At 56.7% G+C, this 130,269-nt stretch overlaps 3 protein-coding genes across 5 annotated transcripts; 2 read left to right on the forward strand and 1 right to left on the reverse strand.

The window, feature by feature from the left end:
- Positions 1-235: 235 nt before the first annotated feature.
- On the forward strand, positions 236-8,401 carry PGC (progastricsin). The gene is made up of 9 exons (XM_070418620.1): positions 236-362; positions 1,719-1,869; positions 2,553-2,670; positions 3,446-3,564; positions 3,975-4,174; positions 5,285-5,407; positions 5,961-6,108; positions 7,108-7,206; positions 8,106-8,401. Exons 1-9 carry the CDS (start codon positions 304-306, stop codon positions 8,256-8,258), a joined length of 1,170 nt encoding a protein of 389 aa, XP_070274721.1. The 5' UTR covers positions 236-303; the 3' UTR covers positions 8,259-8,401.
- Positions 8,402-9,909: 1,508 nt separating this feature from the next.
- Positions 9,910-57,540, forward strand: TFEB (transcription factor EB). Of its 2 annotated transcripts, none has more exons than XM_070418621.1 (9): positions 9,910-10,164; positions 51,256-51,481; positions 51,553-51,807; positions 52,245-52,322; positions 53,958-54,078; positions 54,171-54,227; positions 54,633-54,708; positions 55,300-55,447; positions 56,434-57,540. In XM_070418621.1, exons 2-9 carry the CDS (start codon positions 51,278-51,280, stop codon positions 56,920-56,922), a joined length of 1,428 nt encoding a protein of 475 aa, XP_070274722.1. In that variant the 5' UTR covers positions 9,910-10,164; positions 51,256-51,277; the 3' UTR covers positions 56,923-57,540. The 2 variants fall into 2 exon arrangements, with proteins under 2 accessions (XP_070274722.1, XP_070274723.1); XM_070418622.1 differs by lacking the exon at positions 9,910-10,164 and adding an exon at positions 22,996-23,112.
- A 26,843-nt stretch (positions 57,541-84,383) lies between these two features.
- On the reverse strand, positions 84,384-99,231 carry MDFI (MyoD family inhibitor). Of its 2 annotated transcripts, none has more exons than XM_070419396.1 (5): positions 99,005-99,231; positions 97,423-97,509; positions 91,072-91,254; positions 87,940-88,164; positions 84,384-85,141 (listed from the first exon to the last, which is right to left on the reverse strand). In XM_070419396.1, exons 2-5 carry the CDS (start codon positions 97,496-97,498, stop codon positions 84,885-84,887), a joined length of 741 nt encoding a protein of 246 aa, XP_070275497.1. In that variant the 5' UTR covers positions 97,499-97,509; positions 99,005-99,231; the 3' UTR covers positions 84,384-84,884. The 2 variants fall into 2 exon arrangements, with proteins under 2 accessions (XP_070275497.1, XP_070275496.1); XM_070419395.1 differs by lacking the exon at positions 99,005-99,231 and adding an exon at positions 97,644-97,783.
- Positions 99,232-130,269: the final 31,038 nt, after the last annotated feature.

A 130,269-nucleotide genomic window follows, 5' to 3' on the forward strand; every position in this document is an offset into this window, starting at 1 on the left:
CAAGAAGTCATCTGTGCCACTCCAACTCTTATCGCTCCTACCTCTTGGCCGCATACTTGTGTGAAAAAGTCAATAAGATGAAAAGTGCTTTGCGGCCACCCTCCCGAGGGAAAACACACAGGAACAATTGGTACGCGGAGCATGGGGTACACAGGGACTGAGGTCATGTTTGCCCAGGGCAGGGGGCAGGGGCTGTCCTGGATCCGGGGGTATAAAGGGCGGAGGAGGGCTCAGGCCTTCACTTGACTGCAAGTGCCCGACTCGGAGTGGCCTTTGCTCTGTGGCCAGCTGGGAACCGGCACCATGAGGCGGATAGTGGCGGCCTTGCTCTGCCTCCAGCTCCTGGAGGCGGCGGTGGTCAAGTGAGTTTGGGGTCTGGCTGCTGGTGCAGGAGCCCGGGCGGGAGATGGGCCCCCGCGAGGCGTGGCCTGGTCAGGGGACACCCCAGCTGCTTCGGTTCCAGAATCTCTGCCGGGGTAGGACGGGAGTCACAGGTGGGAGGAGGTACAGCCTCTGCCTTCAGAGAACTTCAGTCAAAGGCAGGAAAGATGGGCCTGGAACAGAGAAGAGGGGTGACACTGCCCGAGCAGCCCTGGAAGGGCGCTGTGGTTCCTCCCACAGCAAGGAACAGTGATCTCTGGAGAGGGAGGCATTTGCTAAACTTGCCTGAAGGCTCAAACTTACTGGGCAGGTGGCACCATCGTCTAAGCGGAAACATAAGCGATGTGACCTCCCTATGCTGAGGCGCCAGGAGAAAGGGAGGGCGGGCGGTGTCTTTGGGCGTCAGGGGGGCTGGGCCGGCCGATTCCCTGGGTGAAGAGCGGCTCCTCTCAGAAGCTCCTGTAATGGGCAGGCCCGTAGAGGTGGTTAGAGAAGCTGTCAGCTCAAGGCGAAGGGGTCAGCAGGGAATTTCTGGAGAAAGCAGGGTCCTGAGGGAATGGGGACTGAGACAGGAAAGAAATGAAAGAAGCAGGAAAGCAGGTGGCCGGGAGGCCCCAGAGACGCTCCCCAGGCAGGTCTGGGAGGAAAACCAGGGTGACACGGGAAGAAACCCATGATTCCTGAGTCCCGTTGTCAGAGCTGCTCTGGCTCCAGAGCACCAGGCCCATTTCCCGTGTCCCCAGGCCAGACACCTAGCAGCAGGGGCCGCGCCAGGACCCTGTCTTCTCAGTCCCAGCCTCGTGCGGTGCCCCTGCACCCACAACCTGTCACACCCAGCTGGTGCCAGGTGCCTGAGGGCCGCCACAGGAGAGGGCTCTCTTGGGGTGAAGTTTGCCATCGCGAAACCCTTTTAAAATGCACATATCCTGCAGAGGGTGATGCCTGAATCCCTCTCCCCTTCCCGGGAAGGAATTTATGGGACATTTGAGAGCAGAGGGCCGGGGTGGGATGAGGACCCTTGGGATGGGGAGGGAGCATCCTGGGGGAAGATCATTGTTTCCTGAACCTGGGAGCAAGTCCTGAGAAGAGTTTTGAGAGAAGGGGAAGGAGAGGGGAAGAAAGAGAGAAGCAGAGGGAGAAAGAGATGGAGAGACAGAGAGGAACAGAAACAGAGAAAGGGAAAAACACAGGCGCACACAAGCGACAGCCATGGTACAGAGTGGCAGGGAGACCGAGGCCTTTAGTTGGCGATAGAGGTGGGTGAGCGAGGCGGGGGCGATTGATGGGAGGCGCTGTGGGGAAGAGGGAGGACCTGCTGACGCACAGCCCTTCTGCAGAGTCCCCCTGAAGAGGTTCAAGTCCATCCGTGAAACCATGAAGGAGAAGGGCCTGCTGGAGGCGTTCCTGAGGACCCACAAGCAGGACCCTGCTCAGAAGTACAGATTCGGTGACTTCAGCGTGGGCTACGAGCCCATGGCCTACATGGATGTGAGTCACCGCCCTCCCAGGGGCAGTAGCCCTCTCCCTGCTGCCGAAGGCCAAAGGGAAGGCCCGGGCCGGCCGAGAGCTGCACCCTGCACCCTCCTCTCTGGCCCCTCCCCTTCTCTCAGCCCTACCACCTGGACCTCACCCCCCAGGCAGAGAAGGGAGGGGGGCCCTGCTGAGCTGACAGCTGGGTCACAGAGACCTGCAGCTGCCCTGAGGCCCTGGGCAGGCACCGGCTGAGGGTCCGGCAAGGAGAGGGGAAGAAAGAGAGAAGCAGAGGGAGAAAGAGACGGAGAGACAGAAACAGAGAAAGGGAAAAACACAGGCGCACACAATCCACAGACATGGGTACAGAGTGGCAGGGAGACCGAGGCCTTTAGTTAGAGATGGAGGGCGGGTGAGCGAGGCGGGGGCGATTGATGGGAGGCGCTGTGGGGAAGAGGGAGGACCTGCTGACGCACAGCCCTTCTGCAGAGTCCCCCTGAAGAGGTTCAAGTCCACCCGTGAAACCATGAAGGAGAAGGGCCTGCTGGAGGCATTCCCTGGAGGGAAGGTCCAGCCCTGCTTCTGGAGCGGGCTGCTGGGCAGGGCCTGGTCCCTCCCTGCTCTGCCCATGGAGGACAGGGGCCTGCCGGCCTCGGGCCCCTCCAGAGCTAACAGGCTGCTCCCCCGCCCCCTCGCCCTAGGCTGCCTACTTTGGTGAGATCAGCATCGGGACCCCACCACAGAACTTCCTGGTCCTTTTTGACACCGGCTCCTCCAACCTGTGGGTGCCCTCTGTGTACTGCCAGAGCCAGGCCTGCAGTGAGTGCCGGGCTGGGCAGGGGAGGCGCTGACACCTGGGGCGGGGGGGGGCGGAGGGCGGGCAGTCTTCATAGGGATTGCGGGGGGGACCTTCTGTCCTGGGAGGTTAGGGACTGGCCCAGGGCCACACACACACACACACACACACACACACACGCACGCACGCACGTGCGCGCCCAGGCTGGAGGGAGGAAGCTGGTCCTGGAGCCCACTGGTGCCTCCACCTTTCTGCTCACCAGCTCCTCTTCCTTCATCTGCGTGCCCTGCTCTGCTCCACTCATCACTAAGTCCTGGGGGTCCCCACGGAACATGGGAGAACTGGGATGTGGTCCCCGTCCTGTGCGATGTTGCAGCTCACTGTCTTATGGCTGCCCTGGTCCCTGCCAAAGCCTTGGGGTTCGGGTCCTCATGCCTGTAGCCCGAGGGTCCCCCATTGGCCCCGCCCTACATGCTCTCAGGCCCTGGTGCGGCCACTTGCTGACCTGGTGAGGGTCGGGGAGAGCAGGGACGCCCTGGGGAGTCAGTTAGTCCTGCGTCTGGAAGTGCCAGCGACCTGCTGGGCCAGGGAGACCGCAGGGAGTCACAGGCCTCGGGCCCCCGAGTCTCTAAGTCAGAGGGGGTGTGGGGCCAGGGCAGGCCTTCCAATGCCGGAACCGGAACCGGAACCGGGTGGGCCACCCCTGATGTCCTGAGGCTCCAGGATGGGAGCACAGGCCCGAGAGGCAGGGCAGCCCCCATGTGCCAGCCCGACTCCCGTACCCTCCCGCCCCTGCAGCCGGCCACAACCGCTTCAACCCCAGCCAGTCCTCCACCTACTCCACCAACGGGCAGACCTTCTCCCTGCAGTACGGCAGCGGCAGCCTCACCGGCTTCTTCGGCTACGACACCATGACTGTGAGTGATGCTGCCACTCCCACCCAGGCCTTCAGCTCCAGCCTCACAGGCCTCAGGGTCTAACCAGATCAGACGGAGACCCTGACAAACATGGAAAAACACCGCGCGCTCTACTGCGCAGGACGAGAAATCAGCACAATAAGGCCCAGTCGTTCACTCCCCAAACCCCGCTAAGGGCCATCCTGCGCAGGACACTGAGGACACCGTGGTGAATGGGGTGATGGGGAGGGGGGAGGGCTGCAGTAGGGAAGGCCACTCAGAAGAGACAGCCGCTCTTGCAAGGCCTGCAGGAAGGAAAGCAGAACAGGTGGAGGAGGGGTGAAGAAGAGCCTTGGGGGGGTCTCTGGGGGTGTCTGGGGGGTGGGGGGTGGAGTGACACTTGTCACCTCCCATCCTCTGTGCCCCTGCAGGTCCAGAACATCCAGGTTCCCAACCAGGAGTTCGGCCTGAGTGAGACCGAGCCGGGCAACAATTTCGTCTATGCGCAGTTTGACGGCATCATGGGCATGGCCTACCCTGCCCTGTCCGAGGGCGGGGCCACCACGGCGCTGCAGGGCATGCTGCAGGAGGGCGCCCTCACCAGCCCCGTCTTCAGCTTCTACCTCAGCAAGTGAGGAGCCCCTCCCCCTCCTTCAGCCTGGACAACTGGGGCTCCGTCCTTCGGGATTTGGAGGCCACCCAGCAGGCACTGGCCCCAGCACTTCCGTGCCCAGGGCTTCCCTCCTGGGCTCTGACTCCTCCCCCACACCCCACTGCTCCCCAACCTGGCCTCGGCCTCGCCTTGGTCCCCAGCCCACTCCTTTGCTCTGCGTTCCTCAGCCAGGGCAGCCTCTCTCTTCTTTCGGAGCTTTGCTGTGAGTGTCGCTGCTGATTCTCACTAGCTCCTGGGTTCACCTGCTGCCAGAGCCCCAGGTGGCTCACTGCCTGCAACCGAATGCTTACCGCCCGCCCGGCACCTCTCCTGCAGGGTCATCTGTGCTTCACCCCCTTTGATCTCTTGCTCTAGCCAGGTTGTGGGATGGCAGCCAGGTTCAGGTTCCGCTCCAGGGCCCCCAGTAGCTCCTAACAAGCGGTCCCCCTCACCGCCAGCACCAGCAAACGTGGCCATTTATGGGGAGGGGCCTGGGAGCCGGCGGGGGAGCGGGTTCGAGGCTTGGAACAGACTTTCCTTCTTTCCTCTCCGAAGGAGCCGACCACCTTGTAGACATAGTAGTTGGGGCTTACTCGCTGGGATCTGTTACTAATGTCGCCCATTTATTCTCGACTTCTGTTTACCATCTCTCTGAGCTTAGCCTTAGGAGCTTCCCCCAGTTCCCTCCAGTTCAGGCTCCAGGCCGGCCTCTCAAGCAAGCACAGCCGTCCCCCCCTCCCTGTACCACAGCCCTCCCTCCCTCCAATCCCAGCGAAAACCACCAGCCAAGCGGGGCCTGGGTCAACTCCACCTGCGTCAGGAAGTGGGAGGGAGAGGAAGACGGAGGGGTGGGGTGGGGGGTTGTGGGGGGCACACACCAGCAGCTTCCCCAGGGCAGGATCATCCAGGAGCCGGAGGCACTGGAGATTTTGAGGGGCCCAGCCTGGGAGCCCCTGTCCGAGGGGAGACACAGCCCTGCCCCCAGGGAGCCCAGCCTGGATGGAGGCAGGACGCTCTGGGGATGACTGGTAACAGGAAGTCCTTTCCCATGGCCACTCCCTGACTCGCCTTCCCCTCTGCCTCCTGCAGCCAGCAGGGCTCCCAGGACGGCGGAGCGGTCATCTTCGGGGGAGTGGACAGCAGCCTGTACCAGGGGCAGATCTACTGGGCCCCGGTCACCCAGGAGCTCTACTGGCAGATTGGCATTGAGGAGTGAGTGTGGGGCGGCTCTGGGCGTGTGGGCGCTTCATGCCACACACCCACACACCAGTTGGGGGTGGGGGACGGGAACAGGGGACCCCCCAACCCCCTTCAGGCCTGCCCCCACAAAGCCACAGCTGCCCTCTGCTGGAGTTTTGAGGCCCAGCTCGGCCTGGAGAAGAGGGTGGGATGGGGACAACATAGGAAGGGGCAGGATTTGGAATCCCAACTATTTCAGAACCTGTCATCCAATACTATGGCCTTATAGATTAGAAACCGGGGTGCGTGGTGGTTGGAGGGAGCTAATTTGCTTAAAGTACCTATAATATATCTGCAGCCCTGACTGTCAATGTTTCTAGAACCTTCCTTGGAACCTTTAAGAAGAGCTTCCATGGCCATTTAGGTGGCCCTTAAGTAGACTGGTGTGGTGGGAGACTGGATTGACCTTCCTGGTTGCACCTGGCATGGGTGGCTGTGGCTGTGAGTCCCTCAGGGGTGGGGAAAGCTCACCTCCTAGCTGCCCTGAGCTGGGGGTGCTAAGGCCGCTCATCCCCTCACCATTCAGGTTCCTCATTGATGGCCAGGCCTCCGGCTGGTGCTCCCAGGGCTGCCAGGCCATCGTGGACACGGGCACTTCTCTGCTCACCGTGCCCCAGCAGTACCTGAGTGCCCTGCTGCAGGCCACGGGGGCCCAGGAGGACCAGTACGGACAGGTGTGTCGGGGAGGCGTGCCTTCCCTGGGAGAGGCCAGTGGGAGACAGTTATGGTTGCTTCTGGGATCCAGGAATAGCTTGATTCTTGGCCTCCATACTTCGGGCTTCCCAAGGCCCTGGAGTGGGGAGCCCGGGGTGACTGGGCGGGACCTGGAGCTGGCTTCAGGGGCCAGCGCCTGTGCTGAGGGGCTGTGAGGAGGCTCCGACTAGGCAGCATTTCTTCGGAGCTTCAGCTACTCAGAGGAAACACGTTGAACACTTGCCAGACTTGGAAGTCAGAACGGAGTCACTGGAGGTGGGGCCAAGCTGGTGAGGAACAAGGGGTAACTTTTTTAAAGTATTTTTTTTATTGATTTTGGAGAGGAAGGGAGAGGGAGAGAGAGCTAGAAACATCAATGATGAGAGAATCATTGATCAGCTGCCTCCTACATGCCCCACAGTGGGGATCGAGCCCGCAACACAGGCATGTGCCCTTGACTGGAATCGAACCTGGGACCCTTCAGTCCGCAGGCAGACGCTCCATCCACTGAGCCAAACCAGCTGGAGCGAGGGATAACTTTTTAATCCACATGTCCCTCACCGCCCTAGGGCCAGGCCCCCTGCTCCCCCTTTCTCCAGAACCCAGCAAAGCGTTTGTCTAAGTAATTCCTTCCCATTACCTTTGGGGGACCTACTCTTTCTACCGATCTGTGTGTTTTCAAAAGACAGTTGCAGAGATGGGGCACAGATTCAATGTGTCATGAGGAGAAATTCAGGCAAAAGTAATGTTTTTGGGGTGGGAGAGATGCTCGCGTCTCCCCAAATCCCTCCCTCCCCCGTGCAGGAGTCCACACGAGTAATGCCAGCAGCACCGACACAGGACTCCCCCTTAGTGTTGCCACCTCCGGTCCAAAAGCAGGCTGGGGACTCAGGCCTGGGACCAGAGGGGCTGCGGCGACGGGTCGGTAGGTATCTCAGGTGGGAGATGAGACAGCCTGGGCCCTGCTCCTCTCTCTGCAGTTTGTTGTGAACTGTAACAGCATCCAGAACCTGCCCACCTTTACCTTCATCATCAACGGGGTGCAGTTCCCTCTGCCGCCCTCCTCCTACATCCTCAACGTAAGTGCCGGTCCCCTCGGGCTGAGCCAGCAGGGCCATGGCGGGGTGGGAGGAAGGCGTGGGGAGCCAGGCACGCTGGGTCTCCTTACCCTGAGCCACTTTCCGTAGAATCAGCTTCCCCACTCACTGATTCCAAACCCCCTTCTCTGGAATGAGGCTGCGAATAGTTAATACTATTATTATTAATTAGTGGGCTCTTTGCTGCGTACCTACCAGGGTGAGCCACGGTGGGAAGCACTTTGTTTATACTATTCTACTTAATTGACACGACATTCAATGAGGGAGATACTAATTTCTATTTTACAAGTGAACAGAGAGGTTAGGTAACGCACCCAAGGCTGCACAGCTAGTCAGGGTGAAACTAAGGTTTGGATCCAAGTTGGTCTGCCTCGAACGCTTGACCATCAGGACGACCTGGGAACAGGAGGTGGGTGGGTGGGTGGGGGGCATGAGGGGAGGAGTCCCTGAAGCCTGAATTCCCCCATTCCAGAAATTCCTCCCACTGGCCTCTGCTCTGGCAGCTCAGTTGGTCTGAGTCCTCAAGGGCACAGAGATGCTGGCTCACTCATTTCTGCATTTGCACCCCGAGTCCCGGGCCCCGGGCACCCTGAGCCCTGGGCAGACTCCTGTGGCTGCAGTTCTTAGAGCCTAGGGGGCCTGGGGATGTGAATTTGTTCTGTTGGGACAAATGCAAAATGATGCAGATCATATGCAAATCGAGATGTGCAGGGGGCGTAGTGTCCGCAGGGAAACCAAGGTCCCAGTGCTGCCGGGAGCTTGGGAGGATGTGTGGCTTCGTGTTTATGCGTGTGTGAGCTTCCTAATTTCCTGGGGCGCAGGGCTGAGCGTGCCTGTCCGTGTGAGTGCGATGAATGAGTGCTGTGCTCTGTCTTGTGCAGGACAATGGCTACTGCACCGTGGGGGTCGAGCCCACCTACCTGCCCTCCCCGAACGGCCAGCCCCTGTGGATCCTCGGGGATGTCTTCCTCAGGTCCTACTATTCCGTCTACGACATGGGCAACAACAGGGTGGGGTTCGCCACTGCCGCCTAGACCCAGTGACTGGACGCCTGGGCTCCCCTTTTCCTCTCAGCCCCCCACCTTACAGGGGCTCCTCTCTGTGCTTCTCTGGATCCAGCTTTCCTCTTCTGGACTCTGGACTTTTTCTAATAATAAATAGTTCTTCAGGTTGGTCAGCCTGTTGTTGTGTTTTAGAGGGTCGCTGTGACCTGTAAAGGCCGCGCCTGGTCTTAAGGAGTGGGAAGCAAGAGTCAGGGGCGAAGTTGCTTCTGCTGAACCATGTTGTCCCTCAATTGCTTCCAGGTTTCTGGGTGGGCCCCTGAGATTCTAAGAGAAATGGGACATAAGGTAGGGCTTGGGGATGGGCCCTGTGCCCTTCAGAGCTTCTCTCTGCAGAGGGAAGACAATGGTAGCGGCATCAAGGCAGGGCATTCCTTTGTGAAGGGAAAAGGGGCCCTATTCTGACGACCCAAAATGCTCTGCTGACCTAACTAATCAAATAACCACCAGAAGTACCCACCCCCGATGTCCACAGGCATGTCCACTAGCAGTGCGGCCGGGGGGTGGGGGGGGCGGCAACAAATCTAAATCCACTTCCTTATCTGGGATCAAGTTTGCGCTGGGAGCTTCCTGAGGCCTGCCGGATGCCTCAGATGCCTATGTGCACTTGTAACCGTCATGGGCCCTCCAGGGAGGAGGCTAGTGCCACCAGAACCTATTTCCAGGAGGGCTTCTGAAGGTCTGAGCTGAGTTAAGCAGAGAATATTTTCATCCAGGACCTGTGTTTGAAGAAGGGCTGGCCCTCAACAGTGCACAGGAGGGAGAGCTACTTAAATCACATGGGCTCTAACCAACTGAACAAGAGGCCTTGTCCCTCTAGTAGATTCATCCCTGTCCTCCCTAGGAACCACCTAGCAAGACCCAGAGGCAGGGGGTGGAGGAGGGAGAGGGGGAGGGGTGGAGGAGGGGGAAGGAGAGGGGAAAGCAGAGAATGAAGGCTCAGCACCCTGTAACTTCTTCCGACAGGGGAAGGTGACATGGGAGATCAGAACATTTCTGGGTTTGATAGTGGTGGGGGGTACCAGAAAGCGCGAACTGACGAGACCTAGGTTGGGAGGGGCAGGCTGTACATGCAAAACTCATAGTGGGCGGGAAGGGGGGCTCCATTCCACGTCACACTTCTTTCATCCTGTCCTTCACAAGGCTGACCCCAACCTTGCCCCTTACGTCCAGAAGCAGGTGTAAACGCGCAAATCAGGTGGCAAACTCAGGTTGCCGCTGGAGAGTTCCTATGGCAACAGCACACCCCCTGGGACCCTACATCTTCCCCAGACTCTTGAGAAAGACAGCCTGCTGGGTGCCTTTCCTTGGGGTCAGACAGGCCACAGGGTGCATAGTAGTGCGCTCCGGTTCGGGACATCACTGACTGAGAAGAGAAAGAAAACTTGCAAAAGGGGCAGAAACGAAGTGGATGGATAACAGGTTCCAGGTTAAACGCCAAGTCCCTGTCTACCGCCTTGGGCCCAGGGAGCGGACTACAAACCCCGGCGTGCCTCGTTGAGCAGCAACGAAGACTACGTTTCCCAGCGGGCGCCGCGGCGGGCCGGCGGGGGGCGGGGCGGGGCGGGGCGGGGCCGCGGGGGCGGTGCTGCCCTCTGCCGGGCGCCGAGGGAAGTGGGTGCGGAGTGACAGCGGGAGCTGGGGCACCGGGCGCGGGGCTCGGTGACAGCGGAGGCGGCGGCCGCGGGCTAGACGTAGGGAGCGGCGGCGGCGCCGACGGCAGCGGGAAGGGCGGACGGGGCGGGCTTCCCTGGAGGCCCCGAGCCGGAGGAACCCGGGACGGGGCGGCCGGCGCAGCTTGCGGACCGGACACCTGAACTTGGGACAAGTTGCTGGAGCCCGGGAAGCGGGCGGCGGACGGATTGACCTTCAGAGCTAGGTGAGCGGGGCCGGGGGCTCGGGGTGCGCGGAGGGCCCGGGACCCCCGGCCCGGAACCCCCACCCCCATCGGTGGGTCCGGGACAGGTGGGTGGGTGGGGGTGCGGGCTGGGGCGGGGAGCGAGACCGTGTGCGCCGCGCCGCCGCCGGCGCCGCTGCCCGTCCAGCCCCGGACGCCCGGCACATGGCCCGAGCGGCGCTGCTGCCGGTCCCGAGAATCCGCGCGGCCCCTCCCTTCAGGCCCGGGTCGGGGGCGGCTTCTCCGCGACCTTATGTAACCAGGCGGGAGGGGCCGGGGCGGGCGCGGGCCTTCGCAGCCCGGGACCGGGGAGCCTGCAGGGGCGGGAGGCGTGGGAGTGAACTTGCAAGAAGTTTGAGGGACGGGTAGGCCCTGCGCCCGCTCCTTCTTCCCCGGCCGCGGGGGGGGAGGGGGGGCGGGCGGCGCGGGGGAGGGCGCCGGAGGCAGGGGAGGTGTGCGGGGGCCGGGTCCGGCCCGGCCAGGCCCGGCCGGGATGGTCTGGGGGAGTGGGAGGGCCCAGCGGCGCCCCGCCCCGGGGCCGGGCTGCGGAGGGTGCGGGCGGGGGGAGGGGGCGGCGGTGGAAGTACCATCCCTCCCTCCCTTCCCGTCCCCGTCCCGCTCGGTCTCTAGAAGCCGCCGCCCGGCTCGAGTCCCCTGGCATCCCGAGCGCAGTCTTTTTCTCCCCCTCGCATTATTCCGCGACCTCGGGGAGCCCCAACCCCGGCTCATCCTCAGCGCGCCCTCCTTCTGTCTGTTTTCCCGGGAGCTCCCAGCCATCTGCCCGGGCCCCGAGTACCGCCCCCGCCCTCCGCCTCGGTCCCGAATCCCGGAAAACACTCCCCTTCCCCGTCTTCCCGGTGTCCGCGTCCCCCCCACCCCACCCCCCCTTATTCCGGACAGCTCCTCGGCCTGGTGCGTGCGCTCGCCTCCAGGAAGGGAGCGGGCCGGGTCCGGCTCGGTCCCGCCCCTCGGCCCCCTCCCAGCCCGGTGCTGGCTTCACGCACGGCTGCCCCGAGCTGCTTCGGGTTGCGAGAGCAGGTTCGCGCCGCAGCCGCCCGGCGCACCCCAGCCTCGCGCCCAGGGGGAGGGCGGGCGCCCGCGCTGCCCAGGGCTCCCCCTTCCGGCTCCCGGCCAGCCCCCCCTCCGCACGGAGCTGGCGGGATCCCTGTCCACCACCGTGGTCTTCCCGCCTGTCGGTTCTGCGGACGGTTCTGCGGGGCAGTAGCTGGACTAAAGGCGGGCAGCGCTTTGGCTTCGCGCTGGTTCTCGGGGGAAGCGCCGTGATTACTGCCCAACCTGCACCCCCACACCCCAATCCCCCGTCCTCAGTAAGGGGTGCCTAGTGGAGCGGGGGGGGGGGGGGGGTCAAGGCTGTGCAGGCCCCCGTGGCATCCCTGGGATGTGGACTCAGGCCCTTCCCCTGGCCCTGGCCAAGATGCCCCCCGGTTTCCTCTAGGGCGGCCAGGCCTGTGCGCCATCAGAAGGCAGCTCCTGGCTCCTTGGCCTATTCCCTCGAGGCCTTGTCTGTGCCACGCGGGAGTCGGCTCCTCGCCTGCCCGCAGGGAGCCCACAGTCTGGGAAGAGACTGCAGCGATCATTAAAGGCGTCTGTAGAGGCACTGGAAGGGGAAGGCCGGGTGGTCTGCCTGTATGTGCCTCGGTTTCCCCGGCTGTGCGAAAAATAGCATTTGACTTGGCCCCTTTCTTTCTGCCGGCCTCCCGGCTGCTGGGACAGGAGCGGAGCCAGAGTGCACATGAAGGGCTGTTTGCAGTGACTGTTCTCGAGCACCGTGTGCAAGGCCTGTTGCAGCCGCAGTGCTCTCTTGTCTTAGCTCAGTGAGGTGCAGCCCAATGGGGACCCAGGTCTCCTGGTGCGGGGTCCCATGGAAGGGGTGCAGGGTTTGGGGCAGGGAACATCTCAGGTGACACAGAGGGGGGCAGGGGCTGGGCCAGGGCTGGCAGGCGTCCCTGTAGGGTCCTGGAAGAGTAGACATGCCCAGTGCCTATTCCCATTGCCAGTCAGGACCCCCTTTCAGCCTCTCTGCTGGAAAGGAGGTAGGAGGGGCCTCTACCCCTCGGGCCTGGCTGCCCTTTGAGGGTCTGGCTTCTGGCCCTGATCCCTCCTGGAGCTCTGTTTATGGCTGTAATTGTATCATTAGCCAGAGTTTATAGAGTTACTTAGCACCTGCCCCCACAGGGAGTGGCCCAGCCACCCCTGGCTTCTGTCTCTTCCTTTTCAAAGTCAACTTGGTTTCTGCTGGCAGCAGGGGTTTCCCCAACCACAGCGGCATGAAAGCCAGGTTGGGCCTTTGTCCTGTGGACCAGGGCAGTCAGCACTTGGGGCCCAGCCTGGGGCTGCCCCGGAGATGACCGTGGAAATGGAGCTGAGAAGTGTCCGTATCCCAGGATGCAGTGGTAATGTGTGTAATGTGTGTGTCCTCACCTGAAAAGAGATAAAAATGCACACACCTCATGGGCTGTTGTGAGGATTCAAGAGGAGCTGTGCCTGGTACATGCTGAGTCCGTGGTGTTGCTCTGGGTGCCAGGATGCAGTGTAATTGATGGGGGTTTGTGTGTGATTATGAAGTACAGGTGTCTAAGTATGTGTGTATAGATGAATTGTGCAATGCATGTCTGCGAGACTAATAGTAACACAATATTATATTAATAGACTCTTCATCCATTCTCTTTATGCTATAACAGGACAATATTATAATAAAACTTAGTTGTCAACAACAGTTGCCAACATTTATTGTGTATTCATTCGTTAGAATGAAGTAGGAACTATGATCTTCATTATACTGACTCGGGAAAGCTGGGGAAGTTGCCTGAAGTGACACAGCCTAGAAGTAGTAGGGATTCTAACCAAGGCCCGAATGACTCCAGAACCCGGTTACCGATCCCTAAAGACCACTTCGGGGTTTCCTGGCGTTCTCTCTTAAGAGGTGGGGGTGTGGTGGTCTGGAACCTTCTTTTTCCCATCCAGGTTTCCCGCGCTGAGCATGAGCGGGAACTTGATGAGGCCGCTGCCCCAGGACCACACCTGTCTCTTGGCCACTTCTCCAAGCTGCTGTCACAGGTGATCAAAGGACCCCGGCCGAGAACCTTCTTGACTCGCCTGAGTTCACACAAGGCTTCCTGGGTCTCCTTGGAAACCGCAGACGTAGTAGACGTCTCTGTAGAGTGGAGCCTCAGCTCAGTGGGCACTTGCGTGATCAGATAGGAGAAAAGGCTGTGGGGACTATTGGGTGAGGATGAGGCAGCAGCGAAAGTCATGAGGACACGGGAGAGCGAACCTCCCTGACAGGCTGTGTGGCTGGGCCAGGCCCTGCTCCTCGCATTCTCGGTTTCCATATCTGTGAACCTAAACCAGTGATGGCGAAACTTTTGAGCTCGGCGTGTCAGCATTTTGAAAAACCCTAACTTAACTCTCGTGCCGTGTCACATATAGAAATTTTTTGATATTTGCAACCATAGTAAAACAAAGATTTATATTTTTGATATTTATTTTATATATTTAAATGCCATTTAACAAAGAAAAATCAACCAAAAAAATGAGTTCGCGTGTCACCTCTGACACGTGTGTCATAGGTTCGCCATCACTGACCTAAACCATCTGTGGGATCCCCTGTAATGCGAACCTCCTACAGATCCCCGGCAGAGGCACCAGAACAGGAGAGGCTCAGAAAGAGGGGAACTGCGGCATCCGCTCACCAGAGGCGGCCTGGTAGAGTGACCAGCCAGCTTTGCTTGGGACAGAGCCATAGCTCCCCTGTAACGAGCACTGGGCTAAGTGTAACCTAGGCGGGGGTCGTTGAGAGCATGGGCTCTGGGGCCCGGCTTCCTGGCTTGGAATCCCGTTCTGCCACTTCCTAGCTGTGTGGCCCTGGGCAAGCTGCTTAACCCCACTGTGCTCCCATTTCCTCACCTAAACAGTGAGGGTTACAGTAGCTCCTACCTAACAGTGCTGTGGTGAGGGCTATGTTCATGCTCGCTGCATGTATAGAAGTCAGAATAGTGCCATGCTGTAAACGTTAGCCATGATCGCCCTGGCCGGGGTCGCTAAGTGGTTAGAGCGTTGGCCCTTGGACGGAAGGGTCGCAGGTTCGATTCCTGGTCAAGGGCACATACTTGGGTTGCAGGATTGATCCCCAGCCCCGGTTGGGGCATGTGTGGGAGACAACTGATGGATGTGTTTCTCTCACGTCGATGTTTCTCTCCTTCCTTCCCTTCCTTTCTTCCACTCTCTCTAAAAATTAATGGGAAAAATATCCTCAGTTGGGGATTAACAGGAACAACAACAAAATGTTAGTTATTACCATTATTTCTTATAACTCCTCCCTCCCTCCCTCCCTCCCTCCCTCCCTCCCTCCCTCCCTTCCTTCCTTCCTTCCTTCCTTCCTTCCTTCCTTCCTTCCTCATTTTCAAGTGAGGAAAGAGAGGCATAGAGAGCTCTAAAAAAACAAGACCTATGGGCTGCAAGTAGTCCCCTGTGCGCTTAACCTCTGCGAATGAAATACCTGACACTGCTTTGCAGCCTCCATGGCCACAGTCTCCTCTACTCCCTGTACCACCCCACCCAGCCTGGTCTCCCATTCAACAGGATAGCCTAGGGCCGTGGTCGGCAAACTGTGGCTCGCGAGCCACATGCGGCTCTTTGCCCCCTTGAGTGTGGCTCTTCCACAAAATACCACATGCGGGGGCGCACGTACAGTACAATTGAAACTTTGTGGCCCATGCGCAGAAGTCGGTATTTTGTGGAAGAGCCACACTCAAGGGGCCAAAGAGCCGCATGTGGCTCGCGAGCTGAAGTTTGCCGACCACTGGCCTCGGGGACTTGGCAGTGACTGCAACATCTCCACCATCCCCGTCCTGCCTGTCCCTTGGGAGTCCTTGAGTGGCACCTGGCCTGGTCGCTTACTTCCACTCCTGACCCGTGGCTCTCCCCTGTGCTCCTGCTGCCTGCTGGCCCCTTCTCCGCTCTGCACCAGAGACACAGGGCCCCTTGGCTGCAGTGTCACGGGAGGTGGAGCCACAATCCCAGCGATAGAGCAGGGTCTGGGACTTGCCACGCCCATAGCAAGGGCTCTGCTGTGGGGTGGCAGGCAGTGGGTGAGAGCAGAGGGCGGCTCAGAGGGGCGGAGGCAAGAGGCAGAGCCATTGCCAGTCTTTTCTCCTGGCTCTTCAGTGTGGGCACAAGGAGAAGGAGAAATGGCGTCTGGCCGTCCCACCCCAGTCCAGCTTCCTCCGGGGCAGGCCTCCTGTTGGCTCTGATCCACAGCAGAGGTCCCAGAGTAAAATGTGATGCCAGGGGGCTAATCCAGGAATCCCAACAGACTCTCCAGAAACCCCTGGTCCCTTCCCTCAGCCCTTGTTCATGCCAGTTCCCTCTCCTGGCACCCTGTCTCCTGCTCCCTCCTTCTCTAAATCCTGTCCATCAAGGCACACCTTCCCAGGAGACCCAGGGGACTGTGCTCTCCGACTTGGGCCCTGGCTGGCTATTATGATCGCCTGGGAGCTCTTAAAAAATACCATTGCTGCCCTAGCTGGTTTGGCTCAGTGGACTGAAGGGTCTCAGGTTCAATTCTGGTCAAGGGCACATGCCCAGGTTGTGGGCTTGATCCCCAGTAGGGGACATGCAGGAGGCAGCCAATCAATGATTCTCTCGCATCATTGATGTTTCTATCTCTCTTTCCCTTCTCCCTTCCTTTCTGAAATCAATAAAGATATATATATTTTTAAATACCATTGCTTCTGAGCCTTGGGGGAGGCATGAATATTTTTTTTTTAAATCCCGCAAACGATTCTGATGCCCTTTCTCTGAGACGGTGGTTCTCACCTTTGAAAGAGCATCAGAACCACCTGGAGGAATTGTTAGACCACAGCTTGCTGGGCCCCACGCCAGGGTTTCTGATGAGCAGGCCTGGGATTCATAGGTCTGGGGTTTGCATTTCTGACAAGTCCTCAGGGGATGCTGATGCTACTGGTCCCCAGACCACATTTCAGAACCTACGGCTTTGCAGCTACCCTGGCAAGAGCTGTCTCCTGGGCCTCTGATGGCTTGGGGCCTCTCAGGCCCATCTCCTTTTTGACACCAGGTCCCCAGGGACAGGGACCACTCTGAGTTTCCTCATGAACCTCTGAGTCCTCATATAGTGGGGCCTCCCTCCCCCAGCCTGGCTCTGTGGCCCTGCCTCCTGTTGCACTGACCACTGGCCAGCCTCGTGTTCTTGGCAGCCTCCTCTGGGATAAGTGCTCAGGAAATGCCTGCTGTTTGGTCCAGGCGGGAGGAGGTGGACAATGAAGGATGCGCTAGCCCTGAGAGCCATCAGAACATGGGACGGCTCTGCAGCTCCTGCAGAAGTGCCTGGAGCCAGAGCAGCGTTACTGGACCAGGGGGAGGTGTCCGAGCCCCCCACTTCGTTGAGGCTGTAGAAAGCCCCCCCACATTATTTCACTTTCCTAACCCGTGGAGGGCAAGTGTTGGATCACTGCCTTGTATGCCTTGTTGATAATAAAAATGCTAAAGTGCACCAAAAGCAGCTCTTCCCTTCTCCTTTCCTCACCCGGACTGGAGATGTTGGGAGGGCGGGAGCATGAGGGAGGGGAGGGCGGTCAGTGCTCGAGGTAGGGTGTCTCCAACACCTTCTAGGACAGTGGTTCTCAACCTTCCTAACGCCGCGACCCTTTAATACAGTTCCTCATGTGGTGGTGACCCCCAACCATAAAATTATTTTCGTTGCTACTTCATAACTGTAATGTTGCTACTGTTATGAATCGTCATGTAAATATCTGATATGCAGGATGTATTTTCATTGTTACAAATTGAACATAATTAAAGCATAGTGATTAATCACAAAAACAATATGTAATATATATGTGTTTTCTGATGGTCTTAGGCAACCCCTGTGAAAGGGTCGTTCGACCCCCAAAGGGGTCGCGACCCACAGGTTGAGAACCGATGTTCTAGGGGGTCCTGGGCCTCTAGGACAACAGATAGTTGGGTGACTCAGGCTTCCTTAGAAGCTGGGGAGCTGGAACACAGCCTGGTGGGAGGAGAGGTGGTGGCCCGCCTTTTAGCTCTGCAGGGCGAGGCAGGATGAGCTTGGCGTGAGCACAGGCGCTGGCTGTTCTGTTCGGTGCAATAGCCCGAGTGCCCAGAGGAGAGCGAGGCACGTAGTGCATGCTCAGTAGTCTTTGTGGAGGGAGGAGAGGGAGCGTGCTTTGAGCCCCCACCATGTGCCCAGAAGCGAGGACACAGCGGAGGCTGTACCCCTGGGCTCTGCCCTGCGCGGGCTGGGTACCAGCTTCACCGTCCAGACTCGGGCTGCACAGCTCGACCAGGAGCAGCTCCCAGCCTCACCGGCTGTGGTCCGGGTCCAGCCTGGCTCTGGTGGGGCTCAGTCTGTCTCTCCCCGTACAGGGTGTGCCCCTCCCCCCCGCAGTTCTACCAGGGGGGCTGTGGGGTGGAGCTCGGTTTGTTTTCTCCTGTTTGCCAAGGGAAGTCACAGCCTGTCCTCTGCCGTGTTTATAATTGGTTTGGGAAAACACCTGCCCCAGCCCCCCACCGTCCCTGAGGGGTGCCAAGTGACACCTTATACTGTCTACTCCCTGCTGTGCCGTGTCCCCCTCCTGGCTCTAGCCAGGTGCGCTCTCAGCTGCCCCTGCCAGTGTGGCACTGGCTGGCTTTGCTGCAGGCGGATGGGGCTGCGGGGCCAGGGGCCTCAGAGGCCAGCCAGTGCTGCCCTCGCCTTGTCTAGAGGAGACCGAGGCCCAGGGAGTGTGGGCGCCACCCCAGCACCCCATGGCCTTGGTCACCTTTGGGGTCAGCAGGCATGAACCGAGCACTGCCTGGGCTGGCCCAGCAGGGGATGGGCACAGGGCATGGGTCCTCCTCAAAGCGGACAGCTAGCGGGAACGTCCGTAGCCAGGGAGGACAGACAGGCAGAGAGATGTAAGAGAGGACGTAATGACGTCCTAAGTCAATGTCCACGTGTCCACGCCCGACCCTTCTCTCTAAAGAGCATTCTTCCTTGGCATGGAGAGTTTTTACAAGAGGGTTGTGCCAGCACAGTGACCTTTCTACCCTCTGGGCAGCTCTGCCTTCCCCAGGCCCTCTCACCTGGTCCCTCCGCAGGTCCGGTGCTTCCCCCCTGGACAGACCCTTCTTTCAGGAGGGCCAGAGGCAGCTGAGTATGAGGGGGGAAGGCTGCAGGGAGGCCCCTGAGCCGCCCACCTGCCAGTCGGAAGCCCTGGGCCCTGGCGGATGGGGTGCTACACTGGGCCCAACAGCTCAGGCTGGTTTGGAGCTCCAGGCTTGGGCCTGGACCCAGGGGCACTGCACCTACGCATTCCCCACCTCAGCGCCTTCTCGCCTTTTCCTCCCCCAGCCCCTCTGACCCTCCATCTAGTTCCACTGCATCTGGAACATGGGTCTTTCCTGCTCTCTGCCCCCCTCTCTCCATATTCTTCATTTCTCTTTTCTGCCCCCTCCCTTTGGTGTGTTCAGAGGATGTCTGAGGCTCACCTGCTCCTTCAGTGCCTACCCAGGGGAGTCTCTGAGGGACCGGAGGAATAGCCCAAGGCAGGGTGAGGGGTGGGGGTGCCCAGCCTGATGCAGCTCCCTGCCCTTGGGTGAGGGGTGTGTGGTGGCTGGAATGCCCTGGAAAGGCTGGGAGATGAAAGGGGTTGCCGTGCCCAGCACGTAGGGCTGAGGGACAGCCAGGAGCCTGGGCAAGCGGGCGAGCCCCACACAGACTGCCCTGGGTGTCACTGCACCTCCAGACCCGGGCCTGACTGCAGGTTCTGTCTAGTGTGCTTGGCCTAGTTACATGGTTCTCACAGCCAGGTGTGGGAAGAAAAGGCAATTTCCATTTCTATTTCTATCTTACTCCTTTCTCCCCCTTTTTATTGTGGAATAGATCACACTCGGTGAAAAGAGCTTTAACATATACTATCTATAATAACTGTTGGGGTCAGCCCCAGCAGGTCCAGGGGTCCCCAAAGGTGTGGATGGAGTCAGCAAAGAAGGAATGACATGGAGGCTACGTCAGTTGATCAGCATAGCAAGGTTCTCCCACCAGAGGTTCTGTAGCCAAGTTCTGGTGCCATGTTCTCTCGCTAGGTTCTCCATCCAGCTTCTCCAAGTTCTCCCGCCAAGTTCTGTAGCCAGGTTCTGTCCAGGATCTTTTGCCATGTTCTCTCACTAGGTTCTGCCTCTAGGTTCTGTGTGTAGGTTCTCTCTCTAGGTTCTGTCTAGGATTTCCAGCCAAGTCCTGTCTCTAGGTTCTTCAGCCAGGTTCTCCAGATTCTCCAGGCAGGTTCGGTCGCCAGGTTCTCTCCAGGATCTTTTGCCATATTCTATCTAGGTTCTCTCTCTAGGTTCTGTGTCCAGGTTCTGTCCCTAGGTTCTGTGTCTAGGTTCTGTGTCTAGGTTCTGTCTTGGATCTCCAGCCTAGTCCTGTCTCTAGGTTCTGTCTTCTGTTGTCTTGTTACATCTGTATTTATCCCAGTTGATTCCAATCCTATCAATCTCTATTCCAAAGGTTAGGGCGTTTCTTATCTCCATTCCAGGGAGTAAAGATTATGTAGCTTAAGCATGATTAACTACCCACCTGGCACTTAGTTAAGGGGTTTTATCTCCTCCCTAACTTCAGGGAAAAATCCCTACGTGGGGAAACAATCTTTCTCGGAGAGGTGACCTTGGTTAAAACACATAGCGCTAAGGGGAGCAAACATATCAAGAACAGTATGCCACACACGCCAGGTCCCCCGAAACATACGCTGTGCAGATGTTTCTTCTCTGCAGCGACTGTGTCAAGCAGCAAGGATGGACCGGCTCCCGGCAAATAACTATAAAAGTGAGCATCCAGCTAACCACCACCAGTTTGTGTGCCCACCTCGGTCATTGCTCCCCCCCTCCCCACAGGAGGTTTCCATTATTCCGACTCCCTAATAATCACTTCCTTGCTTCTCTTTATCACCTAACCACTGTCTGTACCCTTTAGCAACAGAGTTTAGTTTTGCCTGATTTTGAATTTAAAGCAGCTGGAACAACACTGGATACGTTCTTTGATGTCATGTTTTCAGCTCAGTAGTCCATTTGTGAGGCTCGCCCATGTTGTGTAGCTGTGGTGTGTCCGTTTTCATTGCTGTCTAGCGTTCCTCCGCGTGAACTTGCTACCACGCGTATCTCCATCTCCTGCTGGTGGGCATCGGGGTCGCTTTCCTTTGTTGGCTACTATGGGCGATGCTGTCAGAGCACTTTTATGTGCTTCCTTGTGTACTGGTGCCTGCATTTCCCCAGAGTACAGATGGGCCAGAGGGAAACCCTAGGGCACGGGCTATGCCGTGCATCCTTGCACTTGGTATCTATCGTGTGAAGTGACTGCACTGCCCAAGGGTTTCTGTGGCTCTGTATCCACGCCAACAGTTGCTACTGGCAGCCTATTTAATGTCCGTCATGCTGGTGAGTGTGTAACAGCGCCTTAACATGGGTGTAACTTACATTTCCCTTTTCTTCTTTTTTAATGAAATATGTTTTTATTGATTTTTGAGAGGAAGGGAGAGAGAGAAACATCAATGTGAGCGAGAAACACAGATTGGCTGCCTCCTGCAGGCACCCCGACCAGGGACTGCGCCCACAACCCCGGCACATGCCCTGATCGGGAATGGAACCAGCGACATTTTGGTGCAGGGCCAACACTCAACCAACAGAGCCACACCGGCCAGGCTCCCTGCTCTTCTTCTGCATAGAACCATTTCTGTGTATGTCTGCTGACATACATGCTATATCCATGCATTGGTATTTATAAGCAATTCATAAGAAGAGAAGCATATATTGGTGCTGCTCAAACATTTTTACTCAGAGGACTACAGATCAAAATAGTCTAAAGACAATTATAATATTGAAAGCCAGGGAGGGGGCAGATTTCTAAGTGAAGGGTGGGAGGGTGGTCTTGGAGGAGACCCCCAAGTGGCAGTGCCTGCCCGTGGGGCAGCCTCTGCCCAGAGGGTGCTGGGTCCACCGAGCACCCAGCAGTGCTTGCAGACCTCCCGCCGGTACACCTGGCAGACGAGGAGGGAGCCTCTGTCCCAGCAACTGTCCCTCGATTTCGAATTGGCAGGTGCTTGTCTTTCGGGGCCTTCTAGGGCAGTAGTTCTCAACCAAGGGAGACCTTGCCTCCCTGGGAGATTTAGCAATATCTGTTGATATTTTTGGTTGTCATGACTCAAGAGAAAGCTACTGGAATCTAGTGAGAGGCCGGGGATGTTAAATGTCCTAAAATGCTAAGGACAACCCCCAACAAAGAATCATCTGGCCCGGCCGAGATGGCTCAGTGTGTTGAGCGTTGACCTACAAACCAGGAGGTCACAGTTCAGTTCCTGGTCATGGCACATGCCCGGGTTGCTGGTTTCATCCCCAGTGTGGGGCGTGTAGGAGGCAGCTGATCAATGATTCTCTCTCATCATGGATGTTTCTCTCTCTCTCCCTCTCCCTTCCCCTCTGAAATCAGTAAAAATATATTTAAAAAAAAAAAAGAATTATCTGGTCCTAAGTGTCAGTTGTGTGGAGATTGAGAAACTGATCTGGAAAAGAGCCAGGAGACAGTTTGTCACGAACTCGCTGCTTGGCCTCAGGGAAGTCACTAAAGGCTCTGAGCCTCCGTCTCCTCCTCTGGGAACAAGAGTGGCAAGGGTTGCTGCCCTCTGCCCTTCGAGGGGCTGTTGGCAGGACTGAGGAGAGGGTGGCTGTGCTGGCATTTGGGGAAGCATCCCTGCGAAAGGGGCCTGTAGCCCTTGTTTCCCGGGGGGGGGGGGGGGGCTCTCCAGCCCCGCCCCGCGCCCTTGACTGTGCTCCCTGTCCACTGAGCTGGAGGCGTCAGGTGACCGCAGCAAGCCTCCATCCTGGTTCCTGCTACTCTAGGCCGCAAAGGGCTGTGGAGGAACTGCCCCGAGGCCCCAGCCTTTTGATGAGGGCTGCAGAAATAAGGGGCGCTCTGGGGAGCCCTGGGGCCCAGGCAAAACCATTTCTGACTGTCCTGGGCTGGGTGGGAGTCCAAGGCTGAGTGGATGATAAAGATAAGAGGTGCTTATCATCCTCCTTATCTGAGGCCCCACTAGAGGGGGGGGGAGAGCACACCCCGGGCGGGCTCCTCCTCACCCTCCTGTGCCCTTCCAGCATTTGCTACCCCAGGGCGGGGCCCAGGGTTGGGTCAGACCTTGGGTCTCTCTGACCTCCTGTCCTGGGGTTCACCTCGCCTTAGTGGCCTCTCCTGCCTTCTCCGGGCCGGGGCCTGCCCAGTTGCCCCGCTACTACGCCATCTCTTCCTGAAACATCCTCTCACAAAAGGGCCTAGAAACCCAGGCAGCCTGAGCTGCAGATGACTGATAACAGCTCAGTGACTGGCAGCCCTGACCAGGAATCCAACCGTGACCCTTTGGTGCACAGGACAAGGTTCCAACCACTGAGCCGCCCTGGCCAGGGGTGTGTCTCCCATCTTGGTCCAGGGGTGTGTCTCCCCATCTTGGTGCAGGGGTGTGTCTCCCTGTCTTGGAGCAGGGCAGGTGGCCGGGGCCTGTGAGTCCTGTGTGGCTGTCACAGGCTCAGGCTGGGAGGGGGCAGGGGCACTGCCCATGCCTGGAGACCCGGTGGGTGAGATTGGAGCTGGGAGTCCCTGTGCGTTGGGTAGACTTGTGGGTGAGAGAGGCCTTCCGGGAGGGCGCTGTGAGTAATGCTTGGCCACATGTGCAGCTCCCAGGGGATTGTGCAACTTCCTCTGAGGCTGAGGTGCAGGGGGCTGGGTGAGAAACAGCGCCGGGGAAATGAGGAAACGGGCTGGTACCAGAGCAGGGCCAGGGCCCTGGGCTCGGGCTCCCCGAGGAGCTGAGCGGTCCAGGGGGCCTCCTGCCAGGGGCCACCCTCTCCCAGGTATGAGGGTGCATGGGTGTTTGTGTGTTGTGTCTTTGGAGAGGTGGGGAGTGGGGGTGAGCTCACAGGCTGTGCTGATATGGGGATACCTTTTGAGCAGGGTAAGGACTGGGGAAGCAGGTGGCCCATGTCAGGGGCCCCTGCCCAGGTTCAGGGGAGAGAAGACAGGGCTTCCCTGAGCCTGGGATGGTGGGAACCCAGTGAAATCAGGAGTCAGAGTTGCTGGCTGCCAGCCCCCGCTCTGAGGAGCCGGGCAACCCTGGTGGGTTGGTATTGCTGTCTGTGAGGCTAGGAGGGCTGGGAAAGGTCTTGAGGACACCAGCTGTCTGGCTGGAGAGCCGTCTGAGCTCTCCCTGCCTCCTCTCCTCTTTCCCAGGCTTGTTTTGGGGCTCAGAGAAGGTAGTGGGCATGATGTGCCTAGTGCCAGGCTGGCCAGGCCACAGGAAATACCCGCTTACATCAGCTTGGGAGTAGGACTGGGAGCACTGGGCCTGGGTGCGCCGTGCCAGCCTGCCTGGGTTCCCGTCCTGGCCCTGCCACTTAGCAGCTACCTGATCCTGGAATGTTCCTTAGCTTCTCGGAGCCTCAGTTTCCTCTTCTGTAAAACAGAGAGGACAATTACAGCGCCCACCTTGTGCGTTCATTGGGAAGATTAAAAGAGGGAATCCATGCTATGAGCAGTGCCTGGCACCGGGAGGAAGCACCCTGCACAGGTTAACATTTTACTGGTACATGAGCATGTTTGTGTGCAAACAGCACAAAGCCCGCCCAGGGTTCGTGGCGATGATGTATTTATTTTATTTTCCTATTACAGTTTATATTCAGTATTATTTTTTATTGGCGTCAGGTGCACAGCATAATGTTTAGACAATCACATCTTTATAGAGTGGTCCCCCCAATATTTCCAGTCCCCACCTGGCACATATGTCGTTATTACAATACAGGCGGCTGTACTCCCTACGCTGTACTTTACCTCCCTGTGACTGTTCTCGAACTATCACTTTGCACTTCTCAACCTCTTAACCTTGTCCACTCAGTCCTCCAACCACTCTCCCCTCTGACAACCTTCAGTCTGTTCTCTATAGCTGATGAGTTCGTTTCTGTTTTGTTTCTTCCTTTATTTTGTTCATTCGGTCCCACATAAGTGAAATCAGTGGCATTTGTCTTTCTCTGACTGGCTATTTCACTTAGCATAATACCCTCTAGGACTCAGTGGTTCTCAACCTTCTGGCCCTTTAAATACAGTTCCTCATGTTGTGACCCAACCATAAAATTATTTTCGTTGCTACTTCATAACTGTAATGTTGCTACTGTTATGAATCATAATGTAAATATCTGATATGCAGGATGGTCTTAGGCGACCCCTGTGAAAGGGTCGTTCAACCGCCAAAGGGGTTGCAACCCACAGGTTGAGAACCGCTGCTCTAGGTCCATCCATGCTGTCACCAATGGTAAGATTTCATTCTTTTTTATGGCTGAGTGATATTCCACTGTGTATGTGTACCACAGCTTTTTTATCCACTGGCTTTTTGATGGGCACTTAGGTTGCTTCCATATCTTGGCCATTGTGAATAATGCTCATGGTGATTATTTTGATGATGGAATTTGAGTTAGAACTGGGGATGACAATAAGAGCTCACGTTTCCCAGGCCATACTCCGCGTCAGGTGTGTGCCAAATGCTTGGCTTGTGTCAGCCCCTCCCTCACAGTCACCCTGTGGAAGGCGGGCTGTTATCACCCCCATGTCATAGATGAGGACATGAGACCACAAAGGGGTTGAGTGACTTGCTCCAGGGCAGTGATATCAATGAGAAGGAACAACAGAATGGTCCTTAGCCCTTAGGTGGACCCCCGCCCTCATCCCAGCTCCTCTGTGTTCAGCTGGAGGTGGGTATGGAGGAGGAGCAGGGTCTGCTGTGAGGGGTGTGAGGGCTGGCCTCACAGCCCATGGGCTCTGGCCCATCTCCAATCAAGTCATCAACTAATACAGAGAATTAAGTTACTATAGGGCAGGGGTGGGGAGCGTCCAGCTCACGGGCTGTATAAGGCCCGCAAAACCATTTGGTCTGACCTTGCCAAGGCATTGGGGGTGAGTTAATTTTTGACCAAGTATAGCAGGCTAATTCTTTTTTTTTTTTTTTTTTTTTTTCTTTTTTTTTTATTTTATTTTTATTTTTTTTTATTTTTCGCTTAAAGTATTACAAAGGGTATTACATAAGTGTCCTTTTTTCCCCCCCGCCCTTGACAAACCCCTACCCTCCCTTACCCCCCAGTGTCATATGTCCATTAGTTATGCTTATATGCATGCATACAAGTCCTTCGGTTGATCTCTTACTCCCCTCCCCCCTGCCCCCCAACTCTCTCTGGCCTTCCCACTGCAGTTTGACAATCAGTTTGAGGCAGCTCTGCCTCTGTATCTATTATTGTTCAAAAGTTTGTAATGGTCTTTATTATCCATGAATGAGTGAGATCATGTGGTATTTTTCCTTCATTGACTGGCTTGTTTCACTTAGCATAATGCTCTCCAGTTCCATCCATGCTGTTGCAAATGGTAGGAGTTCCTTCTTTTTAACAGCAGCATAGTATTCCATCGTGTAGATGTACCACAGTTTTCTAATCCATTCATCTACTGATGGGCACTTAGGCTGTTTCCAGATCTTAGCTATGGTGAATTGTGCTAGCAGGCTAATTCTTAAGTTGATAATTTTGTATGACTCTCGAATGATTTTATGAATATCCAAATGAAGAAAGAGGTTCTCCACCCCTGCTCTAGGGATGGCTTTTTCGAGTAGGAGCGGGCTTCCTTGGACAAGCTTCCTGCCAGTGTGTGCGGACTTAAGAGAGGGCTGGAGACCAGCTGGCGGACAGTGTGGTGCTGGGGGATGAATATGGTTCCAGATTCAGGCAGGCCTGGCTTTGAATTCTGCCTGAGCCACTTACTGTGTGACCGTGGCCTCAGTTTCCTCACATGTAAAACGGGATAAAGCAGCACTCCCTCCCCCGGTCGCGGTGGAGATGAAAGGAGACACCACAGGAAGGTGCTTGGGCAGGCCTGGCCTGGAGTGCGTGTCCGCAACTGGATGTCTTTATCAGGCACCTGTTGCCATGTGCCTGGTGGCAAGTTAGGGCCACACAGATATCCCTGGAGAGTCGTTATTTAAACTGTGGATCGGGGCTACTAACGGGACCGTAATCTGATCTCAATGAACATTATTTTCAATGAAAAAGAATAGAAAACATCCCAGTGTATTGCACAGTATTGCTAAGGGTTTTGTGTAACATTTCTGTTTCATGTTTCATGTGTATCATGCTGTGTGTGTGTGTGTGTGTGTGTGTGTATGGGGGTCAAATAAAAATATTATCCTGTGAGTCATGATCAAAATATTTGTGGCCAGTGCCTTAGAGATGATCTCCGTCCTGTGCAAGACCCAGCGCCACATGCCGTGGGCCAGGCGGGGAGGCCAACCCAGTTCTTGGCAAGGTGTGTGTAGGTGAGCGGGCCCTGCGGGGGTCAGCAGAGGCAGAGGGTGAGGTGGTTGGGGGGCTTTCTGGGTGATGACGTGCATTAGATGGGAACAGTGATAGGAGACAGTGCCTGGGGTGAACGGTTGGCTTGGGTCTGGAGCTAGAGAGCCACCTTGGGAGGTAGGGCTCCCTGTCAGTGGAGGGCTGCAGGGCCAGGCTTGGTCAGAGCCACCCATGCTAGCTAGACCAGAGGGGTGGGCAGGGGTCATCTCAGGGTACTAGGCAAGGGCTATGCCCATCTCCTCTGGCTGGGGTGGAGTGGGGAGGAGGAGGACTCAGGACAACTAAAGCCCCCCCACCCCCAATACCTGCAGGATCCTCAGTGACTGGGTGAGACCCTGGGCCCACTGCATAACCATTCCCTCCCCTCACCATGGCCCCAGGAGTATCTTGAACCATCTCCTTCCCTCTGCTGCCCCAGCTGGCTCTGGTGGGTCTGGCCTGGGACCTGGCTCAGCCCTGAGCCCTGGTGCAGGAGACAGAAGCCTTCCTACTACTTAGATCCCCACCCAGGGCAAATCAAGGCCTCAGTTTCTTTATCTGTAGAGTGGGCTTACTGACCCCTGAGCAGCCGGCCTCGTGGGTGTGCTGCTCATCTTGTGACCTCACATGGATGAGCTGGCTGTGGGAAGTGTGAAGAGCGCCGGCTGGGTTGCTGTCATCTCTAAGGCTAGGAGGGCTGGGGAAGGTCATGAGGACATCAGCTGTCTGGCTGGAGAGCCCCCAGGCTCCCCACCCCGTGACCTGAGGCCGTGGGGCAAGGGTGGGGAGAGGCCTGTGTCCCAGGCTGAGCTGGGGATATCCCCAGCTGCGTGGGGGAAGTAGCCTGTTAGGGGCCTCAGAGGATGAGACCCAGGTTTGGCCTAGGGCTGGGAACCCCAACTTTCTGCGTCCCCACCTACATGGCGTATCTGAGGTCCATGTTGCCAGCTGGAGGGGCAGTGTCCTGGGACTGATTGGCAGGGGCTGATTTCCAGGAAGCCATGGGTGCTTCTAGCTTGAGGAGTCCTGAGCCCAGAGGCTCAGGTGTGAGTGGGCGTTTACTGACGGTCACACAATGGAGCACCTTCCGTGTACCTGGCACTGTGCCGAGCACCTTTGTGTGTTTGCACATTTAATCTTCACAGTAACCTCATACACAGGCCTTTTTATTATCCCGTTTTATAGATTAGGGAACTGAGGCCGGGGATGGTTATGTCTCTCCCCCATGGCTACCTTGCTAGTGAGTGGCAGAGCTGGGCTGAGGACGCGAGTTCTGGGTTTGAGCTGCCAGGTGGAAATCTGGGCTGTACCACTTACCAGCCACGTGATGTTGGGAAAGTGACTGCATCTTGCTGTGAGCTTATTGTTCTGTGATGTGGGGATGACAGTAGTGCCTTCCTCCGAGGGCTGTTGGGGGCATGTGGTGGGGTAACAGAGGTGAAGTGCTCAGTGCACAGTCAGGGCCCAGTCAGTGCGACCCGCTTCACCATCTCTCCTACCTGCAGTCCCCTGCTGTGTGACCCTGGGCCAGCTTTCTGTTCTCTTGGCGTCCCGGTCTCCACAGGGTACTGGCCTCTTCCTTGCCCGTCTGCATAGGATTGTTGGCGATCAAATGGGACTCCAATCCTGGGCGGTCGTGAGGGAGGCCTTCATAGTAGAGAAGTGCTAGACTCTCCGCACCCCAGGAGCTGCCGACATTTTTAGGGCTTGGAGCTCTCCGCAAGGTCCAGATGCGTCTTGTTTGGGCCTGCTCCAAGCTTTCACGTTCCCTGTGGCCCCCACAGGCGTTTGAGTTGGTGACCCCAGATTTGATTGGTGGTTTCCCAAGATGTGTTCTGTAGAAGGGTTTGGTGGACAAGTAGGTATGGCAGAGTGTGAGTTAAAAAAACACAAAAAGGGCCCTGCCCAGTGTGGCTCAGTTCGTTGGATGTTGTCCTAGGCACCAAAAAGGTTGCCGGTTCAGTTCCTGGTCAGGGCACATGCCCAGGTTGCAGGCTCCCTCCCTGGTAGGGGCTTACAGGAGGCAGCCAATCGATGTTTATTGATGTCTCTCTCTCTCTCTCTCTCTCTCTCTACCTGTTGCTCTCTCTTAAAAAAAAAATTAATAAGAAATATTTTTTTAAAACATCCAAAATGTGTTTCTATGCTGCAGGACTTGTCAGAGCCTTTTATTTTTTAATTTAAATTAAAAAAATATTTTTATTGATTTCAGAGGGGAAGGAAGAGGGAGAGAGAGATAGAAACATCAGTGAGAGAGAATCATTGATTGGTTGCCTCTGGCACACCCCCTACTGGGGATTGAACTATGTGCCCTGACAGGGAATTAAACCATGACTTCCTGCTTCATAGGTCAACACTCAACCACTGAGCCACACCAGCTGGGCTCTTGGCAGAGCCTTTGTTACACTAATTACCCCCAATATATGGTCATGATATAACCCGGATCTCTCAAAGGCCTGGTGCTCAGAGCCCCATTGTCCAGATGGAGAAACAGGCCTGGGGAATGATTTCCTAGATCCTGAGCAGAGCAGGGCCCAGACCCCACGGCTCCTTGAATCCACGGCCAGAGATCGGCTCAGGACACCCTCCTTCCCCTCCTTCCTCGGTTCCCCTCAGAGAGATGTTGTACGTGGTGCTTGCTGTTTCCTTCCGGAGGTGCCTCTCCCTTTTCTGGCCCCTCCCTCTGTCTTCCAGCAGCCTTAGAGGGGGTCGGGTCCCCCCTGGCATTGCTGGGGACATGGGCCGTGCCCAGCATATGGGCTCCTGGAGATACTTTCCTGGCTGATGATCGGCAATAAGGCTTCGTCCCCGCTGCAGGGCCCTAGCACGTAATCCCGTTTTCTGAGCCCAGCTCTTCCGCTGTGGAATGAGACTCGTCCCCTCGTCTATCATCTGGAGTTATCGAGAGGCTCACTTGATACCATACGGGAATGCGCTATTAATGTTCAGTTCATGTGCAGACACCTGCGGGCGGGCCTAGCAAGTCTTGTCATTTCTGGGGCTGAAGAGAGAAGAAGGTGGGGGAAATCAGAGAGACGCCAGGCTGTGGGGCTTGGCACGGTTCTGACTAGGTTCTGATGCGGGCCCACATTTCATGTCTGCCCACATTTCGTATATGGCTGTCCCTCTCCGGGCCCCGCCTCCCCATCACCTGTGAAGTGGGCCAGTGTGGCTGACTCTAAGGAATTTCCCAGGTGAGAACGAGGGGAGCGGGGCGGGAAACCCGGGTCTCAGTGCTGCAGTCCACTCCGCCGGGGCAGGCGTCTTCTCCAGCTGCTGCACCTCTGACCCCCACCCTCCTGGTAGGAAGCTGGCCATGCTCTGTCTATAGGGCAGTTGGGGTGCCCCAGACGCTCTGCTGACAGTGGGGGGCTCCGAGTGGAAGGCCAGGCTGGGCTAGGAGGTGGGAGGGGTGGTACCTCCCTGGCGGAGCGTGTTCTCTCCAGGAGGGCTGTTTGCCCGATTTATTCTTAGCACTGAGTCATTATAGAATCTATTTTTAGCCCTGTTTCTAAGTGTTGCCAACATCTGGTGCAGCCAGTACCGAAGGGGGTGGGGGTGGTGGCGACCCCTTTGGGCTCTGGGGGGGACTGGAGCCCCTGGCAGGAGAGCAAGGACAGAGACTTGTACTTCCTGCACTTGCCACAACTTGAAGCTGGGCACGCAGTGGGCACCCCATTTGTACCTGTGCATTGCTTGCTCTCCTCACCTCACCATTCTGGCTCCAGCTCCTGGGGGTGGGGGGGAGGAGTGTTACTGGCGGCCAGCCGCAGAGCATGGGCTGGAGGTGCTCATCAGGTTGACTTTTCCCCGTCGGCCTCTGACCCCTGCAGAGGGGGCCTCAGAGGAGGGAGGCAGGCCACACTAGGGCAGGTGTTATAGTCACCCCCGAAGGAGGAGCAACAGACACAGGCCAGACTGCCAGGGGTCGAATCCTGGCTTTGCTATCTCTTAGCTGTGTGACCTTGGGCAAATCATCAACCTCTCTGTGCCTCAGGTTCCTCATCTGTGAGATGGGGATGGGAGTAATGGGAGCATAGTGTTGTGAGAATTAAGTAAATGATAATACGTGAAGTACCTAAATCATAAGTGCTATGTAATAGGGAGGTTGTGGGACTTTTATTACTTTTATTCTTATTGTTACTAATGAGAAACTGTATGTGCTGTGCTGCTGGAGTGAGTTGGGTGGGAGGCCTGGGCTTTTCTCTGAGTGAGGTGAGGCCTGGGCTAGGGCTCAGAGGGAGTGGTCCCAGCCAGGGATCCATGGTGGTGAGTTCCGCAGGCTGCAGCGGGGTGGGGGCAGGAGCACACAAGGTGGGAATGTGGGCTTTGCCCTTTACAGATTGGGCGAGTCGCGTAACTGTTGTGAATACCCGTTTCTTTACCTACGAGGTGATACTGTGTAGGTCACAGAGTTATTGTGGGAAACAAAGCGTCCATGTGTGTGGATCATCGCTGTGCGCACAAAAAGTCCATGAGACTTTTTTGCCGTTTCCCTTTCCCGAGTGAGGATGGGATGCCTTTGCCCTGGGAGTTGGGGCGGGAGAGGGAGCTGGGGGAGCTTGGCCTAGAGATCTATAGTGCTGGCACATAGTAGGTGCTCAAGAAATGTTTGAAATGAGTGAATGACATGGTACCAGCACAGCATCCAGAGAAGCAGCCCTCAGGTATGGGGGCAGATCTCCCCCCTCACCTTCCACCTTCCTCTTCCATCTTCCCCTCCCCCTGCCTTCCCCGTCCCCTGCTTTGTTTGACTGCCTTAAGCCAGCCCAGCCCTGGGTCCGGGCTCAGCCTTGCTCACAAACATGGACAAGACTCTTCCCCAGTTTGTTCATCATTAAAATGAGGGTGATAGACTCAGTGTCAGGAGCCTCTGTTCTCGGACAGGTCTCTCTCTGTCTCTCTCTATCTCTCTCTCTCTCTCTCTCTCTCTCTCTCTCTCACACACACACACACACACACACACACACACACACACGGCTCGGTGGGCCTGGCGGGGAAGGCCCTCTCCCTGTCCTGGGCAGTAGGTGGCCTGCAGCAGTAGGTGGCCTGCTGCTCCTTGGGCCCCCAGGATGTGATGGCTGGGCTGTGGCCCCGCGGGGGACGGGGAGGTCTGTGGGTGTGAGGGGAAGGGTGGGCATCCAACTGTGTCCACTGGGCTGGGGCCACACTGTGACTTTCGTGTGTGACCTTCAGGGAGTGTGGGCGGCAGCCGGAGGGGCACATGTTTGTGTCACAGTCACTGTGACTGGGTGTGGAGTGGGGAGTGACTCAGGCCGGTGAGGGCGGGAGGGAGGGCAGTTACCCCCTTGCCCCACGTCCCAGGCTCTGAGGAGAATGGAAAGTGATTCACGCAAAGGAGCACATCTCTGCATTTTGGCCACAACCGGAGGTGGAGGGTGGCGGGCCTCCTCCCTCTTCCCCACCCACCAGAGGCCTGTGCTCCCTTCCTCCCTGGCCTCAGACCCAGTTTCTCACAGAGGGTACGCGGTGCCTTGGCCTGCAGTCTGACACCCCTCTCAGGGGCACCTGGGGGCTGGCCCATGCCTGCAGCATCAGTCAGTGCGGGGTGGCGGGGTAGGGGGGCAGGAGGTCTTCAGGCCCCCGCCTCCTGGCACTCGGGGATGCCCTGCCCCAGGGGAAGTGGCCTGCGCCCGGGCTGGACTGCGTGGTCAGCACCATCGCCACCCAGTGGTTTTCTAGTTCCAGGAGACCTGCAGGGGGGAGGGGGCAGAGGCTCCACCTGCCACCATCAACCTGCCATCCTGGCTGCAGTGATGGGTGACTCATTCCCCTGGGGAGTGAGACGGCTCCTCTCCCAGAGCACCCGGGGCCCCACAGCGGGGGAGTGCAGAACGAGGAGGGCGGCCCTCGTCTGGGGAGGGATCCCAGCAGGCTTTTCTTGCACCCTCTCCCGGCCCCACAGATCTCACCTTCCCTTTGCCTGCGGGAAGGCCAGGGCCCCAGTTACATAATGGGTCCCAAATGCCGCCCAAGTGAGCAGCCCCGTCCAGCAGCGGGACTCAGGAGTCCCTGTTCCCCAGTGCCCGCTGTGGGCATGTCCCCATTCCGCTGCCCGGGCTCGCTGGGGGAAGGGGTGGTGCCTGCTCCGTACCCCCCACGGGGCTGTGCCGCCTGGGAGGGGGTGGGGAGGCCCTCTCCAGGGAAATGAATTCTTGGCCTGACCCCAGATGCCAGCCTGCCCAGCTCTGCTCCAGGGTAACGCTGGGTGCACACACAGCCCCATTGTATGCCCGGGGCCCTGTGCCCACAATGGGCCTGGCACCAGCTCTATCAGCAGCAGTGGCTCCGTCAGCTCCTTAGCACCCCTTGCCAGGGCTGGAGCCATTGGGCCCTGGTGAGGAGGAAGCAGGAGGACTGGTCGTTAGGCTGTGAGCATCCTGCGTGGAGGGACCGTTCGGATACCTGAGGGGCCAGAGGAATAGATTTGTTCCTCTCAGGACTGTGAGTTGCAAGAGCAGGGAGTGTGATCCCTTCATGTGAGGAAGTGCCACCCAAGCGTCAGGGGTCTGCCCGAGGTCACGGCCAGCAAACGGTGGAGCCGGGGCAGCAGTGGGCCGGAGTCCGCGCCCCACCCTCACCTGCCGCGCACCCGGCCTCCAGGTCAGGGCTCAGGAAAAGGCCGCTCACCTTCGGGGACCGAGACAGGCCACTTTCTAGAAAGTGTATGTCCCCATGTGCTGCGTGAAGCATGGTGGGTAATTTTCTAGGATGATGCTGACGGCTGGGCAGGCAAAGCAAGTCTCTGAGCTGGAGGGCAGCTCTGTGCCTCAGTTTCCTTGCTCCATCCACACTGTCTATCCCCCATGCTCTTTAGCGGGGCACAGGAATGCAGAGCTGAGGTGTGGCCAGGCAGGGGCCTGGACCCTCACCCCCTTTTCCTGTGCTCCACAGGCTGGCACGGAAGGCCCCTTCCCCAACCGAGACCTCCCTGCAGGAGGGGTGCCAAGGCCTCTGGTTGTTTCTATTGTGAGAGTCCATCCTGAGCTGCCCGTCTCCTCAGGTGTCCCAGCCTGAAGGGGCCTCGGAGGCCGGGGAGCCTGCAGCCCAGCTTCAGGCTGTGAGGGTCCATCTCTGCCTCGCACCCATGCGCTCAGGCCATGGCAGAGGGCACCCCGACACAACTCTTATGGGGCCTGCCCGTTTCTCACTTTCTGTGCTCAGCTTAGGCCATGAACTCCGACCCGCTGGCCCGGGCAGAGATGAACGCTCCCTTTCCCTTGGCCCACCCGCCCATCTCCTCTGTTCCGGGCATGAGGCCTCGTTCCCTCCTTCAGTGTCACTTCAGCTCTTAGCAAATGGTCAGGGCTCTGCAGTGACCACGATTGTGCAATGCCAGGGCTGGGCCATGGGGACAGGTGGGCATGGGGACAGCTGGAAGGGGACACAGAGGCCAGGCCCCCTCTCACTCCGGCCTGGAGCCTCACCTCCTTCCCCCTCTGCTTGGGCTCATCTTTCTCCACTTATGCCACTCCTTCCACAGTCAACACATCTTCGTCCAAGGCCACCACAGTGGGCACGTCTCGGGGCTTCCGGAGAGGAGTGGGGATTGGACAGTGGAAGGAGGATGAGGCAAGGGGAGCATCTGGAGGCCCAGGTTGTACTGGGGAGAGGGAGTGAGGAGGCCTCCGGGCTGAGCTCCAGGCTTGTTTAGGGAGCTGGGGGCGGGGGGGGGGGGGGGGGGGCGGTAGACCTGGATGCCTTGAAGGCCTGACTAGGGAGTTTGGACTTTATCTGGTGGATGGGGCGGGGGGCGGGGGGGGGGGGGGGGGAGATAGAGCAGAAAATGGCATTTGTTTGCTGCTCAGTCCATTCCACTTCTGCTCCTTTGATCTCTCAGGGCTGTTTCTTTCTCTACTTCTCCCGAGACAATAAATCCTTCTCTGCTCTTCAGTCTCTTCTCTCTGATCCCTGCTCACCCCATCCCACACGCCATACTCTGTTCTTGGCTTCCTCTGCTCAGCCATCCTGGCCAGTGCCCCCTGCCTCTCCCTGGCCCCTGACCCACCTTCCCTGGGGAGGGGGTTGGGTGGAGTTGGACTTGAGAGGAAAGGGATACGGACATGGTGGGACCACATGGTGGGAACGGGTGTGATGGTGACTGACCAGGAGGATGCCTTCTGTTCTGACATAGCCCTAACCCTTCACGGAACAACCCTCCCCAATAATGTCGCTAAGGCTCATTAGGAGGATCTTTGCATCTGTCAGCCTGATGAATGGAGATACAGATCTCTCTAACAGATAAATAAGAGTGATGGGCCTTCATTATTTTGTTATTAAATTTAGCAGAAAGGGATATTTAACCAGATGGAAATCAGACTGTGCAGACAACTATTGCTCTCTTTGGTCTCCTTTCAAATGTCTATCCATACATGCATTTATCCATTATCCATGCATGCTTCCATCCACCCACCCATCTATTCATCCATCTATCCATGCATCCATGCATCCATTCATTAATCCATGCATGCTTCCATCCACTCACTCATTATATTCACTCACGCATCTATTATATCCATGCATTCATCCATGTAGCCATTAAATATTTATTAAGCACCTATTTTGGATGTTTACATTTAATCCTTGCAGAAGCTCTCCAAGGTGGACTTTACTGGCAGGATCCTGGGACCCTGTGAAGTGAAGGTGCGGAAGGTCATGCAGACAGAAGCAGCTGTACCTGCTTCAAAGCACATGCACTTGGTCTCCCTTGGTGTCCCCAGTGCCCAGTTCTGAGCGTGGACCTGCATGAACGGCAGGCTCAGGTTCTGGAATGCCGGCCTTCTGTAGTTCTAGATGCAGCCTGGGGTGGGAGGCGATGCTGGGCTTCTAGTCTTATTGGCATTGCCACCTCTAACCCAATGTTGCCATCACCACCCCTGGCACGGAGGCTTCTTCATCACATGACTTGCGACCCTGGCACATCCTTGTTTCTTCTCCGTCTTACCTCCCACAGGTGGGAGACTCCTAGGTACACCCTTGGCCGCTGCACCAGCCTCACCAGTCTCCTCCAGGGACTGGGCTCTTACACCTGCTTCTCCACAGGATGGCAGCCCCATCTTACTCTGCCCCTTTATTTGCCTTTCTTCCTAAGCGTTAGAGCTAGCTGCCCATCAGATCAGAGCCGTCTCCTCGGGCCTCAGTGGTTAAGACAAGGGTGTGAGTACAGGCCGCTTACTTGGGAGGTGACCCCTGGAAGCACCGACCGTGGGGTAGACTAGTGAGACAGGGGAGGGAAGGAAGCCAATCAGATGTGTGTTAGGAGCGGTGACTGCTGCGGGCACTGAGGCCCCGTCTCCTTGGGGACCTCTGTGGACTGAGCCTTAGAGTCCTCCCAGTGAGTGGGGGGAGGGAACAGGTGCTCATTCACTTGCTCCCCTTGCTGTTTGGCTCAGGGTCCTGCCTCCATTGGCTCTGGCACAGGTGCAGGTGCTGGCACTGCAAGGCTCAGGTGGGCTGGCTGGCTGTCCTCAGAGGGTGCGGCTGGGGCCCTGCCAGCCTCTGCCGCACTCACCGGGCCCAGGCCTGGTGGTCTGGCTGGTCCCTTGGAATGTGGCTCTTGTCAAGCCCTTTCCCCACAGCTCCCTCGGTGCCTGTGGAGCTGCCGCCCCCTCCCCAGCTGCCCTGGACAGGCCCTGCCTACTGGGGCCTGTCACCACAGTCACTGTGCTCACAGACTCTTAAGGAGCTCCTACTATGTGCCAGGTGCCACAGAGACAAAGAGGGAGCTGTCAGGATCCCTCCATGCATTCACAATGGAGGAAAGGGTCCCAGCGGGAATGTCCTTACCCTGTGCCAACACCGGCGGCCCTTTCCAGGCCCTGTCCCAGGCCAGGGGCCTGTCTGCGCTGCATCCTCTCCTAGAACTGGGGCAGACATGCTGGGAAGTGCATAGCCTAGAGCCGCCAAGCCTCCTCCCAGGTCTAGTATCTAGACTGTGATTGCCGTGGTTTTCCGGACTTGCTTTTCCTTCCTCTCACTGCCTCTGCCTCTTCCTTTCCTGGGCCCACTAGCTCCATGGAGCCCATCAGGGCTGAGCCTCTGGCGTGCTCTCTGTGTCTCTATGTGGAACAAGGTGCAATTCACAGGCAATGGAGGGCAGCTTATTCAAGGGCCCCCTTCTTTTCCCTGGAGAAGGCTCTGCCTGGTACCTGCTTCTTGGAGAGGGGCCTCCTGCCTCTTGACTGCTCCCTCTCCCAGACTCATGCCTTTTGGGGCGAGGGCTCCGGCAGAATTAAGAACAGGAAGTGGAGTTACTAAGGCCTTCGGTGTGGGGATGGGGAAGGGCCGGCAGGGACAGGGCAGGTGCCTCATCCGCTGGTCCATTCACACTGAAAACTCCTCACTGGGCCACACAGGCAGGCAGGCCAAACCCTGGGCCCTTTGACTCCTCTCCCCAGCCGCCACCCACAGCCTTTCCCCGGGACGTTTTCACTTTCACACCGGGTTTGGTAGTGTGTCTGCCTGAGCTGGCCAACCTCACTGCCTCCGATGTCCTCCCCTTCCAACTGTGCCGTCCATCTCCAGCCCATGGACAGGGCTGGGCTGGCGGGGCGCACAGCTACCCTGTACCTGCCACTTGGACAGAAAGGTGGCTGTCCTTACGTTGGGCAGGAGTGTGGATGTGAGGGCTGGAGGAGGACAGGGACCTTGAGGTGGAGTTGACGATGAGGCTGTTGGTTGGAGTCTCAGGTTAGGGCTCCAGCATCTTTGATCCGGGAGGAGTGAGTACAAGGCAGCTGCCTCCTGGGGGGAAGCTGGGGAGGAGGAGATTGGAGATGGGAGATGAAGAAAGGGGAGATGCTCCTCCACACCCAACACACACAGCCCAGGGTACTCGGTTCCTCTCTGCCCGGTCAAGGGTAGTGTTGCCCCATGGAGTATAAGGACAGAGAAAAAGGGGTGCTTGGGCTGCTGTGTGCATTTTGAGAGTAAGACTGTGCCGTTTCTCTCATCCCTTGGGGGGTGGGAGCGGGGGCTGGAGGAGCAGACTCACTCCTCTGGAGAGTGGGACTGGAGCTGTGGGGTCATTCCTCCTGCGGGGAGAGGTTGGTCTTCAGAGCAGGTCTCCTCTGACTTCCCGTGGAGAGGGGTGGGGCCAGCGGTGTGTACCTGGGCAGGGCAGGGGCAGCCCCAAGTCCTGGGCAGGGGCAGCTGCCATGCCTGGGGAAGCCCTGGGTGGGTAGGGCTGGGATAGGACCCCCGCAGGGGAGTTCCTGGGTTCTGTGCTCCTAGTGGCTGTTCCCTGAAGCCCAGCTCCTGGGTGGGCAGGGCAGGAGTCGGCCATAGGTGCGTGGAGGGAGGGAGAAGTCGGTGGTGGTCCAGAGCCTCTGCCGCGCTGGCCGCCCTGTCCTGCCCCCACCGGGCGTGAGTCAGACCGAAAGCAGAAGCTGCCAGGCATTTCGCAGGGTGAAGCGAGGCAGAACCGACTGTGCTATTTTGGAACCTGGTTAATTCCCCCGCCTGTCCCCCCTCTTCTCTCAGGGCTCCCGTCCCCTCCCGATGGCCAGCTCTTTGCCTTCCTCAGGGGACAGTAAGGACAGGCCTTGATTTCCTCTGGAATGTGTGTGTGGGGGTGCTGAAGGCCCCTCTCCTTACTGGACCCCCCTCCCCGGCCCAGAGAACTGGCTCCTGGGGAAGCAGCCTTCTGGGAGGAGGGAAGGGCAGTGCCCCCTCCCGCTGGGAGGGCGCAGGCAGGGCAGCCTGGTGAGGTGATGGTCACCAGCGTTGAGCACTGCCCGCCTGGCGCGCGCCCGCCCGCCCCACCCCGCCGTCTTTGGCCACTGCCACTCTGGGCCAGCTGTCGGCCGCCTCTCCCAGGGGTGTTAGCTGACAAGAGCTTCAGGTGGGAGCCTCTCCCGGCAGTGACTCTCAAAGGGTTGGGAGGGATTTCCGGACCCAGGGTGGGGGAGATATTTTGGGGCCAAGGGCCTTTCCAGAACCCGTGACATCAATACCCTGCCGCAGCCCCAACTGACCCCTTGTCCATGGCTCTTTCTTGGGCATCCCAGGCCTGCTGGTGTGCTGGCCCCACATTTTAGGGTTTCTTTGGAACCTGTGTGAGCCTGGGGGCCCCTGGCCGTCCAGCCTGCGGTGGTGAACGAGGTCAGTGGGGTGTGTTTCTGAACTAAAGACGGGGTGTAGCTGTCACCCATCTGTAGACGGTGGGGGGGGGGTCTCTGCCCTCCGGCCATGTGGTCGGGGAGAGGGGGGGCTCTGCTCCTGCTCTGTGAGTGTGTGGGCAGGATGGGCACAGCCTGCACTGTGCGTGCTGCCTCTCAGGGGGACCCTGAGGCCAGAGCTCCACCCTGCTTTTTACCCCCAACAACCTGGGTGTCAGTTTCATGTATGAGAGGGTAGGTCAGCAGGCATGTTGCAGGTGACCAGTTAACTTGTGGGTCCTTGTCAACCTCAAGTGAGCAGGGCTTGGGTTTCTCATCGCTCAAATGGATTTGGGGCTTGGAGAGGTGAGAGGGAGGGATGCAGCGTGTGGAGGAAAGAACGGTCTCCTAGCCCTGGCTGGTATGGCTCGGTTGGTTGAGTGTCATCGGCCTGTACACCCAAAGCTTGCTGGTTCGATTCCCGGTCAGGGCACATGCCGGGTTGCTGGCTCTCTCCCCAGTGGGAGGCATGTAGGAAGCAGCCGATCTATGTTCTGCTCTCACATAGATGTTTCTCTCTCCCTTCCTCTTCCTCTTTCTCTTAAAATCAATAAAAAAATATTTTAAAAAAAGAGTGGTCTCCCAGGCCAGCTGCAGAGGGCACACACACTGTGCTCAAGGCCGTCCGCTCTCTGCTGGGGCTGCTCCTGGGGCAGGAAGGGCCCAGGCGGTGTGCGGGGACGGTACGTGTTCATGTGTGTGATGGTGTGCATGTAGGAGATGCTGTGTGCCTGGTGTGTCTCAGGTGGCCTGTCTGGGTTGCCTTTCCACTGAGAACCATGTCAGCTTCCAGGCTGCCTCCCCACAGACCTGCACTGCCCCTCTGTACCCAGTGAGTGCCCAGCAGGGGCCGGCCCGGAGCCCTGTGTCCCCCCACCTTGCTCCTGGGCCTGAGTCGGGCTGTGTGCCCAGGTTCACTGTGAGGCTCAGAAAGGCCCTGCTGACCCCTAAAGCATCTCACTCCACCTGGAGCCTGTACCTACTGCCGTCCCTTCCCACCTGTCACCGGCGCTCATGCTGGGAACCAGGTGACCAAGCCTCCAGAAGCTGCAAGTAAAGTGGCGAACGGCCCACGCGTCTCCTAGGGTGCCGTGGTAAAGTGCAGATTCCGGGCCGGGCTGAGCCTGCCGTTCTAACCAGCCCCAGGGGATGTGATGCCCGGGGATCACGCTTTAAGTGGTGAGGACTTAAAAGCGCCCCCCCCCCCCCCCCCCCCATCTAAACTCCATCCAGGTGACGCGGCTCACTCGCTGCTCACACGGCCAGGGAACTGACTCTGGTGGACCACCTCCTAGGTGCCGGGCACACCACCCTTCAGCTCCTCCGATCCCCTCACCTACTCGAGGGAGGAGCATCTGTTTTACAGATGGGGAAACTGAGGCTCTGAGAGGTTAAGTACCTGTCCCTGGTCTGTCAGTGCCCAGAGTGCTTTCCACTAAACCTGCTGTCTGCCTGAAGGCAGACTCAGGACCAGATGCAGCCGAGGAAATGGTGAGGGGATGGACCGCAGCTGTCCAGGAACCGCAGGGGCAGCCCTGGGTGGTTCTGGGGTGGGGTGGGCGGTGCTGGAGGGCAAGGAGGGACTGAATGGAGAGTGTGCTGGAGGAGGCCAGGCCTGAGTGGGCCCACGTCTGCCCCGCCTTCCGCGCCCAGGGCCCCTCCACTAATGGTCGTCAGGCCTCCTCTCTGCCTCCTCAGGTCCTCTCCAGACAGACTCCCACCTGGCGCCCGGCACATGCTGTGCTCCCTGCACTCAGGAGCCTGGGCAGGCAGGGCTGGGTGTTCAGACTCCCTGACCAGGGGCCCAGTTCCACTGCCTCCCAGCTGTGTGATCCTGGGCAAGCCCGGGCCTCTCTGTGCTTCAGGTGCTCCCTCTGCCTGGTGCACAGCGAACCTGTGGGTTTATACAGGGAGATAAGAGATAATAGGCCACCTTCTGTGAACTTCATGCCATTGTCCCTGCTCACAGGTGTTTACCCACCTTCCTTTCCCCTCCCCTCTTCTAGTGTCTTCTTTTATTTAGCAAAGCCTGGATTCTTCCGTTATAACGAGGTTGTTTTCAAAGCACTCAGAGGCAGATTAATCTCTTAGGAAGGGAGCCAAAAAGGGAGTTCATTTGCAGTGTCCAAGCCGAGGGGAGACTGAAGAGGCTGTGGGAGGTGGGATGCAGGTGATGGAGGAGATGAGGAGCCCTAGTGGGCCAGGGGCAGGCCCTGAAGCGGTGTGGGCGGGGCCTGAGGCAGGGAGGGCTGGTGCAGTGAGCCCTCGTGTGGGAGCCAGGAGCCACTCCAGGTGTGGCTGCATGTCCTCTGTGCCCTGGTACCTGCAGGAGTCAACCAGCCTTCCCTGCCGAGCAGCTGGCAGATGGAGAAGCAAGGGCTGGGTCTCTAAGGCTGCCTCAGTAATCCATGTCCCCGGGTCTTCCTGTGGGCCCTGGCTTCCTCACCTGTGCTGGCCACACACCTGAGAGAGACCTGGGCTTGCACCTCCACTTTGCTGTACGCTTCCAGTGTGACCTTGGGAGGTCACTTTTTGAGTCGGTTTTCTCACCAGCTAGCGGTGCCGTTTGTCCCGTGAGGGGTTTGTGGAGGACAAATGAGACCCGGCAGTAGGTCCTTGGAGTAGCCCAGCGCCTGGTAGGGACTGGGAGAGTTTGCTGCGGAGAGAATGGGTGATAACTGAGCAGGTGTTGGGTCATTGGACAAGCAGCCTCTGGGGGCCCTGAGTCTCATTCTGGGGAGACTGAGGGGGTGTGTTCAGGAGGAAGGAAGCTGGTTGCTCCGGGAGCCTCCTGTAGCTGGGAGACTGGTAGGTGGCCAGGAAACAACCAGGGAAGAGTGGCGTGGACGCAGGCAGGACGCTCAAGTGCTCCGGGTGTCCAGGAGGGCGTGCGGGAGCGAGGGAAAGAGGCCTCTCAGTCCCCTTGCCCACTTCAACCCAGGAGAAGGGCAGCCACCCACTGGGGCAGGGTGAGGGCCTAGTGTGTGTGTGTGTGTGTGTGTGTGTGTGTGTGTGTGAGAGAGAGAGAGAGAGAGAGAGAGGGAGAGAGGGAGAGAGAGAGGCTGTGTGGGCTGTATCTATGCACATCCCAAGGGTGGACCCCGGGACCGCTTCCTCTGTGTGCTGCCCTCAGTACATCTCCTTGTCCTCACTGTCCTCCTGGGCTGGCCTCATGCTCAGGTCCACCTAGACCCAATGGGACAGGACGGGCTCCTCTCTGGTCTGGGATTGCCTTTCAAGTGGCCCCCTTTGCTGCATAATTGCCCTGCCTTGCCCTGGCCAACAGGCCCACCACTCAGGAGACGCCAGCCTACCCTTTCCTGTGGGATTGAGCTGTGGGCACTGGGGCCACTGAGCCGGCTGGGAGCTCCTGTGGCTTCCCCACCTCCCCTCTCCTTTCCCTCTTCCCCACCTCCAGGCGCCTGCACGGTGGAGTGGAGTGCGTCCTGGGTTCGAGTCTTGCTCTGCCTCACCCTTTTGGAGCCTTAGTTTCCTCCTGTAATTCACTGTTGGCTCCCCAGTCTTACCACAGACAGGGGCACTCAGCCTGCGCAAGAGTGTTCCCACTTGGCGGGTGATTATGTTGCGGGAACCACATCCTGCACCACAGCCTCCAGTGTGTCCAAGGTCAGGTGACACAGCCGTGCGGCGGAGTCAGAGCGAGGGCCCTCTGGGAGAGGGTCTTGGAGGGAGCTTTCCAGAGGATGGAAACGTGCTCCCCTTGGTCTGGGCGGCGATACCCGTGGGTGCGCACCGGTGACAAGCCTTCGAGCTGTACCCTTAAAACCTGTGCATTTTGCTGGGGAAAATGACACCTCAACAAAAAGGAAAAAGGCCAGATGTTAAAATGAAAATGTTAAAAGCATGCACCCCTGACCTCATTTCTGTTCCTGGTGCAAATACCTTCCAGTCAAACAAAGCACACTTCCCGGGGCCACTGTGACTTCCCTTCGCTCTTTTCAGTGTTGGCGGGAGCCCCACTGTTGCCTTTCATGACGTGTAGCGCAGCACTGGGCCAGGTAACATAGTAACGACCGCCCTGGTGAGTATGTCCGGTGAGTGGGCTCTGTGCTGAGTGCCCTGCCCACTGTCTCTTCAGAGCCCAAAGGTGGGCATCATTCAGTGTCCACTGCGTCTCCCGTGGCACTGCCGTGAATTATGTGATCCACAAGCCGTGGGGGGAAAACGAAAACAAAACACCTTTTAAAACCCAGGCGTTTGGAGAGGAAGCAAAGAGGGTGCCCAGGAGCCGAAAAGCTGGTCCAGGCCATCCTGCCCTGTCCTCTCAGGAGGGACAGAGCTGGGCTTACTGCTGGGCTGCTCTGCCCCAGCCGGGGGTCTTCATGGTGTGTGTGTGTGTGTGTGTGTGTGTGTGTGTGAGAGAGAGAGAGAGAGAGAGAGAGAGAATGGAACCCTTTACTCAAAAGACTCGAGAAACAGAGAAGACTCGCCCAGAGGTGCCCCGGTGGGCATGGGCAAAGCGACAGTGAACAGTGATGGAATAGTGATAGCTCCCTCTGCCCATGCTCTCCCCTTGCAGAGGCATCCCAGCTTAGGGCACAACTGCTCTGTGGGAGGTTGCCCCGGTGGGGAAGCCCCACTTGCCTGATGGGAAGACTGAGGCCAGGCTTAGACACTGAGTCAGGTTCAAGGACTTGGCAAGTTCCCACGGCCTCCTGTGGGCAGGACTGCTGGCTCCTGGGAATCTTATGGCGCCTCCCCATCCCTAGCTCTCTTGGGGTCCAACCCAACGGATGCCCCCAGGCCCTGCGGGGACCGTGACCACCTTGGTGATTTGGAATGGCCTTGCCCTAAGGTGTGGGGATTAAGTGGACATTCTTGTTCCGTTTCCTGGTTCGTCGAGCTTTCCTTTGCGGCCTCCTCTGCCAGGGCGGGCGCAGAGAAAACAAGACAAACCCCAGTCCTGGAATCTTTCTCTCTCTTCCCTTCCCAGGGCTGACGGCTTCCCCAGGAGGTCACGGGGTCCCTTCCCCTGCCTCCGGGAGCCTGGCACCTGTGCGGAAGGCCTTCCTTTAGTGGTCGGTTTGATTTCCCTCCGCCACATGGCGCCGTTCCCGTGCAACTGGTAGTTTGGAGCAGACCGGGTCAGAAGACAGCTTCTGACCGGAGGCACAGAACGCAATAAATGGCTTAAACAGGCGCCCTGGCCTCTGGGCTCACTCACTCTGTTGTTTCAGCCGCCAGACATGTGTTTTTCTGAGAATACAGGAAATTTTCTCTGCTCTTTGAGGGAGGGTAGAGTTTTTCTGCTGGTGTTTGGGGATTCCAAGCCGTTTCATCATCCCAGGCACCCTCTGGCCCTGGGCTGGATGAAAGAGATCAGAGATCAGCCGAAACTCTTTGATTGTCGGGGGAAATTCTTCCGTGGGAACCCTAAATAAAATGTGGCATCCCTCACCCCAAGTGCAGGACCAAGGCCAAACTCTAAGCCTGAGGGCTTAGGTGGTGGAGCCAGATGGCCAGGGTCCAGCCTTGCCGCTCACTAGCTCTGTGACCTTCGGCAACTGCCAGCCGCCCTGCGCCTGTTTTCTCATCTGTGAGGGGGAGGGGGCAGCACCGCTACCCACGTCAGGAAATAATTGTGAGAATTAAGGTGAGTTGAACAACACCTGCACATAGTAAGTACTCCATCAGCATTAGCTATTAGTATACCATGTTGTTCCCAATTAAAAAGATATACATGTTCATTATAGAAAAAGAATATTCCAAAAGTTAAAAAGGAAAAAAAAAAAACCCCACACAATTACATCTTCCAAAGATACAGTAATATTTTATATATTTCCCCCAAGAGGTTTTTCTGTACATATTTGTACATGGTGATGATCAGATTTTTTAAAAATCAATTTTTTGTTAATCATCACCCAAGGATATTTTTTTCCATTGCTTTTCAGAGAGAGTGGAAGGGAGAGCGGGAGGGGGAGAGAAAAAGAGAAGCATCTATTTGAGAGACACATTGATTGGCTGCCTCCCGCACACACCCTAACTGGGGCCAGGGATTGAACCTACAAAACAGGTATGTGCCCTTGACTGGGAATCGAACTGGAGACCCTTCCATGCACGGGCTGACGCTCTAACCATTGTGCACACCGGCCAGGGCTGATGATCAGATTTTATTTACAATTTGCATCCTACATTTTGTCACTGGACGTATCCCCACATTGCTTATCTATACTAATAAAAGGGTAATATGCTAATTAGACCGGGTGACCGACCATCTTCCGAACATCTGACTTCCTTCCAGACAAAGCCACGGTGGTAGGGGCCGAGGCAGAGGCAGTTAGAGGCAATCAGGCCAGCAGAGGAGTTCAGTGGGGGCAATCAGGCCAGCGGGGGAAGGCAGTTGGGGGCCATCAGGCTGGCAGGGGAACGGTTAGGTGGCGATCAGGCCCGCAGAGGCGGTTAGGGGAGATCAGGCAGGCAGGCAGGCGAGTGGTTAGGAGCCAGCGTCCCGGATTGTGAGAGGGATGTCTGACTGCGGTCTAGGCCTGAAACCAGCAGTCTGACAACCCCCAAGGGATCCCAGATTGGAGAGGGTGCAGGCCGGGCTGAGGGACACCACTCCCCATGCATGAATTTCATGCACCAGGCCTCTATTTGTAAACATAATATCCCATCAGGAGGGAAGCACCATACTCTCTCTAAGCGACCTGTTGCTGCACACTGACATCGTTTTTATTTTTCTGTGCATACTGTGATGGGCATCTTTATGCAGAAAGCCTTTCCTGCACTTAGGATTACTTCCTTAAGGCTTTGGTAAATATTGCCAAATTGCTTTCCCAAAGAGGGTGTACCAGCTGCACTTGGGCAGTTATGTTGAGCTGCCTGATACCCAAGGAATTTTAAAGTCGTAGCCACACTTGGGTGGGAGGGCAATTTGTGCAACGCTCCTTTTAAATTATTCAAGATCTGCCCTCGTCCTTATGTCATTTTTAAAAATAAAAGTATAGCACACAGAAGGTAAACAAATTGTGAGCAGCGGGATCATTTTCATAAACTTGACACTCCCGTGTCTCCAACGCCCACATCAGGTTACAGAGCGTTCCTCGCCCCACCCGCCCAAGCCGTCCGGAGCCACGTCCCCGTCACTCCCCACTCGGGAACCAGGACCCTGACTTCTAACACAGAAGCTCATTTCGCCGTTTTTGAACTTCATAAGCGTTGGGCACGCTGTATGCCTTTCTGTGTCTGGCTCCTTTCGATCAACATCATGTCTGCGAGTCACTGGCTGTGCGCAGCGGCAGTGGGCTCACGCTCCTCGTGAGCAGCACCCAGTGTTTGGACGGACCACACTTCTTGCACATTTTCCTGTCGATGGGCACCTGGGTGTTTTCCAGGGTGGGCTGCTCTCCACGGCGCGGCTGTGACGGCCCAGGGCATGTCCTGGGCAGAGCTCATGGATGCTTTCCTGTCAGCCGTCGCTGAGGCGCAGAGTTGCTGGCAAGTGGCGCAGGTGCATTTTCTGCTTCCTGCTCCAGTTTCTACAGGACCACTGGGAAGGCAGAAAGGCCCCAGGGCAGTTCCGGCCTGGCCATGGGCGGGTCTGCCACAGCGAGAGCAGTGCTAGGGGCTTACAGACGGTGCTGTCTCTGAAGGCTCTTGTCTGGGGCCGGAGTGGGAACTGCGATGGGCCCTGGGTCCTGGCCCTAGAACTCCAACTGGCATGGCCTTCTGACCTTGGCCCGGGCCTCTGGCGGCCAATCAGTGTCCTCATCCAAGGCCCTTGGCTGGTTTAACAACCATGGCACTGAGCAGGGCGGGGGCTTGGGTCAGACTCCAGGTAGACGTGGGGGACCCCAACTTCAGACATGATTGGGCCCCTCACAAACTTCCTTTTCCCTTGTTTTAAAAGAATCACACAAGTAGCACATATCACAGTAAGTGATTCAAAAGTGGAATAAGAAACTATAAAAACCCCTCTTTACCGCTCCCTGCCCCCAACTCCCCTTCCCAGCAGGAACCACTCTGAGCAGTTGGGGTGTTGGGGGAGCTCAGAACAGCGGAAAGAGAGTGGGGGCTGTGAACCAGGCTGCCTGCATCCAGTTTCTATTCTGCTGCTTGTCAGCTGTGAAACCTTGGGCAATTTACTTTCCCTCTCTGTGCCTGTGTCTCCCTGAACAGTGGGGGCCATGGGAGCCACCTCACAGAGCTGCTGTGAAGAAGAGACGAGTGACTGTTTGAAAAGCACATGGCCAGCCCTGGTCCAGGGCGAGCGTTCAAGAAGCATTCCGATCCCTCTAAGCTGTTCTGCACGCTCGCCCGTTTCCTGCCCGCGTGCCCAGGCTGTGCGTTTCATCCTGCAGTTGCTTTTCCCTCAGTGTTGGGTCTTTTTCCTGTGCTGAGACTTTTCTGTTCTGAGGTCCTCTTTCTCCTTGTCTGTCCCATGGGGAGGGGGTGGGGGGTGTGATTTCTCCCTCTTTCCTTGTCCTCTGTCCACACCTTCCCTCACGAAAGGTCTGCTCAGCTGCTCAGATAGAGGTTAGGCGGCTGCCGAGGGAGGCCCGCACGCGCTTGCACGCCGGTACGAAGCCTGCCCCGGCCTGAGCAGAGGAGCCCAGGAGGGAGCACCCAGTGGAAACTGCAGTGGGAACTGGGTGCCTGAGGGCCTGTCCCGGGGAACCCCGGCCCCTCCGCAGCCCCAGGGAACGCGCAGCAGGGCCTGAAGTCTCGGCTGACAGTTCTGCACCCTCACTGTCTCCTTGCATCCTCCCAACAGTCCATGGGGAGCTGGGGCTCCATCTCACCAAGGGGGAAGCCAAGGCCCAGAGCGGCCGAGTGGCTTTCCCAGCGTCACCCAGCCAGTCTGGGCAGCTCGGGGCTCCGGCCGATCCTGTTGGACTGTGCAGCTCGTGTTGGTCATAACTGAGCCAGAGCCCAGCATCAGCTCAGGGCAGACGGAGAGTCGGTGGGAGATTCTGGGTAAACCTGGCAGGAAGTGGCCTGTGGGTTCCCAGGGCGTGGATGGGGGTAGCTCTCATTCTCTCGGCTGAAACTTTAGTCCCTGGTGCTTTTCCATGCAACTGGGCAGGGGCAGGAACTCCCTGGGGCGTCAGACCCCTGCTCCCCTCAGGAGGAGGGTTATGTGGGGGTGGGGCGGGAACCAGTGGGCACTCCAGGCTCCTGGTTGCTGAGGACATGCGCGGCGGACCCTTCCCAGGCCTGGGGGGTCTGGAGGCCCGATGCTGGGAGGGGCCTGGGAGCATTTTGCTTTGTATTTACTTTATTGGGGTGACGTTGGTTAGTAACATTATGTAGGTTTCAGGGGTAAGTTCTGTAATACATCATGTGTATGTTGTGTCTTGTGCTCACCACGCCCGGGACATTTTGGCTCCTCTGTGTCTCTCCTCTCAGTTCTTCCTGCCAAGACTGGGCACTGGGGAGGCTGCGAATGGCCCCTCAGATTTGAGAGTGAGCAGGTGTCCTCGGGGGGGTCAGGTTTGCAGGCCCAGGGTCTCCCCTGGACCACCTCATCCACCCTCGGATCCCCTCAAGCCCCTCCCTCAACCCCACACCCAGCCCAGGGGCCCGGGGAGGAGACTGGGACTTTGCCGGGAGAGCAGCTCTGTGAGGGGTGACAGCTTCGACAATGGGCCACTGAGCCACCCGGTCGAGGACGGGGCCTCCCCACAGCCTTCAGTGCTCAGGCCCCGCATGGTTCACAATCTCTGAGATCTTGTCCCTGAGGGTGGTGGCGCCGGGAGTCCTGCGTCCACCTGACACACGAGCAAACCGAGGCTGGGCAGCCAGCGCGGCTGCAGGGCCGGCCGGGTCTCCTCGGGCAGAGCCAGCTCCAGCCCAGCCTTTTGTCAGAGAAACAAGGGGCTCCTTCTCCCCCTGCCCCCCATCTCCCCGCACTGGCTGGCACTGCCAGGCCCCGTCCCCTCCCCGGAGGCCAACTGAAGTGAGATTGTCCCTGAGGCAGAGGAGCTCCCAGCGCTGCTGTGAGTGTGGGGCAGCTGCAGGGAGGGGGCGGGCTGGGCTGGGGTCAGAGCCAGCGGGAGGTGTGTGAGGTGGCCAGTGGGTCAAAGACAGGCCCCCCCTCCGTAAGGGCACAGGGAAGGGGTGGAGGCTGCAGCTGTGTTCCTGCTACAGGACAGAGAAGGGGCAGAAGGGGGGTGTCTGCCCCTCTCTCCTTGGGACTGTCCGGTTGAGAGCTGGGCAGAGGCCCTTGTGGCTGAGGCGGCCCCTTGACTACTTCCTGGCCTAGGAGGGCGGAGAAGGGAGGACGGTGGTGAGGGAGGGCCGCGGAGTGCGCAGACCTCGAGGCGATGGTGCTGCCCCACTTGGTGGGGAAGCAGCTGTGGTGGTGGACGGGGACTGGGTGGGGGTCAGCTGGCTTGGACTCCATTCCTGGCCTGGACCAACCAGATGTGCAACCTGGGACAAGCTCCTCCCCACGGCCTGGGATTGGATCCCAGCCACTGTCCTCACTGCGAGACCCTTGACCTCCCCGTGCCTCAGTTTCCTTGTCTGTAACAGGAGAAGGAAACCAAATTTCCCTCGTGGGGCGGTTGGAGGCAGAGTGCTCCGCACAGCACCGGCCCACAGTGCATGCTCGGACAGATGTGATTGCTGCTACACAGGGCCCGGTGACTTCCATGGAATCTTGGCCAGTACCTCCCGCCCATGCTTGTGTCTGGCGCCTGGCATTTGACGGAACCTGTCAGCCGTGCGCTTTCCTTTGCTGCCTGCAGAAGCCTCAGGGTGCAGCTCTGGCCTCCGGTCTGCATGGCAGCTGCCCCTGCCAGCTGCCCATCCATTACCCACTCAGCCTCCAAGTGCCATGCGCTGCTCAAGCGCATTATTGTGATTTAACACTCTCACCAACCTTCCAAAGTAGAAACTGTCTACAGATGAGGAAACTGAGGCTCAGAGAGGTTAAGTGACTTGCCTAAGGTCACACAGCCAAGAAGCGGCAGAGCTGGCTGCTCAACCACGAGGTCATGCCGCCTCTTGCAATATCCCTGGGATGGGACCCGCCAGCCGCTGCCAGGACCTGTGTCAAGTCTGGGCACCTGCAGGGGCCCTGAACCTTTCAGGGAGTCTCAGCCCATCCCAGCTGGGGGGGACCTTAGACATCACCCAGGCCAACGGTCTCTAATATTTAAGATGGCGATATTGTGCACAGGGAGATGGAGGCTCAGAGAGGGGAGGGATGTTACCAGGGCCACTTAGTGGGCCAGGGACAGAGGGGGCCCTGCTGCAGGACTCATTCTGTCCCGCCTCCCTCCTCCCGGACTAGCCTGGAGGCCTTAGCCCCCTGTCCTACTGATCCCATCAGAGCTCAGGCTCCCTTGCGGGGCGGTGAGCAGCCCACTGGGAACCCAGCAGGACCGGCGCCTGGAGCGACCCTCCCTGCCCAGGGCTGTCATGGCCTCCGGACTGGCTTTTCTCCTGCTGGGCCGTGGCCTCCAGGAGCTCAGGGGCTGCCGTCAGCTCGCTGCTGCGTGGCCAGTCCCGGTTCATAAATAGCCAATGCTCCCCGCACGCAGCGCAGCGATAAAGCGATAGTGTCCTCCGTCACAGGCCCTGGGCTCCAGGCCAAAGGGCCAACAGAGAACAAGACAGACAAAATGCCTGCCCTCAGGGCAGCTTGCATTCCTGGTAAGAGATAGACAGGTAATGGAAGAACTAAGCAAAAATGCATGATATTTACGATGGCGATAGGTGATACGGAAAAACATAAAAGAGGTGGGGATTTTGCAATTTTAGAGGAGGAGGTCATGGAAAGTCTCTGTAAGGTGATATTTGTGACTCCTGAAGATGAAGGGACTGAGGATGCCGGCCGGAGCCACCCGGCATCTGGTGGAAGGGCATCCAGGCAGAGGGAAGAGCCAGTGCAAAGGCCCTGCGGTGGGAGGCACCTGGCGTCTGTGAGGGCCGGGGGTGGCTAGGGCTGGTGGAGAGGGGAGAGCAGGAGGCGCGGGCTCAGAGGGTCCTCTGGTGAGGACTTGGGCTTTTAATGGGTGAAGTGGGAGCCATGGCGAGTGCTGAGCAGAGGGAGGGGCAGGATCTGATAGGTTTGAACGGGATCCCTCTGATTGCTGAGTTCTGAGTAGAATCTAGTGAGGCCAGAAAAGGAAGAGGCTCCCCAGGCAGCCAGGTAATGTGGCAGCGAAGTGGAGGGCAAGCGAGGACGCACCTGAGGTCAGATCTGACGGGACCACGTGTGAGCGAGCGGAGGGAGGTTGACGCCAGCGCTGGGGGCCGACACCTGCAGCGCACGCAGCAGAAGGAATCGCTTCTGCCCAGGACCAGGACACTCGCATTCCAGGCTCCGCTGTGACCCTGGGCAGATCCCTTCCCTGCTCTGGGCCTCGGTGTCTCCTGCATAACGGGTAACGGGTGCAATCCCTCTTGTCTGGGCCCCTCCCCAAAGCCCCAGTGCTCGGAAGCGGACACGCGCCTCACCGACCCGTCCCCCGTCCCCTGTCCGCAGGAAGCCAGCGCCAGCGGCCGCCATGGCGTCGCGCATCGGGCTGCGCATGCAGCTCATGCGGGAGCAGGCGCAGCAGGAGGAGCAGCGGGAGCGCATGCAGCAGCAGGCCGTCATGCACTACATGCAGCAGCAGCAGCAGCAGCAGCTGGGGGGGCCGCCCACCCCGGCCATCAGCACCCCCGTCCACTTCCAGTCTCCACCTCCTGTGCCTGGGGAGGTGCTGAAGGTAGGGCTCGCTCCGGCCTGTCCCCTCCTGCCCATCCCAGGACACACTCGAGCCGCCTTCTCCCCCGCCAGGTGCAGTCCTACCTGGAGAACCCCACCTCCTACCACCTGCAGCAGTCCCGGGACCAGAAGGTGCGGGAGTACCTGTCCGAGACCTATGGGAACAAGTTTAATGCCCACGTCAGCCCCGCCCAGGGCTCCCCGAAGCCCCTGCCAGCCGCCTCCCCTGGGGTGCGGGCTGGCCATGTGGTGTCCTCCTCAGCGGGCAACAGTGCGCCCAACAGCCCCATGGCCATGCTGCACATCGGCTCCAACCCTGAGAGGGAGGTGAGTGAGGAGCTGGCCCGTGGCTGCCACCAAGGTACTGCCCTCAGGGAGCCCCAGTCTGAGGGGGACACAGACTGTCCTCAGGGAGCCCCAGTCTGAGGGGGACACGGCCCTGTCCTCAGGGAGCCCCAGTTTGAGGGGGACACGGCCCTGTCCTCAGGGAGCCCAGTCTGAGGGGGACACGGCCCTGTCCTCAGGGAGCCCAGCCTGCTGGGAGACTCACAGGAAACCTGCACAGCCAATCTCCCTGGGCAATTTGGCTCCTTGGGAGGAGGCCTGGCTGGGCCCTGGGGCTGTGGGACCTGGAAGCTCGTGGGCTCCCCGCCCCCCCATCAGGAGGTGGAGCAGGGTGGGCTCCATGGTGCCTCAGGGCAGGGCTGCCGGGCCCCTGCCCTGGCCTCCCGGTGGGCCCGCCCCAGCAGACTTTTCTCTTTCAGTTTGACGTCATCGACAACATTATGTGTCTGGACGACGTCCTGGGCTTCATCAATCCTGAGTCTCAGATGCCCAACACGGTACTGCTGGCCAGGGAGGGTGGCGGTGCCAGAGGGAGGGGCTGCGTTCCTACCTGGCTCTGAGTCTGGAGAGAACCAGAACTGGGGTCGCCTCCATCAAATCATGTAACGAGGGCCGGGGCCCGGGAGCACTGGAATCCCGAGGGGCGCGTCCACCTGCATACACCATGGGGCTTCAGCAGGGACCAGCGCCTGGGTCGTTGGGGAGGCTCCCTGGTGGGGTGGGGGCAGGAGGCACGGTGCTGGCCCTCCGCACAGGGGGGCAGGGAGCACTCCTGGGGGGCAGCAGTGGCCACAAGGAGGCCCAGAGCTGGTGAGCTCCTTTGGGTCCTGGGGCTCCCCTCCTCGCCAAGCCTAGGGCCCAGCGGGCACAGGCCCGGGGCCTCACTCCATGGGGCGAGTGACATGGGCGGCTCTGTCCCCTTCCTCCAGAGCCTCTGGCAGCGAGCACGCTCCCCGGGCCTCCTGGGCAGAGGGAGGCGGCAGGTGGGACGGAGCCAGGCTTGGAATCAAGAGGCCTGGCTTCTGGCTTTGGCTGTGACCTTGGGAAGTCTCTTCACTCTTTGAGTCCTTGCTCTCAGCTGCAAAATAGGGAAGATGCCTTCTACTCACAGGATGGTGGGAAGATTAGACACAGCAAGAAACGGGGGGCTAGCTGCGCACAAAGGTGACACGTGTTTACACCAAGCAGGTGAAGTTGCAGGCGTCCCCGCCCCTTCTTGGGGGTTCTGAACCTCTGCTGTCCACTGCTGCCCCTCGGGCCTGAGCCTGCCGCCCTGGTCCCCGGGCCCTGCCACTGTGGAAACTCCCCGCCCCCCCCCCGCCCCATCTCACAGTGGGGACGCAAGGAGTCCCTCCTCAATCCCCAGCCAACAAGACATTGCCCAGTAGCTCAGCAGGAGCTGCCCAGGGCCAGCTGGGCTGGAAACCGACTGCCAGCAGGGGCACGAGGTCTAGGGAGGGAGAGAGGGCCCGTGCCCGTCTGTGTAGTGGTCTCTGTGCCCTGTGGGTGCCTGTGCCCGTGAGGGCTCTGGGCCTGTGATGTGCTCTGTATGTTTCTGTGGCAGGAGCTGGGGGTCTCTCCAGAGCCCAGGTCTGCTCCTGCCAGGCACTTGCTTACACCCCCCTGGCTCCCCATCCCCAGATCCCAGGTCTTTGCAAGTTGAGCCCAGCACGCCGGGATCCAGCTTCACCCCCTGCCCGGCCCTGGGTCACTGCACTCCTGCAGGCAGCCCCCACCCGCCCCTGTAGGACCCTCCTCTCAGTTCTGCTCAGGACTCCAGTTCCACGCCCTCTGGACGCCTTCCAGAAACTGCAGAGTAGATTAGGTGCCCCGCCCAGGACCTCCTAAAGCCTGAGGGGCAGAGCCTCTCCCAAACTGGTACCTGGCTGTTCACTGCCTCGAGGCTCCACTTGGAGGCTGAACTCTTGAGGCCTGTGGCTTGTTCAGCCCTGGACTCTGCAGACTCTTAGGTGGAATTGCCGGCTGGAGAGGCCCCGCGTGAATTCCGACCCCGCTGATGCTGGCAGCAGGCCCCTTAGAGCTGAAACTGGCCTGGAGCGATGGGCCCTAGTGAGGACCCCTCATGGAGAGGGGGCTGCTCACTGGGCCCCCCTCTCCACCGCACCCCATAGCTGCCGCTGTCCAGCAGCCACCTGAATGTGTACAGTGGTGACCCTCAGGTCACAGCCTCCCTGGTGGGTGTCACCAGCAGCTCCTGCCCAGCTGACCTGACCCAGAAGCGTGAGCTTACAGGTACCTCCTCCCTGCCTTCCTATGCCCTGGCCTTCACCCCTCCCTCCTGCCCCTCCCTCCCAGCTCCTCCCTGCTTCTCTCCTGGCCTCCAGATGCTGAGAGCCGGGCCCTGGCCAAGGAGCGGCAGAAGAAGGACAATCACAACCTAAGTGAGTCCTCCCCACCAGCCGCCTCCCCTGCTGCCCTCTCCTCCCCAAGGCCTTTGGTGGGACTGGGCCAACTGAGACTGCCTGGCTCTGGAAGGGGCGGGAGAGGGGCTCCCGGGGAGAGATATTCCTGAAATCCCAGCACCTCAGAGTGAATGAGTTTACAGATTTTCTTGTGGGCGTGGAACCTGGGGACTCCTGGGCAGTGGGGGTGTCCTGCTGGCAGCCCTCCCTCACAGAGCCCCTTGATGGTGCCTGGCTGCGCCCATCCCCCCATCCCGTAGAGATCCCACTCCTTGGGACGCCCATTATTTCCCAGAAGGCTAAGGCACCCTCCCTCGGGCTGGCCCTTCTCCCCAGGTGGGGTTCATGCCTCTGATGGCTCCCTCCTGCATGTGTTCCCTTTAGTTGAAAGGAGACGGAGGTTCAACATTAACGACCGCATCAAGGAGTTGGGAATGCTGATCCCCAAGGCCAACGACCTGTGAGTGCGTTTCTGGGGGAAGGGTAGGGGCTGGGACAAACAGCCCCATGCTGGTTGCCAGGGGGAAGGGCAGGAAGAGAATCCCTTGATTGCTGCCTTCTAAGAGCTTATCAGCTGTTTGGGAAAAGGTCCCTCCTTCACTCGAATCGGGAAACTCCAGGCAGAGGAGCAGCTGTTCTGGAGTGAGGCTGGGCCAGGGGGGCTTCCTGGAGGAGGAACCATGTGGGAAAGTTCATTAAGGACATTGGACTGGTGCAGAGGGGGCTGGGGTAGGAGCACGAGGGTCAAGGATGGGTATGGGTTTGGGTGGCAGAAATGGAAGGCCTGGGGAAGGAGGCTGTTCTGAATCACTGGGTTCTACAGGATTAGGGAGGTGGGTGTGGCAATGAAGTCCCTGGGAGGCCTGCTCCCTATGTAGGGAGATCAGCCTCAGCCACAGATAGGGGTTGGCTGGGTCTGGGGTTCCTGGGCAAAGCTGGGACAGGTGGCATCGGCTTCTGAAACCAAAGCAGGGTTTCATTTCCACCCGCGGAGTGCATGGCAAATCCTTGGCCGCCCTGAGCACACACCTCTGCTTCTGCTGCCCTGCAGGGACGTGCGCTGGAACAAGGGCACCATCCTCAAGGCCTCTGTTGATTACATCCGGAGGATGCAGAAGGACCTGCAGAAGTCCCGGGAGCTTGAGAACCACTCTCGGCGCCTAGAGATGACCAATAAGCAGCTCTGGCTGCGAATCCAGGTCTGGCCCCTGCACTTGGACCTCTTGGGAAGCTCTGATTCCTGACCCCTGGCCTGGCTCTTGACCTCAGGGGCAGTGTTTACTGAAGTCATGGGAATGATGCCATGAGAAAGGAAGATGTATTAGTCAGGATGTGATGGTTTGGTAACAAACATTCCTAGCAACCTTAAGCAGCAAATATCAGCTGGAGGTCCTATTCTGTGAGACCTTCATTCTGGGACCCAGGGCCATGGACAGGTACATCTAGAGCTGGCTCTTAAAGCCATAGTTACTCTTCAGGTGGCACTCGTCACAGTTTTGCTTACAGTTAATTGATCAATACAAGTGCATGTCCACACCTAACCTCAAGGGGGCAGGAAAGAGCAAACCTAACGTGTGGAAGGCAGAGAGTTGAAACCATTTGGTGTTAGTGCTAAGGATCGCCGTAGAGGCCAACGAAAGAAGCAAGGCTTGGGAGTCACCTGGAGCCACAGGGTTTAGTCTAGTCCTGGCTAGAGGGCCTCTGTCCTCTTTGGACCTGAGGCTGGTCATCTATATAAAGGGCGATCGGACTGAAGCTTTTAAACTTTACTGTTTCTATATTTTTTTCTATTTCTCACAGTAGATAACTGTAATTTGCATGACAATACAGCATACATAGCCACACTCAAAGTGAAAGATCAAAGTGTCATCAAAGAGCCCTCTCCTTAATAGATGCAATGCATTCTGGTAATTTCTAGTCTAGTCTAGTCTAGGCAAGTCTATTTCAATTAAAGAAAATAGAGGGAGAGCTGGTCAAGACTCACTAAGTGGTTTCAGAACCCACTAATGAGTTGTGACTTAGAGTTTGAAAAAGCCCAGGTCTAGACTCTAGACTAGACCTGCCCTGTGCTGAGACAATTTATGGTCTTGGGGGCCACGGGAGAGGGGCAAGGGCTGGGGCAGGGGTTGGGGCAGCTGGTGTCCATGGGTGTGTGCCCTTAGCCCTCTGTCTGCCCACAACACAGGAGCTGGAGATGCAGGCTCGAGTGCACGGCCTCCCCACCACCTCCCCGTCCGGCATGAACATGGCCGAGCTGGCCCAGCAGGTGGTAAAGCAGGAGCTGCCTAGCGAGGAGGGCCCGGGGGAGGCCCTGCTGATGGGGGCCGAGCTCCCCGACCGGGAGTCACTGCCGGCTCTGCCACCCCAGGCCCCGCTGCCCCCGCGGGCCCAGCCACCCCAGCCACCGTCCCCATTCCACCATCTGGACTTAAGCCACAGCCTGAGCTTCGGGGGTGGGGGCGAGGAAGGGCCCCCCGGCTACCCTGAGCCGATGGGGCAAGAGCCCGGCTCCCTGTTCCCCAACCTGTCCAAGAAGGACCTGGACCTCATGCTCCTGGACAACTCCCTGCTGCCGCTGGCCTCCGACCCCCTCTTCTCCACCATGTCCCCCGAGGCCTCCAAGGCCAGCAGCCGCAGGAGCAGCTTCAGCATGGAAGAGGGCGATGTGCTGTGACCCTGGGACGGGCAGGCCTGGGGGCTGCGAGGGCAGGGCCGCCTCCCTCCCCCCTTCAGGCTGCACTTGTGTGTGAAGTAGCCACCTGCCCTGCCTCACTCCTCCCTTCGGCCCCTTGTTTGGACTTAGTGCCCGCTTGGCAGCCTGTGGGGTCGGGAGAAGCCCCGACCCGGCTCAGTACTCCCGGGGGCAGCCCTCTGATGGGCTGGGCAGGAGGAGGTCGTGACCCTGGCCCCAGGGGGTGTGCTGGAGGTGAGAGGAGGCCCTGGAGGGTCCTGTCTTCTGAGCCCGAGCTCCCACCCCACCAGTGAAGGACTCATTGGAGCAGGGGGTTCAGCAAGTTCCTTCTCTGAAGCGGTGACTGGTCCAGGGGGAGCCCCAGACTGCTTTTCTGGGACTCAGATGGCAACAAGCCCATCCTCCAGCCTGGCCCCCCCCTCACACAGGTGGGGCGCCCCCAGCCCCCCTTTGGTGCTAACAGCTCTCCGCCAGGCGGTGTGAGGGCGGGGGTGGCCGGCAGAGGGTGCCGGGTTCAGGCTAGTGTGGGGTCTCTGCTGGAAGAGCAGCTCCCCTCCAGTCTCCCCACTTTGTGCCTTTAGTAAACACTGTGCTTTGTAACCGCTTGTCCTGTCTCATTGGAGTGGGTCTGGGCCTGAGGAGGACGGGAGGATTCAACCCAGGGGGCTCCTTTCTGGGCACCCAGTGGGGGTGAGGGCAGGGGGATACAGAGAGGAGGGAACAAGCCTGCCCCCTGGTCCCCCAGCTCCTCAGCCCTGCCCAGGGAAAGCTAGCCTTCCTCCGGCCTGGTGCTGACGAGAAGTCCCTCCTCGCGGCCACGAGGTGGCGCTGCAGCCACGCCAGCCTCACCAGAGCCGCTTGGCAGGTGAGGTGGGGACTAGGTTGAGTCCACTGTTCCTAGCAGCTGTTTGGACACCCTTGGCCCAGGCTCCCCCTGACCGGGGTAGGGGGCGCGTGTCTCCTGTTCCCCACCCCCACTCGTGGTGGCGACCTCTCGGATTCTTCCCCTCCCTGATGGGCTCGGCCTGGCTTGAGAAGCAGGCAGGCCAGCCCTTCTGCTCGCTGACTCAGTGTCTCTAGCAGCACCGGCTCCCTAGTAAGGAGGGCGGTGTCCTCTGGGTTTGGGGGACCAGGACCCACGTGAACTGGTTTGGAAGGAGCCAGGCCCGGAGGACACTGGGTGGAGCCAAGGACAGGCTTCTACTGGCTCTGGCCAGATAGTTCTTCCCTCTGGGCGTCAGTCCCACCCCAAGTAGCTCCCAGGGCCTCTGCTCCCAGGGCCTGGGGGTATGACCTCGCCCAGGATGGGGAAGTGGGTTTGGAGCTGCAAAGGGTGGAGGGGCAGCTTGAACCCCAGGTGTCCGGAGGGAGCGAGGGTCTTTGGGGGCTTTGCCTAGTTCTCCCTCCACTGCCCTGTGTCTTCACGTAGAGATCAAAATGGACTTCCCCTCATGGGCCCCGGAGAGGCTGGAGGGGCCTAATTAAAAAAGTGAGAAAATCCCAGGATGAAATGGAGGGCAGCTTCCTCGGTGCAGAGCAGGAGATCAAATCCACGCTGAGCGATTAACGTGTGCGGGGAGGGCAGGGAAGGGGGCCGGGCACTGGCGCTGATGGCACTGGGCTGCAGGATTCATCTGAAGGTCAGAGGGAGCCGTGGATGACCTTGTGGAGTTAGAGCCAACCTGGGGAACTGGCACCTCCTTCCAGTTCCAGGCCCCACCCCACTGCCGGGGACCTGCCCAGGCACTGGGAGCACCCCCAGTCCTTCCTGGGACAAGCCCTGGGTCCCAGCTGAGAGATGCCTGGTGGGTCCAGGTGTGGCTGTTTGGGCACCAAGGGGGTGGGGGTCTGGGAACGCTGAAGGCCACTGGTTCTTCAGGTGATTGAAGGAGAACCCCATTTGTTCTCCTTCATCCTGAGGGTTCTGAGGGTCCCTTCAGCTCCCTCACACAGCCCCTCAAGGCCACCATATCCGCACCATCCACCTGCCTGCTGGCTTCCTGGCCCCTGGGCTGGGGGGTAGGGGTTGCGGGGGGGGTTGGGGGGGTCGGTGTGGGAGAAGCAGGGTCTGGTGGCCCATTGGGCAGGACTGAGGGTGTGGGTGAGGCTCCACCCACAAGAGGGCGCCAAAGGGTCAGGAGCTAACAGTTGTCAACCAGGTTGGGGGGTCAGGGAGTGGGGTGAGGGGAGTCTGGGCTTCTTTGCACATTCCAGACAGTCTGCCTGGGGCCCTGCAGCCCCTCGGGCCTGGTGAAGGCAGGCGGAGGTGCCACCTCCCATTTCCACAAGCACAAGTTCACGTCCAGAACTGGTCTGCAGGAGCCGTCAGGTCGGGGAGAGGAGCCAGGCCAACAGCTTCCTGCCCGTGGCTGACACCTCTGAGCAAGCAGGAGGGGTGCGTTCTGTGGGGCAGACGACACCTCTCCAGACCAAAGGTCCGCAGGGGGGAGTTATTTTTAAAAAGCGGGTGGGTGAGTAGGCGGGGTGAGAGCAGGCATGGGCCTGTCTGACCCCTCACCTCACTGAGGAGGCCCCTGAGGCCTGGAGAATTAGCAGAAGATGGAAGGGCAGGCATGGGCAGTGGCCCTGCTCAGGCCAGGCCGGGCGGCACTGGCTCTCTGTTCCTTAGTACCTACCTCTCAGCGTTAGGCGTCCTCCACGTCCAACCACGCCTCCCCCAAGGCCTGCCCACCACCTGCAGTGGGGCCTGGGGGCGGGGGAGGGGAGGAGCAGGCCCGGATGCCTCCTTGGAGTTTCACAGGTTCCCAGCACCCACTGTCCCTTTAAATCAGATTCTTTCCTCGCTGTTTGGAGCCATTGACTCTGATGAGGATCAGATACACACTATGAGTCTTCTCCCCTCACCCCGCAGCCTCCAAAAGGGAACCCCAAATTTAATTCTCCTGCTCCCAACTCATTCCCCCTTCCCCTCCTGTGCCCCTTCAAGCCCCCTGGCATGTCAGCTGGAACAACTAGAAAGAGCCCCATCAATTCACCCCCTGTTCCGCCCCCCAGACCCCCACCTCTTAGGGTCCAGCCCCCTCCCCCTCCCAGGCTCCTCCAGACTCATTTTTCCTTTGCTCTCTCTTTTCTGAGGGGGGCAGTGGAATTTATACAATATTTAAGCAGCCGGAGCTGGGTCCGGGAAGATATTATTAATGTAGAAGGGACGGGCTGCAAATGCTTTTGGACCTGGTTACAATTAGAGGGTGATTTTTCTAAAGGTCAATGAATTCAGATAATATCCACAGGGGGGAGAGAAATTTAATACCTTTTTAGTGAATTAATTAATTATAATATTATATCGGCTTGGGGTTCTTTTCCAGAGTGATTAAGGGAGCGATCCGTCTTCTGTGAGACCGGGAGCGGCGCCTGCCGCCAGCATAACCCGGCTCGGGGCTCAGGATGGGGGCGGGGGGTGGCCAGGGAGCTGGGGGTGTCGGGCAGCAGGGGCGGCTGGCAGGACTCTGTCTGGGTGAGGCAGGTGCAGTGACTGGCAGTGCCCTTCCCCCTCAGCTGGTGCCCCGGGCCCCGCCCTCCTGCCGCCTTGTCCCTGAGCCTCAGCATGGCCTGCGGATGGGAGGCCGGGGTTTCTACCTCCTTTTCCCACCTGGGGAAACGGAGGCCCACAGGTTTCAGGGACTTGACCTGAGCCCCACTGTGAGTTACGACAGACACGGGGCGGGGGGTAGAGCCGGCTAGAAATAATAAGAAGGCTCCCCCCACCTCCCAAACCAGACTTCCCAGAAACTTCTCCCCAGGCCTGCGAAGGTCGCCCTGCAGATGGAGGCTCTGCTTGGGACATGGAAGCTGCCAGGGTGCGAGTCAGTCCAGTTGCTGCAGGGCCGGGTGAGGGAGCAGCTGAGCTGTCTGTCCCTGGGGAGAGGTCCCTTCACCGGCTTGGTCATGCCCTCTGTGCTCAATCATTTGTTCATTCAGCGCACGCGTGTGCCCCCTAAGACAGACAGAAATAGCCCTTCTCAGACCCCACCCACCCCATCTCCGGCCTCCCCTCCGCTGCTCCCCTGAACAACGGGGCTGGACTGAGCAGACCTGTGGTTCCTTTCAACTCAGACAACAGCCTCACCTCCACCAGAGGGCAGGAGGGCCGCTGGGAGGCGGTGGGCATTCATTTGCCCAACAAACCTGAGCGCCCACCCTGAGTGAGGGGCTGGCTGCAGGAGCCGCGGGGCTGAAGGCCAGCAGCCCCAGGGGCAGGTGGGCGAGGAGACGGCCACGAGAGAGCAGCGAGGATCCAGCGAGGAGTTTTTAAAAAGGGAGAGTTTTTAAGCTGAGTCGTGAGGACCGGGCTGCGTAGGAGAGGGAGGGGCTCTCCAGGCCCAGGGCACGGGGTGTGAATGTGGGCGCCTGTGGGCGGCAGGGCTGGTGGGATTGGCAGTGGGTGGCTGGGCCCGGGCATGTTGCCTGGGTCTGGGTTCAGAGAGGCAAGAGCAGCAGAACCAAACAGGCCACCTTTAATTAACGGTGAGCTCTGCCTTGGCTTGCTGGGCTCTCTGTGCCTCAGTGTCCCTCCCTGCAATGGAGGATTTCAATATCTACCTCCCAGGGTGGTTGTGGGGATTAAAGGAATAACTGAGGAAGTGCTAGGCACAACCTGTCACTCAGGATCTGGCAGCGGACGTCATAGCTCCCTCAGGGCAGTGGGTGGACCAGGGACCTGCCCCTGGCTGCACCTCAATTCCTTTTCCCTCCCAAGGGGGTGCCAGCAGAAGGCCTAGCCTGGGCACATCTTGGGGGCAGGGGGAGGTCGGCATTTTTTCTCCTCTCCTTGCTCAGCCCCTGCTCCCTCCTAGCCCCCCTCCGCCCTGGCCGCCCCAGCCCCTCCCCCAGCCCCTCATCCCTCTCCATGTGCAGCGGCCGGGAGGGCCTTCCATTGTACTATCTTTGGGCCCTAAATTAAAATTGATGACATCTTGAAATGAGCAGTGAGGGTAATTTTGCTTCTGAGCCGGGATGCTAATGAGGCCCCTTAATGGTGCGAACGCTGAGCTGACGGGTCGTGTGTCACAGGCGGCGGTGAGGGGGGTAATGGCCGCTGTAAGTGCCGGTAATTGCACCCTGTCTCGCTGGATTTTGGCAGCCTGGTGGGAGCTCGGGGCTCCGTCACCGCCAGCAGGGGCACCCCCACCCACCGCGGGCCTGACAGCCAGAGACACCCCCTCGGCCCCGCCAGGCTCCTCAAATCCAGCCTCACCGAGAATGAGGTGCCTGGGGCACAGCCCCCCACACGTACAGTCACACACGGTACTGTTACACCATGTGCACCCCGACACCCCACAGCCTGCACTGGGCAGTTAGACACACAGGCATGCCTACCCATTGTGCTCCCCCTACACACTCCACACCCTGTGAACACACAGCCCCCTGTACACACCCTCAGGGCTCACACACGCACATGTGCACACAACACGCCCTCAAATAGTATGCGGGCGCCTACTGTGCTCCAGTCTATCTCAGTCCTCCCAGCTTCACAGGTCCGTGTGGCTGTTCTCGTTTTATGATGCAGAAACGGAGCCTTGGGAGATGAAGCGATTTGTCCCAAACCACAGGGCGAGGCAGTGGCAGAGGCAAGAGGGGCATCCAGGTCTGCCTCACTTTGCAGTCTTTGCACGCCCCCATCTCCTCTCGTGTACACGTGCATATATATGCCTCTCACTGTGCACACACGCGCAGGTCACACACAGCCTCCTGCACCGGAACGATCACCTGCGCGCTGCTGACACACGTACGCGATGTCCTTAGCATGCACACACAGATATATACACGTGCGTACACGCTGGGATCACATAATGCTCACACTCCGCGCACACACAGTGCGCCAGTCACGCAGCTGCTCCAGGCTCCAGCATCTCAAGCTCTAAGGAAGGATGAATCGCCCGGCTCCACTGCCCTCGCTGGTGTTTACCTGTTAGGGTAGAATGACGGCCACACAAAGGAGTGTGAGGTGCCCTCCACACCCCCTGCAGCAGCGGTTCTCAGCCTTCCTACAGTTCCTCATGTTGTGGTGACCCCCAATTTCATTGTTACAAATTGAACATAATTAAAGCATAGTGATGAATCACAAAAACAATATGTAATTATATATGTGTTTTTCCGATGGTCTTAGGCGACCCCTGTGAAAGGGTCGTTCGACCCCCAAAGGGGTCGAGACCCACAGGTTGAGAACCGCTGCCCTGCAGGAACTCACACCGGGCACACAGACACCGTACACGTGTGTACACACTCTGACCAGGTGGTGTCTAAGCTCTCCGTGCATGCAACATGCAGCCTTCAGACACATCTCTGCACACACACCATCCACATGCGATGGACGTATGCGTACGGCCCTGGTGGAGAGCCCCAAGTGCACACACCACTGAAACCGGAAACCACAGAGCCCGCCGGTACTTGTCATGTGTATACCCTCCCACCCCCAAAGCGTTTATTAGCCTGTGATTACAGTAGAGGGTGAAAGTATGGGCTTTGGAGTTTGCCTGCGTCCATCGCTTTACTTGCTGTGTGACCTTGGGCAAGTTACTTAACCTCTCTGTGTCTCATTTTTCCCCTCTGTCAAATGGGGCAATAGTAGTGTGCCTACTTCCTAGGGATGTTGTGAGGGTTAAATGAATTAACTGATGTAAAGCACTTAGTGCCTGGCACATGGCAAACCTCCTATGAACATGGAGGCAAGGTGTGTATCTATGACAAAGGATGCACGGCAGGATACCGAGTCCTGAGGAGTGGGCAGTGGAAGGTAGAAGAGGGAGTGACCACCTAAGGCTTAGGTGGCCCAGTAGGGCTTCCTGGAGGACGAGGGTTTAGGCTAGGTCTTGAGAAGAACTGTAGTGAGCACCTACTCTGTGCTGTTCAGTGAGCACCTACTCTGTGCTGGGCCCTGAGCTAAACACTGTGTGTGAATGAACCCTCTGCGTCCTCTGTGACCCCCAGGAGGTGGGCACTATCATGTCCACATTACGACAAGGAGAAACGGGTGCAGAGACTTGGAAACTTGTCCAAGGACGGGAAGGGCACAGAGAAGAGGCGGTGGGGGCACGGGAATTCCGGGTGGGAAAGCAGCATGTGTCAGAAATAGAGCAACAGATGGGAAAACACCCCCAGAGGGCTTTCCTTGATACACTGTAACTGCTTCCAGATAATGAGAAGGGTGCGCATCTGGAGGGGCGTTCTGACCTAATTGCTGTGTCGCTCGCTTGCAGCGACACCAGGGACCGGGGTAGGGAGGGCTGCAGCGCAGCCCACAGCATGCTGGGCCAGGGCGGGAGCCGGCCTCACCACCCCGCCTCCCCCACCAGGGCCCAGCTGGGGGAGGGGAAGAGCATGCGGAGCCCCCTTCCCTGAGGACCAGGCCTGGCTGTCTGGCAAAGGACCAGAGAGGACTCAGGACAAGAAGCCGTGGGAGGAGGTGGTGAGGGCGTGAGTGAGTCTCTGCCCACCACCCTGAAGCCAGCACGGCCGCACCCCAGGCTGTTCCCTGGGACCTCTCAAAGGCAGTGAGCCGGTTGTCAGGGCGCCCACGGCTCTCCACAACACGCCCAGGGTCCCACGTCCATGAAGTCGCCCAGGGCCTGACCAGCTGGTCTGCTCACCCTTCTCAGAGAGATCACAGATGTCTTCCTCAGTGTCTGCGTGAGCAGTTCCTGTTTGCAATATATTTTATATATTGATTGATTGATTTTAGAGAGAGGAAGGGAGAGGGATAAAGACAGAAACATCAAGGTGAGAGCAGAACACGGATTGGCTGCCTCCTGCACACCTCACACTGGGGATCAAGCCCACAACCCAGGCATGTGCCCTGACAGGGAATCGAATGGCGGTGACTCCTGGTTCATGGGCCGATGCTCAACCACTGAGCCACACTGGCTGGGCTGCAGTACATTAAATATATATATATATTATTGATTTTTTAGAGAGGAAGGAATAGGGATAGAGAGTTAGAAACATCGATGAGAGAGAAACATCGACCAGCTGCCCCCTGCACACCTCCTACTGGGGATGTGCCTGCGACCAAGGTACATTCCCTTGACCGGAATCGAACCTGGGACCTTTCAGTCCACAGGCCGACGCTCTATCCACTGAGCCACACTGGCCGGGCTGCAGTACATGTTTTGATACCCAGCCAACACAAGTACCCCCCCCCGCCCTCCATGAAGCACTGGTCCTAGTGTTCTGGGGGCTCCTCCACCCTGTACTTCTCCAGTCCTTAGCCAGTGGCAGACCACGGATAAGGGAATAGCCCCCTCTTTGGCTCATGCCCATCCCTGACCCTCTGCAGGTCCTCTACCTCCCCTGCTCCCAGTCTACTTGGTCATGTGCCCCCCCCCCACCCCCCCCGCCTTTACTCCAGACTCCTAGTTGCTGCTCCCACAACACGGGCCCTTTGCCCATGCCTTTGCTCACACTGATCCTTCTGCCTCAGCCCTCTCCTTATAACCCATTGCGGCCCAACCCTGCCCACCAGAGACTCCACTCAGAGCCCCCTCCCCCCGCAGGACCTCTGCCCCTTCTCTCATAGAGCCCTCTGGCAGGGCAGGGGGAGAACGAGCGAGGGCTTCTGAGGCCCCAAATGTGGGTTAGCACCCCAAACTCCTGCTTTCGTGGTGGGAATATGGGGTAGTACTCCCCCCATATGTCTTGTCTTTGTTTTTTCTTCTGTCAGGGGTGAGGGGGGCAACCCAACTCGACCCCCCGCCCCGCAGGCTGAGGGATCCCCAGGATTGGTGTGTATAGACCTGGCCGGCGGCAGGCAGGGGAGGGGTGTCCACTGTGGGATTATGTCACTTATTGTCCAAATCAGGACACTGAGGGTGGACCGTGCGTTTACACCAGAGCAGCGGTGAAAAAGGACTGTCCCGGGGAAGCAAGGCGATGGTCACTAGATGGACAGTGTCAGTCCCTTTCCGGCCCACACCTCTGGCAGGAAGGGCTGGGCACCTGTGGCCCAGGGCCAGGTAGGCTTGCACCTGGGCCTGCTCAGAAGCGGCACAGCTGGGGGCGGAGGTGGGGGGTTGCATCCAGAGGCCCCACCTGGTGGCAGAGACTCAGGAGGGGACATGGAAGGTGCAGCTGTTGGGAGTGGCTCCCAAGGTCAGGAAACGAGGGCTGGGAAGAAGGGGTGGGGGACCCCAAATCCAAAGATGCGCTCCTGGAGGTCCCAACAACCTCCATTACAGGAGATTGTAGCTGCCGCCTCAGAAAGCCCTGGCTTTGCGCCTCCCATGCCTGGCTCATCTAGTCAGCCAGCCTGGGGGCGGGAGGAGTTGTCATCTCCCCACTTCCCAGAGGAGAACGCTGAACCCCGGAGCTGAGCTGTGATGCTGGGGCAGGCGGCTCCCGGGGAGGGCAGGTCGCCTTCCCCGCCAGGTCCCGATCTTGGACATCGCGAGGAGGAGCGGGACTAGCAGGAAGCAGCTGGCTTGGGTCAGACCTGGTTTGCATCTGGCTCCATCCTGGCCTGTGTCTCTCCCCCAGAGCCGGTCCTTCGTCTGGAAACCCGTCCTGTGCGTGTCCAGCTCCTGGACGCTGAGCTGCCAGGTCGTCGGCACAGGGTGGCGTGGCACGTGCTGGTTCCCCTCCTCTCTCTCCGAGCCGGGCCAGCCCTGGGCTCCCCTCCCCGCACGGAGGCCACGACTCAGGCTTCGGAGTGTTACCCGCGAGGGCTCGCTGCCCGACAGGCATCGAAGCCAACACTTCTGAGAAAAGAAGAACCTTTTCCTGTGAGGCCAACGGGCAAGGAGACAGGAGGCAGACTCAAAAGGGGCTCCCCAGTCGGGCTCGGGTCGAGACATAAGGGGTCTCAGCGCCGGCCCTTCCTGACAACGGACCCTTCGCTACGGAAAGGGTCCCGGCTCAGGGCCCGGTCCTGTCCTTGTCCTGTGTTCCATGGCAGGAGGGGGGGGGGGCGGGGGGGGGGGCGGCACAGTTACAGGTCCACAAGGTTGCCCGTCGGTGGTGTATCCCAGGTTTGAACTGGGTCCCGGGTCTTGTTGGAAGCGGGCCAGGACGGGTTTGCGCTGGCTCCGGGGTCACACACGTCCATCCGCTGTGGCCCGGGCTTTTGAAGGAGAGCTTCAGGGTTCCGAGTGGAAGATGCTCAGAGTGACAGAAGTCGTTATTTAGGTTGTCATCACGGGAGCGCCCCTGACTTCGGGCCGCGCTGCAGACTATTCCAGCGGAACCCCAGGCTCACGGTGGGCTCAGCTGGGCGGGGTGGGGCTGCGCCTGCCCGGTCCCTCGGGTGCCCTAGCTGGTAGGTTCTAGAACAGGGGAGGGGGGTGGGAAGGCTGTGTCCTAATGAACAATTAGTGTCCGCTGCGTGGTAATCATGGGTTCTGTGTAATTAAGAAGCTAGTTAGTGCCGTGTCAATTAAGGTTTAATTAGTCCCCTCTTCAGAGAAGCCCGAAAGGCCCTCCCGCTTCTGGAATGGAAGATGGGGGGGAGGTGGACGTACCCCCTCCAGTTCCGGGGTCAGTGACTCCCTGACCCTTGACCCCACTCCCACTGGCTCTGGTCATGGAGTTTTGGGTCCCTGGGAGGCTCGCCCATCCCCGGGGTTTGCTCATCCCAGTGATGATACCCCCGCCCAGCTCCCGTGGAAGGGGCCCTGAAGGCACTGCCCCCCATTCTCACATCTGCTTTAGGGTAACTTCAACTGCTCCCCCGTGGGGCCCAGAGAGGTTAAGTAACTCCCTCAAGGTCACACAGCCAGCGGTGGCAGATCTGGCATTTAACCCCAGGATGGTCAGATTTCTACTTGTTTGTCTCTCCCCTGCCCCCTACCTGGGCACCCCACCTTCCTCTGTTACTCGGCCTGGTGGGGGGGGGTGGGGGTACAAGCCACACTGTTAGGCTCCTGCAGACAGGAGGCGGCAGGCGAGCAGGGCATGCCGGACGCGGGCCCATCTGCTTGCTGTGGGCAAGGAAGGCCCTCAGAACGTCACACCCAGCGGTTTCCCTGCCTCCCTGCAGCGCTGGCCCCCGGTTCCCCGGAGACTCCCCGTCCCCTGCCCCGGCTCTCTCTTCACAGAGGGGCCGTCTCCTTTCAGCTGCAGTTGCTGTCGGGGTCCAGCACTGTCCACGCATCGGGCAGAAACCTCTTTCTTCACGTGCCCCCTGCCCTGAACTCCGCGCGCCCTGTTTACGAATATAAATGGTGATTGCCATTTAGTTCATAAATGACAAAGGTCTCTCGTTCTAAACGTGCAATGCGATGGTGTTAGTGTATTTACAGTGTACTCGTTCTAACATTTCACCTAATTTCAGAACATGTCACCACCCCGGTTCAGAACCCGGTACCCACTGGCAGTCACGTCCCATTCCATTCCCACGCCCCCCCCCCCCCCCCCGCCCCCGCCATCACTCATCCACTTGTGTCCCACAGATGGGTCTGTTCTGGGCAGCTCACGGAAATGGGATCGCACAAACGGGCCTTTTGTGACCGGCTGCTTTGCTGTAACAGGAGCTTTTCTCCGCTCTTGTCGCTGTTCTAAATGATCCTGTGAAGAGCATCATCGAACGTAAGGCCTTCAAGCACCTGTGGGAGCAGCTCTTTAGGGTGAATTCCTGGGAGTGAAATTGCTAAGACAAAAGTGAGGCGCTGGTGTGATCCACGCCTCCCCCCTCTGCCTTCACTCTCCCAGGTGCCTGCGGTCATCGGCCCCGACAGCCATGGTCTCTGTGCCTTTACCACCCCACCGCTCCTGCCTCTTTCTCTCCCTTCACTCCTCTCCTTCCTTCTGTCCTGAGCAAGGACTGTGGCTTCAACTTCCAGGAATGTCTTTGCGGGCTGGTTCCCAATGCTTCCGGACGAAGCCCACACTCCTTAGTGGCCCTTGAAGGTTTGCTGCACCCCCAGCCTCCTTCCTCCCTCCCTTCCTTCCTTCCTTCCTTCCTTCCTTCCTTCCTTCCTTCCTTCCTTCCTTCCTTCCTTCCTTCCTCCTTCCCTCCCTCCCTCCCCCCCTCCCCAGTAATTCAGCCAGAGCAGGCGCCTCACCTGCCCTGAGCGGCCCACCTCCACCCCCTGCCATGGCTTCTGCTGGCTTTTCCTCTTAACTCCAAATCCCCAAACCACGGAGCTTTCCCTGACCCCTCAACCCAGCAGTGATGCCTCAGCTGGGAGCAATGCAGACCACAGGAGGCTGGGAGGCCACCTTCCTGCCAGGCTCCTCTGCGGGGCGGCGGGTGGCATTCCTGGGCCGTGGCTGGTAAGTGAGGGCCATGGAGCAAGCCCCTCCCCTGTGCTTGGAGGGGGACACAGCATCATCACTCTGCGCCCAGAGCACCGTGTCATTGTAACAGCCCTTTCTAAGCCTTTCTTGGGAGCCAGGCCCTGGGCTGGATGGGAGACAGGGAGAGAATCAGACCAAGCCTTGCCCGCTGGGAGCCCGCAGTTCAGTGGGAAAGCAGCTCAGGGAAGAGGCCCTCAGAAAACAGGGTGGTGAGGGTGCGGGGCTGCTGGGAACGCAGGAGGGCGGAGCCCTACCTCCCTGGCTGGGCTGGTGGAAGTGATGGACAGGGGCCGCCCACCCTGTCTCCCAGGAGCAGGAGTAGCTGCAAGGCCCAGTGGGGAGGCGAGAGATGGGGCTGGAGGAGGGAAGGAAATGAAACAGAACCGAGATAATTGTTCCTGTTTGACAACTTTTTCTAATTAGGGACCAATTATGTCCTCAGGTACCTAATTGGGGTCCTGGCAGATTCTCTCATTTGCTAGGTAATTACTGGCCAGTGATTCTACCAGGATGGAATTGGGGGAAGAAATATGCTATCACAACATTTTGGTTTTCACCAGTGGTCGGCAAACTGTGGCTTGCGAGCCACAAGTGGCTCTTTGGACACTTGAGTGTGGCTCTTCCACAAAATACCACGTGCGGGCGCGCGTACAGTGTGATTGAAACTTCGTGGCCCATGCGCAGAAGTCGGTTTTCGGCCTGAGCGAGTCTATTTTGAGGAAGTACTGTTGATATTTGGCTCTGCTGACTAATGAGTTTGCCGACCACTGGTTTCCACGGTCTTGGGGGCTTTGTCCAGAAAACAAGCTGGGTGTTCTGAGCTCTCCCTTCTGCCTCTAACCCCCATCCCTCACTGGCCCCGCCCTGCCCCCGCCTGGTCCCCTCGTGTCTTCCCCTGGTCTGTGTCTCCTTCCCGGCCCTGAGCGCTGGGAGCTGCCAACCTAGCCGGGCACCATTGGCCGACACCACAGGGATATGGGGTGTATTTGCCTTTGTAGCACCCGGCCAGCGTTGGACATAGAATTACTGTGTGTCAGGAAACTGTTCTACCACACACACACACACACACACACACACACACGGATTTATTTCATCCCCCCACGCAGCAATATAGATATCACTGTGGTCTCCATTTTACACACGAGAAATCTGAGACACCAGGAGGTTACGTAACGTGGAGGAACGGACTGCGAAGGAACTACCCAAGGCGCTTGAAGGGTTTATGCTCAAGGATGTCCATCATGTGTTATTTATAACGTCCGGCGCTAGGAAGGGATGGAGCCGGGGCAGGGACCCGGAGCCGCTGGCTCTGCAGGCCACGTGCGAGGGACGCTGCCGCACTGTCCCTCACCACGAGGGGGTCCTTTTCCGCCGCAATCTTCCTCTGTGAAGTCACTGCTTCTCCATTTATTAAAGTAGCCGTATCGAGGGGCAACTGATGTCTATTGCACACGTTTAAAGTAGACAGCTTGATAAGGTTTGCTGTATTTCCACCCACGAAACGACCGCCACAACCAAGATAGTGAACAGATCCATCGCTCCACAGGCCCTTCCTGATCCCCTTAATCCCTGTCTCGTGCTCCTCCCACCGCCTCCATCCCTCATGCAGCTTAGTTGGTGTTTTCCAGAATTTAACCCCAATGGAGTGAGACCCTGTGCAGCCTGTTTTTCTCTGGCTCCTGGCAGAAGTCATCGTTATTTTGAGATTCATCTATGTGTTGCATGCATCAGTATTTCATCCCTTTTCGTTGCTGAGTGATATTCTATTGTGCGGATGTACCACCATTTGTTTATCCCTTCACCGTTGATATTGGCGACATAGCTGATATAGACAGACATCGTATTCCTTGGAAGTTCGGCTATTGTGAATGAAGCTGCCAAAAGCATCTCTGAACTAGTCTTTATGGACACACGCGTTTGTTTCTCTTGGGTAAACACCTAGGAGTGGAGGGGTTGGGCCATTTGGTGGGTGTATGTTGAGCTACACAATTTAGCCATTCCTTTAAAATTTGTAAAAGAAGGTGCCAAACTGTCTTCCGAAGAGGTTGTGTCATTTTATATTCCCAACAGCGACACCTGAGCATTCCAGTTCCTCCCCGGCCCCAGTAGCATTTGGTACAGCCAGTATTTCTTTTTGGCCTTTCCAGCAGCTATGTAGTGAGAGCTCATTACAGGTTTAACTTTAATTCCTCTAATGCAGTGGCTCTCAACATGTGGGTCACGACCCCTTTGGAGGTCGAACGACCCTTTCACAGGGGTCGCCTAAATACATCCTGCATATCAGATATTTACATTACGATTCATAACAGTAGCAATATTACAGGTATGAAGTAGCAACGAAAATAATTTTATGGTTGGGTCACAACATGAGGAACTGTATTAAAGGGTCACGGCATTAGGAAGGTTGAGAACCACTGCTAATGACTGTGATGTTGAACATCATTTCATACATTTACTTGCATCTTAATTTTTTCTTCGGTGAATCACCTGTTCAAATCTTTTATCCATTTTTATTTGGTTGCTTGTCTTCTTTTTATTAAGTTTTGAGAGTTTCTTATATATCCTACATACAAGTCCTTTACCATATATGTGAATGCAAATATTTTATACCAGTCTGTAGCTTATCTTTTCATATTCTTTCTTTTTCCTTTTTTTAACACTTTATTTATTTATTCAATATATTTTTTATTGATTTTACAGAGAGGAAGGGAGAGAGATAGAGAGTTAGAAACATCGATGAGAGAGAAACATCAATCAGCTGCCTCCTGCACACCTCCTACTGGGGATGTGCCCACAACCAAGGTACATGCCCTTGACCGGAATCGAACCTGGGACCTTTCAGTCCGCAGGCCGACGCTCTATCCACTGAACCAAACCGGTTATGGCTTTATATTTTTATTTTTAGTTAATCCTCACCTAAGGATATTTTTCTATTGAATTTTTAGAGAGAGTGGAAGGGAGAGGGAGAGACAGAGAGAAACATCGATGTGAGAAACATCGAATGGCTGCCTCCTGCATGAACCCCGACCAGGGCCGGGAATCTGCAACCAGGGTACACATGATTGACCAGAATTTAACCCAGGACCCTTCAGTCCATGGGCCAACGCTCTATCCACTGAGCCACACTGGTGAGGGCTCTTTTCATTTTCTTGACAAATCTTTTGAAGAGCAAAATATCTTACTTTTGATGAAGTCTAATTTATCAATTTTTTCTTTTATGGTGCATACTTTTTTGTTTGTCCTGTTGAAGAAACATTTACCAAACCCAGAGTCACAAAGAGTTTTCTCCTACATTTTCTTCTAGAAGTTTTATAGTTTTAGGTTTTACATTTAGGCCTATGATTCATTTCGAATTAATTTTTAAGCATAGTGCAAGGTATCAGTCGAAGTTCCTTTTTTTTTTTTTTACAGACGGATATTCAGTTGTTCCAGTATCACTTATTGAAAAGTTGATTCTTATCTTAGCGCCTTTTGTTGAAAATAAATCGAGCATCTATGTATGCACTATTTCTGGACTTCCCATTTTGTTCCATTGATCTATTTGTCTATCAGGTGTATCAATTTGCACGTTTGATTACCGTACCTTTATAAATCAGATAGCGTAAGTTCCCCAAACTGTTCTTTTGCAAAGTTACTGGCTATTGCAGGTCATTTGACTCTTTACACGAATTTTAGAATTGGCCTTCCAGTGTCCACATAAAAGCCTGCTGGAATTCTGATTGGGATTGCATTGAATCTACAGACCAGTTTTGGGGAGAATTAACATTTGAACAATATTGAGTTCTGATCCATGAACAAGTATATCTTTCCATTTTTTAATTTTATTTCTCTCAACAATGTATTTTAATATTTCAGTGTACCCAGTATTGCACATCTTTTATCAGATTTATCTTTAAGTATTTCATAGTTTTCAATGCTATTACAAATGTGTTTTTCTCATTATTTTGGACTAACTGGAGGTTTATCAACTGCATTGATTTTTCTTAAGAAATCAGCTTTTGATTTCATTCATTTTCTCTTCTTTCTGTTTTCTATTGCATTGATTTCTGCTCAGATCTTTATTTTTCCTTCCTCCTACTTATTTTAGATTTCATTTGCCTTTTCTTTTCTAGTTTCTTTAGGTGGAAGTGCTGAGCATTAATTTCAAATCTTTCTTTCTTTTCTATTAAAGGCATTTAGTGGAATAAATTGCCCTCAAAGTACTGTGTTGGCTGCACTTTACAAATTTCAACATGTGTTTTTCTCTTCATTCAGTTTCCTGGAGGGTGGTGTTGAGGTTGAGTATGAAAGGGCCTCCCTCCCTCCTGGCCAGGGCTGGCTTTCAGGGGCGTGCCCTCCTCCGCACTGCGCCTTGTGCCTTCCCAGCCACGCAGCTGCACGCTCTGCCTGCGCAGCAATCCTGTCAGCCCAGGCAGGATCTGGAGGGAGCAGCACCTCCGACTCCCAGGACAGAGGTGCTGGACTGAAAAATATGCAGTAAGAACCTTCCCGAGGACGAGGGCTCCTTGCGGCACACTCAGGAATGTGCAGACACAGACTGGTAGTCCTCTGGCACTTCGTTGCGGAACTGGCACGTCAGCAGGCTGTCTGAGGATGACCTCTTGTGGCCTTCGCTCCTCCTGAGGCAAAGGATCTGATGGGGCCATTGTGTCTGTCCTGTGTCCATTTGTCCTCGGATTCATTCCTTGCCCTTCCTCTGTTATGCTCTGCTCTGCGCCACAGGGACGATGGCCCCTGCAGCCTGCATTTCTTGGGCTCCTGTCGGCAGGCTTCCTTCTGCGTTCACCAGTGGAGGCCGCTGGAGGGAGATAGCAGGAGGAAGGGAGAGGCCAGGATGTTGGTGTCCCTTCCTCTTTGCCTTGGTCAGCCTCTGTGTCCTCTCTGTGGCTCCTGCTCCCCTAGACGGCCCTCTCGCATGGGCACAGCTTCTGCTAGGCAGCCCTGCAGTGGATTAGTACCTGCCACATGGTCCTGGCTTCTGGGCTCTGCTAACACCATCTCCTCTTGTTTTCTCTCCATTCCTTCCCAAGGTTCCATCTCTCTGGGGGGTCTCACCATCCCATTGGCTTCTCAGTGCTTCCACCACCCATTAAACCCATTTCCTGTAGTGAACCCTCCCCCTCCTCCCCAACACACACACACACACACACACACACACACACACACACACACACACTTGGGAATTCTCTGAATTTTCCCAATTGGTCCCAGCTCATAGAGCCATCATTCAGAATGGAGTAGCTTCTTTGGCTAAAATTTTAGAACAAGACCCCCATGAGATGCTGACTTCCTTCATGGCTCAGCCACCTACCCCTGGTCCTAGGCATGATCAAGTTCAGGGCTGTCATGCACTGTCCGGCGTCAAGGCTCACCATTCACACAGTCAGAGTGAATAGTGGCCCCTGAAGTTTACCATGGGAAGCCCTTCTCTGGGCAGCAGGGTTGGCATCACTCACTGTACTGGCAAGAGTGGGTGGTAGCTTCTAGTAGGAAGAACCACATGGGGCCTCTCTCCTGGGGGAGACGGGCTGTGTCTTAAGAATCTGTTCTTGTTCTGTCTTCCTGCCAACCGCTCCCCACTTCTTTGGAAACAATCCACCTGCTTTGGGGAACTGTTCCTTTCCCTCTATGTGGTCCTGATGAGCCGGTCAACGCCCACAGTCCCCTCCCCAGCAGGAGTACTGACGACCCAGGCCTGGTCCATCCGTGTGTCCAAGGCCCCTTGGCCAGTGATTCCTTCAGATGAACATTTGGTCCAAGAGAGCCATCAGAGTCCTAAGACTGATAAACGTTGCACAGCCCCTTTTCCCCCTGGGGCTGCTGGCGCCTCTGATTCCTCTCTGCCTTGCTCTCTCAATCCCCCAGCCTGGAGGAGATCTGTTGCAACAGGGACCATCGAGGCCAACCCACGGTGAGTCGCAGAGCTGAGGCAGAAGGAGGGAGACAGAGAGGCTCCTGGTGGCGCTGGGTCCCCAGCTGCCCCTGGATGCCGAGATCTTGCTTTAATGTGACAAAACCAGAGCGCTCCTTCCAGCTATGCAAGCCAGCAAATTCCTGTCTCTGTCACTCGCGTGGTGGACACGGAGCTCGCTGAATTCTTTGTTAGGAAAGTGAGACTTTGGGGTAAACCCTCCATTCCTCTCATAGAGCAACTAATGCACAGAGAAGGGAAGTGGATCAGCTGGTAGTTTTTCTCTCCTTTTTCCCAGTTTAATTGAGACATAATTGACACGCATCATTGTGTAAGTTTAAGGCACATGGCATGATGGTCGGACTTACATCTGCTGTGAAATGGTCGCCACAATGGGTTCAACTAACATCCATCATCTCATTCAGATGCAATAAGAGAAAAGAAGAAAAGGCTCTTCCTGTGCTGAGAACTCTCAGGATTCGCTCTCCTAACAGCTTTCCTATCCATCACACCGCAGCGCTAGCTCTAGTCATCATGTCGCCTGTTACACCCCTAGTACTTAACTTACTACCTCATAACTGGAGGTGTGTACCTTCAGACCACCTTCCTCCAATTCTCCTTCTTCCCACCCTCTGCCTCCGGTAACCACAGGTCTGATCTCTCTCTCTCTCTCTAAATTGTTGACAGTATTACAGATGTGTCCCATTTTCTCCCTATTTGCCCCCCTCCATCCAACCCCCACCTCCTTCCCTAGGCCTTCCCCATACTATTGTCTGTGTCCATAGGTTATGCATACATGCATATACAGGGTGGGCAAAAGTAGGTTTACAATTATAGTACAAATAAATAGTATAGTAATTTATCACTTGTGTTTTATGACAGCCATTAGAACAGCTCTGACATGATATCTCACCGTGGTTCTGATTTGCGTTTTCCTACTGACTGGTGACGTTGAGCATCTTTTCATGTCCCTGTTGGCCTTTATTATATCTTCTTCAGGAAAATGTCCACTCAAGTCTTTTGCCCACAGTTCCAGTGGGTCAGGAATCTGGACATGGCTGAGCTGGGTGGGTCTGGTTCAGGGTCTCTTGTGAGGTTGCAGCCAAAATGTTGGCCAGAGCTACGGTCACCTGCAACCTAATGAAACGGAAACACTCATTCCCAAAGCTGCTCTCTCGCGTGGCTGGCTGTGAGAAGGGGGCTCAGGGGGCTGTGTGAGTGTACCCCTCTCCAGAGGGCTGTCCGAGTGTCCTCACACCCCTGGCAGCTGACCTCCCTCGGAAAGAGTGACTTGAGAGAGCAAGATGGGAGCCCTGTGTGTTGGGACCTGGCCTTGGGGTTCCACACACCTGGGGAGCTGGGGACCACGTTTCCGTGAGCCAGGCTCCATGCTTATTTCACCTTCACGCGGTCACGTTAGACGCTGGTATTTCTGTAATCGCCAGGCCCGTTCAGTGCTCAGCACCTGTGTGGTCTGCGTCATCACCCCCATTTTACAGGCGAGGAGGTTGCCTTGGAGAAGTTAACTCATTTTCAGGGTGCCATCTCCAGGGGGGCACCCTGGACCCGGTCTTCTGGCTTCAGCCCCTGAGCTTGTCTCAGGTCACCGTGCTGCTTCCTACAAAGCAGAACGCACCCGAAGCTGGGAGGCCGGGACCCGGTTCCGACTTATACTCTCCACTTCAGTGGCTGTGACCCGGGGCAGTCACTTCCTATGACAGACACTGCTGACCGCCCGCCTGTATTCAGGGGCATTGCATCTGCTCCGTGTGCATTCCCCTCGCCCGGAGGGAAGTTTGGGGACAGGGGTGCCGGGCCCGGGGCAGCGTTGCTCCTGAGGCTCTCAGAGCCCCAGGCGCCTTCCAGCCGGGCTCTGCCAGGCCCAGTTCTCACGGTCCAGGGCGGTGGCTTCCACACTCGGGGAAAGAACAGGAAAGAGAGCGCAGACTTGCCAGCCGGGAGCGAGCCAACCTGGGAGCAGAGCCTCCGGCCCATCAGGCTTGCGGATGACCGAGGCTCTGGCCGGCATCCTGACTGCAGCCAGCCTCACCAGTGACCCTGAACCAGCCCCGCCCGCTCAGCCACGGCCACGGTCCTGACCCACAGAAACTGTGTGCAAGAGTCAACGTGCATTGTTTGCCGCTATACGACTTGTGTTTTTGTTGTTGTTGCATAGTGACAGGTAACAAATACAGCATTTATTCCCTAAATATTCGTTTTCTCTTCTTTCTGGCGGGACCTTCTCTCCCACCACGTGACTCTCATTTCCTGGAAGTGCTGCCCATGAGGGCTTAGGCTGCACATGTGTGCTGCCCCGTGTAACAGGCTCTGTGTGAACCCAAGGAGGGAGGGCCTCAGAGTGAGGCTCGGCCTCACAGGCCTCCAAGCCCTTTGTCCTCCTCAGGGCACATGCGGTCGCTCGGGGGCGGATGTGAAAGAAAGCGTGATAACCCAGGCATGCAGAGGGCTGCACCCCCACCCAGCCAGGCCGCTAACCAGACCTGGGAGCTCCGGAGGGAACGTCATGGTCCCCCGGAGCCTGGGTTTGTTCTTATATAGAACACGGGGCAGGATTGGGTAACCCCTGCTTCCTGCCCATTCTCACGTGTGAGTCAGGAGTAGGTACATCCTCTTCTTGAAGTGCAGCATTTGCACGTCAGTTGCACATGTCGTAACCGTTCAGCTCAGGGCATTGCACAAGCTGAGAGCACTTATCCAAGTGGCACCCAGATGCAGAAGCGGACGGGCACCATGCCCAGAAGTCCTGCAGGCCCCGCCCAGCCCTGCGCCTACGGGAAGATGGGTCGCTGCCTGGCCACCGGCACCCTGGCTGGGTGCTCCTGTCCTTGTAGTTTGTGTTTGGCTTTGCTACTCAGCTCCGGGTTTGAGATTTATCCGTGTTGCTGTGTGTGGTTACACACGGTTCATTCTCACTGCCGGGTAAAATCCCATCCTGGGATCGCACGATTGGTTCATCCATCTGCCATCAATGGCCACCCCCCAGCGGTGGACACCGGGGTTCCTGGTGCCCAGTTGCCTCTTGAGGTGGGTGGGTCCTGTCTCTGTACAGGCAGCTGGATGCCTGAGGGGTGGGTCGGAGGAGGGAGCGCAGACTGGGGCCCTGGGAAGCGTCGGGAAGGGCATCGCTTGCTCTCCTCCTGAGCTGAGCAGGTGGAGCGGCAGAGGTGACCACTCCCCAGGACTGAGCTAAAACTCGCCTTCGCTCTGTGGATTTGTCCCCACGTTCTCCGTACCTGGATGTGGGAATTGCTTGGCCCCTGTGACTGGTCCTGGTGGCAGAGTCCAGAGGGTGCCCTGGGGAGGAGGTGGGGAAGGCGGTGGCAGACCCTGGTGGCCTCCCCGACAGCCAGCCCCCTTCGCCCTGCCCAACAGCGGGTCACGCCTGGTCTGGCCGCCATCACTGCAAACCCTCACTGGGTGAAGGGACCTCTGCCCCTCGGCCTCGCCAGGGAAAGCTCCGCCAGCCTCTGCGGGCATCCCATTCCTTGCTCCCACCAGCAGCCAGGCAGGCAGCAAGTGCTGGAAGGTGGACACTCCGTTGGGAACAGCCCTCAACCAGGCACAGAAGGTTTGTGTATAAAACACCTTAGGCACCAGGATTGGGGGCTGTCGCCTCCGTGGTAACCGATTTGGTGACAGGCCCTTTACTGGCTGCCCACCCCCCCTCCTCCCTGACACTGTTTCCTGGAATCCCGTCCTGAACAAACTCATTTGTACTCAGAGCCTTGTCTAAGGTCCGCCCTGGGGAGCCCAGCCTAAGGCCACATGTGACCAGTCTGAACAAAGGTGTGAGCGGACCTGCTAGGAGCTCTGGAAAGGCCCCCTCCTGCCCCCCAGTAACAGGAGCAGGAGGGGAAGGCCTCTATCCCACGGCCCTTTTGTTCTATTCCTGTGTGTGTGCCTGATGCCTGCTGCAGCAGCCACTTTGTGACCAGGAGGGCGGGCATGGCCCACATGCTGAGGAGGACAGAGCAGAGGGATGACACCTTTGACCCTCCCCGTCGGCTCGAGGTCACCCACCTCTCACTTCTTGTTAAGGAGGCGATCCATGTCCTTGCAGATTAAACCACTTTTGCCGGGGTTTCCTGCTGTTTGCCGCCAAAGGCATCAATGACTGTCCAGGCCTGTCCCAGAGGTGTCACTGTTGGAATGCATATCCCCACGCTATCACCTAGAACAGTGGTTCTCAACCTTCCTCATGCTGCGACCCTTTAATACAGTTCCTCATGTTGTGGTGACCCCCAATTTCATTGTTACAAATTGAACATAATTAAAGCATAGTGATTAATCACAAAAACAATATGTACTTATATATGTGTTTTCCGATGGTCTTAGGCGACCCCTGTGAAAGGGTCGTTCGACCCCCAAAGGGGTCACGACCCACAGATTGAGAACCGCTGACCTAGAAGCTCCCAATCAGTGGCCCCAGAGAAGATGCCTGGGGTGGATGGGGGCAGAGGGGCCACAGCTTGGACGCCACAGGTGGCTGAGGGCCTGGAGCTGAGAACCAGGGTCCCAGAAGGGACAGGGACGTGTGGGCAGCCGGTATCTGGGGTCCCAAGGACAGGAGGTGGAGAGGGCAGGAAGGCAAGTCCCCCATTAATCTGGCCAGGGTGAGCGTTGTTATTGTTATTATTATGAAGTATCTCAAGGCTCACACTTATCCTGGCCTGGCCGGGCCCCATTAATGGCCCCATAAATCCCAGCCATAAAGAGTAATGGGGGGAGACAAATGAGATAATTAGGAATAAATCTCACCGAGGTGTCTATTCAGCAGCGTCCCTGGAACTGGCCAATCTTCCGAGCCATTAGCCGAGCCCCTAATTAATGCCGAGCTGCCCAATGCGGCTGCAGAGGCTCCGGCCTGGGAGGGACCCGGCTGCGGGCACACGGCCCCCTCAACCCTCTGCAGGCGACCTTGGGAGGAGCTGGGACGTGTGCCCCAGCCTCCTGCTCTGCTTTGCTGTCTCCAGGGCTTCCGGACGCTTTGTCTGCATTGTCCCACCTGCCTCCTTGTCTCTTCACCTCCTCTCTTCATCTCACTCCATCTCCCACCCACCTTCAATCTCTACTTCCCTCTCTTTTTAAAAATATATATTTTTATAGAGAGAAAGAGGAAGGGAGAGGGGCAGAGAGATAGAAACATCATCAATTGGCTGCCTCCTGCACGCCCCCTGCTGGGGATCCAGCCCACAACCCTGGCATGTGCCCTGACAGGGAATTGAACCAGCGACCTCTTGGTTCCTGGGTCAATGCTCAACCACGAGTCACACCGGCCGGGCTAATTCTCTGACACGGTGACTGGCCCAGGGATGAGCCTTAGCACCTTCCCTGGACCCCCTGAGGTGCCACCTGAGAAATGCCAGGTAGGCCCAGCATTTAACCCCCACCACACACCTGTCTGCAGTATAAAGGGATGAGGCTGTCACCCAGAGAGAGGCACCCCCAGGGGTGGCAGGGATGCTACAGGGTCAGGGAGAAGACGTAAAACTAGGTGAGGGCCAAGGAAGGCGGGAGGGGGGTCTTTCCTCTGGAGGAGGTGGAAGGTGAGGGGATGGAGGGGCGACAGGAGGGCTGTGGTCACAGGTACCATCTGTGCTGTGTCTCCTTAATCCTAGGAAAGTCAAAATGTGGGAAGGAGCATAAACATGAAGGTGACGGGGGAGGTCTGTGACCCCTGTCCCCTCTGCTGCCCCCTGTGTGGCCTGAGGTTCCTGTCCCTGCTTCCCCACCTCTCCTTGCGCTGGGCCAGTCCTGAGAGCTCCACGCCCACTCTGCTTTCCCACTGCCCAGCAAGTGTCCGGAGGGCCTCGGGGAGCAGGCCTCAGGCCCCCGCTGCTGCCTCGTCTCCCTAGGGGGTGGGGTGGGGACTGGCGAAGGCGCCAGGCATGGCTGGCTGCAGGCAACCCAGCTTCCGGCTACTAAGAGGGATCCCATCCCTGGCAGCTCTGGAGCCAGGGGGCGGCAGGGCCTGAAGCTGGCTTTGCCCAGCTCTGGGTAGGGGCACGGAGAATGCAGTGAAATGTGCCCATGTCCAGGCAGAAGCTGATGGAGGCTATGGATGCCGAGGGGCAGGCTGACCACCCCTTTGCTCACAAGCCGGCCCCTGGCTCAGCTACGCGCTCAGTCATGGGCAACAGCCCTTGGGTTTGGCACACAAGGTCCCAGTGCGCACAGGCAGGCAGTCCAGGCCAGGAACAACTTAATTTGGCCTCGCCATCTTCTCCTCCCACACGTGTGGTGATTAATGCCTGTTTGGGGTTAGACATGAAGGGGGCCCCTCAAGAAGTCTCTTGGGTGAAAGGGGTGGGTCTGCTGATCCACAGATGAAGGAGAACCAGAGAGGCAGCCAGCTCCCCGGCCACCGCGGCCACCGTGGCCACCGCCAGGTTTCCAGTCTCACTGCTTCCACTGCACATGTGAGGAAACTGAGGCCCAGAGAGTGCAAGGGCCTTCCCTGGGGCCCACAGCAGAGCCCGGGCTGGAACTGGCTGGCTGAAGAGCAGAGACTGGGAGTCAGCGGAGAAGGGCCGAGGAGTGGAGGGGAAGGCTTGCCCTGGAAGGATGTCTCGGCAGCGTTGCGTGCGTGGGTGGGTGGGTGGCCTCTAAGACAAATGCCATCTGCTTCCCAGCAGCTATGAGGGCCTCCTGGGTGAGATGGGGGTGTTGGGGAAGGCGGGCAGCCTGGGCGAGGGGAGTGAACTCAGGCTCAGCGGCACCACCCGGGCCGCCCAGGGCTGGCGGTGGTTGCCGGTGCTGAAATGTGAAGTGTGTGAGGGCATGTATGTGTGTGTGTGTGTGTGTGAAACTTTGTGGAATGTATGTGAGTAGTGACTGTAAGGAGAGTCGTGTATATGTAAATGAATGTGTGTGTGAGTGAAAGACTGTGTGAATATGTGTGTGAGAGTGAGTGTGTGTGTGAGAGTGAGTGAGTGTGTGTGTGTGTGTGTGTGTGTACGTGTGTGTGTGTGCTGGGGGGAGGCTGGCTAAATCCTGCCCGTCCCGCCCCCACCGGCCCAGCCTCTCTGGTTTCAGCCATGGTCCTAAAGAAAACAGCCTGGCGGGAGCTGCAGCAGGAAATCACTATTTGGATTGCAGAGGCGCCTCTTCCTGCCCCACGGAGGGGAGAGGCCAGGGAGGGGGCCTTCCTGCCCACCTGGACCAGACCTCTGGCTGGTCCGGAGCACCGCCCCCCCCCCCCCCCCCCCCCCCCCCAACACACACACCCTTGGCCTTCTGGCCTCCCTGAGTTCCTCAGACGCCAGCCTTGGGGAAGAAGACCTGAGCTTGAGCCCTCCCACCATTGTCTGTGCTCAGGACAAAGAGCCACAGCAGCGCCAGGGGAGTGGCCACTCCCTGAGGCCCTGGGAACAGACTGGCACAGCCTCAGCCAGGGCCACCGGGCAGCCTGTCAGTCACAGGCACACACCTGAGGCCCAGCACTGGCACTTTCAGGAATAGTCTCACTAGCGCTCGCTTGTGCAAAAGGACATGTTGGAAACCCTGTTTACAACGGGGGAGTCAATGGAAGGGGCTGAGCTGGAGATGTAACTGGATTGTAGCTCATCCCTCAGCGAAACTTCTGATGAGAAGGATTCCGAGACCAGTGGTTAAGACATAAGAACAGAACACGACTGTGTGTATAGGATCTTGACATTTTTGTTAAAAAAAAAAAAAAAAGCAAGCAATATGTGCAAATGCTCGTTTACGCACAGATCAGACTCTTGACCCTTTGGACCTTGGGCACAAAGGAAACACACAGAGAAACAAGCACGGAGGCCTGAGAAGATGGGCTTCTCTCCTGGCTTCCGTCCTGACTGTGCGAGCCGGCAGGGAGGGCGCTTTCTCTGTGTCCTGTTTCCTATGTGGTCCCAGAGGTCAGAGGGCCTGTGTTCATGTGCGTGGGGGCGGGAGGGGTGGGGGTGGGGGTGGGGTGTGGGGAGTGGGATGGCGGGAGAGATGTGGGGGCGGAGTGGGGTGTGGGGAGTGGGATGGCGGGAGAGATGTGGGGGCGGGAGGGGTGGGGTGGAGGTGGGGTGGGGTGTGGGGAGTGGGATGGCGGGAGAGATGTGGGGGTGGGAGGGGTGGGGTGGAGGTGGGGTGGGGTGTGGGGAGTGGGATGGCGGGAGAGATGTGGGGGCGGGAGGGGTGAGGGTGGAGGTGGGGTGGGGGTGGGGAGTGGGATGGCTGGAGATGTGGGGGTGGGTGGGGTGGGGAGTGGGATGGCGGGAGATGTGGGGGTGGGTGAGGTGGGGAGATGTGGGGGTGGGCGGGTTGGGGGCGGAGGAGGGGAGAGTGTGGGGGTGGGTGGAGGCCCTCTCCCCGCCTCACATTTCCGCCTGCTGCTGCAACTGCAGCCCCTGCCAAGGCCAGGCTACTCCCCCTGACATTCCTTAAGAGCGTAAGGACTTCATTTGGCCCTTTCTCTGAGCTCCCTCCATCCTTCCAGACCACTGCAGACTGTTTCTGGAAGCAGTGGCCACCAATGTCCCCTGAGATCTCCACTTTCCAAGGCCTTCCTCAGCCATGGCTTCTCCTCGAGACAATCCAAGTCCAGCCACGAGACATCATTTCTCTCACCCAGGGCCCCTCTGGCTTCCTCAGGTCCGGGATGGGGTGGGAGAGGCTCGGTCCAGCCAGCAATCCCGCTGTCGGTGTCCACTGCCCCAGGGGGGCCTGCAGTGCTCAGGCCTGCCCCTGCCCCTGCCCTGCACACCAAGGGCACCGCACACTTGCCTGGGAGGCCCCTGCCAGTCCAGTTTCTTTTTGGAGGTGACTGAACTGGGCCGTGACCCCCACCCAAGCCTCCCAGTGCAGCCCAGGGCGAGCTCAGGCTGTGCGGGGCCCAGGGCCGCCCTCCCCTGGACATGGCTCTGCCACAGACAGAGGTGCCACCCTTGGGGTTGGAGCCATGGCTGGGAATGGCTGGAGTCCGCAGGAGTCTGGACACTAATGCTATGCCAAAGGTTAACTCTTCCCTCTCCGGACCTCCCTTCCCTTTGGAGGGAATAGGGAATAACGGTGGGGAGGTGGGACCCACTTCGCCTTCCCCTTAACTGAGAAGCAAGAAGAGGGAGGGAGGAAGGAAAGCCCCCACCCCCACCCCCACCCCCCAAGCCTCAACCGGCGCTTCGTAGGGGTGTGGGGAGTCGTGGTCCCTGGACGTTAGAGTCCCCAGGAAATCGGAGATGACAAATACCTTTATTTACAGCGACAAATAGAACAGACCCTCCCTCCATCCCCTCTCTCCCCTTCCAGTCTTTTCTATACCCTTCCCCCTCCCGCCCCGCCCAGGTCCGAGCCCAGCTCTGCGCGCTGGGGTCACTGTATGGGTCACCCCACCCCCACCCCCACCCCCACAGCCCAGGAGAGAGGAGGGGAGGGGCTGGCTGAGGGCGGGGTGGGCGCCTCTTTTCACATTTTGCTGCGCTCTCAGCCTGGGCGCAGCGGGAGGCGGGCGCCGGGGGCAGGGAGAGGTAGAGGAGCGCACAGCCCGCCTCCCACGCCCCTGCCCTCCCCCGGCGTTCACAGTGTTCCGCGCCGCCGGTCCCCGCGTGGGCCCCACCCTCACCCCCCGCCACCAGGTCCCGGGCCGGGAGGACGGGCTCTGCGCCCCAGGCCCAGCTCCCGGGACTGAGGTGGACCCCGGAGCGCCCCCCTCACTGGGCTGGGGTTCTGGGAGGTCACGGGCGGGGGAGGGAGGACGGGAGGGGGCCGATCAGCTGGGAGCGACGGCCCCGGGCCGCCCGGAGCCTGCGGGGGGCGGTCAGGAGGAGAAGCAGAGCCCGCAGCACTCCATGCAGATCTCCAGGCAGTCGGCCGACTCGCAGCAGGCGTCCAGGATGCCGCAGTCCAGGTCGCAGGGCAGGTCGCAGTCGGCGCACTCGCCGGAGCCGCAGCAGCAGCAGCAGAGGCACGAGTCCTCGGAGCTGCAGGAGCCGCACGTGGCGCAGTCCAGGACGATGTTGCACAGCGTCAGGAACTCGCAGAACAGGCAGGACAGGATGCAGTGCACGCAGCAGTCTGGGGGGGCGCGGGAGAGCGGGTGGGGGTGAGGCCGGGGCAGGGCCCTGCCCCCGCGGTCACTGAGCGCTCAGTGCCCGGCAGCAATTAAGCTGGAGCAACCAGTGGCTCCGGGAAGTGGGGGCTGTGAGGAGCCTGCTTAGGCACAGAGAGTGGCTGACACCCACCCACCCGGTCAGCTGGAGTGAGGGGTCCGCCAGGCGGTCTGGGTCCTGAGCTCTTAACCCTCCTTAGTCACTTACCCAACGGGCACAGGCTGATGACTGTTCTAAGTGCTGGGCATGAATTAAACTCGTTTAAACTTGCACAACTCCATGAGGTGGGACTACTATTAACCCCACTGTACAGATCAAGAAACCGAGGCAGAGAAAGCACTTCAAAATATCGCCAGAGCCCGGGCAGCATGGCTCAGTGGTTGAGCCTGCACCTATGAACCGGGGGAGAGGGGGGTGTCACAGTTCCCCTTCAATTCCCAGTCAGGGCACATGCCCGGGTTGTGGGCTCCATCCCCAGTGCGGGCATGCAGGAGGCAGCCAATCAATGATTCTCTCTCATCACTGATGTTCCTATTTCTCTCTCCCCCTCCCTCCTCTCTGAAATCAATAAAAATATAAAATTATATATATAGCCGGAATCCTCCCACGCTGCTAATCTCTGCCAGGGCAGCTGCTTCTCCACTCCCCGCCTTTGACTCCCGCTCCAGCCATCTACACCCCACACACCAGGGGCCCTTAAATACTTTGATGGGATTCTGTCCCTCCTCTGCTCAGAACCCTCCAGTGGCTTCTGCCTCACAGAGAGTAAAAGCTAAACAGCTCAGAATGGCCCCCATGGCTCCATGTGATTGGGGTCACTCCCCCACTCTGTCTCCTGTGTCCCTGCGTGGCCACACAGCCTGCTCCTCCTCGAGCAGGCACTACTCCCCCGCCCCACCCCCAACCTGGAATGCTCTGGCCCCAGATAAACGCTGGTGCTCATTCCCTCCCCTCCTTCAGGGCCCCAATGCCACCCTCTTTAATAATGCAACCTGCCCGCCCCGCCCCAGCACCCCCATTCCGGCACCCCCACCCCCTTGCCCTGGCCTCCTTCACCTGGCCCCAGTAGGACTTGGCACTTCCCACCGCACTACACAGCTTTTCCTCCCACTAAGCTGTGCGCTCCACAGGGGCAGGCATCTTTGTCCCCAGAACAGTGCTGGACACGTAGGTGCTGAGTAAATGCATGGTAAGTGAATTAATGCAGGAGCCCGCTCGTGGGCACCCAGCTGGTCAGTGGTGGTGCTGGGACCTGAACCCAGGCAGGCTGGCGCTGGTGTCCATACTCTGAAGCGCCCAGTGTGCTGCCAGGATGCTGAGCTGGCACCCCTGCCAGGGGCCAGGCCAAGGGGCAGTGTCCACGTCCCCTGAGCAGGTGGGCCCCTGGCACAGGCTGCTGGTCCTGTGGGAGTCTCACACTGCCATGGAGGGTCTGACTCCCCCAGCCCTTTCCTGTGAGGGGGAGTGGGGTCTGGTTCAGCTGGAACCCCTGCAAACTATCTGCAAACTGAAGAAGGGCGTTCTCTTCCAATGCAACTCTGATGAGGTCAGCACCTTGCTTGAAACCCTCAGTGGCTTCCTATCGTCCTCTTGATAATCGGTAATCAAAGTCCCCTGGGTATGGTTTACAAGGCATCCCCACCTCCTGGCCCTGGCTTGGCCTGGAGTCTCACCTCCCACCATTCCTCACCTTGAACTTCATAATCTAGCCACTCCAGCCATTTCTCACCTCTTTGCTAAATCCCTCACTAGATCCTCCTTCTCAACCTTTAAGCCTTGCTCAGACTCCTCCAGGGCCTTCCTAGACTCCCCTCCCTGGCTTTCTGGATTGGAGTGGGTGTCCCCTGGGTTCCCATAATCCCCTGTGTGTGGCTTCATCACGATTTATCACACCATGTGGTGATTCCCTGCTGTGTCTCTCTCATGAGAGCTTATGAGGCCATGGACTGGGTACCCAGCACATAGCACAGAGCCTGGTTCATAGCAGTGCCCACTACACTGTAATGAATGAATACCTCTTTCATAAATTAACTGGGCGGAATCTGCTCTGCGAGGTGGGGAGGTTTATGAATACGTATGTGCAAATGTGTGCACTGAGTCCTGTTTGCTGAGAACTAGGTCAGAGTCCCGCAACATGGACAGGAATCACTTAAAAAGTCTGGGGTAAAGGTCAAGCACCACTAAGCTACAGGCAGCTGGGACTCAGGTTGAATTGATGTTGGGGGGGGGGGGGGCAGCTGCTTGCCCAGCGTGGCCCTGCAGAAGGCCTGGGCGTTGCAAGAACAATGGCTGGTGTGTCCCGGTTCCTGACCTCCCACTGCACCTTGTAGCCCCTGCCGACCTCCCCAGTTAAGCGTCTACATGGTGCATCATTCTATTCTGCCAGGTGTTCTGTCTGCTCTCACTAAACAGATGGTCCACTCCTCGAGGAAAATTTCTGTTTCCAGAAACAGGACGGCTTAAGCTGGATTAGGCCACCTGGCTCTGTTCCTTGTAACAGAAACTCTGGGAGAGCAGGGGTGGGAAGGGGTTGGCCTTGAGAAGGCACATTTGCCTCAGTTTATCCAAACACCTTTGCAAAGTTCTCAGACTTGAGTCTTGCATCAGACTCCCTGGAGGGCTCCTGCCCCGCCCAGAGGTTCAGATCCAGCGGCCCTGGTCTGGGGCCGAGACTTGTACCCAGAAGACACTGCTGTTAGTCCCTGGGTTATGCCTTGAGGAACCCGGCTTTGGAGGCCCCTCGAGGGAGAGGTGGGTACTCACCTTCCTGTGCCTGGAGAGGGATCTGGGAGGCAGCAGATTTGGTACTGCCCTTGCTCTTCTTGCTGCCCTGGCTGGCGAGAGATGGGTGAGCCTGCAGCTTCCGGTGGGCCTTGGGGCCACCCAGGGCACCATTTCCCGCCCGCCTGGCGCCGCCCAGCTCCAAGGGGTGGCCAGAGCCATTCGCCAGTAGTGGGGTGCAGCCCAAGGGGTTCCCCTGAGGCTGGCCTGGAGACATGACGAGAAAGGGGGATGGAGTTGGGAGCCAGGCTGCATTCCCCTCCTGCCTGCTTTGTCCTCGTGTACCCCACAGTTCACCGGCCAGATGTGTATCCTGCAGATGAGGAAACTGAGGCCCGGAGAGCAGAACTGACTTGCCCAGAGGCCCACCAGGAAATGGCAGCAGCGTGGAGCCTGGCTCCGGACTCCCAGGCCAGTGCTCATTCCAGAAGTCAGAGGTGCAAGAGGGGCTCGGAGTGCTGCCCCACCCTCCCTACGTGACATCCTTCTCCCGACTCGGGGTCTGGGATTTGGGCAGGAGAGGTGGCGGCTGGGGGAGGGACCGGGACAGTTTGGCTGGGGTGGGAGTACAGCAGTGAAGTAGTTAACCTTCACTCCGGCCTCTGCCAAGCCCCCAGCTGTTTCTGCCCTTCGTGCGCTGGGTGAGTTATTAGAAACATCTGTTTGGAGATGAAGGCCTGGTCTGGAATTCCGGGGCTCCTCACAGCAGCCCCTCCATCTCCTCTCCTCCATGCCCTGCCCTGTCGGCCTCTGTGGGGTGGCTGGCGAGAGTTTGCTGAGGGGCCTTGGGGTCTGGGTGAGGAGGGAGAGAAGAAGGGAAGAGGGAGGCCAGCGGGGAGACCCCTGAGGCCAGGAGCCCCCGAGTCCCCTTCGCAGGCTGAGGGACTAGACTTCAGCTTTATCAGCGAGGTGCAGGGAAGCTGGCCCCAGAGAGCCCCCTAAACACCCAGTTCTTCCCTCACCCACTCAGGTCTGCTCACCTGAAAGGCAGTGCTGTTCATAAGCCATGAGGGCAGCTGTGTGTCCGGGGAGGGGGCTGAGAAGGGGCACTAGCACTGGGAGCCCTCAGGGCAGGACCCGGGCAGGACCCATGGGCCCGAGGGCCTCTGTCAACATGGGGAACTTCCATCTCTCAGGTGCTGGGGCCTGGTCCCCCAACTCCCTCCCAGCCTGGCCTCTGTGTTTGAACTGTGGTAGGAGGAGACGGGGGGGGGGGGGGGGGCGGTGAGGGGGGCTGGAGACGGAGAAGGGAAGGCAGCCTCAGTGCCAGGAGAGGGGCTGGGCCTTCTGGGAATGGCAGTAGCCACACCACTGAGCACTTACTGCTTGTCGGCCACTAGTTAAGCCCTTGACCTGCTAATTACTCACTCGCTGGATCCTCTGGGTATTGCTCCTGGGGTGTGTCCTCCCTTACAGACAAGGAAACTGAGTCCCAGAGAGGTACAGTAACTTGTCCAAGGCCCACAGCTCCTGTCAGAGGTGGACCAGCCTAGAAGCTGAAGCTCACAGGCCACAGGCAAGGAGGGGGCAGAGATTGGGAGACGAGGGACTGGGGAACAAGCTGCTTCTAGCACAACCATCATTAATTATGCTCAGAGCTAGTGGCTGGCATGTTTTGAGCTGTGATTGGTGCCAGGCACAGTGCTAAGAGCTTTGTGTGTAGGGATGTCTTTGAGTATCAGGAGAGACCTATTATTAGCCCCATTTCACAGATGGCAAAACTGAGGCCCTGGAGGATAAAACTCGCCAAGAGTCCACATCTAGGAGAGGGAGGGGGAGGGGATGGAGGTTGGGAGAAAGGAGCAGAAAGGTGGGGAGTCTGGTGGGATGGGAGACCGGGCCCTGGAGAGGCTCGGAGCTGGAAGCCTTCTGCCCTGAGGCGTGGCTGGTGCCTGCATCTGGGTAAACAGGGGTAAGAGAAGTGGCCAGGCCTGAATCATCATGCCCCCACCTCTTGGCCCCATGGGGGTGACTGAGCTGAATCCTTGGCCGGCCTCAGTGCCCCCTGCCCTGCTGCCTAAACATGGCACAGTGACCAGAGGGCGGGCATGTGTGGTGAGCTGAGGGCCCTGGGGGGTGTGGGCAGACACAGAGCTTGCCTGTGGCCAGAGCAGTGGAGTGACCAGGGGGACTGAGTCACAGAGCAAACACTCAGGGCCCATAGACACAGGAGTGACTGTCCAACTCCCACCCAGACTGGCCACTGTGCTGACCTCTTTCCCTCAATTCTGCTGGTGGGCATGTTTGGAGGGGGCCGAGGGCAGTATGCGAGCAGGATTTAGCAACCCTGACTTCCAGGGAGTCCAACTTCGCCCCAGATGCCCTGCCTGGCAGCGGCGGCTCCCGGCTCAGCGTGCCAGCCGGGTGGGCAGGCCCAGGAAAGAGCACTGGGTCAGGAGACCTGAGTCCCTCAGCTTATGTCAGGGGTGAGTGGTTCTCCGGGCCTCGGTTTTCTGGTCTGTAAAATGGGCTTGACAATAGCCAAGCTGCTGCTTGACAACAGACGGCTGGACAGCACTTGGGATCATTCCGGGAAAGAAAGCTGGAAAGTGCAACTGTGTCTGCAGATTTGGGCATCTTAGTAGTAATTACAAAGCAGTTCTGGCTGCCCCCTTCCCCTGCTCTTGAGGGTGAAGGTGGAGAATGCTCTTCCTCCCAGAACCTCCTTGGAGGCCTCAAACCAAGCCTGGGAACGAGACGGAATTTTGCTCCTTTCTGCCCAGATCAACCGGGGGCTTCTCTCTTTCCTTTCGCCCTGGATACCCTGAAGGCTAGTGCTGCGCTGGGCTCTGGCTGCCCCTCCCTGGTCTCTGTGCCTCTTTCCTGAGCCCCAGGCTCTCTTGTCCTGCACCATGTTGCTGGGTTCCTGACGTCCTTTGCCTGTGCACACTCATTCTGAACTAATGTTATACTAACCATCCTGTGCGTGGAGATCTTCCTAGACAGAAAGGACAGTGACTGTGTCATGCACGTCTCCACTGCCCACCCTCCAGGCCCGGCCTGTGCTAGGTTCCCAAGAGCACCCACTGCATTTCTGCCAGCCCATCTGGACTGCATTCCCCACTGTCACCCCTACGAGTTGCCACCCCAACTCCCTGGCCCCTTAGGACTCACGTGTCACAGCTTCTGTGGGGACGTCGAGGTCAGTGCTGTCCAGGGCCTGGGGGGCCCCAGGGCCATTGCCTTGAGGCATGGGGGGTGCCTCCTCCTCCAGGGAGCCCTCTTCTAGCACTGCCTCCACAGGGTGAGTGGGTCCTGTTCCTGCCTCCAGCCCAGGCAGGGGCGATGGGGTCTGGGCTGGGGAAAAAGCAGATGAGCGAGGTGTTTCCCATTGCCCTCCTGTGTGCCCAGCCCTGGTCCCCTCCCTGCAGCCCGGATAGCTGTGAGCCCTCATTCTTGGTCTCTTTGTACAGTTACCCAGCCTTTACCCTACCTGGCAACAGTGCCGGACTCCAAAATAGACTCCCAAACTGCAGCGCATGAGTGAGCAAGGGTGTGTGAGCGTGTGCGCGCGTGTGCCTGTGCATGTGTGTGCATGCGTGTATGTGTGGTGTCAGGAGAAGAAGGAGAAACACAGTGCAGGAGAGGACAGCCAGGTGGTCAGCGATGGGGAGATAGGGACAGGCACCAGGAGTGACAGTGACAGAGAAGGAATCAAAGGGACAGTGACAGGTAGAAGCAAAGATAGAGCAGCAGAAGGCGGGGACTGGGCACGGAAGGGGAGAGCCCCAGAAACCCAGTGACAGGCAGCCTGCGACAGGAGGGAGACACAGCAACAGAGCGAGAGTAGCGATGGAGAGAGAGATAAGACAGGGTCAGAGGCAGAGGCGAAGGAGAAGGGAGCGCGATACAGGCTGAGCGAGAGGGAGACAGACAGTGAGAAATTGGGTCAGAGAGAGGAAGACAGCAAGAGAAAGAGTTCGAGCAAACCTAGGGTGAGGGGAAGGCTGAGGCCTGGATTGGAGGGGCAGGAGCGACAGGGAGAGGATGAGAGGGCTGGGAAGAGGCGGGCTGCAGCCACATGTAATTAGTGACCGGCTCAGCCCTCTGCAGGGTGGGCGGAAGGAAGGAAGGGAGCCACCTTCAAACCCACAGCTCCCCAGGCGGCAGGCGGCAGGACTGGGCCCCTGGGCCCAGGGGGGAAAGGTTGGGGGGGTGGGCGGTGGAGGGGGGAGGCAGAAAGGGGCCCTCGTTCTCACAGGGTGTGGGAAGGCCCGCGGGGAGGTAGGGCGCAGGGGGGTGAAGGCAGGGTCACGGGGCCAAGGAGCAGACTGGGCAATTACAGGGTGCAGGGTGCCGCCTGAGCCTCCGCAGACCTCAGGCTGTGCAGCGGGAAGACGGGGGCCTCGAGAGGGTGCCCCACATGCCATATGGGGGGCAGGGAGACATAGAAACAAGAGGCTCAGAGGGACACAAACCAAAAGGGCACAGGGAGAGGAGAGGGACTCGGGGAGGCCGAGAAAGATGGAGGGAACGGGCAGTGAACCCCAGAGAGTAAAATACAGCCACGAGAACACACATCACAGAGGCCGAGAGAGAGGCACCAGAGGGACAGAGAGAGCGGCAAAATCTAGTCTTGGAAATAGAGACAAATCAACGGTGAGGAACACTGGGGCTTACAGATGGGGCACCTCTCTGAGCTGTCTCCAAAAGGAGTGGGGGAGAGAGGAGGGAGATAATGAAGGTTGGGCACGCAGGTTTGGGGAGAAGGGAGGGGAGGTGAGGGACTCTCAGGGGCTCAGCCGCCTCCCTGGGCCTTGAGCATCCCTCTATGGCTCTTGACCTTCAGAGAGCCCTGAGCAATTCTTGTTTCCAAGACCCTGGTCTCCTATGACCAGGGGGCCAGGCCCCGGAGGCCCCAGGGGGGAGCACAGAGGGCGGCAGGCATGCTCACTCTCACTGCTGCCCAGGGAAACACAGGCCCCGCCTGGAGCCAGGAGCCAGGGCCGGGGGTGGAAGGGGCTGGGGCGCCAGGGAGTTCTGGGGGACACCAGAGTCATGTGTTGGGAACCCCTCATGGTGCCCCCTGCTGCTCTGCGGAGACGGGGTGGGCTCCTTCCAGCCCTACCCACTCTTTGGGCCGTTGAGAACCCCCTCACCCTGAGTAAGGAGAGAGAGGTCACATGGCTTCTGGAAGGTCACAAGGCTGGGACCTGGGACCTGGGACGGGGTGGGGAAGGCGAGTGGAGATGACAGGAGGGAGGAGATGCTGCCTGCTCGATGGGCCTCTCCTCGCCCTGAGCGCATCTGCAGTAGCTCAGACAAGACTTTCAGGGCTGAGGCCCCAGGTTGTGCGTGAAGGCGGGGATCAGGGCTTGGGTCCTAATTCCCTGGAAAGAAGGGGGCGTGCCCGGCTCCAGCCTCTGGCCCTGAACGGGGAGCACTGACTCTCCCTTTGGTAAAAGGAAGAAGTCTGAGCGAGAAGCCGTAAGATCCACGCCCTGGTTTCCCCAGGTACCAGCATGGGCAAGTTACCAGGACTTGGGTTACCTTGTGTGTGACGGGGGTTCCTAACGCTGACCTCTCAGGGGTTCAGAGAGCAATGAGATGCTAGCAGTGTCCTGGCCTGCGGGCCATTCAGGAGCACTTCCACCCACCGACCCCCGCACCTGCCCTCCTCACACAACCAGGAGAGAGAATCCAGTTCAGGCATCTTGGCCTGGAGACAACGGGACAGCTCTCCTGGGTCAGGAGGGGCAGCGGAGGGGAGCAGCTGAGTGCCCGGAGAACTGATAGCAGAATGAGAAGGAAGAAAAGTGGCAGGAAGACCTGATCTGCAAATCAGATGCTGCCCAGAGGGCCTGAGGCCAAGATGCTGGACCAAGAAACAGCTCTCTCCAGGGCACATGGGGCAAAAAAGCCAAACACGAGGCGAAGCCCAAGTGCGCAACCATCACGAGGTGGGAAGAGTCCAGTTTTCCTTCTCGTGACTGTGGGGCTCCGTTGTCCAGCCCCCGAGGGGAGAGCATCTCTGAGGAAAACGCCCGAAGGATGTCTCCTAGAGTGGGCTGGAGGCAAGGGTGGCCAGCGCAGACCAAAGCTGGCCTGTGCACGTGCAATTCATGTTCTGCATAAAGGCGCCTGCCAAGGGGCCGGGGTGGGCTGAAGACCCTAGTTGTGCCCGGCCTCCTGGAGGTGCCATTGGCTCAGCCAGCTGCATGCCTGCTGCATCTGAGCAGAGGGCCACCTCTTTCTAATGAGCAGAAGCCCCAGCCCTGCTCCCCCTCAGGGGTCCCCATCTACAAGCGGGAAGTACAGAAAGGCAACAGCCCGGTTGCCCGACACACTTTCATTCCTAACCCAGGATAAGGCGCTGGTCCACGCCCTGAGCTCTGGAAAGACAGCCGAGAAGAGGGTGGGAAAATCATGTTTAAATCCATCAGCCGGAAAGGGCAGTGTGAGAACCCGCCATCTCAGCAGGGAACCTGGGGGCTCCCTCCGCCAGCTGCCCACCAAGGTGAGAGGGTACTCCTGGGCTGAGAAGAAATGGGGGGCCTCTTCCAGTGGGATGGGCTCGCGCCAAGGCTGGAAAGTGACCACAGGGCCCTAGTTCTGGAGCCGCAAGGCCAGACCCTGCACACCCAGCCTTCTCCACGGGCTTTGTGGACAGTGGGTCTGGGCTTCTCCCTGGGAGCTCTGTCCATCTCTGCAGAGAGGGCCAGGATCTGCTCTGCTCAGAACTCCAGCCTCTCCCTGGCCTGATATTCAAGGCCTCAGTCTCTAGACCTTCAATAAGCAATGGATAAGGATCGCATGTTCTAGGCACACTGACCTCCCATGGCCCCAGGCCATCTGACCCATCCCCTCAGGCTTAGATTGTTCCTTTCTCCCACCCCACAGTCCAACCCACCCTCCATCACCCAGCTCCAGTCATCTCTTCCTCCAGGGCCTTCCCTGAGCCCCGAGCCAACTGTCCCTCCTCCGAGTGGCCCACTGACTGGGAACTCAGCACTCAGCACCCCTGCTGTTCACTATAACCTGGTAGTGGAGTCCTGGCCCCTCAAACCTCTCCCCTCCACCCCCCACCAGCAGCCTCCCTGACTCTGCTTGGCAGTAGTGTCACTGTTCATCTCGCACCACTGCAGGGGGATTCACCAAGGTCTGTGGGTGAGGACTGAGCTCTGGAGCTTGGAATCGCCCAGGCCAGGGAGGGAGAGAGAAGGAGACAGTGAGGACTGGGGGTGGCGACTGGCTCTGAACCCCAAGAAGGCGAGAATGTGGACTCTCTTGATGCCTAGTTGTGACACCCTGGTCGCAGTCCCAGGCCACCGGGCTGAGGACTGGAGAGGGCCTGAGCTGGCCAGTTGGGCTGGGTTGGGTTGGGTTGGTTTTATTTTAGGTCTGAAGGCTCCAATTCCCCAGGAAATTCAATTTAGAACTAAGAGCAGGAATGTGACGCCCCAGTGCTGGGCAGAAATCTGCTGTGGGTTAGGAAGCCAGGTTCTGGGGCTCTCAAGGGGTGGGTGGGGAGAAGCCACTGGGGGCGCCAAGGGTGTGGGGGCTTGGCCACCTGCCCCAACCAGAGCTGCCCTGAGGCTCCTTCACCCCATTTTCATCTGACTCCGCTGAGGGAGGGGCTGACTTGTTCCCTGGCTGTCCCGCCAGCAGGGCCCCCGGGGGCAGCACCCTGGCCTTGCTGTGCTGTCAGGGCTCAGCAGGGAGCGTGGGGGATTCTGGTCTCGGATTCAGGCGTCTGTGGGGTTTTGGCTGGGTCTCCTGCGGTTTGGGCTTCCTGGGCAGCGGCCTCATGCTCCCAAGGCGGCAGAGCCAGGCCTCCTCCTGTTATGAAAGCCACATTGTCTGGCTCAGCCCAGCCTGGGGAGGGGGCTCGCTGGCGTGCTGGGGGCCTCAAGTTACAGCCCCGGGCTCAACCCTCCCAGTGGTCCCCCTGGCCTTTTAGCCCCTCTTCTCCCTTCGGGACTGAGAATGGGTGGGTCGCACAGGGAGCGGATCTTGGAAAGAGGCACTTGGGGGGGGGGGGGGGCGGTGGCAGAGAAAACAGATAAGCAGAGGAAGAAAGCAGGGAGTGGGAGGATAGGAGAGAAGGAGGCCGAGAAAGAAAGGAGGGGTGAGGGAAGCTGAGAAGGAGAGAGAAGGTTCTCAGCCCCCAGAAAGCCTTCCCGGCCTCTGGCTCCAGCTCTCTCCAGCCTGAAGGGGCCCAGTTCTTGGAAGAGCTTATTCCCCAGAAGCCCCTGCTCCAGGGGCCCACAGAGAGGAGGGAATCTGAGGATTATGGGGGGCACGTGCAGCGGGAACATTAGTGTCATTCATGAGCTGGCCCCTGGCCAGATAGCCCCCTCTTGTCCTCACTCTGTTCTAGGAGGCCCCCCACCTCCATAGCCTGGCGGGGGCGGGGGGCAGAGTGCCATGGTTCTCACTGGGCAGACCTGGACAGGCCCCCCAGCAGGCAGACAGGCTCCTATGGGCGGATGTGGAGACTGAGGCCAGAGGGGAAGGAACTTGTCCAAGGCCAGGCTGGGAGTTCGTGTCAGAGGTCCAGGACCAGACCATCATTACTCAAAGGGGGAGAAAGGGGAGTGGGGTGTGTGTGTGTGAGAGAGAGAGAAAGAGGCAAATGAATTAGACTCAGAGCTGGGATTGAAGTCATGCAACCTGGGCCTACATCCCTGCACCCCAGCCCTCTGCCCTGAACAGATCCCACAAGTTCCTGACCTCTGACCCTGTGTTCCACTGGGAGCCTCTGCTCACATCTGTACGGTGAGGGGGGCTGAGGCCACAGCCCACGGGGCTCCCACCCTCAGGGAGTCTCAAACCTCCCGCGAGGTGACAGCGTCCCCGCCACGCTGGGCAGGGAGGCTCCTGCAGGAACCGGAGGAGGTTACAGACCCTGTGAGCTGGGAGAAGGGGTGTGTGTGTGTGTGTGTGTGTGTGTGTGCATGTGCAGGGTAGGAGCAAAGGGGCCAGGCCCGGTGCGGAGGAAGGAGAGCAAGACAGATGGCAAGAAGGGGAGGGCTGGGTCCTGCGGCCGCTTTAGGAGGACAAAAGTTTTCGGGAAGCGCTGGGCTCTGGTTGGGTTGGGGGAAGGGGAGGGGAGGAAGACTCAGACACCCCCACCCTCGCCTGAGGCCCCCATAAATATTTACACACTGGGCAGAAACGGCTGGGACACAAATCCCAGACGGACAGACGGCCTGCAGAGTGTGTGTGTGTGTGTGTGTGTGTGTGTGTGTGTGTGTGTGTGTCTGGTGCTGGGAGTGAGGGGAGTTAGAGCCAACTTGGCACAGCCCCGGCTGCGTTGGGGCCCTGCCCCCATCACCCCTGCACTCCACTCGTTTTGGACCCCATCCCGGATAGCCAGACCCCTCGCCCCCACTTCCACCAAGCTCCCCGAAACCGTCTCCTCGTGTCTCAGGGAGAAGTGGGGAGAATTACACCTCCCCACCCCGGAGCCGCCCACCCCGCTCCGGTCCAGCCTCCCTCCCCCCCACTCTCCCCCCAACATACCTGGGCCGGGGGCTGCGCTGTGGGCTTCATGGGGAGCGTCGCAATGAGGGGAGTGCTGGCCACTCACCTGGGACATCGGCCCGGGACCTGCGGAAAACAGGGCTCAGCGGGTGGGGCCGACCTTCCCCCCGCGCTGCGCGTGCGGGGAAGGGGGACGGGCAGGGGCGATCCGGCCGCAGGCGAGCGCCTCCTCCGTCCAGTTCGGCCACCGACGAACTTACTCGTGTAAGCTGCGCGCTCCTCTCTCGCCCGTCCGTCCGGGATCACGGCGCCGGGCCTGCCATGCGCGCCTGCCCAGGGCGCCCCCGCCGAGGGGCCACGCCGCTCCCGGTGCCCGCCCCGCGCCCCCTCCCCTCTTCACTCGCGCCGCTCTCCCCTTTCGGCGCCAGCTCGCGCCGTGCGCCCCCTTCCTTCTTCCTCTCCTCCCTCCAGCCCCCTCCCGCCTTCCCTGCTGGCCTCGCGCCTCCCTTCCTCCCCGGCCCACCCTCTCCCCGCCCCCTCCTCGCGGTCCCAGCGCTCCCGGCCCGCCCCCGCCCCCACCCCACCCCCGCCGCCGCGTCCCTGCCCCTGCGCGGTGGGCCGGACGCGTCTGTCCGCGGGGCGCGCGGCCCGAGCCCCCACAGGAAGCTGGCTCCACGCGTTTCTTCCGCGCTGGCAGAGCTGGGCCCGTCTCCCCAAATCTCCGCCCCCCAGACCCAGCGCCCCGAGGGGCTGCGCGTTCCCCTACGCCTGTCCTAAACTCTGCAAAAGTTTGCGCAAAGTCCGGAGAACGAGAGAGAGAGAGAGAGAGAGAGAGAGAGAGAGAGAGAGAGATGACTACAGCCACTTGGGCTAAATAGTCCTCGTGGCCTCCAGATCTCCTTGCCCCAAAGATGGGAGCGGTCACGTTCCCCGGGCACCCGCTGCCCGCCCCCTCCGCCCCCTGGGGACCTAAGCGGGGCGCCAGGGCCGGGGGCTCGCAGAGGCCGTGCCCACCCCAGAGGTTGTCCCCAGGGGTTAGTGGCCAGCTCCCCCGCCCCCCCAGTCCTCTAGCAGCTCTGAGCATCCCCAACCTCCCCACCCCCGCCAGCTGCGCGTGGGAACCTGTCAGGAAACCAACTTTGGAGGCAAAGCGCACTTCTCCGAGCTCAGCCTTTCTTTTAGCTCCGGACAGGAATCCGGGGCCTTCCGAGTTTGGGGGCTCGGGGAGGGGAGAGAAGGGGCCCTCCCGGGCCGGGCAGCGGGGCACATCTGGAATTGCGAGCTGGGCCCTTCCTCAGGGCCGCGGGGGTAGGAAGGAAGCCGCGACGGCAGCCCAAGGGGGTTCAGGGACCCTCAGCGCGACCCCGGGACCCCGACCCCGACCCTGCGGCCGCGGGGGGTGGGGGTGGGGGCTGGGCGCGCCCGCGAGGTGACAGCGTCCCCGCCACGCCAACCGGCAGCCTCTGAGCCCCGTCCGGGCTCCGCACCGCGAGGCCAGCGAGCAATTAGGGAGGCGGCGGCGGCGGCGGCGCCAGGCCAGCTCGCCCCGTCCCGCTGCCGCCGGGGGCCGGGACGCGGGGCCGAGTGAGGGACTTCCCCGGCCCGCGCAGTCGCTACTTACGGCGCTCGGAGGTCCTCGCGGCGCCGTCTGGGCCAAGATCGCCGGGGCCCCACGGCGCCCGCCGCGCTCTCGCCACCCGGGCCCGCGACCGGCGAGGAGCCCTGGTGGCTGCAGCCCGCGGAGGGGTCCCGGGCCGGGAGGAGGGGTCCAGCTCCCGGGGCCGGGCTGCCTGCTGCGGGGGCTTAGCCTGGCGCCCGGGAGCCAGCCCCGATCCGATCCGGCTGCTGTCTGGGAGCCCTGGAGATGGGGCGGACTCCCCCTTCCTGGCAAGGGCTGAGTCACCGGGACGCGCCCGCGCCCGGGCTTGGCCACTGCTGCATTCTTACCAGCTTAGGCTCACCTGGGCCCGGGGCTGGGCCTCGCCCGCCTCCCAGAGTGGGGTGCCGGGTCTGGGGTGGACACTGTCTCCGGGGCAGCCCCACCGCCTCTCTCTGCCCCCTCCCGGACCACAGACCCGGGCGCTACACCCCTCCTCCTTCTTAGTCTGTACCCAGGGACCCTAAGCTCCGGATCAGCCCGGGGCCCCAGCCTTACTGTCTGAAGTCGCCTGCTTGAGCTCAGAGTCCTCTGAATCTGGCCGAGTACAAACTAATATGTCTGGTTTGTTAGAAACGTAAAATATGCTTTAAATTTAATCCCACATGCTGGTTATACAAGAGTGCTCAGATTGTGAAAACTCAGCAAATTGAATTTTTAAGCTACATGTGCTTTTTGTGTGTCAAGATTACACTTGAATAAAAGTTTTTAAAAATAGCCCTGGCTGGTGTGGCCGTGTTAGAGCGTTGGCCTGTGCACTAAAAGGTCGTGGGTTCGATTCCTAGTCAAAGTACATGGGTTGCAGGTTCGATCCCCTCCCGCCCCCCCCATAGGTAACTTCGGGAGGCAGCCAATTGATGTGTCTCTCTAACACCGATGTTTCTCTCTCTCCCTCTCTCTCTCTCTCTCTCTCTCTCTCTCTCCCTCTCTCTCTCCCCCCCTCCCTCCCTCTTTCCCTCTCTCCTCTCTCCCTTTCCCCCTTCCTCCTTCCCTTCCACTCTCTCTAAAACTCAATGCAGAAAATATCCTCAGGTGAGGATTAACAACAACAACAAAGCTTTAAAAAATCAACACTCATTCAAGTCAGCACTCCAGGACAGAGCATGGTGGGGTGTGACGGCCAGGCGGTGGACTTTGACATAAGTATCCAGTTCAGATTCCTGCTCTCGGGAAAGTCCCTTCACCTCTGGGAGCCTCAGGAGGCGTGAACACCGGGGCCCTCAATGTGGAACCCAGTCATTCCATTGTTATCCGGGACCAGGACTCAGGTCCTGGACAAGTGAGGTAAATTGGGCACTCATCAGGGTGCAAAATCTAGGAGGGTGCCAAGATCCATAATATTGTCATCTAAAACTAAAACACCAGATCATCGAATTACAGCCCTGCCAGTCAGCCGCCTATTTAAAAATATATATATATTTTATTGATTTTTCACAGAGAGGAAGGGAGAGGGACAAAGAGCCAGAAACATCGACTGGCTGCCTCCTGCACACTCCCCACTGGGGACGTGCCCACAACCAAGGTACATGCCCTTGACCGGAATCAAACCCAGGACCCTCCAGTCCGCAGGCTGACGCTCTATCCACTGAGCCAAACTGGTCAGGGCAGCCGCCTATTTTTACAAATAAAGTTTTATTGGAACCAGGGTCTAGATCAGGGTGAGCTGAGTGAGACAGGATCATGCAAGTTCAGGGTTAGATCCTGTTATTTAAAAGGTTGGCATTTTGTTCATCATGGATTTTTTTGTATTCATTTTGATTTTTAGGTATACTGCAGGAAAATCGTTTATCTTAATGATCAACTTTTTTTTTATGCCCCCTTAAGTTTTACACCTGAGCTGATTGTCTCGCTCACTAGGCCTTATGCACCTCACCCTAGTGCCAGTGATGGCGAACCTTTTGAGCTGGGCATGTCAGCATTTTGGAAAACCCTAACTTAACTCTGGTGCCGTGTCACATATAGAAATTTTTTGATATTTGCAACCATAGTAAAACAAAGATTGATATTTTTGATATTTATTTTATATATTTAAATGCCATTTAACAAAGAAAAATCAACCAAAAAAAATGAGTTCGTGTGTCACCTCTGACACATGTGTCATAGGTTCGCCATCACGGCCCTAGTGCCTGGCCTGTTACTCTCCGCCTACAGGACCTGGCCAGGACCCCAGGGTAAATGAGTGGAGGTTGGAGTTTGCCCCCCACCACACACACACAGCACTGGGTGGGCTCTGTACCCCGGTCTGGCCTAGCTTTCCTGGGGTCCATTGATCAGAGTAGAATGCAGTCCCTACAATGGCCTTCAAGCTCCGCGGGCTGGGCTCTGCCTGCCTCGGCCTTTACCTCCCTCCCTCATTTCCTCCCAGCCCTGCTGCTTCCTGAGTTTGTTTTTTCCATTTGCCTCAGTTGCTTGCCACAGGGCCTTTGCACTGACTCTTCCCCTGCCCAACATGTGCTTCCCCTGATATTCCTGTGGCCCCTCCTCCGTTCCTTATGTCCTCTGTTTATGTCACCTCCTCGGAGAGGCCATCCCAGACCCCTCACTCTCTGTCCCTTCACACCACTGGGTTACTCTCCATAGGCCTCATCCCCACGTTTCCTATTACCTGTTCACTGGTGGGCGGAAAGCTCCAGGAGAGGAGGGACTTTGTCTTACCTGCTGGTGCATCCCCTAGAATTGTGCCTGCCACAAGGAGCTCAGTAAGTATTTCCAGTGTCACATATGGGGGAACGAGGAGCCAGAGAGGGGAAGGGGCTAATGCATGGCACCATCCTACTGAATCCTGGGTTTCCAGACCATGTGCCCCCCCCCCCCAGCCCCGCTCCAGTGCTCTTACCATCTCCCTCCCCCCGAGCCCTGTAGGCCAGTGGTCGGCAAACTCATTAGGCAACAGAGCCAAGTATCAACAGTACAACGATTGAAATTTCTTTTGAGAGCCAAATTTTTTTAAACTTAAACTATATAGGTAGGTACACTGTTATTAACTTAATTAGGGTACTCGTAAGGCTTAGGAAGAGCCACACTCAAGGGGCCAAAGAGCCGCATGTGGCTCGCGAGCCGCAGTTTGCCGACCACGGCTCTAGGCACCAAGGGTGACCGTGAGCCTGCACGGTCCCCCTGTACAGTCCCTTCCACACAGCGCGCTCCGCAGACTGGCCCTGCTCCAGCCCCTGGCGTCCACCCTGCCCCGGCGTCCAGCAGGCATGTCCCGCTCTTCCTGGCTTCCTGTCTCTGGCATGGGGCCAGTCGGCCGGGCTGGGTTCTGCAGCTGGACCACAGCTGTGGTCTCCGCCTTATCCTGGAGAATGTCCGACAGCACACTGTGGAGCAACCTTCCTGCAGAGGGCTGTATAGAACAGTGTGTGTGTGTGTGTGTGTGTGTGTGTGTGCGCGCGCGCGCGTGCAGTGGTGGGCAGCTGCTGGGTAGGGACTGAGAACCTCTGACTCCCTCACGACTCCCTCCCTGACAGGCACTAATCCCCCCTTCCTGAAGGAGAGACATGACGGGGTGAGGGGAGCTCTGAGCCGGGGCCTGAGCCTATCCCTCTCTCCTACTCCTGGAGATGGGGGATGACTGTGGTGGGTTGCATTTGGTAACTGGAGTTGGATATGCTCCCTACGCCAGCCTTTTGTTAGATATTTCTAGATTTGTTGCTTCCTTTACTGCCCACACAGTTATTATCCCCATTTTACAGATGAGGAAACTGAGGCACAGTGAGGTGAAGTGACTTGCCCGGGGCCATACAACTAATAGTGGGTGCCCTGGGACTTGCACCACATCTTCTGAGGCCAAGTGCAGTATCCAACCCCCACATACGGCCTTCCGCAGGTACAGAGAACTGTGCTGTTCTTCTTCATGTGTCCCCCACCTCCAAGCTGGCTGCCAAAGACGGAGGCATGGCCCTCTGCACCCCTCCTCTGTCTCCCTGGTAATTGGGGTACCAGGAGCTTGGCAGAGGACAGTGGAAAGAGTGGGGCTTGGTTTGGTGTCCTGGTGAGCCAATTTGCATCCCGGCTCAGTCACTTCCACCTAACTGTGTGATTCCGGGCAAATCCTTTGAGCACTCTTTGCTCAGTTCTGTGTAAACCTGGGAGGATAGTTCCCATGTCTCTGTTGGGGTACAACTGAGTGAGAAGCCAGTACAACATCCGGGGCTCGCCGGCTCAGCGCTTCCCCCCCACCTGCTCACCCAGGAGGCAGTGAGCATCAAAGGGTGTGTCTGTTACTGCGAATCTGATGTACAAAGCCTTAGCCCAGTGATGGCGAACCTTTTGAGCTCGGCGTGTCAGCATTTTGAAAAACCCTAACTTAACTCTGGTGCCGTGTCACATAAAGAAATTTTTTGATATTTGCAACCATAGTAAAACAAAGACTTATATTTTTTGATATTTATTTTATATATTTAAGTGCCATTTAACAAAGAAAAATCAACCAAAAAAATGAGTTCGCGTGTCACCTCTGACACGTGTCATAGGTTCGCCATCACTGCCTTAGCCAGTGCTAGCTATGCAGCAGGAGCAGTTCACAGCCCTTCCTATGAATTAACCCACTGGTCGGCAAACTCATTAGTCAAGAAAGCCAAATATCAACAGTACAACGATTGAAATTTCTTTTGAGAGCCAAATTTTTAAAACTTAAACTATATAGGTAGGTACATTGTTATTAACTTAATTAGGGTACTCATAAGGCTGAGCAAGAGCCACACTCAAGGGGCCAAAGAGCCACATGTGGCTCGCGAGCTGCAGTTTGCCGACCACGGAATTAAACAGTTTAATATTCATAATATTAAAAATATCTGCAATACTAAACACCCACATTTCCCTGATTTCACAGAGGAGGAAACCGTAGCACAGAGAGGTCAAGCAACTTGCCCAAGCTCCACAGCCCTCCGCAGGCTTCCCTGCAGCACCTTCTTGCCTGGTGGGAGAGAGGGTCGCAGGTGCTCACTGATCCTCCACCCCCAGGGTATCTCTTCCCCTTCTTCCCCGACATAGGTTAATGAAATCTGAGCTATTAATCACATATAAATGTCCTCGTGCATATCTTTGGGCGGGGGGAGGGGACGCAATTCAACCCATCCCACTCCCTATTCCTCCCTCGCTGCAGCCTCTGCTAACCTCTAATCAACATTCTATTTCTGAATTTGCTTATTCTAGATATTCATGTACTGTAAGTGGAATACAGCATTTGTCCTTTTGTGTCTGGCTTATTTCACTCTGCATAATGTTTTCAAGGTTCATACATGTTGTAGCATGAATTGGAACTTCATTCCTTTTTAATCCTCACCTGGAGATATGTTTTTACTGATTTTAGAGAAAGAGGAAGGGAGAGAGAAAGAAACATCAATCAGTTGCCCCCTGTACATGCGCTGACCTGGGGATCGAACCCACCACCCTCTGTTGTATGGGTCAACAACTGAGCCATACCAGCCAAGGCCAACTTCATTTCTTTTTATGGTTGAACTAGAGCAGTGATGGCGAACCTATGACACGTGTGTCAGAGGTGACACGCGAACTCATTTTTTTTGGTTGATTTTTCTTTGTTAAATGGCATTTAAATATATAAAATAAATATCAAAAATATAAGTCTTTGTTTTACTATGGTTGCAAATATCAAAAAAATTTCTATATGTGACACGGCACCAGAGTTAAATTAGGGTTTTTCAAAATGCTGACACGCTGAGCTCAAAAGGTTCGCCATCACTGAATTAGAGGCTTGGTGCACAGATTCGTGCACTGGTGGTGTCCCTCGGCCTGGCCTGCGGGGATTGGGCCAAAACCAGCTCTCTGACATCCCTTGAGGGGACCTGGATTGCGAGAGGATTGGCCAGTTGGTCAGTTGCTTAGGTTTTTATATATATACTAGAGGCCCAGTGCATGAATTCATGCACGGGTGGGGTCCCTGGGCCTGGCCAGTGATCAGGGCCGATTGGGGCCATCTTGCCCAGTCCCAGCCTGGGGGAGGGACCGTGGGAGGTTGGTGGCCACAGGAAGTTGGCTGGCCATGGGAGGTTGGCTGTGGGAGTGCACTGACCACCAGGGGGCAGCTCCTGCATTGAGTGTCTGCCCCCTGGTGGTCAGTGCGCGTCCTAGCAACTGATCGACCAGTCATAACGGTTGCTTAGGCTTTTATATATATAGACTAGAGACCCGGTGCACGAAGATTCATGCACTGGGGGTGGGGGTCCCTCAGCCCAGCCTGCCCCCTCTAACAGTTTGGAAGCCCTCAGGGGATGTCCTACTGATGGCTTAGGCCTGGTCCCTCCATCATCCCACTCCTGCTGCCACTGCCAGCTGCCGCAGCTGCTGGCACTCAGCTCTTGCTTCTTAGCGCTGGCCCCGCCCCCCACCTACTGGTGGGTGGGGGGCGATCTGGGGCCAGGCTGGCTGGGGGAGGGGCTGTGGGAGGTTGAGGCACAGCAAGTCGCACCCTGTCCAGCCCCTGTGGAGGCATGGCACCAAAGCCAGATCTGTGCGGCTGCCTCTGTGGCTGCCTCTGTGGAAGGGGCCGTGGTGCTGGACTAGGCCATGCTGCCACCTCTCCAGCGCCACTGGCCCTCGGCCCTTGCAGCCGCTGCAGCTTTGTCCAGAAGGACGTCAGGAAGACATCTGGTCTATCTGGTCTAATTAGCATATTACCCTTTTATTAGTATAGATAATATTCCATTGTATGGATATACCACATTTTATTATTTATTTATTTTTTAATATATATTTTATTGATTTTTTTTACAGAGAAGAAGGGAGAGGGATAGAGAGTTAGAAACATCGATGAGAGAGATCGATCAGTTGCATCCTGCACGCCTCCCAGTGGGGATGTGCCCGCAACCAAGATACATGCCCTTGACCGGAATCGAACTCGGGACCCTTCAGTCCGCAGTCTGACGCTCTATCCACTGAGCCAAACCAGTTCGGCTGGATATACCACATTTTAAAGACCCATTTACCTGTTGATGGACACTTGAGTTGTTTCTGCCTTTTGGTAATTGAGGATAAGGCCTCAATGACATGAGTGTACAAGTGTCTGTTCAAGTCCTGCTTCCTCCAAATTGTTTTGACATGGCACCTATATCAATTTTTAAAAATTGAACATCAGCCCTGGCTCAGGGGTTAGAGTACTGGTGCGAGCACCAAAACGTAGTAGGTTTGATTTCTGGTCCGGGCACATACCTAGGTTTTGGGTTCAATCCCCAGTTGGGGAGCATATGGGAGGCAACCGATCAATATTTCTCTCTCTCTAAAAAAATAAAAATAAAAAATCAATAAGAACGTATCCTTGGGTGAGGATTTTTAAAAATTGAACACCAATCCCAATTTATGTCTATTTACTTATAAATTATGTACCTGTGCTATTGTGTTAAAATATAATGTACATAATAAATATAAATCAATGTAAAATGTGAAAAGGTGAGACAAAAGTAAATATGAATGAATCCTATATAAATAGAAGCTCATATAGATTGGTGTCTCTTTCTTAGCCCCACATTGGAGGCAATGATGTACTGCTCTTCCTGGAGGCATATATACGACTAGAGGCCCAATGCATGAAATTCGTACAAGAGTAGGCCTTCTCAGCTGAGGCGGCTGCCTGGATCCCGCGGTGGAAGGACATGCAGTCTAATTAGCATATTACGCTTTTATTATTATAGATGGACAGACAGCGTTGCTTTAACCTACTGTTTATAGCCTTTCCTGGATCCCATATTTCTCTGACCATCTAATGGGAGGTATGATCACTTTCCCCAAAACCCACCCTCAAATAAACATAGTTTTTCCAATTCAGGTTTGGGAGATTTATGGACTGCCAGGAAGCCTCATTTAAGATTATTTGCCTTAACCTGAAATTCCAGGGGTAGAATTTCAGGCATTTGCGTGGAGTGGCATTTGGAGGTGGGGAGAGAGAATTTTATCCACCTCTGTGGCCCTGTTCTGAGTCTATAGGTGTGTGTGTTTTTTACAGTTTATGTTGGTATAACTAGCTGACTTTATTTGCTGAGTCTACAGGGGGTTTTTTTGTTGTTTTTTAAATATGTATTTTTATTGATTTCAGAGAGGAAGGGAGAGGGAGACAGAGATAGAAACATCAGTGATGAGAGAGAATCATTGATTGCCTGCCTCTTGGACGCCCCTACTGGGGATGGAGCCCACATCCTGGGCATGTGCCCTTGACCAGAATCAAACTCGGGACCCTTTAGTCTGCAGGCCGATGCTCTATCCACTGTGCCAAACCAGCTAGGGTGAGTCTACAGGTTTTTGAGGACAATCTGACATTATTGAAGGAACAAACAAAGTTGGAAAGTACAGAGAGTGGAACTGAGTCGGATATTCAAAAAGTGCTTCTGAATCACCAAGAGAATAAAACAGGACCGTGGGTGATGAAGATGAGAAGGTGGTGGAAGTGGGGGAGGATATTGGCCAGGGTGTGGGTGTGCGTGTGCGTGTGCGTGTGCGTGTGTGTGTGTGTGTGTGTGTGTGTATCCTGGTCGCTGAAGATGCCTGTGGATTCCTACTGGGATGACAGGTGCTCTGGCCTAAAGCAGTCACGCTGATGGGTGGGATGATGTCAGATTCCCACTGAGGAGGGAAATCACTGAGAGCCGGGTTTGGGGTTTCCTTTCTGCTTTGGGTCTCGCAGTCATAAGAAGCCAAGTGGCCCTGGTGGGGTAGCTCAGTGGGTTGGAGCGTCATCCCGATGAGCCAAGGCTGTGGGTTCGATCCCGGTCAGGGCACATACAAGAATCAACCAATGAATGCATCACTTAGTGGAACAATAAATCGATGCTTCTCTCTCCTTTCCCCTCTCTAAAATTAATGTCTTAGAAAAAGAAGCGAAGCATTTTCACATTTATCACCTCATTTAACACCATCTGGATCAGTGAGTATCCAATCAGGAAAACAGAAACTGTCCTCAGTGCTTGGAGTAGAAGAGGTTTAATACGGGGAACTGGTGACAAATGTCTTGGGAGGGAGGAGGCGATGCTCAGAGCCTGGCAGCTGCTGCCATCCCTGGGCTGGAACCCACAGCCCACACCGGTGTTGAGCAGCTGGCACAGCTGCCACTGAGCAGCAGCCAAGGAACCTGCGCGCCCCCCGAGGCTGTGAAAGCACCTTGCCCAGGGGCAGGGGCCCGTCGCTGCTGCTGCCTCCGCTGCTCAGAAGTCAGCTGCAGAAGCAGATAAAGCCCTTTGCTTCCTCCTCCCTCTTGCCTTCCCATCTCTCATTGGCTCCTCCCATTGGCAGGACTGAACTGGAGTTTGGGAAATGTAGTTTTCAGGCTTCCAGCACCTGCTGAACACACAAGGGACAGATGAAGCTGAGCCAGCAGGCAGGGGACCAGCCTGCCACAGTAGCCACCGCAGAGCCCACTAGAAACAGTCACTGTTGACCAGTGTATTTTCTGTCTCCTCTCACCAGCAGACAGGGTGCTGTCTGTCCAGCACCAGGAACCCGGGCCTGAGTCAGCGCTCAATAAAAACGTTCTGACTGACTACTTTGTCCTCTTGCAAATCGAGTGTTCTCTGCTTTTGACAAGCAAAGAAACCAAGGTTCAGAAAGCCCCGACTTGCCCAGAGGAGCCCAGCTGCCTTGACATGCCCATCTGGTAGCCGCAGGAAGGCTCTGGGCAAGGACAGGGCTGAATCGGCAGCCGCCTGCCCCTGCCACACCCCCCGGTCTGGCTGCCCTGGAGAAGCCACGAGCGTGATGTGGATGGATGTCTCTTTCATGTCTCATGCGCTCATGGAGCTGAGGCCAAGAAGGGATGACTCAGCTGTGACCTTCGCAGGGCTGGTGACTTTCCTTTTTTTTTTTTTTTAAGTTTTTAAAAAAATATATATTTTTCTTGATTTCAGAGAGGAAGAGGGAGAAAGAGAGAGAAACATCAATGATGAGAGAATCATTGGCTGACTGCCTCTTCCACACCCCCTACTGTGGATAGAGCCCTCAACCTGGGCATGTGCCCTTGACTGGAATCGAACCTGGGACCCTTCAGTCCGCAGACTGATGCTCTATCCACTGAGCCAAACCGGCCAGGGCAGGGCTGGTAACTGTCTTCTGCCCAGGACATAGGGCATCCTAGTGGCTGTGCCAAAAGGCCACGATGGAGGTCAGGTAGTCTAGGCAACCGAGGCCGGGCTGGAAGAGACAGGGGGGAGGCAGCCCTCCCTCCTCTGTTCGCTGGGGTGGAGTCTCCGCCGCAGAGTCACTGCTGTACTTACGGTGACCAGAATTCCCAACCCAACATTGGTACACATGGCTAGACACACATGACTGTCCTTACGAGAAAAATGGGAGCGTGTTAGAAATAGGGTCTGTCCCAGGGTTTCTCAACCTGGGAGCTACTGGCATTTTGAGGGCCGGGTAATTATTTTTTGTGGGGGGCTTTCCTGAGCTTTGTAGGGTGCCAGTAGCATCCCCCCCCCCCCCCCGTTGCGACAAGCACGAATGTCTCCACACATTGCTGCGTGTCCCCTGGGTGGGTGAGTGGGGGAGGCAACAGCCTCCTGGTTGAAAAAGCACTGATCCAGTCACAAAACGCAGGATATCTCTTTACGCTGCCCAGGGACCAGGAGACAGAAAATACAGCCCCTACCCTCAAGGGAGAGAGACACAATGCGGCCCCTGGTCCGAGGGAGGAGGCAGGTCCTGCCCTGGGGGGCGTTTGGACAGCCCCGGAGAAGAAAAAAGCGTGTTGGTGAAGAACTTGGACTTCCAGCCAGAGTCCTGGATTCAAGTCCTGCCTCCACCATCTATAGGACAAGCTCCACCTCGTGCCTCGTTTCCTGGTCCATAAAATAGGGAGAATGATAGCACCTAGCTTGTAGAGTTGTATTAAATTGCTTAGCATTTTATTTATTTTTATAATAGGCTTTATTTCTTAGAAAGGTTTTGGATTTACAGAAAAATTGACAAGATAGTACAGGTTTCCCATATATGTCACGACCCGTTTCCCCTATTATTAACATTTGTTGTAATCAGTATTGATACATTATTACCAATATTGATACATTATTACTAACGAAAGCCCACAGTTTATCCAGATTTCCTTAGTTTTTACCTAAGTTCGTTTTCTGTGCTAGGATCCCACCCGGCGTAGCGCATTACATTTAGTTCACGTCTTTTCTTTTTTTTTTCTGTTAATCCTCACCAGAGGATGTTTTTTCCATTGCTTCTCAGAGAGAGAGAGTGAGGGGGAGAGAAACATCAGTGTGAGAGAGACACATCGACTGGCTGCCTCCCACACGTGCCCCAACCGGCGGAGGGGAGTGAACTCACAACCCAGCTACGTGCCTTTGACCTGAAATCGAACCCACGGCCCTTCCGTGCGCAGGCCGGTGCTCTAACCACTGAACACACTGGCCAGAGCCTCTTAGTCTCCTCTCAATGACCTTGACGGTTTGGAGGAGTACTGCTCGGGTATATGGTAGGATGTCCCTTTGTTGGAACGTGTCTGATGTTTTCCTCAGGTTTGGACTGGGGTTATGGATTTTGGGGAGGAAGATCATGGGGTAACGTGCCCTTCACAGCACATCCTGTCGCTAGCACATCCGATCAACATGAGTTATGATTGTCGATGTTGACCTTGACCACCTGGCGGCATTTGCCAGGCTTCTCGAGTGTGAACTCACCACCTCCGTTCTGACTGTGCTCTTCGGAAGGAAGTCACACGCAAGGAGTGGGAGCCGCGCACGGGTTTTGTGAAGACCGGATACGTTAGAAATGCCACGTCCTTAACCAGTGCCTGGCACGGGGCCGGCCTCACACCCAATGGTCTGCTGTGAGGACGACGATGGGGAGACTCTGCAGGGACATTGGGCCGTCCCCACACCGGAGGCTCACCTGGCGTACACCGTGGTAGGCAGGGGAACAACGCCACCCCAGCGATGCCCGGCCACTCCCGGATGTTACCTTCCATGGCAAGGGGAGCTGGCAGATTCGATCAAGGGGATGGCCCTGGGGAGGGGAAGGTGACTCTGGATCACCCAGGGGGGCCCATCTATTCACGCACATCCTTGAACTGGAGAAACTTTCCTGGTTGGAGGCACAGGGAGAAGGTGCAACATGGCGACAGAAGAAGGCCCGGGAGGTGGCAGCGTGAGGACTCCGCCTGCGGGCAGCTGTGAAGAGGGAGGGAGGGGCCGTGGGTCCCAGAGAGGCCCAGCCCTGCCAGCACCTTGAGGTTAGCCCCGTGAGGCCCCTGTTGGCCCTGGCCTGCAGAACTATGACAGAATCCATTTGCATTGTTTAAAGTTGCTGGTGGTGTAGTTTGTTACAGCAGCAACAGGAAACTAATACACCTGCCAGGGCTGGGGGTGGAAATATAGTCCTCAAGCAGACATTCCTGTTTACTAACTGGGGGTGGGGAGCTTAACAGGGTGGATTTAGACCAGGGGAGGGGAACCTTTTTTCTGCCCAGGGCCATTTGGATATTTATAACATCACTCACGGGCCATACAAAATTATCAACTTAGAAAGTAGCCTGCTCTATTTGGTCAAACATTTAATTAACTCACCCCTAATGCCTGGGCAGGGCCAGACCAAATCATCTCCAGGGCCTTAGACGCCTGGGCGGGAGGCTCCTTACCCTGATGCAGACCACGGGAGGGAGCAACGAGTGAGCCTTGTTCCCTTTGTCATTCAGCAAACAATGATGGCGCCCCAGTGGGTGCCAGCTCTGTGCTCAGGAAACCACGGGGACTGGGCGGCCCTCCCTGAGGGGGGTCAGGGGCCCTGCAGGTCAGGGGCCAACGCAGGTCTCACAGGCTAAACTCCAGGTGCTGGCAGGGCTGGGCCTTTCTGGAACCCACGGCCCCTCCCTCCCTCCTCACAGCTGCCCGGTTGGTGAAGTCTTTACGTTGCCATCTCCCTGGCCTTCTGTCTCCATGTCGCACCTTCTCCCTGTGCCTCCAACCAGGAACGTTTCTCCACGTGTAAGATGTGCGTGATTAGATGAGCCCACCCGGATGATCCCGAGTCACCTTCTCCTCTCCAGGGCCGTCCCCTTCTCCCATCCAGAGCAGGAGGCGATGCCCGGATGCTGTGTGTCCTGAGAGGCAGGCCCAGAGGAGGGAGAGCTCCAGGCCTGAGCCTGGTTCCTGAGGAGCCTTCCTCAGAGTAGGGGGAGGGAGCAGTCAGTGAAGGAGCCGGGAGAAGTGGTCGGAGAGCTGGCAGGGGAGCCCAGGGGGCAGAATCCAGCTCATCATGAACGCACACACGGGGCTGGAAGGACACAGCGACGCCCGCTCACAGCCTGCGCGCTTGCTTTTCACACTATCGGCTCATCCTGCAGAGAAAGGGGGTTTCCTACTAATGCGCATGCGCATCCCAACCACACGACCTGCTCTGTCCATGCTCTCCCCCCGAAAACACTGCCCGGTCAGCCCCGGGCCCAGGGTGCACACACCACTCACTCGTGCTTCAGCCTCCAGTGCACAAACCAAGGGAAGACGTCCTGCCGGCACTGGAAGTGGGCCTCGGCTGCTTGGGCAAAGGATTCCCAAATACTGGGTGCCTGGAGCTCGCTCTAGCAGGCAGGCTACGTGCTCCGGGAGGGCCTCTCGGACTCTGCTTGTCCAGGTCTCGAGCCCATCTTGGATAGAATCATCGAGGCCCCAAGCAGAGGGTCCATCCAACGTCAGGGACTTTGCGGAGAGCAAGGACTGAGAAGTGGCCCTGGATTTAGCCGGTGGCCCCCGCTGTGAGGGGCAGGCTGTGAGCGGGGCAGGGTGTGGAGAGGGTGAGCATGAGGTGAGCAGCGGGAGGCAGAGAGCACAGAGCCCTCTTTCAGGAAATTTGGCAGGAGAAGGAAGTGGAGCCGGAGGAGAGGCTCCAGGGGGAGGTAGCGGGGAGGGAAGGCTGGTGTGTGTTTGTGTTTAGAAGGCAGGAGACAGAAATGTGTCTTAGTCTGAGAGAAGAGAGTCTGGGAGAGAGAGAGAAGCTGGAAAATCGGGGGGAAGAAAGGAATGAAGAGAAAGTATGACCCCCCCCCCCCCAAAAAGGAACTCTTTTTGCCTCATCAGCCAGGGGATATGACAGCTTCAGAAAAAAAGGAGACCCCCTCCCTAAGCAAAGGTGGGGAGAGGCGAAGGGAGCCGAGTTGGGTGGCCTGGATGCCCCCTCTGAGCATTTACTGAACACCCACTCACTGTGTGCCGGGCACTGTTCTTACCCATTTCTCACAACACGCCTTAGGGTCAGTGCTATTATAGTCCCCTCAGATTGACAGCAAGGAAAACAGAGGCGTAGAGGGGATTAGCAAGTGGCCCACAGGAACACCTCTCTCTCTCTCTCTCTCTCTCTCTCTCTCTCTCTCTCTCTCTCTCATTAGTACTGCTCTCAGACGTAGGCACAGGGGCCTTTGACCTGGGGTCTGCATTTTAGAAGGGTCTGCCTGGCACAGCCACACAAAAATGCGTTTATTAACAAAGTAAGACTTTCGTTTCTCTCCACCATGAAGTAATAGCGGCCAGGTTTCCTCTGCCGCCTTAAAAAGCCGGGACTCCAGACAAAATATATGAAGCCATGATTTTCAGACTTGGGACAAAGGCAGCTCCCGAGGACGATGATCCTTAGAAAAGGGAAACAAATGAGGTGAGCCCTGTAATTACCCCAGCTCACTGCCGGAGGCGGATTCCAGGCTTCAGCAGGGAGGAGGATCCAAACAGAGCTTGGATGTCTTGCTGATTGAGAAGACAGATTTGGAGTTCAAGAGGCCAAGGTGCTAGAATTTGCAGGGCAGCGTTCCAGGGAGGGGGAGTTGAACGTACATCCAGGGATCTGCAAAAGCGTCTCCTGGCGTCCCTGGCCCGGTACTGATTTGCACACACATGAAAGGGAGGCGAGGAGAAGGGCCTCTAAGCAGAGCAGCGCCTGCAGCTCACACAGGCCTGGGCTTAGTTTGTGCTCCCAACAGGCAGAGTGGAAAGACCTCATAATACATGGGGTACTGGGGACAGTCCCCAGAAGGCTGCTGCCTTAGGAGAGGTCTAAATTAGCCGTAGACTAACAGCTACTCTGTGTCTGTTCTGAAAAACCTTTAAAGCAAGCCTCAAAAATACGTTTTATTCCAAGTATTTTAACTATGTGTCAGAACACAGTCCAACCCTACTTAAAGGAATGCGACAAACGCCAACACCAAACAATGGAAAATTCACAGCGTGTAGCCTCCCGTCAAACTACAGACCAATATCCCTCACGAGCATAGATGCAAAAATTAGAAACGGGATTTTAGCAAACCCAACAACATAGAATAAGGATAATACAACCTGACCAAGTGGGTTTCATCTGAGAAATGCAAAGTTGGTCTCACGTTTGAAAACCAATCAATTTAATTACCCATATGAACAAACTAAAAGAGAACCGTTTCAACATGTATTCCTAATAAAAACTTTCACAATGCCCTGGCTGGTTTGGCTCAGGGGAGAGAGTGTCGGCCTGCGGAATGGAGGGTCCCAGGTTCGATTCCGGTCAAGGGCATGTACCTTGTTTGTGGGCACATCCCCGGTGAGGGGTATACGGGAGGCAGCTGGTTGATGTTTCTCTCTCATCGATGTTTCTGACTCTCTGTCCCTCTCCCTTCCTCTCTGTGGAAAACCAATGAAATGTATTTAAAAAAACAAAACAAAACAAAACAAAAAAACTTTCACAAAACTAGGAATAGAAGGAAGGTTCCTCAATGTGATGAAAAACATCTAAAAATGAATGAACAGCCCTGGCCCGTTGCTCAATGGTTAGCACGTTGGCCCATGGACCAAAGGGTTTAGGATTCAATTCCTGGTCAAGGACATGTACCTTGGTTGCAGGTTCCCCAACCCCGGTAGGGGTGCATGCAGGGAGCAACCAATCGATGTGTCTCTCTCACATCGATGTTTCTCTACCTCTCCCCCTCCCATCGACTCTCTTTAAAAAAAAAATCAATGGAAAAAATATCATCGAGGTGAGGATTAACAACAAAAACAGAATCAGACCTGGAAATGAAGAGATGAAGAAATTAACAGAGGACATTGAAAGGTAATATAAATGTACTCCATTTGCCTCATATATTTAAGAAGGTAGAGAAACACATGAACATTATGAGGAGAGAAATAGAATTTATTAAAAAATCCACATGTGATTGCCAAAAGTGAAAACTACAGCATCTCAAAAGAAAAATACATGGGGTGTGATTAAGAGCAAATAAAACAATGTACAAGAAATGATCAGGAATTTGAGGATATAGCAATAAAAACCATCCAAAATGAAGCCCAGCCCTAGCCGGCTAGGCTCAGTGGATAGAGCGTTGCCTTCAGACTGAAGGGTCCTGGGTTCGATTCCGGTTAATGGCACATCCCCAGGTTGCGGGCTGGATCCTCAGTAGAGGTCATGGCAGAGGCAGCCGGTCAATGATTCTCTCTCATCATTGATGTTTCTATTTCTCTCTCCCTCTCCCTTCCTCTCTGAAATCAATAAAAATATATTTGAAAAACAAGACAAAACAAAACAAAGAAAATGAAGCCCAGACAGAAAATAAGATGAGGGATAAGATATAGAACATCAGTGTCATTTGAGGTAATATCAAGCAATCTAACTAACACAAAAGTAATTGGAGACTCAGGTTGGGGTAGGGGGATAAAAAATTAAATTGAAGAAATAATGGTCAAAAATTTTCCAAATTCAAGGTAACTAAAAAACAACAGAGTCATAAGGCTAAATAAACCCAGGCATCAGAAACATAATGAAAACCACATAAAATCACATTATGATCAAATTGTTGAAAATCAGTAATAAAGGGAAAATTGTATAAGCAGCCAGAAAAAAAAGACGCATCTCATAAGATGAACAAACAAATAAACAACAAAAAAAGTGACAACATATTTCTCATGAGAAACTATGCAAGCTATCAGACAATGGAAAGGGGGAAAGTACTAAGAGGAAATGAAGGAAAAATTCAATAGAGGAAAAATTCAATATTTGCTGGAAATATCTTACAGAAAATGAAAGCAATCTAGAGCTTTTTTCAGACTAGAGTCTTCTTTAGGCAGAAAAACTGGGATCTAGAATAGACAAAGTAAATTTGAAAAGACATAGGAAGCAGAAGCACTTAGGCTACCTGATTTCAAGACTTACTATAACAGCGGTTCTCAACCTGTGGGTCGCGACCCCTTTGGGGGTCGAACAACCCTTTCACAGGGGTTGCCTAAGACCATCAGAGAATACATATATAATTACATATTGTTCACAGTAGCAAAATTACAATTATAAAGTAGCAAGGAAAATAATTTTATGGTTGGGAGTCACCACAACATGAGGAACTGTATTAAAGGGTCACGGCATTAGGAAGGTTGAGAACCACTGTACTATAAAATGAGTGAACTATTCATGTATAGACAAACAACCAATTGGTATTTATTAATTATAATTAGTATTTTTTCCTTTTAAACTTTAATAGATAATGTTGAATATTTTAAAAAAGAAAATGTAAATGAATCTAAATAATTAAATTTTTTTTACTTTACCTTAAAAATGCATTTATAATAAAATATACTAAAATTTTACACTTTGAACATAAATATATATATATATATATATATATATATATATACTTAAATATATTTTTTATTTATTTCAGAGAGGAAGGGAGAGAGAGATAGAAAATCAATGATGAGAGAAAATCATTGATTGGTTGCCTCTTGCTTGCCCCCTATTGGGGCTGACCCCACAACTCAGGCATATGCCCTAACCAGGAATTGAACTGTGACTTCCTGGTTCATAGGTCCATGCTCAACCCCTGAGCCACACCGGCCGGGCACATTTTATTTTTAAGCTTTCATATCATTTATTTGTCAATAAGGCAATTACATGGAAATCTTGATTATAAAAACACTAGAGGCCCAGTGCATGGATTCATGCACGGTGGGGGGGCGGTCCCTTAGCGTGGCTGCGCCTTCTTGCAATCCGGGACGCCTTACTGGATGTCCGACTGTCGGTTTAAACCGGCAGTCTGACATCCCCTGAGGGATGTAGCAGTGCGCCAAGTGGCAGGTGGCCAGGGAGGAGCCGGAGCCAGTGCCATGCCGCTCCTGCTCATCCCAGCCCACAGCACCTGCCTGCCTGCTGCTCGGTAGCACTGCCGCAGTCGGGAGAGGCTTCCGCTGCAGCAGCTGCACTCACCAGCCATGAGCCGGCTTCTGGCTGAGCGGCGCTCCCCCTGTGGGAGCACACTGACCACCAGGAGGCATCTCCTGCATTGAGCGTCTGCCCCTGGTGGTCAGTGCACATCATAGCGACTGGTTGACCAGTGGTTCCCGTTCCGGTCATTCGGATTATTTGGTCATAATGGTTGCTTAGGCTTTTATATATATGTAGATAGATAATTGGTGATTTTAATGAAATGAGAACAAGAAAAAGAAATGTTATAGAATAAATACATAATAATTCACAAATTGTGGATTTTAAAAGTATTTTTATTGGTTTCAGAGAGGGAGAGATAGAAACATCAATGATGAGAGAGAATCATTGATTGGCTGCTGCCAACATGTTCCCCAATGGGTATTAAGCCTTCAACCTGGTTATGTGCCCTGACCGGGAATTGAACCATGACCTTCTGGTTCACAGATCAATGCTCAACCACTGAGCCATGCCAGTCTGGCAAATTCTGGATTTTTTAAATTAATTATTCATCCAGACATTGACAGACCATCAACAGAACCCCCATACATGTGCAATGTTAATTAAACCCAGTGGTTTTTATATTTTTCTCTTTCATCATAGAAATAGCGTAGCTCTGCGCACATGCTCAGCAGACACACATACACAAACACATATTTTTTTGGTTATAAGGAAGGTATATTTGTCAGCCTTGGAAGCTGGAACTTACTTTAGGTGACGGTTTGTTAGCTTTATTTGTAACCTAACGATCAGGATATGGGATTTGGGGGCCTCCTCTGCACTCTCGACCTGAGACACAAACAAGAAGCCTGGGGCTGTGTCTGGTAGGTGACAGACCCGAGTCCTACCCAGGTGGTCTGCCCCAAGGCCCCAAGCGCTTCCCACTGCACCACACTGCCTGGTTGTAGACAGGGAAAGGTTTGGGGAAGAGTAAAGCACTGAGAAGCTTCTGAAAGAGGCCATGAAGATGCCCTGTGGGGAGGGCGTTTAATGCTGAGGAGGAAAGTGATGGTGGAGGAGGTAAGGAGCACAGATTAGGGTTGTGGGCGGCTGGGGCCCTGGCTTTCCCTGTGGATAGCAGACTCACTGAGGTGGGGTTATCAGGAGAGAGCTCGTAGCCTGGGGCTCAGAGTCCCTGGGTTCTGACCCCTCCCTCTGTTCAGCTGGCTGTCTGTACTTCAGGCCCCGCCCTGTTACCCTCGGGAATGGGAGGCCAGGGTCACTTGGCAATCTTAAAAATAAATGCAGGGGAGACAAAGCTATACACTCCATTCTAGCAGACCTAGTAGGGGGCTAGATACTTAACGTCATTGATGGGTTATTGCAGTGGTCCTCAACCTTCTGGCCCTTTAAATACAGTTCCTCATGTTGTGACCCAACCATAAAATTATTTTTGTTGCTACTTCATAACTGTCATGTTGCTACTGTTATGAATCATAATGTAAATATCTGATATGCAGGATGGTCTTAGGCGACCCCTGTGAAAGGGTCGTTCAACCGCCAAAGGGGTCGCGACCCACAGGTTGAGAACCGCTCGGTTATTGGAAACTGACTTTAAGTGAGACGAAGTAAGAGGAAACCAATTTTACCGTAGTCCAGTTGATATAAACAAGAGTTAAGCTCCTATGGCATATTTCTGGTCCCAAAGATATCACCAAACTTCTAAATAAAGACCCACAACAGTTTTAATATTAAATAATGAAATAGATGTGAGTATACATACATGTAAGAAACATTAATATAAACAAACAAGATAATTATTTTCCAACCCGCTTATTCCAGTTCAGGGTCCCAGGTGGCCGGATCCTCTCCCAGCAGCTCCGGGGCGAGGTGGGGACCCACCCTGGACAGGACGCCCTCCATCTCAGGGCGCACCCACACACCCACACTCACTCAGAAAATGTAGACATCCAATCCCCTGAAATGCCCGTCTTACCCGGCTGGCGTGGCTCAGCGATTGAGCATCGACCTATGAACCAGGAGGTCATGGTTCAATTCCGTGCCAGGGCACATGCCCGGGTTGTGAGCTTGATCCCCAGTGTGGGCATGCAGGAGGCAGCCAGTTAACGATGCTCTCTCATCATTGATGTTTCTCTCTCTTTCTCTCTCTCCCTTCGTCTCTGAATTCTCCCCAGTGCAGACCTGGGGAGAACGCGCAAAGTCCTCACAGACGGTGCCCCTGGCCAGGAACTGATTCCCCCTCATCCGTATGGAAACAAAAGGGCCTTGGACAAAACCACGTTAGGTGAGTACCTGCGGCAGGGCTGCCTGCCAGACACGGCTCGCTGCTGCCAAAGAGAGCAAGTGTGAGAGGCAGGCTAGCACCATGCTGAGCGCTCTCTATTTGATGATATCGAAGGATTGAAAAAGAATTCAAAACGCAAAGTTGTTTTTTGCCTGAGGCCCACCGAGTCATCTCCAGGACCCTGGGGATGCAGCCTCCGTTGTCTGGGAAACACTGCTCCAGGCGGTCGGCCGCCCTCCACCTACCGCTGACCTGACGTTAGGTGCTGGGTCACTGCTTCTCCCCGCTCACTCCTCCCACCCGGAGATGGAGGTGTGTGTCCCCCCCCCCCCCCCCCCCCCTTGCTCTGGGCTGGCCTTGGACTCGCTTTGACCGGAGAATGCACAGCAGTGGTGCCCTGCCAGTTCCAGTCTCGGCGTTAACTGAGCGCTTCTGCCTGGACTCCCTCTGCACCCCTGCCTTCCGAGCAAGAGGCCCACCCGCTGGACAAAGAGGTCCAGCCAGCGCCCACCCATCCCGGCACCCCAGCTGAACTGCCCGCTGCATGCGAACGTGTGGCCTCGGCCACCGCCTCAGGGCGCAGAGGATGCCCAGCGGAGCCCCCAGAGCCGGAGACACACTAAGAAGCTGTTGCTTTAAGTCGCTAAGTTTTGGGTGGTTTTTACACGGCCACAGACGACTGAAACACGTGCCAAACGTTGCTCCGGGCTGTACACATGTTGTTTATTTAATCCTCACAACGTCCCTGGAAAGGCTACTTTTAGTTCCACTTTACAGATGAGAAAACGCAAGCTCAGAGGGTGACATCACCCACCGTCTCACGGCTAGAAAGTGCTGGGGCCGGGATTTACACCTAAGTCTGTCCGACTCCAAGATGGGCAGGACAAGGGGACCAGGACGGGCACGTGATCCTGTGATAGGAGGGAGGGGAGACTGGTTCTGCCCACCTCATGTCCCCAGAGGACCATCCCAGGAGCCTGGCAGGCCAGGAGGCCAAGTGCAGGATGCACGAGGGACCAGGGTCTGCACTGGGGGAGGCTCCAGGAACAAAGGTCCTGCCAGCCGGCCGGCCAGGAGCTCTCTGACCCAGGCAGACCCAGGCCCCACCCTGCCCGAGACACCACCAGACTCCATGTGGTCCCAATTGGCTATTACATATGAAAAGGTCTCCTAGCTCTGTGGTCGGCAAACTGTGGCTCACGAGCCACATGCGGCTCTTTGGCCCCTTGAGTGTGGCTCTTGCACAAGTCAATGTCTTCATTATTATGACTAAATGTTACCTATAGCTAAACCATGAAGTACAGTATTATTTCTTTTCTTTCAACATTTTATTCTCCCCACCCCCCCCCCCTATTTTTAAAATATAGTTTTATTGATTTCAGAGAGGAAGGGAGAGGGAGAGAGAGAGAGAAACATCAATATGAGAGAGAATCATTGATTGGCTGCCTCCCGCACACCCCCTACTGGTCAAGGACAACCCAGGCATGTGCCCTTGATCAGAGTCGAACTCAGGACCCTTCAGTCCGCAGGCTGACGCTCTATCCACTGAACCAAATCAACATTTTATTCTTTATTTGCTTTAAAAAAAAAATTTCCTTAGTTTTCCATTTACCCAGTAGTGATTCAACCCCCACATTTTAGGCATTCTACACATTTCATCTCCAGAAATCTCGCCCAGAGCCCTTGACTTCTCCGGGCAGACCTGGCTGCTCTCTCTTCCTGTTGTGGGTCCCCAGTCTCTCTCCTACATGGATCTTCTGCTTCCTTTTTCTTGTTTTGGGGGAAACACATCTCCACTGTGAGAAATGGTGAATGGCAGTTGCAGTTTTGGGAAAATTTTCATGTCTTAATATGTTTTCATCCTACATGTAATTCATAGTTTGGTAGGGTATGGAATTTTAGGTTGGAAATAATTGTCTCTTAGCACTTCAAAGGCAATGCTCCACTATGTCCTACCATAGTGTTGTTGAACAACCAGTGCTATTTTGAGTTACCATCCTTTCATGTGACTTGTTTTTCTTGCTAGAAGTTTGTAGGACCTTCCCTTTGCCTCCAGGGCTCTGAAGTTCCAGGATGGTATGCTTTGGTGAGGGTACATTTTTATAGACTCTTTGGCCCATTCGGTTTGGAAACTTATGTCCATCAGTCCTGGGAAATGCTCTTGAATTACTTTTTTAGGGGTTTTCTCTTCTCTGTTTTCTCTCCTTCTAGGTCTCCTGTTATTCTGATGTTGGTCCTCCTGAACTGGTCCTCTAGATCCACTATCTTCTCGATTTTCCTTTGTTGTGGCTTTGTTTGCTGTCGTTTTGGGAAGATGTCTTTAATTTCCAGCCTTCCTGTTTAATTTTCACGTCTGTTTTATTTTTTATTTCAGTGGTTCTCAACCTTCCTAATGCCGCGACCCTTTAATACAGTTCCTCATGTTGTGGTGACCCCCAACCATAAAATTATTCTCGTTGCTACTTCATAACTGTAATTTTGCTACTGTTATGAATCGTAATGTAAATATCTGATATGCAGGATGTATTTTCATTGTTACAAATTGAACATAATTAAAGCATAGTGATTAATCACAAAAACAATATGTAATTATATATGTGTTTTCCGATGGTCTTAGGTGACCCCTGTGAAAGGGTCGTTCTACCCCTAAAGGTTGAGAACCGCTGTTTTATTTCTAAGACCTTATTTCGTTGTCTGAATGTTCACTTTTATAGCATACAATTCTTATTTCATGGGGGCAATACCATATTTCTCTGTGTATAAGTGATTCTTTAAAAAGTTTTCTTCTAGCTGCATAGCAGTGTCCTCCAAGTTGCTCTCATCTGTTTGCTTTGATCTCTGTTTTTCGTATTAGAAGCTGTGGGTGTATGTCTGTCCCTGGCCTTTAGAAACCCTGATGTCAGAGTCTGTCCCCTAAGCCCCTGGGTGCCCCTGCCTGAACTCCAGATCCCCCGCCCTAAGACCCTAAGACCGTCTGGCTTACCCCTCCCGGGGAGGGACCTGCCTGCGCAGGGCGGGAGGGGATCTGGAGGACTAACTGCTCCTTAAACTGACTTTAGCCAGTTTGCTTCAAAACACACAACACTTTATTTTTTAAAGCAGTTTTAGGTTCTCAGCAAAACTGCAGAAGCAGAATGTACAGAGTTCTCATACGCACCCTGCCCCCACCCTCACCCCCTCCCACTGCCAGCACCCCCACCAGAGAGTGCGTTTCTTACAGTCAATGAACCCGCATTGACGCCCCTTGTCAGGGCTTTAGGAGGGAGATCCGTGAGCGCAACCCGCCGCCTTTAATTAGAAGCTGCTCCAACTGGATTTTCTGTTGCCTCAGATTCGACCTGATGGAGACCAGTCCCTCATCTACCACCACATAGGCTCCTGCTCTTTCCGCCCTGATGGCTCCCCTGGTTTCCGGACTCTTACTGACGGTGAACACCATGGGGTCCCCTGTGCCCCTCTGTTTCTCTTGCCTCTGATTGTGGAACCAGCCTCCTTTCTTTCCGGCAACCCTCCCATTTCCCTTGTCCTGTTCACAGCCCTTCAGCTTCCCCCCTCACTTCTCACCTACAAAACGTCTTATGAAAAAGGAAACCAAACCGGCCAGGCATGTCATTCACTGCTCAAAATATTTTGTCTAGCGTGAAATGTCCACCATTCTGAGCTGGCAGGCAAGTTTCCAGAGCATGACCCCGGCCTGCCTCTCCGGTCATTCTCCTGCCACTGCCCCTGGGCACAGGCACTGGGCACACTGCCCGTCCCCACGGCTCCCCCTGCCACGTACCCCCTGCCCTGCTGCCTCCGATGGAAGCTTCCCGGTTACCCCAGGGACCTGCACGCACCCTCATCTAGGTTCCCAACTGCAAATGGAATGTTGTGTTGTCACTTCTCTGCGTACCTACTTGTCTCTCTTTGGGGCTCTCTGAGGGGAGGGACCGTGTCTTATCCATCTTGTACATTCAGGTGACTTGTATGCAGTGAGTTCTCAATAAATTTGGGTGTATGAATGATTGACTTTATGCTTACTCAGTTGACCCTTGAACTGAGCGGGTCTGGATTTTTTTCAATAAATAGACAGTTGGATCTCTGTATCCTCAGGTTTCACATCCATGGATTCAGCCAACGGCAGATGCAATTGCTGACTGTATGCATTGTTATGCCATATTTTTTAACTAGAGGCCCGGTGCATGAAATTTGTGCACGGGTATGGTCCCTAGACCTGGCCGGCGATCAGGGCTGATCAGGTTCCCCGCCTCCCCTCCTTCTTCCCTTACTCCCTCAGCGCCCTGCTGGTCACCCGCCATGTTCTGTGCCGCCCCCTAGTGGTCAGCACACGTCATAGGGAGCGGTCGAATTCCCGGTCTCCCGGTCAAACTCCTGAGGGGACAGTTTGCATATTAGCCTTTTATATATAGAGATAGGAAGGGATGGAGCATCCTTGGATTTTGTGTTTGTGAGGGACACTAGGCCCATCCCCCGCCACCCCCCCCAGATACAGAGGGATGACTGGAGTTGGGTTCTAGCGAGAGTCAAAAGTTGTACACAGAATTTCAACTGTTCAAAGGGTCGACGTCCCTAATCCCTGCATTGTTCAAGGGTTGCCTGTACTTCACTATTTGTGGGTGTCTATCCCTTTCCATGCTGCTGCCTTCATTAGCACTGTATGGACAAGTTTTATAGGAAGATCTTTTTAATAATTAAACGCCCTAGAAGTGTCATAAGAGGGACCTTCTCTGTATCAAGGTTCAGCTAAGGAAAGAGTATGTTCTTTTGCATGTGGCCTTATCTTGATTGATTGATTGATCGGTTATTTTCTTTACCCATCAGTGTACTTACTAACTGCCCATATGCCCCTGAGGCAGGGCCTGTGCCTAGCAACTGCTTTCTTCATTCCCCATAGCACCCAGCACCAGCCTGGGTGTACAGTAGGTGCTCAATAAAGGTTTGAGCTTGACCACATACACTCCGGGGCAGGGGAAGAGAAATGGGCTAGTTTGGGTGACTCTCTGTGATGAAGCAAAATGAGGGATCAAAGCTGGGCCTGGGGTCAGGCCAGGGTGCTGGTGGTGCAGGCGTGACAGCGAGGACCAGAGTGGCTGTGGGCAAGGCCTCTGGGACAGTCAACCACAGCCAAGGATTCCTTGGGAAGCGGGAAGCAGGAAGCCGGAGGAAGAGGACGAAGTAGTTAGATGGAGGGAGCCCGTTCTCCCTCCCACTTCTGCCTCCTGCTCACCTCCTGGTCCATGCTGTGCCTGTTCGGAGCCACTGTCTGTGCTGCTGTGAGTCCTGCCTCTTCCTCCCTGAGGGCCTCTGCTCCTGGATGGGATGCCCACCCCCTCCTCTCCTCTCCTCTCCTCTCCTCTCCTCTCCTCTCCTCTCCTCTCCTCTCCTCTCCTCTCCTCTCCTCTCTTCTCCTCTCCCCACTTCCCCAGATGTGCGTTCCATGACCTTCTCCAGACTCCCCCTCCCAGAGGGGGTCCTCACCCCTCTTCCCAAGCTGCTGGGGCCTGAGTCCTGGGGTTGATAATGAGGAAGAAGGGGTGTGAGAAATGCCTAGTCAGATGGAGGAGGCAGGACATGCTCACACACACACACACACACACACACACACACACACACACGCCCAGGAGCTTACAGCTTGAGCCTCCTCTGCCCTCTCTCCTCTCCAACTGCCCCCCCCCCCCCAATTTATATGAAAAGTACACAAAATCATCATAGCTGAGAAAATTAATAATAAAGCCTGTCCTTAACATTCCATGGCCGTGTCCCCCTCCCCTCCTCTGCTGGGGTCCTTTCTCTCCCTTTGCTATTGAACTCATTGGAAGAGGGGTCACCAAGCTCCCATTTCCACTCCACACACTGACGCCTCAACTCATCACTCCTTCCCTCTCGCTCGCTTAGAAACCATTCAGTCCTGGGTGCCAGAGGCCTCCGTTGTCAAGTCCCTGCTGCTGGTGGTGGGGTCTCCCAGGCCTTGAATTCTATGAACCTGCACCCGTCACTGCAGACCCCCAGCCTCGACCTCGGGACCACCTGTCTGTCGGTTCTCCTTCCTCCTTGCCCACTGACCATCTCCGCCTTCCTCCGCAGCCATGCCTCTTGCCCACGACCAGATGTGGGCCCAGATGTGCTCTCCTGCCCCTCTGCACAGAGCAGCTCGATGTCTCCCCTGCAGCCCAGTCTAACATATGAGCTCTTCCTTGGCCCTGTCTTGAACCCCAAAGGACTAGAGGGTCAGAATGCTTCCAGTGGCCCAGGACCCAAAACTTGGGGCCACTCTTTTGTTTCTAAATGAAATATTCCAACCAAAAAAAAGTCCAGGGTATCGAATGAACCGCTGTGTTCTCACCACCCAGCTCCAGTGTTCCCATCACCCACCACCCAGCACGTGTCCCCACCACCCAGCTCAAGTGTTCCCACCTCCCAGCTCAAGTGTTCCCACCATCCAGTTCAAGAATGAACCATATTGATGTACCCAAAGCCCCTCACGCTTCCCTATCGTATCCCCTCTTCCCCCAGAGGCAGCCCCATCCTGAGTTGGTCATTGATCACTCCTACAAATTCTTCAAACGTTTGCTACATGTGTATGTGTCCTTACAAGTTACGTGACATCATTATTCGAGTTTTCAGGCATTATGTAAATATCAACACTTTCTATGTATCCTTCTTCCCTTAGTTTTCCCCTCAAGTTCACCTGCTGATACAAGTAGCTCCTGTGTGTTCATTTTCTCAGCAGTACAACATTCCATTGTAAAAATGTGCTTCTTGGGCTGCAAATGTATATGTAAATATGTTTGTAACTATGTGTTCTCCTAGGAATAGGCATTTAGGATTCTCCAGTCGCTGTCATTCTTGACCCCTCTTCTCTCATGCAGCCACCTAGTCCCATTTTCTACTCAGTTATTCAAAAAAAGCTTCTGATATAATTCTCCAAAGCAAGTTCCCTATCTAGGATTTTATCATCTGTCACCTGGATGATCTGTCACCTAACTGGCTCCCGCAGTCCCAGTGTGCCATGGGGCCTTTCTCCCCGCAGCAACCTTCGCTCCCACCCTGCACTCGGCCTCTCCTGAGCCCAGGGAGTAGCTGGTATGGTGGTTCCAGGTCCGCAATCAGGAGGGTCGCTGGGCCCTCCCGGGAGGAGCCTTCTAGTCTGGTCCAGGAGCTCCGGAGGACTCGTGCTCAGGCCACCGCTATGCTGTCCTGTGAATCCAGCCCATCTTCCAAAGGCTGCCGGCCAGCCCCCCTCCCCAACCCCCCCCACCCTTCCCAGCCCCTCTAGCCTGGGACAGAGGGCCTTTCAGCCGTGGCTGCCACCAGCATCACCTTCTCAGGAGGGGCTGTTTTTCTAAACTTTTGATCCTGAGGTGGAGACAGACTGCAGGTGTGGAGGGGCCTGGGCCTGGGTGATGGGGTGTCGCTGTGGCTACGTGTGGTATGGGCCCCTGCCCTTGGTGGACCTCTTGGCGTAAACATAGCTGAGTAGCAGCCTGTGTGTGCCCGTGTGTCTGCCGGTGCTCAGATGTGTGCGTGTGTGAGTGTGTGTGCGTGCAGTCGCTGTGACTTCCCCCCTCACACAAGGGCCTCTTTGTCTTCCCTGCCCTGACTCCCTTTTCCATCAGAAGGCCCGTTTGATTATTTTTATAGGGTGTCTCAGCCTTTTTTCCTCCAGTTCCCTGTCCCCCAGTGACTATTCTAAGCCCCAACTTACCTCCGTCTGCCTAGAGGAGAAGGCAGCGGGGACCTGAAGCCAGGGCCTGACTCCTGGCTCGGAGGCGCTCTGTGCCTCTGTTTCCCCATTGGGAGTCTCCACAAATAAAAAGATGGGGGAAGGCCAGAGTGGTGTCCCTAAGACGCTGAGACTAAGCCACCGAGCCTCCCTCCTCCTTCCCACCGGACACCCATAGCTTCTCAACCTGGAGGCCTCATCTGTGAGCGCTTTGATCCCTGTCTGCCTCCTCGTCTGTAAAATGGGGATAATAACAGGATCTAACTCAGAGCTGTGAGGATCAGATGGACTGTGACGCTCCAGACTAGTGTCTGGTCCACCATAAACGCTCGTTAAGTGTAATTACTACCATCGCAGACCCTTAGGAGCCCTTCGCTGTGCCCAGCGCACGCACCAGAGCGGCTTCCCTGCAGACACCCCCTCCTCCCTCCCCTCCTCCTGCTTCTGTGTAGGATGCTCCATAGGTCACAAGGTGGAGGGGTCTGGGGAGCCCGCGACAGGAGCCATTTCTGCCCTGGATAGAGGCTGCTGTCTGGTACCTGGGGTCAAAGGACGGCTATTCTCCAGGGAAGTCGAGCCCCTCCTCCCACACCCCCATCCTCCCGTTGGGCAAGTTCCTCCAAAGAAGCACTAGGTCGGCTTTGTCTAGAGCGCCCTCTGCTGGCTGTTGGCAGAAGGCCTTGGGCAAGGGTGGGCACCAGTTCGGAGGGAAGAGCTTTCTGAGTGAGGGAAAGGGGACTTCTGCCCAATACAGAGCCCAGTGTGCTACCTTCTCACCCTCAAAATGTCTGCTTGGAGTACTGCCCGCCCCCCCTTTTTTTTGCCAACCTGTGGACAGTTCGTTCCTAAGATAGCTTCCCTCTCCCCCTCAGGGCAGAAATGTTAAGGGCAGGACAAGCGGCCAGCCACAGCCTGTGTGTGCCCTGGTGTGCCTGCCGGTGCCGACTATCCCAATAGCTGCAGATAACAGTAGGGAGGAGGGAGGCTAGACAGCATGCAGAACTTCCGGACAGCAAAGCATGAGTGGAGAGCGGGGAAGTTCTTATTTAGAAGGTAGTATGGGGGCTGTGCCCCTCATAGAACCTGTTGGATCAGTAAGAAAATTGTCTGCAAGCCCCTACGCTCAGAGTGTGGCCACAGCAGGCTCCTGTGTCTTATACTGCAAGACCCTCTCTTCTGCCAAAGCCCAGCATAGACCTCCACCCACGTCCTGATGCACTGACCTGGCATTTGGGAGGAATAAAAAATCAAAACAAGAACTCTAGTTGGAGCAGGAGAAACTGCAGTTAGACTGCAGGGAGAACTGTCCCAAGTGAGGCCGAGGGTAGCCTCCTCCCTTAGTCTCTGCGGCCAGCCTGCGGAGCGGCCTTTTTCTTCCAGGGTGGAGTAAGGGAGCTGGGAGCCTGGGTGCTCTGGGGCTTGCCAGGGGGCTGGTGGGCCCCGGAGGGGAGGGGCAGTCGCAGTGAAATCGGGGTGATGGCTGCATCACATTGTGGGGAATGCCGCTGTCCAGGCTGCACGCAGCCGGTTGTATGTGCCGGGCCGGCGGCCTCCACGGAGGCAGAGCGCTGCACAGCGGTGCTGCCTTGGTGTTTGGGGGGCTGGCTGCAGCGGGTGGGGACTCCGAGGCCCCGGGACAAAGCTCCTTTTAGCCCAGATGTTGGGATGTCAGAGATGTCTCTCTAGGGGGCTCCAGGCAGTGCCCAGAGGCTCAGGGCCGGGTGGAGGCAGAAGGGATGGGGTGAGACAGCGAAGAGGGGAGTGAGAGGGCCTGAAGCTGAAGCTGGTGGAGAGGACAAGACAGGCCTGGGACAGAGGTCACCGACTCACACTCCAGGCCCTACCGCCCCTGTCCTGCCCCACTGCTCCCCAACTTTGACTTTTGGAAAGTTCCAGCAGTTTGGTGATGTGGGGAAGGCGAGTGGTTCCAGTTCTGCTTTCTCCACACCCTTCCTCCGCCCCACCCCGTCCCCGGGCACAGCTGACCCTAGAGGAACACGGGTTTGAACTCGACTCATTCGTGTCTCGGCACCCAGGTGGCCCTCCTGTGCGCCTGTGGATTCAGCCAAACGCGGATGCAGAGGGCGGGCTGCGCGCACTGGGTACTGTTCTACGTCACTGTACACGCGAGGCGTGAGCATCCATGGACTTTTACATCCGTGATGGTCCTGAACCACTACCTGGGATGACTGAGTTACACATGGGTTTTCAACGGTGTGGGGGTCAGCGCCACGAACCCCCACATTTCCCAAGGGCCCACTGCACGCTCCTTCCTGGGCACTGCCTGAGAGGTGCGGGGGACCCTACCTTGGGTGTCAGTACTCACCTTTGGTTTCAGCAGCTTGAACCGATGCCTCTTTTCCTTCTCTCCCCCAACTGCCCAGGGCCCCCTTTCCACGGTCAGAATAACCCCTTTCCTGACCCTGCGCCCGCCCGCCAGCACTGACTGCACACACAGGCACGCACGCATCCAACAGCCCCACCCGCAGCTCAGAGCCACCCCACACACGACGCAGGCAGCCTCCACGAAGCCATGGCTGACGGGCCCAGGACGCCGGGCGGATGTCTCCAAGGGCGGCGCCCAGGGAAGGGTGCGGCAGCGGGACTCCGGGCTGCAAACACCCAGCAGGAGCTTGTATTTCAAACCCGGGAAGCCACTGGGGCGAGCGTGACTTTGGGAGAAGGGAATGACAGGGAGCATCTGGCTGGAAAGAAAACACCGGGGACCCCCAGATGGGGCATGGAGGCGGGGGTGGGGGGGCAGGGGAAGGCCCCGCGGTAAGGTGGCTGGCTGGTGCCCGCATCCAAGCCCGCTCAGGGCCCCTGGTGTCCGGCTGGTGCCCTCTGCCCCCCAGAGCAGAGAAACTCCCCACTTGAATGCCCCCCTCACCTGGCGACACACAAGGGCCCGGTGTATAGAGGACGTTTAATATTTCTGTGCTGGTCAAACGAAACACAGGTGGGGAGTACACGGGGCGGGGGCGGCGGGCCCCTGCCTGTCGGGAGGGGTGCTGTGAAGGGGTGCATGTGGGGGTTTCTTGGGGAATAGTCCAAGGAGTCTTCTCAGCAAAGGGGCCTGGCCTGGGTGTTGCGAGCGTCCAGCACACCCAGTCC

Source organism: Myotis yumanensis, unplaced genomic scaffold, assembly GCF_028538775.1.
Source record: "Myotis yumanensis isolate MYYU_CA2020_CCGP unplaced genomic scaffold, mMyoYum1.0.hap1 SCAF_6, whole genome shotgun sequence".
Lineage (NCBI taxonomy): Eukaryota > Metazoa > Chordata > Mammalia > Chiroptera > Vespertilionidae > Myotis > Myotis yumanensis.

Excerpts from the sequence above, each read along its gene's own strand:
- PGC (XM_070418620.1), top strand. The coding sequence starts at position 304 with ATGAGGCGGATAGTGGCGGCCTTGCTCTGCCTCCAGCTCCTGGAGGCG. Across the intron at positions 363-1,718 it reads CTGGAGGCGGCGGTGGTCAA|AGTCCCCCTGAAGAGGTTCA; the intron begins GTGAGTTTGGGG and ends GCCCTTCTGCAG. Across the intron at positions 6,109-7,107 it reads AGGAGGACCAGTACGGACAG|TTTGTTGTGAACTGTAACAG; the intron begins GTGTGTCGGGGA and ends CTCTCTCTGCAG.
- MDFI (XM_070419396.1), bottom strand. The coding sequence starts at position 97,498 with ATGTCCCAGGTGAGTGGCCAGCACTCCCCTCATTGCGACGCTCCCCAT. Across the intron at positions 88,165-91,071 it reads CCCCACAGAAGCTGTGACAC|GCCAGCCTCAGGGGAACCCC; the intron begins GTGAGTCCTAAG and ends TCATGTCTCCAG. Across the intron at positions 85,142-87,939 it reads CCCTCTCCAGGCACAGGAAG|ACTGCTGCGTGCACTGCATC; the intron begins GTGAGTACCCAC and ends GCGCCCCCCCAG.
- TFEB (XM_070418621.1), top strand. The coding sequence starts at position 51,278 with ATGGCGTCGCGCATCGGGCTGCGCATGCAGCTCATGCGGGAGCAGGCG. Across the intron at positions 52,323-53,957 it reads AGTCTCAGATGCCCAACACG|CTGCCGCTGTCCAGCAGCCA; the intron begins GTACTGCTGGCC and ends CGCACCCCATAG. Across the intron at positions 55,448-56,433 it reads AGCTCTGGCTGCGAATCCAG|GAGCTGGAGATGCAGGCTCG; the intron begins GTCTGGCCCCTG and ends CCCACAACACAG.